The following is a 144179-nucleotide window of genomic DNA, read 5'->3' as shown; positions in this document are numbered from 1 at the left end:
ACTGCCAGTAGGTAAGATATATATAGGGGGAACTTTGCTATATATATGTGATGTAAATTTACAGCATTTTATTTTATTTCATGATTTTAGTCTGATATTTTGGCACATATGTTTGAGCAATTGGCGGCCCAATCAACATACTTTCATTGTAACCGTCCATGCAGGAGACGTGAATGCTGGTAAACTATTATACGTTTATATGCACACAGAAGGGGAATGTGGTATGACATTGCCAGTTACACAGACATAGTAAATTATAGATTTTTTGTTTTCTATTTTTTGCATTAGGCAAAGTTGGCAAAACTTCTGACTTGTCTTAATGGCATTAGTGACACTTTCCATGTGTTTAACCTACATCAACTCAGTTAAACTCTCTCAGATATTCCATACTGGTGCAATGTATTCAAACGCTAGTATTGTGTTTATGTCTATTGCATACCTGCAGGGGGTGGGCTATAATTGTTTGGTTGCCAATTTGATTGACAAAGGCTTCTTTAAAGCCGAAACGCATCTCCTTAAGTCCGGGGTCGAGGGAGACCTGGAAAAATAAAGATGCCATATTCCTGCAGCTCAATCAATCAATAAAGACTTTATTTCGGTTTTGAATCAAACCATAAAAGTATACATATAAGCATCACATACAAATACTATAAAATAACATGATTCATGACCAAACAAATCTCACAAAGACCAGTGGCGTAACGAAAGATGAGGGGGCCCCCCTGCAAGGTACAATGGAGGGGCCCCACTTCATCTTTAATCCGGAGCTCATCAGGCCTGAGTACTGTGCTGAGGGGGCCCCCTGCAGCTCTGGGGCCTCCTGCAGCTCGGGGGGCCCCGAACCGAGGGGGCTGCAGGGGGCCTGTGTTACGCCACTAGGGTAAGCATGTTTTTACTGCTTTTATCAACTTCTCAACAGCTTGTGGTCGTGTCGACAAACCAACTCTTTGGGAAAAATGATCTATCCTCGAGATACCCTTCTGAAATTAATAACTGCTGTAGGCTCTTCCATGTGGTGTACAGTAGTAGTTTGCGGAGATAGTGGAATCTCTGTATACATAGAAACTCTGAATTGTCTAAGATAGAGATATCTATTAGCTCCCCTTCTATTTTTACTATACCTACATGATTTACCTTGAATATTTACTAATCTAATGGGATCTCATTCCATTCATCTTGATGCATGCTGACGAGTTGATTTTGTTAGACCTTATTCCTCTTGGTCTGAGACACCATTTGCTAAAATGCACACATTGCAACTAAACATTTCCTAAAGATAAACGAGCAAAAAAGTAAGGTTGTGACAGTTAATGGCAGAAAGTAAAATAGCTCTCATAATTCGGTGTTAGATGAGGACAAAAGCAACAGCCTCAATCCTTGTCCGGGTGAACCACAAAAGTCAATCAATTAACCTGTGCTTAACCCTCCGGTAGCTTGGCACAAAAGCAGTCAAACTTAACGTAGACGCAATGTGTAAAGTATTTATGTAGCGCTTAAACAGTAAAGTGTAGACAGAACACAAGAAAAATACCACACAGATTTAAGAATAATTGAGTAAAATGTAATATTATTTGACACCAAAATGACTAAAATTCGATCAGTAGAACTGACATGCAATTTTATATATTTAAGAGTAAGCATTGAGCTTGAAAGCAAAAAGCGCCTCTTGCGGTTATCTGGTCGTGCAAGACCGGGTGAAAGTCACAAGTTCAGGCAGACCCTGCTGGAGCGCAGGCCGGATACAGGGACCACGTTAGCCCCGCTGAAAAAGTTACCTTCTAAAGTCTAGCATGAAGAGTCCAGTTTGCGGTGGAAGAGGCCGTGAGGAGTAAGGACAGTGTTGGGGATGGTCGTCGCTGGAGTGCGAAGAGCAGGTCAGGCGTCGTAGTCAGTCATCACTGTGGCACGAAGGTCCTGTCGGGCGTCATGGACGGTCGTCACTCGCGCTTTGTTTTGGCAGTCACTGCGGGCTGACGATGCTGTAGTGATAAGTGCAGATCGCGCGTAGGCAGCGGTCGCTGTAGAGCGAAGAGTCTGGTTCACCAGATCTTCACTTTGGCGGTTGGCAAGGGCGTCAAGGTCTTGGCACAAACTGACCCATTAACGGTCATGAAGAGCCCAAAACTTCAAGATTTCTCCTTTTCTTCTAGGAATAACTCATCTGATGCCACACCAAGGGTCCAGGAACTAGGAGGCAGGACCTCACTCCAGCAGAGACCAGGCAGGTCCACTTGCAGGTCCAGTGTAGCAGGTCAGCTGGTCTGTTGCAGTGAAGCCTTTGGAGCTTGTTATATCCTGGTAGCTCAGAACAGGAGGGCAGTCAGCTGACCCTTGGAGTCACTTCAGCCTGGGATGAAGGGTACAGGCCCAAGTCTTCTTGCTCAGACAGCAGGGCAGCCCTCAAGCATCAAGGCAGTCCCATAGCAGCAGGGCAGTCCTTCGTCTGTAGTATCCACAGGTCCAGGAGTGTAGGGAAGAGTGAGCCTGATGGTCCCTTTTTATACCTGTGCCCACTTTGAAGTGAAAAAAAACTTCTAGTCTTCCCCCCACAGAAATGTCTGGAATTTCTTGCCTCCCTGCCTTGGTTCCAGGCTGTCTGCAGGCACAATTGGCTAGTGAAGAGTCCTTTGTGTGTGAACTAAGGCAGTCTGTGAAATGCAAGTGTGACAGGTGACTGCTCTGCACCTCTCATCAAGTCAGGATGGCCCATCCTACCCAGACCCTCTATTCTGTGGCTGTCTGGGAGGAATACACAAAAGCCAACTACACTAGTCATGAGACCGAGGAAACAGTCTGCAGGCACCAAATGGTTAGGACTAGAAAATGCCAACTTTCTAAAAGTGAGAAAATTATGACTAGAGAATGCAGTCCTTCCCTTATGTATACTCATTCTTCCCCCCAAAATTTTTTTTATCCATTAATGCATGCGTGACAGGTGCTGTGTACCGTCACAAGGCACAGCCTATATAATCAATATATCATGGGGCGCTTGTGTGCACCCCACCTGCCGCAATGCGAATGTGGGAAAACTTCCCTCCTTATGTCCATTTCTTCCAGCATTATCCATAGCAATCTTGAGATACCCATAGTAGTCAATATTTTTAATCACTTTTCGAATTTCATGGAACACTGCTGAGATGGCATCCTTTCACCTTCCAACTTTATTTAAGCTTATATTAACATTCTAAAAGTGACATTTTCAGAATTGTGACTGAAATCTGACTTTACCATTAAAGAGGGTTTTAAATTACAATTCCTCAGTCTCCAAACAGGACATTCCTACCTGCCCTCAAACAAACGTTATCACTTATTAAATGTAATAGGGTATCCCAATGTAATCCTATGGGAAGGGTAGGCCTTGCAATAGAAAAAGACAAACTTGAGAGACATGTAAAAGTTCAAAGTGCATATCCAACTTTTTACATACAATGCACCCAGCCCTATGGGTTTTTAGGGCTTACCCTATGGGTGACTTGTATGTAATAAAAAGGGAGGTTTTGGCCTGGCAAAAGGTTTATTTTGTCAGGCTGAAATGGCAGTTTAAAACTGCACACACTGGCTGCAATGGCAGACCTGAGATGGGGTTTAAAAAGTCTACTTGACTGGGTGGCACAATAAGTGCTGCAGGCCCACTAGTAACATTCAGTATACAGGCCCTGGCTACATGTAGTACCAATTTACTAGGACTTACAAGTAAATTAAATGTTGCAATTGGGTGTAAGCCAATTTTACCATGCTTAAAGGAGAGAGCACAAATACTTTATCACAGTATAGCAGTGGTAAACGGTGCAGAGTTCTAAAAGCCAACAAAAACTGGTTCAGATAACAGATGGGGTGAAGGCAAAAATATTGGGGGTGACTCTACACAAAGGGCTAGGTCCAACAATCCTGTACTAACTTTGCTCGGTGGGGATCTCTGTCCCAGTGCAATCTCTGCAGCTTGATTTTGGTTAATCAGGCATCTACACCTAGCCCTGGCTTCGGTTATCCACTGCAGACACCTACAGACACACTCAAAGGAGGGCTCGCTGAAGTTGGTTTTAAAACAAGACTTAACTTAAAATCATTTGTAACATTGTGCTTTTTCTAGGCATTTCAATGAAGCACTACTGAGTTTTTATTTGACTTAGAAGAATCTAACAGATAGTTAACCATCCAATTAAAATTGTCCTTGAAAAGGGCCATCCCACTGGCTATTTACATATTAGATAGTGAACACTGCATGAAATGTAAGTGAAAAAAGATCTTAGCTTACTCAGCCTAGGTCAATATGATGCAATCCTATGCCAATTTCTCTTGAACACAAGGGCAGAATGAAATTTTGTTGAGAATAGATAGATTATCATTACAAGCTTCAATAGGGGACTGGTGGCCCAAACTCAAGGCTGGCTGATTTCTCACCACTGCAAGGCAGGTGTGTATAACCTTCATTGTGTATTATTTACCTGAGATTAAAAACACAGCCATGTAGGTTTTTATATCCACAGTTTATGAAATGTACGGTAAAATCATCAAGTGATGTCTACACAGAAATATTGTCTCTTCTCAATCAACATATCTGTTACTGTATATTTACATTTTTATAAAGCTTCTTAAATATATATTAATGTATCGTATAACAATCTTTATTTCTCATGTTACTAATGTATTTTTAACGTCCTTGAAGGCTCTTATACATTTATAATAATAACCTGAATATAGGTTTCATAAAGAGCACTATTACCAAAACAAAGTGTCAGTCCTATGTCTGGCCAAACACCAGCGTCAACACAAAATACCCAAAGTGTCGGTCCTAGGTCTGGACAAACACCAGCATCACCAAAAAATAACCAAAGTATCGGTCCTAGGTCTGGCAAAACACCAGTGTCAAAAAAAGAAAAAGCAAATAAGTGGAAAACAGCCCAGTTTATACAAACTAAAATCAACACAAAAAGAGAGTCCAGTTCTCCTTAAGAAGTATAAAGAGATGTATATTTACTACAATGAAATACAATAATAATAGGTTGCATGTACATGGTCATAGTGTACTACTGCCATTTCTGCATGATGTAACTAACATATTATTTTTACCCAGTTTATGGCTCTCATTTTACCCACCTCGGGGGCATGGAAGTCTGAGCCTCCCTTACCAGAATCTGAACTCCAGACATTCAGGTCACTAAGCAGTGAACCTTCCTGTTCATCGAGGCCAATGCTGGCTTATCTGGTTAGGAAAATATACCCATGAAGAGATATTACACTGTCAAAAGTATTAACTCCGAACGCGGTGCTTTCAATACTGATTTTGTATTTGGACAGGTTCAATTAACTTTCATATTAAGTCAATTAATCATTTTCTAGAAATGTAACCCGACATTCAATTTTCGGGCCTGCGGCTAGTGCTGTGCATAACTACGCTGTCAGATTGCCCTAAATATTTTCGCAACTCACCTCTTTTCACTGCATCATATGGCCTAAATACCAGCGCTCAATGTGTTGCTTAAAATATTTATTTATTTAATAATTTGTGCTTCAAGACTGTGGGTCTGGTTGTTCAGTGGATAATTGTATCCGCTAAAGTGAACTACGGTTCAGCCCATGTTTATAGGTTCAATTCCTTGTGGGTCCACACAGGCTTTCATCTTTTCGAGGATGATAAACTGAGTATCATTGGGCTGGGTAACAATAAACATCTGTTAACTGTCAATAGCGCCAAGAGTCACTTCGGAGTGTTCTCCACAAATATGGCAGTCGTTAGGAGTGACCTGCTGTGCTTATTGCTGCAGAACCTGAGCAACCACAACATTAGTGACTAACAAGTTTTACAAAGTACAAGTACACACTTACACGTCCACAGACAACCACGTGTCTCTCCCTGGAGAGCTCTCGTGCACCAGGACGCGACTCAACAAATACCAAAGCCTCATGGAATGGATTAAAACAGGAAGAAACAAGGGGGGAAAAAAGAACTTAAGAAGGGAAGGCAATGAACTACCGACTGCTTACCTTGCATAGCTGTAATATATTGCAAGACAGCAGTGTTTTAAAAAATTGGTAAATATTTCACATCTGTTTAACGTCAGGATTCGATTAGGAGGGCTGCTAATTTCAGATCTGCGGCCATGATGGAAACTGCAACGCTCAAAAGAAATGCAAGTAGTGTAAAGTATTGTCGGCCTCATTACAACGCTCAATAAAATATTCATTCAGCGCCGCCCATACGCTTTTCTTGGGGCTCCTTCCAGAAAGACCTCGGCATGGTGGCAGTTACCGAGTCTGGTGAACTGATGTGACGGTTACTTGGGAAAAGCGGGATGGAATGACGAATGATGGGTTGCTTGACGTCACGAGGACGTCTAGAGACACGTAGTGGTAATAGAATTTTCATGGTGGAAGACAGAGACAAACGTTTGGGGCCTATATGACCTTTTACTTTTATTCCCAGCCGCCCGCCCCAGGATGCATCTCATTCCACCCCGGGTCACCCTCTGACACAGACTGACGTGGACAGACAGACTCACCTGCGGGCGGCAGAAGACAGGCAAGACTGCAAAGCTGGTCAGGAGCTAGAAATAATTAAATGATTGGCTGCGGCCGCATGGTCCCTCTCGGTCATCTCTGGCCTCTGTGAGGCCTCGCCTCACTCGCGCACTTTTAATTGCGCATGACAATGGTCCCCAGACCAGCCCCACCCTGAGAGTGAAGAACGCGCAGCCGCGGAGACATCTGCGCACCGTGCACCGTGCACCAATTTGAAGAGGCCACGGCGAGGTGCTGGTGCAACGAACGAAGGCGATGCTGTAACCATTTAATTTCCAAATTTACCCGACGGATGTGTAGTGCTTGCTGGCTCCGCTGAGGGGGCCCCTGGAGCGTGGGGGCCCCCCCGCAATGCGGGGGCTGCGGGGGCCTGTGTTACGCCCCTGACAAAGACCGTATGTTAGTTCATAGTCAGTAAAGTGCAAATAGCGCAAAACATAAAAGAAAACCATATAGATTCCTAGGGTAAGTGAGGCGGTCAAACAATACAGAAAACCGCCTCATTGATCCATGCAGGTTCTCAGCTTAACAGAGAGTTTTAAAAATTCGATTATATGGAGAACACTGTCACTGTGCAAAAGTTGTAAGTACATTAATGCAGGTCTGATCATTCCTGCAGCTTTCGAGTACGTGCCTTCTTCTTTGGGAGCTGGATTGTTTGTTCACATATATATCCTTCAAAATATATATATATATATATATATATATATATTCACAGAAAAAACCATAGGTTTCAGGCACGTTATAGTTAGGAATTAGCATTTAAAAAACCTCAGAAATTCACTGAAAAAACCATAGGTTTCAGGGGTGTTATAGTTAGCTGGACTTTTCACTTCTACAAAACCATTGAAATTCCCCCGTTATAGTTAGTTCAGCTAACTATAACTCGCGCGCCCACAATGCACTGCTGATGACGTCACATATTACATCACTCATGACATGGTCAGTGACATCACTCATGACATCACTGATGACATCTCAAATGACATCACTGATGACATCATCCAGTGAATGTGTGTTTTTCTGAAAATTAAATATGTTTTATATATGTATATCTCAAGGTCGATGGAAGAATAAATGGGTATATAAGTGTCTAAATGGATGATTTGTTTTTGAAAAATTGATTGTGTAACTGACTGATTAAGTGTATCATAGTGAATACATGGCTTAGTGAGTAATGTTTAAATATGTAAATATCTGTATCAGTCTCTCACTTTGTGTATAAGTGGCTGCATGGGTTGGTGAGTAGCCACATGGGTGTCTATATAGGTTATTAGTTGGTTTTTTGAGTATCAGTCTGAGTGTCTGCATGGTTCGTGGGGGGTATTACGTAGTGCATAGGTGCATGAATGAGTGACTCACTCTTTGTATGTGTTGAAGACAGCATGTGTGCAGGACTGTATGGGTGGATGAGTGTGTGTATGGGTGTGTTAGTGAGTGAGTGACTGACTGTCTCAATAGTGTCTTTATGAGTAACTACATATGTTTTAAACTAGTATATGTGACTATTGGTGTATATAAGTGAGTATATGTGAGAGTGAGAGATTGAAAGAGTTCCTGTATGAATAAGTATGTGTTTCTATAAGTGATTGTTTAAAAGACTAAGTAAGTGTAAGTTTCCGTAGAAGTAAGTGTGGTGGTGTGTGTATAACTGTATATGCAAATAAATGTATGTTTGATTCTTTATTAGCATGAGTGACTATGTGTGTGAGTAACTCTATGGATGAGTGGCATTTTGTAACAGGATGTATAGGTGTATGAGTACATATGATGAGTGAATACATGTATGAGTGACTGTATAGGACTGTTGGTGAATGAGTGGATGTGTATGTGGATCTTAGAATTACTGAAGAGGTTGTTGTAACTGGTATTGGTATGTCCATTGTTTTGAAAAGTTTAGTCTCTATTTTTGAATGTGTGTATCAAAGGGTGAGAGGAGGTGTGCCACTCTGTCACAAGGATGATGTCATCAGTGATGTCATTTGAGATGTCATCAGTGATGTCATGAGTGATGTCACTGACCATGTCATGAGTGATGTAATATGTGACGTCATCAGCAGTGCATTGCGGGCGCGCGAGTTATAGTTAGCTGAACTAACTATAACGGGGGAATTTCAATGGTTTTGTAAAAGTGAAAAGTCCTGCTAACTATAACACCCCTGAAACCTACGGTTTTTTCAGTGAATTTCTGAGGTTTTTTAAATGCTAATTCCTAACTATAACGTGCCTGAAACCTATGTTTTTTTCTGTGAATTTCAAAGGTTTTTTAAATGCTAATTTCTAACTATGCCTACAGAGATAGGACATGTGAAGAAAGAAGAAAAAATGCACAGAAAGAAAAAAAGAAGTGCAGAAAGAAGCAACAGAAGTCCTCAAAGATGAAGAAAAGTGCAGGAAGAAGGATAACGTGCAGAAAGAACAAAAAGAAGAGCAGAAAGAAGCCTTGTTGCAAAATCATCCTGTACCCTCAACTTTTTCAGATGGATACCGGTGGTAACTGAGTCTGACTAACCAGTCCTAGAGCCAGTGCTATGTTAAAAGACACTTAGAATACAGTGAAAACACCTACATACACTAGTGAACATTATGCGTTGGGGTCCCCCTGTGATTAGCATGACCTCCTCTGTAAGCCCCTAGTATATAATAGGGCAGGGGGATTAAAACTACCTCTTAAAACAGGCCACAGGGCGTTTTTGCACACGTTAACTCAGGCCCCGTCCCCTCCCTTCACCACTGTGTAAACACGCCCTGTGTCCGTTTTTAGTTGGGAGATTAAGTTCATTTGAATCCTGAGGGTCCCAAGGGTCTAACTAGCCCACTAGGTACCTCGAGTAAGTGCCACAGAGCTGTGTTGCAGAGAGGTGTAAAAAGTGGCACGGCCTGGACCACCTCTCTGCAATGCAGCTCAGTGGCGCTTACTGGAAGCAATTGGTGGGCTAGTTAGCCCCCAGGGGCCCTCAGTATTGAAGGAAAATGATATCCCCAATTTAAAACGTGCCATAGTGCGTGTTTGCACACGTCACCTCAGGCCCCGTCCCCTCCCTTCACCACTGTGTAAATGCGCCCTGTGGCTGTTCTAAGTTGAGAGATTAAGTCCCCTTGAATCCTAAGGGTGCCTAGGGTCAAACTAGACCACTAGGTACCTCCAGTAAGCGCCACAGAGCTGCGTTGCAGAGAGGTGTAAAAAGGGGCTTGGCCTCAGAACACCTGTCTGCAGCGCAGCTCCCTGGTGCATACTGGAGATGCCTGTTGGGCTAGTTGGCCCTCAGGGACCCTCAGTATTGAAGAGAAATTAATTCCCCAACTTACAAATCGCCCGGGGGCGCGTTTGCAGAGTGCTGCAAGGAGGGGGCGTGGCCTCCGGCACGATGCCAGTCTTTTATTTATTTTAATTTTTTAAGAAGGGGGGCTGTGTGGTTCTCCTTCTTATTCTAATTTATTGGCCCTGATGACCCCATCCCCCAGGGCCTGTCTCCTAATTATACTTTTTTGACCCCAATCCCCAGGGCCGGCCACTGTTTTTTATTATTTTTAAAAAATATATATTTATAGACACACCTAGGACAAGCTGGACAAACCGTACGTACCTATCACCATGACGATTTGCGTGATATTCATTAAAAGGCGACTATGCATACAATGAATCCACGTGGAATGTATTTACACCACTAGTGAAGCTCTGACATGTCTGATGCCCTACCGTGCCTAATCCCGGTAGACACCCTTGTCGTTTATTTATACAAACATGGGTAGCTATTGACGGGCACATTTAATACACATGCACACCAAGCCATTCAAAGGGGATTCGACAAAAATTCGACCAAAACTATGCAAGAAACCCCCCTCACGGTTAATAAAACACACATCCACTGCCGGATGTGTAATACTTTTTATTTTACTCTCTGGAAAGGGGACGAACATCACTTGAGAGTCACATCGCACTCCTGGCAGAGCCCAATGCTGTGTTACACCCACCATTGCCTGCTGAGTGCCACACACCTCTGTGTTGTATTCCACTAGCTAGTGCATATGCTATGACACTCTCTAGCCCATGTGCACTGTAACACCACCCCGTGAATATGTCATGCCACACTTGTCTTCGCACGGGTTATATTGCCCCATCTAACGTGCCTTCCTCGATGCCTATGTTATAACGCACAGTGCTATGCCATACATATTACAATCTGGGATCCATATCTTTGTCACAGTGCATATGCAACGTTACACTCCCCAGCACATATTTTATATTACAACTTTAGAGACTAGTTAGGTTACACAACACTGCCCTGTGCATATTACACTCCAAGGCGCATATCGCATAGCACGCGCTAGTGCCTGTGCTATCTCGCGCTCTCCAATGAATCTGTCATTGCGCACAATGTATTGCATATTATATTTCACGCCCGGTTCATCTTATATCACACTTTTTGGTGCATAGTTTATACCATACACTATATCTAGTTTTCATTTTCAATCGTGCTCTCAGGACTATGTTCTATATAACACTGTGTTCACCTACCCTTTTCACGGGCATTAAATTTTGCGATAGGGGGTGGAGGGTCAGGGGGTGTTTCTGCCAAGTGAGCCCCAAGTCACAGTCACAAACGTCCTCTTCTACCTGAATAAAAGTGAGATTATGCTGCATACTTGTTCATTTTTTAAGTAGTTCGCACAGACACACGTTTTAAAAACAATAAAGTTCCTAATACCCGCCTTCTCTGAACAGTTAGCTTGCTGCCCCATCCCCCTCCTCCCTATCCTCTGTTGTGTGAATCCATGGACTAGCCTCCTCCCTCCTGCCATGCATGGTCTGATGTGCTGCCACTGCCCTCAATTTAGTATGATGTACCAGTCCACTCCTCCTGCCCCCCAGTGCCCAATTCTATGCCCCATCATTGACCTCCTGCTTAAACTCTGTGCTTAGCTTGCTGCCCCTATTCTCCTTCCCCCTGCCCTCCGATGTCTTTGTGCATGCCCCTGCTCCATCCTTTTTGCCCACCATGTTCCATGGACCTGCCACTCCTATCTACTCTGAGTGTTCTGTTGAGCTGCCACTCCCCTCCCACCTGCCTAGCATTGTCAGATGACTGTAACCTGTCCCTGCCACCTCCACCCTGCCTGTCCACATGCCATGCCCCTATCCTCTTCCTCCTGTCCTACATGGTCCATTGTACTGCCACACCCTTCTGCCCTCCCTGGTCTGTTGTGCTGCAACTGCTCCTCCTGCCTGCCCCGTGCGGTCTGTTGTGAGGCCCCTTCCCCTGAACTTTCTTGTCTGTGCACAGGTCCTGACCCTCCCTTCTATCCTCCATCGTCCTTTGTGCATGCCCCTGCACCCTCCTTCTTGCCCATCATAGCCATTGTGCTACCACTAACCCTCCCACTTGCCATGCATGGTCTACTGTGCTGCCATGGCCCCTCCCACCTTCCCTGTGTGGTCAGTTAGCTGCCCCTGAACCCCTCCCACCTTCCCTCCATGGTCTGTGTGTATGCCATCACAGTCTCACTGTTGCTCTTCATGGTGTGTCTTGCTTCTAGTGCCCATCCTGCCTGACCTCCATGGCTATCTTGCTGCTCCTGCCCTGCCCCCTTGCCCCCAGCCCTCTGTTTACATGTGCAGACCCCCTACTCCCTCCCTCCTGGCTTGTCTGTTCCATTGTAATGCCCCTGATCCATCCCTCCTGCCCTTTATGGTCTGTTATGCTGCAGCTTTCTCTCCTGTCTGTCCATTATGGTCCTGCCTCTTGCCCCTCTGTTCTCTGTTGTCCATGTGCATGGTCCTGTCCCCTCCCTCTTGCTTTCTATGGATTGTTGTGCTGCACTCCCGTCCCGCATGCCCTGTGTGGTGTATTGTGCTGCTGCAAACCCTGATGCCTGCCCTGCAGGGTCAGTTTGGTGCACCTCTCCATGTCCCTCCTGTCCTCTGTTATCCAAGTCCATGTCCCTACCCCATTTCCTTCCATGATCCAATTTACCATACTTGCGAACATTTTGAACTTGGTAAGAGGGAGATTTTGAAAAAAAACTGGGGTATTGATTTTCCCCTTTGAGTTACATTGAAAAAGAGGAGATTGTAGACAGGAGACAGATAAAATAAAGCCCATTTGAGCTTAAAAACATTGGACGTTTCCTGGCTGAATCGGGTCTGTTGGCATGTATGGTTGTACTACCATTGCCTCTTCCTTCTGCCCACAATGGTCTATTACATTGCCACAGCCTCTCTTGCAAGTCCTGTATTGTTGGTTTGTTGCCCCTGCCCCCCTTTCCACTGCCCTCCATAGTCTGTTGTGCTGCCACGGCCCTTCCTGCCTGCTCAGTGTGGTTAAATTGTTGCCTTTGCACCCTCCTACCTGCCTTCAATGTTCAGAGTCCGTGCCCCTGGCCTCTGCCTCTCAACAGTATCCTAATGAACAACTAGATTGCTAACATTCTATATTTATTACAAAAGTGTGGAACGCCTGACGTCATCTTGATGTAATCAAAACTGTAATATCTAGAGCATTTCCTTTAGAAATTACATATATGAAAGGGTCTTATTGGCATCAAAAGTATGGTTAGTGCTCTAAAAGACTAAAATAAGGACATATTTTCCGAGTTTTCAAATAGCGAGAAAGCACTTTTAAATTATTTGTTACCTTTATGTTTTTTTATCCAGTTGACCACTTTGATTAAATGTTGCACTTAGGGGAGAGGATGTGGTGTTACTTCCAGAACTGCAGACTTTGCAACTGGGGAACCAGGTTGGAGTTTCTGCTTCAGCTCGACATTCTGTGATTCTGGTCAAATCACTTAGTCTCCCCATGTCTACAACCAAAATGAATTTGTTCTTGTGTGATGTAACCAATGCTCATGTAAAGCACTACAATACCTGACAAGTCTGCACTATATAACACTGCAAAAACACAAAATAATAAGTGTTTTGCACACTTCTGTCATTGGGCTATATTTGGGCTACATCTGGGTGATTTTGGGCTACATTTGGGCTCTTTTGTCTCCGGTGGCCATCTTGGGAGATTTATTTGTTATGAAGTTTCCTAATTTCCTCATGTACTGCAGTCTCCTCAGTAGGAAATGCTTTCAGTTTTTTACTTTGATTCCATCATGAAGGTATTCAGATATGTCACACATTTGCCATAAATTCTGAATGTTAGCACTCTAGTTGCTCATTAGATCACTGTAGTAAAACTACTGTTCACCATGGAAGTCTGCTCCTGGTATTAAAAGTGCATGTTTCAGTCTGCATGTCAGAATTTTTAATGAAATAGAAGAGGATTTGAGAAGTCACTCAAAATGTGCCCTAATTTTTCTTTCTGCAGCACTAATCATACTTTTTATGGAAAAATGAACCCCCTCATTTTGTTCCTTTTTAAATTAAATGTTTTAAGAGTTACCAGTTTATTCCAATCAAGATGGCTTCAGGTGTGCCATACTTTTGTCATAATGAAGACAGTAAGCGCTCTAGTTGTTTTTAAGAACACTCTGGGACATTCTGTCATTGGGCTACACTTGGGCTACATCTGGGTGATATTTGGGCTACATTTGGGCTCTTTTGTCTCTGGTGGCCATCTTGGCAGACTTATTTGTTATGAAGTTTCCTAATTTCCTCATTTACTGCAGTCTCCTCAGTAGGAAATACCTTCAGTTTTTTACTTTGATTCCAAAGGCATTCAGATGTGTCACACATTTGCCATAAATTCAGAATGTTAGCACTCTTTTTGCTCATTAGATCACTGTAGTAAAGCTACTGCTCACCAGGGAAAACTGCTGCTGGTATTGAAAGTGCATGTTTCAGTCTGCATGTCAGAATTTTTTTATGAAATAGAAGAGGATTTGAGAAGTCACTCAAAATGTGCCCTAATTTTTCTTTCTGCAGCACTAATCATACTTTTTATGGAAAAATGAACCCCCTCATTTTGTTCCTTTTTAAATTAAATGTTTTAAGAGTTACCACTTTAATCCAAGCAAGATGGCTTCAGGTGTGCCATACGTTTATCATAAGTAGGACTGTTAGCGCTCTAGTTGTTCTTTGGAACACTCTGGGAAGCTGCAGTAGAACACAAAGGAATCAACTGACAGTCTCTGCCCTTGTTGGATGTACATGTTTTACTGAGAATGTCAGACTTCATTCTCACATGACTGAGAAAGATAATGTGAATTTACAGAAAATAAGCTCTCAGTTTAGCTTATAGATCACCTTCCAAACCTCTGTGGGAAAAGCATGAGAAAATATTTTTCTCTCAATCATGATATCCCAGCAGAAGGCTTTTTCACATGGTGAAATCACCTTAGAACATACCACAATTCCTAAAATGAGTATGGTACCATCAACACATGATTTATAATGTAACTAAAGTCTTGAAACCTTCTATTAACTGCAATGCTTTTTAATGAGGTGCTATCATGTATATTGGTCCCAAGATGGCTGCCAACACTTCTTGGATGAAGTGCTGACAGCCAATCAGATCTCAGGATGAGATGTGTGGTTAGGCTCCGCCCATATATATATATATATGATTTTACTTTTGATTTTCTTAGGAACTACTGAACAGATTGACACCAGACCTGTAAAAGGCACATCCCTGACCTGAGGACTACCTCTCTGCCAAATTTCAAGTAATTCTGTTCAGCCGTTCGGGCTGTACCTTGGACTAAAGGTACCTATGGAAAATTGCATGGGGAAAACGCGTTTTGGGACCCCCCTTTTTTCTCAGCCACCGCTTGACGAATCCCCCCGAGACTTTCAGGGTAGGAGCGGAGCGGAGCGCCCCACCTATTTTGAAAATTTCGCGAGGATTCGTCAACCGGCGCCAAAGTTATTCCAAATAGAATGTTGCGGATTTCCTATGGAAACACGGTCCTAACTATAACTATCTACTGGCGACCGCCAGTAGATAATATGTATATATATATATATACTTACAATTTATCTTCTGTTTGAAGACGCACTCTAAAACAGTTTAATTGATTAATTAAGGGAAACCGGCATTCTTTATTCAGGATTGTTTGTTGGGCCTCACAGGTGAGTACAACATGTGTTGCATGCTGGGATATGTAGTCTAAACTTGTTTCCCTCCAGTGGGTTTTATCGTGCCTTTCGAAATAATTATTATCTCTCATTTGAATATTGTATAAAGGAAGACCCTCAATCATAATGTGTTAGAATTATATACAAAATACCTTGAGGGGCTTAGATGATCGACAGGTGCTGCTAGGTGGGTTTTCGAAGAGTTATTTTTTACATTGAAAAAGAAACACACAGACTCTGACTAACACGGATCTTAGTGTGACCATCCAATATCCTGCTGCCCATCAGCATCAACTAAATACTTCTAAGCCTCCCATACAGAAGAGGAGATTGAGACCACTGTAGATATTTGTAGACTTTGGGAATCAGCTAGGTCTTATTCCTGGCAGCCCTTTTTAAAGGTCTTCTCCCTATCTTTCAGATGGAAATAAGGTCAATGATAAATGCATCATTGCAATCTTGAGAAGGCTCAGGTCCGCAGGGGCACCAGAGCCCAATGGCCTTCCGAACACTCTATTTAGGAAAGATCTCATGTTGGGACACCCATTTAACACCGTTGTGCAACTAAGTATTTCTTACAAATTCCATCCCATTGAGTATACTCCACTCAATCTACAAATCAGGCGCAAACTCATATCCTGCAAATTGCAGACTAATTGCCCTAATCGTTGTGGAAGCAAAGCTTTATGCTTCAAAACTGCTATCAGACCTGGAGGCATGGGTCAATAAGGGATATCTCATCCCCAAAACACAGACTAGCTTGAGAGCAGGCATGAGCACAACAAAAAACTTTCTGGAAGTTACCCTTCTTGTAGAAAAGGCAAGCGCAAAAACTGACAAACTCTTCGCCCTTTTCATCTATATGAATTTAGCCTTCGATAAGGTCCCGAGGAGACGTGTCTGGTAAAAAAAGGCCTATTGGGGAGTGAAGCCCAAACTTTTGGATGAGATCATCAACTTATACACTCATAACTCGATACTAATCAAGGATAGAGATGGCCAGAGAACCACACGTAAGATCATCACCAACATAGGGCTAAAACAGGGGTGCGTTCTGGTTCCCTGCCTATTTAACATCTACATGGCCAACCTCAACGGTCATCTAACCCAAGTGGTGAGTGATCCCCTCAAGCTGATCGAGAAACACCTACAATGCCTCCAATACGCCGATGACCTAGCCTTGTTTAGATAAACACCTATTGTCCTGTAGCTCTTAATCGATCAATTGAGGGGGTTATAGCCATAATCTGCGCTTGAAAGTCAACCACAAGACAAAAGGACAAAAATGCTCTGCTTTTCGAGGTCCTTCTCCAAAACAAAGCCCCTGTTCACCTGGCGGACAAATGACCAAGCACTAGAACTGCCTTAATCCTACAAATATCTTAGTGTCTGCATGGACTCTCATATAACTTTCAAAGAGCACCTCTTATCTAGAAGAGCCATGGCGAACAAACTCTTGTTTGCATTAAAAACATTATAAAGAAAGACACTCAACACCTGTACCACCTACTTCAGGTTATCATCACAAAGTTTGTGGCATCGATCAATTATTGCTCAGAATTTTTGAAGAGGACCGTCCCGCCTGCTTTAAACACACTTTAGTCGTCCCTCTTCAAAAACTTGTTCTCCTATCACAGTATGTCTCGCAATTCCAAATCAGTCTAGAGTTTGGCCTTTGCCACCAGGGTCAAGTAAGGAGCGGGCCCTGGTCAAACTGTACTGGAGGCTTGGACCAAGCGCACCTACTGACACAGTGGCTCATCTGCGCTGTCTGGAAATTGAAAGTCAGCCCCATGGCAAGGTCTCATGGCATTCTATTTTACAACAACCCATTCATGCTCTGAAACTAGCAGAAGCTTGGACGACAACAATGGAATATGCTGCCTTTATGCGAGTTACCAACAAAGCCACCAAGCTCTTATTGAGAACTTTAGACAAGGCAGAGCTTGCCCAAAAGCGTCATGCATGGGCAGTTTTTCCATCATATGCTGCCTGGGGCCCAGAGCCATATCTTACTCCCTATTTCATCGCACCCAGGAAACATGCTTTGCTGCTCATCTGCCTTGGCACTTTCCATCAAAGGACTTGGTCCCTACTTGGAAGCAGTGCTGGTCCAACAATCACTGCCACTTATGCGGATACCATCAAGAAAGTTTGTTGCATCTAATTGATGTGTGACCAGCCCTTTTAACTCTTAGGTACAAACTCTTAGGGACAGCCTTAGGAGCTCTGCAAGTTAGATCCTGCCGCCTGGCTGTGATTGCTCTCCTCAACTGGAACTCAGTCCAACTGTTCTGCAAGGGAGTTAGGTTCCTTATTCATGCATATAAGCAGCTGGAACAGTGATGGAATACCTGCGATGGCTCAGCTGCAGCGAGGGTTATGTTGCGCTTTACAGAGTTAAAACTAACCCACTACATTGCTCGTTTCAAACGCTTCCCACATTGATTGTCCTGTTCACCAACCAGGGACATCTGGCTTCTATTAACAAATCAGAGGATAGCCAAATGATCCACCCAGCGTGGAGTTTGTGGCAGTAGGGCCACTGCCCTCCCAGGGCATCCAGTGGGAAGGCCCGGCTTTTTACACATACAACACGCACCAGCACTGTTGTGTTTTGAACTAGGCTGTTATTCCTCCATCTCATCGCTCACTGACTTTCAGTGGGAATTATTCCCAAAAGAGGGAGTTCATTTGTTAGTTCCCTATAAGTCAATATGGATCGTATTAACTGTTTTTTAAATTTTGTATTTCTGCATTGTAATGATGTTAACTAATCAAGCAATGACTTACTTACTGCATTACAATCTGGCATTATTTCACCACAGTTTCCCAACTAATCTCCAATTTACCATACTTTTCCAAACTAATAAAGAGGCCAGTTTATTAACAAGTGACAGAGATCATTTAAACTATCACCTGTGTGAGCATTATTCTAGACAATATTTACAGATGGGAGTGGTGGTTTAGTTGGTAGCACATCTATTAGTTGAGTGCATTTAATCTATGTATCCAAATATTGGTGCCCCTCAAGGTTCCGCTAGCTGCACCCCACTACCTAAGGTGCAAGAACACTGAAGCCAAATCGGACCCAGTGTGAACGTGAAATAGATATGTCAACCTCGGCACTCCAGTACAGTTATATTATCAATTCATATAGTTTTTAACATAAACAGATTCAAAATATCAGCAGGACGATGATTCAGTTCTTTCTGTATCAATTTAATATAAATGTCAAATTTCTGGCATGATAAATTTCAGAGAGACGCCGCTGCAAGACTTTTGCAAATAAAAAAGGGGCATATCATAGTCCAAGACCTCGCGATGACTTAAATTAAGAAACAATCAGCGGATTAAATACGCACAACACGTGACGCGGCCGTCTGTCTCAATAGAGAACTATAACTTTTCTAGAACTTAAAAGGAAAAGACGATTCTCACATTAAAGATTTGGACAATTCTACATATAATTTATGTGCTGCCAATGAAAGACAATGACTAAGCCTTGAAAAAGTTTCCAAGAAACGAAACACGTGTCGGCTGCCGGTTCAATGCTTAAAAGAGGAGTATTGTCAAATGAAGCTGTCTATTCCTAACCACATTGATACTGTGTTTTATATTCAAAATTTGTGATTTACAATTTGGTGACATATTTATATTAAATTGATACAGAAAGAACTGAATCATTGTCCTGCTGATATTTTGAATCTGTTTGTGCTAAAAACTATATGAATTGATAATATAACTGTACTAGAGTGCCAAGGTTGACATATCTATTTCATGAGCAATATTCTAGGCAGGCTGTGGTAAAGCTACAGTAAAAATTGTTGCCCTTAGCTAAACAACAAAGAAGGCTGGCAGACAGTGGGCATGCAAAAACACTCATTCTATAAAATCATTTTGGTGCCTTTGCCACTATATACGCAAGACTTTGTTAACTTGCATAGATGATCTTGTTGTCCAAGGGTTGGTGCTAGCATGGCTTAAATATTTTCAAAGCCAAACCAACGTTAACATTGGCCTTGACTAATGGTCTATCGACCTCAGATTACTTAGAGCCTGAAGGCTTCTATGTCCTTTTTCTTGACCATCTAATTGAGCCATTTGAGTACGTTTTCTTTATGTATGCTGATGACACCTAAATAGTCCTTGTTGGAAATGGCCCTTTCTGCAGGGTCACCCCCTAACTTTTTGCCTTCCTCCTCCCCTTTTTGCTGAATTTGTTTTGTTGGCTTTAGGACTCTGTGCACTTTTCAACTGTTAACTAGTGCTAAAATGCCTGTGCCCTCCCCTTAAAACATGGTTGCTTGGATTATCAACAATTTACATATTTGATTTACTTAAAAATCCCTAGTAATGTGCACTACATGTGCCCAGGGCATGTAAATTGATTGCTAACATGGACCTTCAGTACTGATTGTGCCACCCTCTTAAGTAGCCCCTTAAACTACCATGCTGACCTTTTAAAACCCTATACCAAACACTAGACTCTCTTTTAGTACAAATGTCTCTCCTAAGGTAGGCCCTAGTTAGCCCATAGGGCAAGGTGCTGTGTAATTAAAAGGTAGGACATTTACTTTTAAGTTTTACGTGTCCTGGTAGTGAAAAACTCCCACATTCATTTTTTATTACTGTGAGGCCTACCCTTTCCATAGGTTAACTCTGGGGATTCCTTATTACATATAATGAGCTGTAATTCCAAATTAGAAGGAGGTAGATCTACCATGTTGAGTACTTATTGAATTGTAATGATAAATCCTCTTTAATGGTTACGTCAAGTATATCATTACAATTTTGAAAATGCCACTTTTAGAAAATTGTATAACTCCCAACAGGAACAGCCCTAATGCCCAGAACCTGGGGCCATTAAAGAATATGAAAACCACAATGGTTCAGGGAAAAATCATTAACCAATATGAAAGTACCCACTACAGAAATGATTCATTGTACAAAAATAACTGCACAATACAATATACAAACCAGCAATTTATGCTCACAATGTTACACTAGACAAATACATATTCACAAGATACAGAGGCAAAAGGTTAATAATTTGATTTAGAAAGTTGGCATTTTCCTGCCCTTAACCATGTGTGCCTGAAGCCTTCCTCTAATACATGTCTGGGAAGGGTGACAGCTGGGCTTTGTGCATTCCTTCTAGTCAACCGCAGTCAATGGGAGCTTAGGTGTGACTTTATGGGCCATCCTGGCAGCATGGGAGGGAGGAGCTGAGAACAGCCTCACAATTACACCTGAATATGCTGTGCCCTGTCTCCACACAAAGGGCTGCATAACTGCATCTGTAGTGAATATGGAGCCAGGGCAGGAAGGGAGAACCTCTGTGCAATTCAAAGACCCTTCTTTGAAGTCTCCCTCACTTCAAAGGCACTACTAGGTATAAGAATTGGACCCCAGACCCTGTCACATGAGTATAAGTTTGAACCTGTGAAGACTCTCCAAGGATGAAGGACTGCTGTGCTGCTGAAGGACTGCCACTCTGCTGGACTGCTTCTCTTTAAGAACTGCTTTCTTGCTGTGCTGGCCTGCTGCCCTTCTGGTCTGTTTGAGAGGGACTGGACCTATATCACTTGAACCCAGAGTGACTCTAAGGGCATGCTGGCTTTCCTCCTGATCTGAAGTCTCAGGGACATAAAATACTTCCAACCATCCTACTTCTGCACCTTGACTCTGCCATCTGTGAGTCTGTTCTGCCAACTAGTGGCACCCCAGTCCTAGACCCTTTGACCTGAGTCTAAGGTGCTTATTCTACACATCACAGCTGTGGCGATGGAACCGACGCATCATCAATTTTGCGTGGTCAGCATCAACGCATCTTTTTCACTTCGCGGATTGGAACCGGTGCATCTCCTCTGTTTGCGTAGGCCAGAACCGATGCATCGCTTTATCTGCATGGCTCGGAGCCTCCGCTCCACCTTCGGAACAACCACTGCACGTTTCTCTTACAGCAGAGTTCTTACATCTTCCTCGAGATCAGCATTGACGTTGAAGCTGAAACTACGTATTGCATCGGAGCCAACGGATTGTCTCTGTTGCACCACCACGAGCAGTGCTTCGCCGCCGAATGCGTGGATCAACCTCTGCAGTTCCTCTGTCGACAGGATCAGCGACATCAACGCAGGCTGGACAAGGGTCCTTTTCTCAGCAGGCCCAATCTGGTCCCTGCAGCCAGCATGTGACGTCCTAAACTGTTGACTTTGGCCCGGTCTAGCGCGACCAGCTGTCCTTTGTTGGGGCTTAGTGCTTTTTAACGCTATTTCCACTTATTATTTTCAAAACAGTATTTCTGGTTCTACTGATTTGATTTGCCTCATTTTCATGTATTAAAGTAAGCTCTATTTTTTGCCAGTTGTGATATCTTTTTGCATGGTGTTTTCACTGTTATACTCTTTGAACATTTGCACAAATTCTTTACACATCGCCTCTTACGTTAAGCCTGACTGCTCTCTGCCAAGTTACCAGGGGGGTGATCACAGGTTAATAAAGGGTGTGTTTGTGGCTTACCCGGTCTAGGATTGTGGTTTGTGCTTGGACTGCCAACCATAAGCCCAATTTCTGACAGTCCTGACTGTGAACAAATATTTAATCACCAGTCTAGTTAATTTCAGAACTGTCTAGACCCCATTAATTTATGGCTGTTTATGAAGCATCGAAAACTAAATGGAGACTAAACTGAGGCACTGCAGACTGTGGTGCAATTTACTTTAGTCTTCCAAAGACAACCTCGCATAGACTTCTGCTAACACAAAATGCAGCTGCCAGACTGTTATTGTCCATCATCTGTCAAGATGGAATCACCCTTCACTAAGCGCGCAACACCGGCTGTCCATCGAAAAATGAATTTTATTAAAGGCAGTGTGCCTTTCCCATTGAACTCTGTATTCCCACATACGCTCCCCACTGTTCATTTCTATTAGGTGCTAACAAATGTGTCCTGTGGTTAGATCTTCAAACCAGGGCCTGGTTTGGGCCCCCAAATTAGGCAGATGCTTGGGAGGAAGAACATTTCCAGCTGTGGCAGTGTCTGTTTGGAACATTCTGGCACTGCTTACACAACGTGAGGCCAATCTTATGAATATTAGGAAAAGGAGAGAAAAACATGGTGATTCCTTTAGTGCGAGACGTGCAGTTCTTTGGCTGACATTGTGACCAATCAACCATTATCGATAGGGCTTAGAAGCCTTGGGCTGAAATGACTGCGCTTTACAAACACACACAACTACAGCTACTACTACTAAAAGCTCTTACGTTGGGACATCAGAGCCTTAAACTTAAAGTACTTATTGTTTGTTTACCCACTTAAAGACACACAGAATAATAAAGGGTGGCTTGAAAGTTCCTTAGTAGCCTTTCAATACCCTGCAGAATTTCCGTTTGCAAAGTTAAAAATTGTTTGAAATTGTAGTGAAATAGTTTGATTTTGGGGGAGGGGGAGCACCAGAGAGCCCACTGGAAGATGGTCACACTCTAGTGTAGCTCTGAAGGCCGGGAACATGTATCCACCCATAATCCTGTATTTTGGAGACCATCTGTACTTGATACAGGGGGCAAGGTGTGCTGTGGATGACGTGCTGCCTCTGATTGTGTCCAGATGGCAAGGTATCAGACTGCGCAACGCTCTGCAGTGGGCGGGGATTGGCTGAACGAGATCTCCAGGCACAGGCCAAAGCTGGTGCAGTGGGAACCGCAGAATGGCTGAGAACTGAGCCAGGCCGAGACCGCGGGTCAGATGGAGGAGGACAGGCCGTGGTGACTAGGTTGACTGTGAGACTATCAGCAGCCGTGGAGTCCCTTGAGTGTGAACCTGCAGTTGCGCTGGGTGATCCCACCGCTAGCAGGGGGGTGAGTGCCGGCTGAGACGCTCCAGCTGTGCACCCAGGCCCTGTAAACCGGAGCTGTAGGTGAGCGGGGTAATGAAAATTGTGAGTTAAATTGGGTGCCCTGTCCTAGCAATACCTCAGCGGACACAAACGAGGACATGAGGTGCGGCGCTGGGAGGTAGGCTATCATTCTAAATGGAGCGTGCTGCAATGGGGGTCCTTTAAGGAGCAGACGGCCATGGGAGGCTGTGGTCGGGCCAGCGGCTTGCTCTTGTGTACCAACTGAGGCGGCTGATCAACGAGACGATCGCGGGGCTCTCCAAGACACGGCTGAATCGCCTCTAATCCTGCATCCACAATGCGTACACACTGCGGGACCTCCTGGGACCTAGTTGGAGTTAGGTCTGGGGGTGTTACCTGCAGTTGTGGGGAGAAACAGCACCACAGGAGGGCACCCTTTCTTCCCCGTGGGGATATGTGTGTGCCTCCTATGTGATGACCACGCCACCCCTATGGATATCGTTGGGGCCACATAGGAAAGAGCAATCAAGAAGACCCTCAGTAATAGTAGTGTAGCAGGATCTACCATTGAAGCATAGCAAGAGATAGTACAAGATAGTAGCTCTAAAGGCATGACAACGCTCAGATCTGGGGGACAAGACCTTTCAAATTTTGTTGGCTGCTAATTGTGTCCTATAAGGCTGCGTGCGAAATGGAGAAAGCAGACAAAGCTCAGCTACGTTTAACTTTTGACACCGGGCACATCACTAAATCCCAGTCTGATACCATACCAAACTCGAATGGTGACTGGCAGCCCTCAAGAGAATTGAATTAGGAGAACACACTACTAAACATGCAGCAGGGTCTCCCGTCGATAGCCGGGAAAATCGACTCGCTCAATATCTGCATGGACCACACAGCTGCTAAACTGGACAAAAAAACCACTTGTATAACAGATGCAGAACAGCGCATTTACAGGGCGGAGGACGTACTGCAGGTGATATTCTCAAAATGTACCAACATGAAAAAAGTTCTGGTGGTGATACAGGCCGGGAAAGAGGACTTAGAGGCGTGGTCCTGCCGTAACAATTTAAGGATCACAGGAACACCTGAATCTGCACATAAAGGCTAGATGGAACGCTTTTTGGAGGGCATGCTAAAAGATTTTTGGGTGCAGAGAACCTATCTGCCTTGCTAGTGGTGGAGCATGCCCACAGATCGCTGATGGACAGGTCTCTCCCAGGCACGCTACCTCGCTCTATAATTGTCAGGCTTCTCAAATACCGAGATCGGTAAATGGTACTCTGCATGGCGAGAGAGAAGGGAAAACTACAATACCAAAGAAACATGGTGGCATTCTATCTAGATTTCACCGCGGCAGTACAGGCGGCGAGTAGAGTAGAGAGTTTGCCACAGCAAAATATAGACTACGACAACTTGGGATCAAGTATTCAATGTTTTATCCTGCCAGACTCCGGGTGGCACATGGGGGGGCGCAAAAGGCACTGATATTACCCGAAGCCGCCTTGCAGTGACAAGACTGCATCAGATCTTGACGAACAAGACGAATAACCTCTCAAAGGCATCCACACATATCTTTTTTTAAATTTTATTTTTTAAAACACTTTTATTAGTAAGAAGAGTTGCAGTGTATACAATTATAGCATAACGTAGCCAAAGTAGAGTGGTTTAGGTCATATGGTGTCGTGAACATAAGAACATCGCCCATTTGGGTTACAATTTAGAAAGCATAGTGTATCAACAATTCTTCTGTTAATCCTCATCCTCTGAGACTGGACCCATTACCGGAGGGGCGCATATAACCCCCTGAAGTTGTTCCATTTACCCCACATCCTTTCCCATTTCAATTTTTAGGGCACCCTCTGTCGACATACGTGGATTTTTCTGCCACCATGGCTACATCCATATTTTTACACCGATCCGTGAGAAGTGGAGCACCTGCTACCCCTCAGCCTCTAGCTATATCTCGCTTTGCTATTATCATTCCCAGGGTTCCCAGGCTTGGGCTGAGTGATTCATGTAACATCCACACATATCTAGTTGAATAAAGCTCTCAGATTACATTGTTACTATGTTTTCTTGAAGATCTAGTACTTCTTGTACACCGTGACTGATCACAACATGGCAGCAGATGTCAGAGGTTGAACTCAGCAGGCTAATATTATGGATGGACATACCATATGGGCAGCAAGGGGATGCATGCCAGTCCACTGCCAAAGACCTGTATAGGATCCGGACGCTAAGCTGCAACATTTTCCTGCTTCCTTTATGCATAGCTTTACTTTGCCAAGACACCTCAACCCTGGCCACTTCCGGATATCGGGAAGTTATTGGAGTATCTAGAGCCCCCCAAGCTGGTGTACCCCAAATAGTAATTTGTCATAGTAAGAGGTTGACAGGATTGTTTTGTAAAACTGTCACTATTGATCTATGTTTTTTTTGTTTTGTTTAGGTACATTGATGCCTTTAACAGATCTGGGATGCTAAAGTGGGCGAGGGATGGTCACACTGGTGTGTGTTTTGTCACCACAGTGTAGATGATACATTCCGGTATATATCATGTAATGGACCTATGGCAAGAACAAGAAGGCTGATCAGACTCTGTTGGTCTAAGAATGACGTGCGACTAAGGGCAAATAGTACTGTTAACTAGTACTGTTAACCTGGAATGCTAGGCGGGTGAATAATCCTAGAGACTAGGCAGCTAATGGCCTATCTTGATAGCCACCAAGTGCAGATTGAAAAATAATATAGGGACCCAATGGGCATGTGTTAGAGTGGCTTCCTCCCATCCTGCATATTTTCAAGGGGTACTGATACTAATCAAGAAAGGAGTTAATTTTATACCTACCAACTGTGAAACAGATGATTTGAGTCTCTTTGACTTGTTTCAGGGCAGATTATATGGCATCATGGACACTTTGATGGCTACCTATCGCCTGAATATAGACGATCCCGATTTCTACAGACACATATAGCAATGGCTGCATAAACTTCAGCCCACCACTACCGGAGAGTGGCAGGATGGGCAATCGACTCGGGTATTATGGGAGGGCATGAAAGATGGGGGGCTGGTGGATCTCCGGCTATTGCGAAATCCAGAGGGAAGAGAGGACACATTTATCTTCTCGGTTCATGGGACTTGGTCCCAACTAGATTATTGGCTGGCAATGAGGACGGTTAGCACGTTGGTGACAATAGAACAACATATGCCTCGAACGCAGTTTGATCATGCGCCAGTAAGGCTAGTGGTGGAGCTACCTATCCATATTCCTGCTCCATTTACTTGGTGATTTTGACCCACATCCCTTTAGGATCCTGTGTTCAAGGACAGACTGCGTGCAGTTATCCTTGACTTTTTCTTGAACAATGAGGGTACAGTAGAGGATGCGGATCTTCTCTGGGAGGCATTCAAGGTTTCCAATAGAGGTATCTACATCAGGAGTGCTACAGGCCTTGAATACTCGATTGCAACAAATAGAACACACTATTCAGACCCTGCAAACTCTATATCAGATTACACCTCGTCCCACGTCCTAGGTACAATACGAGGTCAGATCACGGCCTATAATGATATCGCAGCGCAGGAGGTATGCCATCTCTCCAGGCGATGTGTGGCAAAATCGTATGGTGAGGGAGGTAGACCTGGTAGGCACCTAGGAATAAAATAAAAGATTCCAGGACGCTGTTGCATATAACGTATTTAAACACGATGGAAGGGAAATGGATGTACGACAGGCAGGCAATCCTTACAACTATCAAGAACTTTTTCACCGCACTGTATAACAGTACGGCCTCTGAGGCGGGGACCGACGCATATTTAGAGGACGTGGCTTTGGTATGGCTGTGACTAGACAACAACACCCACAACAACAAGGAACTCTTTAACATCGTCAAAGAGCTCTCCAACCCCAGCGCCAGCAACAACGACATCACGCCTTCGCAAGACCTCTGCAACTCAGTTCAGTTCAGTTCAGTAGATCTTTATTTCGATGATTAAAAACCATCATAAAAATACATTATACAAAATACATTAATTACATTTCTGAACCGGACATCATTAAAAGGAGGGTTACAACATTTAAAACATATGGCATTATATACATCGTTGCTCAGTCTCTTTTATTTCTTAGTCTTACTACTATTTTCAGAAAATTCATAATAGAGCACAGGATACGCATATCACTGGCCTTTTGCAAAAAGATTAGGGCAGTCTTTGCTTGACGGAGTTTTACTTCTTTTAAAATATCAACAAGAAATCTGCAGCGGGGAATTCGATAAAAAGAACACAAAAGTACAAAATGAAGGGTGTCCTGCGGAGACCTATTGTCGCAGCCGCAGACTCCCTTCTGTTCAATTGTTAAAGTAAAACCTGATGGATATGCTAAAATATTATGTAACAAATTGAGCCTAAAACGACTCATTAAAAATCTATCCTGCTGGTTGTACATTAAAAATTAGTAGGGCTCCATGCCTTCTCCATTACTCACTAGACAGTGTGCCACAACCGATTTTTTTGCCGAGTCGGAGCTTAATCTTCGCAATTCAAGTTTTTCTAGTAGCTGTTTTTTAATTTGATGTCTGCAAGCGGTGGTAATGGAAGTCGGATCAGTGAATAGTAACGACTGATCGATGATTCCTAAGGTGTCCTTAATATACTTCAGCCAAGGAATTTGGAGGCAATTGTCTTTTTGTAAGCAATCCCCAACTTTTACCCTACTTAGCTCAGCTTCGGGGTTCACCCAAATTCTGAGCCATGTCATAATAGGCCTCACCTTCACCTGGTCTTTAATAAATGGAATCCCAAGCTCAGTGTGTACAATTCCTGCTGGGGTACTCTGTGGTAGCTTCAGGATTCTACGTAGGAATTTATCTTCCTCCAATTGTAAAAGTTTAGCATCCCTGAAGCCCCAGACCTCTGCACCATATAAAGCCTTTGCAGTACTTACAGCTACATATAGATTCATTACTTGCTCTGGTGACCAGCGACCCAGCCTTCGAGCAAAGTTGAGTATCGCACCATTTGCGGAGACCAGCTTTCTACACCTTTCCTCTATTAAAAAGTCGAACTTTATCTCCCCATCAAACAAAAGGCCCAAGTAGGAGAAGGAATTTACAGTTTCTAGTGTATGGGACCCTATTTTAAATACAAACTTCCTGCACGGTTTCTTGCCCGCCACCATCACGTAGGATTTGTTCATATTCACGGACAGGTCTAATTTGTCCATGAATTCCACAAACCCATCAATGAGATGTTGTAGACTCAAAGCTGTTCGAGCAAGCAGGACCGCTTCATCCGCGTACAGCAGTACCGGAATATGACGCGTTCCTGCTTTGGGACAATCCACATTTAAGTCAACCAGTGTTCTCTCCAACTCATTTATGTAAAGGGAAAATAAAGAGGGGGCAAGGATACATCCCTGCCTCACTCCGCTGGTGCACGGGAAGGGATCGGTACTCCCCCCCCCCCGTGCTAAAGCGGACCTTGGCCGTGGTGTTCCAATGTAATTCCTTGAGAATGTTAATAAGTCCGGGATCAATTCCCAGATTACTCATCATGGCCCAAAGTTTACTCCTATTTACATTATCAAAAGCCGCAGCCAGATCCATAAAACCCATGTAAAGTGTACCTTTATTAGCCTTTGTGTATTTTGCTACTAATAAGTAATGGTTGAGGCATTGATCGCTTGTTGATTTACCCGATCTAAAGCCATATTGGGTATCTGCTATGACGTGGTGCTCTTCTGTCCAGGCCATGAGCCGATTTAAAACCGCCCTGCCCAGCAATTTAGCTGACACGTCTATCAACGAGATTGGTCTATAGCATTGAGGATTGTCCCTACTCCCTTTTTTGAAGATAGGGACAATCAATGCCATAGACCAAGATCGCGGAAGACCAGATTTTATAGCTGCGTTTAGCACCCTTGTCATAATAGGGGCCCAAAGATTGATGTTACTTAGATATAAGTCTGGTGGCGTACCGTCAGGCCTCGGAGCTTTGTTATGTGTCAGGCCTTGGATTACTTGGGTGATTTCTTGAAGTGGAAATTCTAATTCACCGAGCTGAACCCCGTCCCAACCCCCTACAGACACAGTATCACTGCTATGATTGTAAAGGCCCTTGAAATGAGCCACCCACTGTTCGGGGAGTATATTATTACTAAGCACCAGAGCATTACAGTCTTGAAAGCAGGGTCTATTGATGATTTTCCAGAATTCATTAAAATCTCTATTCTCCCCAGCCTCCCTTAAATCAGCCCAGACTTCTGCTTGAAGCGTGGTCTTCCTCTGTTTTACCTTTGTATTGTATATGTTTCTACAGAGAGCTACTTTCTGCTTGTCCCTAGGTTGGGTTTTAAGGCATGATTTTAAGTCTCTCAGTGCTCGCGAGCATTCGGAATCAAACCAGCGTGGTTGGGTTCCGTTCTTTTTGGTCCCTTTTACTTTCAGTAGATCGCTCACCAAGTTAGTTAGTGACTCGAACACTGAGACCAGCACACCTCCCTCTACTAAGGGATCAAGACAATCATAAATCTGTTTTTTACCTTTTTCTGCTGGAGTTCCATAGAACTCTTGGGCATTGATTTTTGCCCATCTAAGTCGCCTCCCCTGGTCCACTGGCCGCAACTCAATGGCTGCCGGTTTACTTCTAATAGAGTGACCACTATATATTAATTCCATCGTCCATGGGCTATGGTCACTGAAGGGACTCCAATTTATTTTCACCTTCTTGACCCGGTCCTTTGCAAAGGTAGATATCATAATATAGTCTATAATGGAGTGGCATCCCCTACCTTTAAATGTTGGAGTGAGAGTACCGTCCCTACCCTGGGCCACCAAGTCTATTGTATGTGTTAGAGCATAAGTGTCTAATAGCTTCATAAAGGTTGTGCCCTCCTTGCTGTGCTCAAAGTGTGGCCCACTCTCTACCGGGCATGATGACCAGTCAACACTTACGGGGAACAATTTTGGGCAAAGATGGCAATTTAAATCACCCATAATCAAGACTATAGGTTCTCCTACCCCTTTCCTCTGGTTAATCTCATAATTAAGTATGTTATCTAGTTCCTGGATTACTGAGTAATTCCCATCCACTGGCCCTGAATTATAAATATTGAATATCAGTAATCTCAGCCCTTGACCTTGAAATACAACTGCCTGGAGAGTTTGCGATGTCCAGGAAGGTTGTGACCATGAGCCTTCTACATCTAGATCGACATACAAAGCCAGCCCTCCCTTAGCTCTGCCTGATCTGCCTTCTATAACTGGTACAGAGAAACACTTGTAACCCTCTATTTGATAAGGGGAGGATTCTACCGCCCATGTCTCCTGGAAAGCTAATATATGATAGCCCAGAAGTTTTTCTTCCTATCACAGTTTTCAAATTTCCCTGCCAAGCCTGCAATATTCCAGGACAATAACATCAGACCTTCTCTCAGTGCTTTTCCAACCTCTCCTCCCTGGTTGTGTGTCCTTAGATCATCCTTCCAAAGCAATGTCACTCCCTGATCACCCTCACCTACAGATGTTTGATGTACATCCACCCTCTTTGCTTGATAGCTTTCTGGGACCCTCTGTGCACTTAATTTATTGTCCACCCTTTCAGCCATCTTTTCATGACATTTCCCAATTTGGGATAGTCAGTCGTTTTCGTCAAGGGACTGTAGCGGGCTAAACCTGTTTATATTTGCCCACTGAGTGTAACCCTGTCCTCTCTGCTCTTCCATTCTAGCCCAGTGTCTTGTTGGTGTGTTTCCTGTTCTAGCATAGGCATAGACGTTTGCAGCGCGTCTGCTCGGGTAGAAGTATCCTAATGGTAAGGAACATATGGTGCTCGTATGGTTTTTATTATAGCTGCCTAATATGTATTTCACTAGATCAGCATTCCTAAAGTTTACTACGATGCAATCCCCTGTGATATCTTTCCTCCTGCTGTCTATCCAGTTTACCCTTCTCACATGGACAATCTCTCCGCACTCTCCTCCCCGCAGGGGCCTGTGTATGTTTAACCACTTTATTATTTTGGTTTTCAGTTCCGTGTATGACTCTTTCTCCCCTTCCCTGAGTTCGGGAACCCCTGTAAAAGCAACAACAAAAGGGCATGCTTCAGGGGGCAGATTAATATGTGGTAGTGCGTGATGAGCAAATCTGTCATTCGGCTCATGACTTGTCAGATTTGTGTTAATGTGGACATGGGTTGTTGGATTTCCTATTTGAGCTAGCAAGGCATTTGTTCGCTGTTGGGCCTTATCCGTGTCCTTTGTTCCCCCCTTCTGAGTATTTCCCCTCTCTACCTGAGCTGTAGGTTTGGGTATTTCGTGGACTTGTACAATAGTGCATTGCTCGTTACTCACACAGTTATTATTACCGACTATCTGACCAGCTGGCGTGGGGCCTACTAGGGAACAGTTTGCTGTTAAATTACAGTCTATAGGGCCCTTAGATCTTCCCTGCTTTGTCAATTCATTAATCACTTTATCTAGCCCGCTAATTATTGGTTTCAGCTGATTCATAATGAAAGTTTCCATGTGTTTTTGGAGGTCTCCTATTACTTCGTCCATCCATCCAGGTGGAGTTTGATGACGTGTCACTGGCACTTCGGTGACTACTGCCTCTCTATCTTTCGAACCGTATGTAACCCTGTTTTGCGTGTTTTTCCGAGGTTGACCCTTCCTGCTTCCCCCTTGTTTTGATTTCCTATTTGTGTTTATGACTACTTCTTTTACCACCTGCGCACAAGGAATACCTTCAGTGAAATTTTTTAGAGAGTCGGTATAGGAAATTGCTGATGTATTTAAAGCAGTGGGTTGTGTAGGTGTATTTGGAATAGACAGACTTCTCTCTGTGCGCTCAATCTCCCTGTTGATTTTTTGCAACATCAGGTCAATCGCAGTAGGTTGTAACGCAACATTTGGTTCAGACCCTAAAGGATTCAAGGTCCGAGACGAATTTACTTTGCTTGTAACAGAGCGCGTTTTAGTTCTGTTGGACATAACTGAAACAGGAAAGGAGGAGGGTGTAGGAACTTACACTGCAGCAACCCGTCACTATACTACCACCTTGTCTGGTTAGCTGGTGAATAAATCCTCCCTGCTTTACAACAAGATATATAAGAATTAAACCCTCCCGCGATTGCACAGTGATCTATGCACAATGATCTATAGTCCACTGTTTATAATGTCTTTTTGTTTGCAATCAGTACAAGAATGGATAGATGTCTGAGTAGAATGCTACTAGCGTGGAGTTAGTAATATAGTACCTCTAAGACAGTCACAAGGGGGGTGGCCCAGCCCGGCCTCCTCTGGCCTCTGATGGTCGCAGATGGTCCCGCCCTTGTCCCGGGCTTCTCCCGGCGTCACCCGCGCGTCCTGCGACGCGGGGGTTAGGCTGCCGGCTTCTAGCGCCTCCAGGCGCGTGATTGGCTGGTGGCGGCTGTGGGAGGAGCCGCTAGGGAGTCTGGGTGGTGTGGTCCCTGCCTCCTCACTGCGGCCGTATGGTGGATGAATGGCAGCGGGAGGGCGAACCAAACACAGCGGCACAAAACAGGTGAGGAGCACAGTTGCCCCCAGGAGTTTGTAAGAGTCCCCCGCTCCACCGGGGTTAGGCTGCCGGTTTCTAGCGCCTCCAGGCGCGTGATTGGCTGGTGGCGGCTGTGGGAGGAGCCGCTAGGGAGTCTGGGTGGTGTGGTCCCTGCCTCCTCACTGCGGCCGTATGGTGGATGAACGGCAGTGGGAGGGCGAACCAAACACAGCAGCACGAAACAGGTGAGGAGCACAGTTGCCCCCAGGAGTTTGTAAGAGTCCCTAGTGATTTCTGTAAAAATGTGACTATCGCATCTAGGGGTAAGAAAACTATACTGGATTTTTGTATCCAACCTGAGGAGTGGGTTGCACATTTAAGCCACCTATACACAGACAGTCCTAGGTTGTCCCATGATAGAGACACTGTAGTTGTTAGTAAGGCCCACCCCAGGTCTAATGACCTACGATTCACACTTAGTGAGACAGAAGTAGCAATTTCTTCTTGCACTTCTGGTCATGCCCCTGGACCCAACAGGATACCCAATGATTTATATAAAAAAGATCTTAAAATTTGGGGACCATATATAAACCTACTCTCTAATAGCATTCTCTCAGGCATGGAAATACCTTCCTCCTGGAAGTTGGCTGAGATCGTTACAATTTTTAAGAAGGGGGATCGAGCTCTACCGGTGAATTATAGGCTCATCAACCTCATTGATTCATTACAAAAAATCTTTTGTAAACAGGTCCTTATCCATCTTCAAGAGTGGATCAGTGAGGGTGATATTATTTCAGAGTGGCAGGCTGGTTTTAGGGAACGAGTGAGTACTCTAGATCAAATATTCGGTTTCCTGTGCATTTTTTGGAGGGAAATCACTATTCGCAAAGGCAAACTTTACCTTGCCTTTGTGGATTTGCGTGCCGCTTTTGATATAGTACCCAGAGTAAAACTGTGGGAAGTCTTAGAGAGAATGGGAATGCCAGCACCACTCCTTAATATTCTAATAAGACTCCACACTGACACTCTGGCACACGTGAGGTGGGGTGAAAACGGGGCCTTAAATGAAGTCAGGGGTGTGTATTAGCACAGAACAAATCAAAACATTCACCCCCAGTCAAGAGATTTGGTTTAAATACAGCATTCTTTTGCTCACCACGTCACCCCAGTTTAGACCTGACCATATCCAAATCAGTCTTGACCCTGTGCCTCACAGTCCAGCCCGAACTGCCAAGCCAGTTCCTCCCTGGACCAGAAACAAGCATCCTAGGACCAGTTTTGGGGTTTCACCCCTCATCAGCCAGGATAGCTTGATTCCAGGGGCACAGTGAGCCCAGGACCCACGTCTGGGCATACCTGGCTAACTTAGGGCGAGAAACCAAAAGATATACAATTGATGGACGGAATGCAGAACAAATCAAAACATTTACCCCCAGTCAAGCGATCTGGGTTAAATCCATCATTCTTTTGCTCACCATGTCACCCCAGTTTAGACATGACCATATGCAAATCAGTCTTGACCCTGTGCCTCATGGGAACAGTCCAGCCCGAACTGAAAAGCCAGGTCCTCCCTGGACTGGAAATAAGCATCCAAGGACGGGTTTCGGGGTTTCACCCCTCATCAGCCAGGATAGCTTGATTCCAGTGGCACAGTGAACCCAGGACCCACCTCTGGGAATACCTGGAACACTTAGGGCGAGAAAGCAAAAGACACACAATTGATGGACGGAATGCAGAACAAATCAAAACATTCACCCCCAGTCAAGAGATCTGGGTTAATTCCATCATTCTTTTGCTCACCATGTCACCCCAGTTTAGACCTGACCATATGCAAATCAGTCTTGATCCTGTGCCTCATGGGAACAGGCCAGCCCGAACTGCCAAGCCAGGTCCTCCCTGTACTGGAAACAAGCATCATATGACCGGTTTCGGGGTTTCAACCCTCATCATCCAGGATAGCTTGATTCTAGTGGCACAGTGAGCCCTGGACCCACGTCTTGGCATACCTGTCACACTTAGGGCGAGAAAGCAAAAGACACTCAATTGATGGACGGAATGCAGAACAAATCAAAACATTCACCCCCAGTCAAGAGATCTGGGTTAAATCCATCATTCTCTTGCTCACCAGGTCACCCCAATTTAGACCTGACCATATGCAAATCAGTCTTGACCCTCTGCCTCATGGGAACAGTCCAGCCCGAACTGCCAAGCCAGGTCCTCCCTGGACCAGAAACAAGCATCCTAGGACCAGTGGGTCCTCCCTGTACTGGAAACAAGCATCCTAGGACCGATTTCGGGGTTTCACCCCTGATCAGCCAGGATAGCTTGATTCCAGTGGCACAGTGAGCCCAGTACCCACGTCTGGGCATACCTGGCGCACTGAGGGCGAGAAAGCAAAAGACACACAATTGATGGACGGAATGCAGAACAAATCAAATCATTCACCCCCAGTCAAGAGATCTGTGTTAAATCCATCATTCTTTTGCTCACCATGTCAACCCAGTTTAGAAATGACCATATGCAAATCAGTCTTGACCCTGTGCCTCATGGGAACAATCCAGCCCAAACTGCCAAACCAGGTCCTCCCTGGACCGGAAACAAGCATCCTAGGACCGGTTTCGGGGTTTCACTGCTCATCAGCCAGGATAGCTTGATTCCAGTGGCACAGTGAGCTCAGGACCCACGTCTGGACATACCTGGCGCACTTAGGGCGAGAAAGCAAAAGACACACAATTAATGGACGGAATGCAGAACAAATCAAAACATTCACCCCCAGTCAAGAGATCTGGGTTAAATCCATCATTCTTTTGCTCACCATGTCACACCAGTTAAGACCTGACCATAAGCAAATCAGTCTTGACCCTGTGCCTCATGGGAACAGCCCAGCCCAAACTGCCAAGCCAGGTCCTCCCTGGACCGGAAACAAGCATACTAGGACCCTAGGATCCCCTTTGGTTTTGCTTTGTTCGCCCTAAGTTGGCAGGGTATGCCCAGACGTGGGTCCCTTGCTCACTTTGCCACTGGATTCAAGCTAGCCTGGCTGATGATGGCTGATTAGCCAGAAACCAGTCTTAAGATGCTTTTTTCCGGTCCAGGGAAAACATGGCTTGGCGCTTCGGGCTGGACTGTTCCCATGAGGCACATGGTCAGACTGATTTGCATATGGCCATGTCTGAATTGGCGTGGCGGTGTGAGCTAAAGAATGATGATGGTTTAAACACAGATCAGTTGACTGGTGGTGAGTGCTTGCAATGTTCAGCACTCCATCCATCATCCCCTTTGGTTTTATTTTGTTCGCCCTAAGTTGGCAGGGTATGCCCAGACATGGGTCCCTTGCTCACTTTGCCACTGGATTCAAGCTAGGCTGGCTGATGACGGCTGATTAGCCAGAAACCGGTCCCAGGATGCTTGTTTCCGGTCCAGGGAAGACATGGCTTGGCAGTTCGGGTGGGACTGTTCCCATGAGGCACTGGGTCAGACTGATTTGCTTATGGCCATGTCTGAACTAGGCGTGGCAGAGTGAGCTAAAGAATGATGATGGATTAAACCCAGATCAGTTGACTGGGGGTGAGTGCTTGCAAATGTTCAACACTCTGTCCATCATCCCCTTTGGTTTTGCTTTGTTCGCCCTAAATTGACAGGGTATTCCCAGACGTGGGTCCCTTGCTCACTTTGCCACTGGATTCAAGCTAGCCTGTATGATGATGGCTGATGAGCCAGAAACCAGTCTCATGATTCTTGTTTCCGGTCCAGGGAAGACATGGCTTGGCTGTTTGGGCAGGACTGTTCCCATGAGGCACAGGGTCAGACTGATTTGCATATGGCCATGTCTGAACAGGGGTGGCAGAGTGAGCTAAAGAATGATGATGGTTTAAACACAGATCAGTTGACTGTTGGTGAGTGCTTGCAATGTTCAGCACTCCATCCATCATCCCCTTTGGTTTTACTTTGTTTGCCCTAAGTTGGCCGGGTATGCCCAGACATGGGTCCCTTGCTCACTTTGCCACTGGATTCAAGCTAGGCTGGCTGATGACGGCTGATTAGCCAGAAACCGGTCCCAGGATGCTTGTTTCCGGTTCAGGGAAGACATGGCTTGGCAGTTCGGTCGGGACTGTTCCCATGAGGCACTGGGTCAGACTGATTTGCTTATGGCCATGTCTGAACTAGGCGTGGCAGAGTGAGCTAAAGAATGATGATGGATTAAACCCAGATCAGTTGACTGGGGGTGAGTGCTTGCAATGTTCAACACTCCGTCCATCATCCCCTTTGGTTTTGCTTTGTTCGCCCTAAATTGACAGGGTATTCCCAGACGTGGGTCCCTTGCTCACTTTGCCACTGGATTCAAGCTAGCATGTCTGATGACAGCTGATTAGCCAGAAACCAGTCCCATGATTCTTGTTTCCGGTCCAGGGAAGACATGGCTTGGCTGTTCGGGCAGGACTGTTCCCATGAGGCACAGGGTCAGACTGATTTGCATATGGCCATGTCTGAACAGGGGTGGCGGAGTGAGCTAAAGAATGATGATAGATTAAACCCAGATCAGTTTACTGGGGGTGAGTGCTTGCAATGTTCAACACTCCGTCCATCATCTCCTTTGGTTTTGCTTGTTTCACTATTTAATCTGGTGCAAAATCACCTACATTATTGGCAGTGAAGGAAACTCTGTCTGCTCAAGTCAGTATAATGCGGGCAGTAAAGAGTGCAAAGTGACATTCACCACTTTGTAGCACTGGGGCACAGCTTCTCTAACCTACCCCATGGAGTAAAAATGAGGCAGTCTCCACCAGCAACGTGGAAAGAGGGGAGTATGACATTAGCATTCAATTATTAAGAACTTCCAGAGGGTGCTTATTTCTAACACTTGAGACCAATCAGTGATTACATATACAAGAAATGCTGACAACCTTAAGACCATTGGAAGTGTTGAAGATTTGTGTCCTAATCCAAAGGCAGGCAATCTGGGAGCGATTTATAAGTACAATGTACCTCAGCTGAGTGATTTAAATGCAAAAAGAACAAATGATGGACGGAATGCTAAACAATGTCAAACACTCACCCCCAGTCAGAGATCTGGGCCTAAATCCATCGTTTTTATGCTCACCATGCCATTACAGTTTGGACCCAGCCAAATGCAAATCAGTCTTGACCCTGCACCCAATGGGAACAGTCCAGCCCGAACTGCCAGGCCAGGTCCTCCCTGGACTGGAAACACGCATCCTAGGACCGGTTTCGGGGTTTCACCCCTCATCAGCCAGGATAGCTTGACTCCAGTGGCACAAAGAGCACGGGACCCACGTCTCGGCATACCCGTCCCACTCGGGGTGACAAATGCAAAAAAAACAATTGATGGACAGAATGCAGAACAATGTCATACATTCACCCCAGTACAGAGATCTGGGCCTAAATGCATCGTTTTAATGCTCACCAGGCCATTCCAAGTTGGACACAGCCATATGCAAATCAGTCTTGACCCTGTGCCCAATGGGAACAGTCCAGCCCCAACTCCCAGACTAGGTCCTCCCCGGACCGGAAACCATTGGCAGGTGACTCTTACTAAATATGGTGTTCAGCTATTTTCTGTCCATCGCTCGATGCAGCGCTGCAATATTTCATACAGTGCCCCTGTGTTTGTAAGGTTGCAGCATTACTGCCCCTGAAGGCCGGCACACTCAATGTGCCTATGCTGCCCTCTTCTACCGCGTGGCAGGTGTGTTGACTTAGTAAAAAGTGTCAACTGCGAAAAAAAACAAGGTGATGGTGGGACTGCATAAATTATTCTCAGCCACTGGCAATCGCTCGGGCAATATTCTAGTCCATCATTTGTCACCCACTATGCCACTCTAACCAGATGCTCACCGTATGCAAGTCAGGACTGACCCTGCTTGGAACAGTGAATCCCGAATTGTTAGTCACGTGCCGTCCAGAATATAGCACAGCAAAGACTAGGCTGGTTACGACTTATTTAGGCCTCGTCAGTAGGGTGCGGGGCAGCAGCCGTCCATCGGTATGGGCTTAGGGGCCACACCCCGCCTTTTTCCAGGTAAGAAGACTGTCTATCAGGCTGAACAGAGGTCAGCCTTTGTGCGTGTATGTATCAATGTAAGTGTATTTGTTGGTGCCTGTTTTAAATGGGTGTGTGTGTGTGTGAATGAATGGGTGTGAGTCAGGTGTGTGTGTGTCTGTGTGCCGTGCGTGTGTGCATGTGGGTGTGTGTGTGTGAATGGGTGTGAGTCAGGTGTGTGTATGTGTGCGCGTGTGTGTGTGTGTGAATGAATGGGTGTGAGTCAGGTGTGTGTGTGTGTGTGAATGAATGGGTGTGAGTCGGGTGTGTGTGTGTCTTTGCGCTGTGCGTGTGTGCATGTGGGTGTGTGTGCGTGAATGGGTATGAGTCAGGTCTGTGTGTGTGTGTGCGCCGCGTGTGTGTGTGTGAATGAATGGGTGTGAGTCAGGTGTGTGTGTGTGTGTGTGTGTGTGAATTAATGGGTGTGAGTCGGGTGTGTGTGTCTCTTTTTGCGTTTGTGTGTGCCTCCCCTCCCTGGTAAAACTACCGGCTGCCACTGGTGCAGGTTGCGGTCTATGGTACAATAGGCTAGGGCCCACGCCTGGGCTTGCCAGTCACACTTAGGAAGTCAGCTACAACAAACAACAAGGTGATGGATGGAATGCTTGAATGACCCTCGCTTACAGCAGCATTCCAAGCCATCATTTTTCACTCGACAAATTAAAGGAGACAACCAGTGCAAAGAAAACACAGTTCTCTTCACCCAGTCCTTCATCTCTAACAGTCACCAATAGGCATTGTACAACGTTGCGTTGTTCGGTGATGTCACCTGGGGTTTGAGACCTATTGAGATGTCATTCCCTTGAGGGCATCGTTACCTTCTTTCATCCCTCACTCTGGAGCGCTCCACCCTTCACACCTTCAGCTCTTGCTTAGAATCTGCCTTTCAGAGCACCTGGTTTGCAGCCCACACATTCTGACTCAACCTCCTCCATTTTCACACTTGTGTAAACATGTTGAACTTGTTTCACAATATCTGCCGAAGCAACACTACTTGTGCCAGGTGCTGAAACCGCACATAGCACCGCCCCCCTAGGCGCTACAGAACATGCTGACCTCAAATTAGCCTCACTCTGTGGTTAGATGGTTCCCCAGGCCTACAGAGGAGACATCTGCTGCAGGAACCTGCTGACTCTTGCAAAGAGGAGTTTGTTTAATTTGACTCAGTGGCCTTCTTTTAAGATTAACTCTAAACTGAAATTTGGTAAAATGTCGAGAACAGATTAAAACACCTTGCCATCTTATTTTGAGCACAATCTCTCCATTGCGTATGTTTGGTGGACCCTTGGAGACTTCTTAATTTTTAACTATTTTTACACATTTCTGGTGAAAGATGTGATAATGACTGTGCTTTAAAGACATGTGTGTGATAAGTAGAACTACAGTTGTTATAGTGAACATGTTTCCTTCTCTGGAATGTGACTCAGCTGAAAAGTCAAGAATCAACCTCAGAACTGATGCATGGTCTTCAGTATCAGATGATGTAGGTGGTTTGTAGGTAAGTAGCTCCTGTCTCTCTTCCAATTGCTGCTTTAGAACAATCATTTGCAAGTGAACAGTTTCTTTTGAGTCTCAGTAAGGTGCAATCCAAAGAGAGACAGGAGCTACTTACCTACAAACCATCTACAGCATCTGGTTCTTAGGTTGATTCTTGGCTTTTCAGCTGAGTCACACAAGATCAGAGGTCTTGTTCAGTGGAATTGGAAAGTTCTGCGGACAGATAGTGTGATTGGACGACTATTGCCAAGCAGACCAGATATCACCTACAGGAAAAATGCTTCACTAAAAGATATTTTAGTTCAAAGCCATTTCACAGAAGAGGCAGCAGCCAGGAGGAGACCTATCAGAGGGTTCTCTCCCTGCACTACCTGCATGGCACGCAAAAATAGCATCAAGGTAAAGGACTATTCAGCTCCAGGAAAGAAAGTCAAACACAACATCAGTAAATTTCTCAATTGTAACACCAATTTTGTGGTGTATTGTTTGCTTTGTCCGTGTGGTCTCCAGTGTGTTGGGAGTACAATCCATCCAGCAAAGAAACATATATTGGAGCACACACGAGCAATCACCAATCTTGACAATTCTTATCCAGTGGCCAGACACTTCGCCGAAGCCCATAACTCCAGAAGTGACAAGTTGCGTTATTTCTATCTGGATCAGGTCCCAGTGAAAGAGAGGGGAAGAGATAGGGTCAAACTGTTGCGACAGCTGGAGGCAAGATATACAAGTGAGCTTCCAACCCGTACCCCCTGGGGGCTTAACAGTGAGGAGGAACTCTGGTCATTTGTGGGTTGAAAACATGTAGCTGACCATTTGCCCATCAAGGCCACAATTTGTTCGTAGGTCTTTCTTTTAACCATATGTGTTCTTGGGAAATGTGTCATCCTGTTAGGCCATAATCAGTTGCCCGTCATTACAATGGGGACCGTAAGGACAAATTTATCTGATGATAAAATGATGCAATGATGGAATTGTAATAGACTTTCTGCTCATTGAGGGCGCAATTTGTCCGCGGGTCTTACTCTCACACATGTTTTTCGTAAAATGTGTCATTTCATGAATTGTCTCTCTATTACAATGGGGACGGTAAACACAATGGGGCATATCAACAAGGGCTTCATCTCTGCTTTTTTGGCTTTAAAAGCCAAAAAAGCAGAGATAAAACTAGCGCCCTATCAACAACAGGGTGCTAACATGCAAATTTGCATGTTAGCACCCTTTTACTCTACGCTTCCCCTTGCATCTCTAATGAGATGCAAAGGGGGCGTTCCAGAGTAAAATAATAGGAGAAATGTCGCTAAGCGACATTTCTCCTATTATCAAGAATGTCGCTAACCCTGTTAGAGACAAAAAAAGCAGCGCTAACCACGGTTAACGCTGCTTTTTTACGTCTGGTATTTTTCTGACTTAGCCATGATATCCTATGGAAGGAGGATATCATGGCTAAGTTTGCCTGTCCCTATCAGCAAGGTAACATGAGATTATCGCTGGGTTTCCAGCGATAATCTCACGTTAGCCTGTTAGCGTGAGGATTTTTATCGCTATTGAGATAAGCGTTGCTAATAGCACGCTATGTCAGCGATAAAAATTCACGCTAGCCGGCGATAATTATCCTAGCGCTAAGTGCGCTTAGAGATAATTATCGCCGGTTGTTGTTGATATGCCCCAATGTTATTTGACTGATGCGAGTGGCAACCATTGTTTATAAAAAAAAAAAAAAGCCCATACAGAGCGTAATTTTGCATACTGTTTTAGACCAATGTTGAAAATAGTGCAATGGTGTCATCGGGCCTAATGTTTGTTTGACCTTGAAGTATGGAAGCATGATTTTTATTAATGAATTTCCAAGTGGCCACATCAGTGACACTCTCAAGTATATTCTTAACATCAGTCTCCTCCCCACTGACTAAGGAGAGATGCGTTACCACCTATGTTTAGCAAGCATGTGTTAAAATGCCCGACACAGAAACGTTTAAGAGACCACCCTTGCATAAGTCCTTTCTTTATTTTGTGATAAATTATCAACCAATGATTTGTTTTCTTGTTATAAAATAAAAAAATATGTGTGGCAACTAACATTTACGAAGGACAGGTGGCTGAAACGCATTTGTTAGTTTTTACTCTCTGAAGAAGCTGGAATAAATTTATATAATCAACTACGAGCCGGAGTGCGCAGTCCTGTGTGACCTGTGACAACGATTTGCGATATATATATACATATATTTTGCCAATAACTTTGGCACCGTTTGATGAATCTTCACAAAAATGTCCAAATCAAGTGCCCTACTTTGTCTAGTTTTGCATGGAAATTTTACACATGCAATATCTATGGGGATTTTTCAGTTTTTAAACATGACTACAGCCCAAAAGGCAAACAGAATTACACCAAATTTGAAAGAAAGCTAGATCTTGGGCCACAAAGAGCCCTTTTTGTGTTTTTGTGTAAATCTGTTAGTAGTTTGGGAGTTATGAAAGAAAGAAATGTATCGATATCTAGGGACGCGGATCCTTTGCAAATCTACCCATGGGTGATCTGCTGGCAGGATCCAGGGGAAAAGCAAGGCTGGCCACAACCTGAAAGAATATTTGCACCTGCCATTTTGTTTGTTCCTTGGGCAGGGGGAGGGAAAAATAAAGTGCCAAAGCACATAAGGGGTCAAAATACAAGTATCTTGACCCCATAGAAAACATGGGCAAGAAATTGCTTTTTTTTTAACTTGAAACGAAGATTCGCGGGTACTAGCGGATTTCATGGGTACCCACGGGGATCCACAGATCTGAAGCCCAATGGGAAAAAACCTCACCCACTCACACACCATCTCCTTGCCACTCATGGCCAAAGACTGTACGCAGCATGGGGTTGGGTGCATTCGGGGTGGGGGTTAGCGGCCATGTGCGGCGGTGGTTGTATTAACGTACGGCAATTATATATTACTCTACAATAAAAAAAGCATAGATATTAATGAAAAAACAAAGGTTACAGGGACATTATAGTTAGGTTCACATTTTACCCTCACAAAACCATAGAAATTCAGCAGTTATAGTTATACTTATCTGAAGAAACTAGAACTCATGCCGTTGTGTGTCTTTTGCTTTCTCGCCCCAAGTGCGCCGGGTATGCCTAGACGTGGGTCCCGGGCTCACTGTGCCCCTGGAATCAAGCTTTCCTGGCTGATGAAGGGTGAAACCTGAAACCGGTCCTAGGATGCTTGTTTCCGGGCCAGGGAGGACCTGGCTTGGCAGTTCGGGTAGGACTGTTCCCTTGAGGCACAGGGTCAAGACTGATTTGTATATGGTCAGGTCTAAACTGGGGTGGCATTGTGAGCAAAAGAATGAAGGATTTAACCCCGATCTCTTGACTGGGGGTGAATGTTTTGATTTGTTCTTCATTCCGTCCATCAATTGTGTGTCTTTTGTTAAGTAACTTTAGGCCATGAGTTATAGTCCCTTAACATAATAATAACTATAAGTATAACTATAACCACTGAATTTCTATGGTTTTGTGTGAGAAAAACATGAACCTAACTATAACGTCCCTGTAACCTTTGTTTTTTTCAGTATATATATATATATATCCAAACGACTGCCTTTTCCCAATCTTATCTTCGTCGATCAAAGCAGGGACGGACCACAAGATAAGTGCTTCAATTATTTATTCAGCATCGGCCATTGCGCGTTTCGGTCCAGCCGGACCTTGATCACATGACAACGCCTATGGGTTTTTTCACCTTTGTTAAAGTGACTAGCGCTCAATGCCATTGGAGGATAATGTTAGACATGGAAAACATACTATTTGATGTGAATTTCGTAAGATACAGTACCATACATTATAATAAAATTCCTCCATCAATTAACAAATGCATGTCATGGCTGTCATATACATTGTTGTATACATATAGCTTCATGATAAAAGTCTATAAATTTCCACAAACATGAGATATTAAAACAGTATAAATTACTGTAAAGATAAATAAATACTTCTCATGACACTAATTTAAATAAATATTCATTTAACATTTGCTAAAAAAAGGGCTAACATAATTATAAGATAAGCAATTTCATTTTGATGGTCAAAGTCCTTGCATAAATTCTGGGTTTACATTGTATGGTATTACCTAATATCTATTTCTCATTAGTGTATTCCATTTTGGGCTCCCCCAGATTTCATCTATTCATATTTTCTGGCCTATTTCCTTAAAGCGCAAGTGCAAAATATCATGAAAAATACCCTTCACCATAATGAATACTGTAAAAATGTTTTTTTTTGAATTTTTTAAATATAATCTTTTGGGTGCATATATTTTTAAAAAAAAACCTGTAACTTTGTTTGGGCTTAGTCAGGCGGCCTGTTTTATATATATATATTATCTACTGACGGTCGCCAGTAGATAGTTATAGCTAGGATCGTGTTTCCATAGGAAATCCGCAACATTCTATTTGGAATAACTTTGGCGCCGATTGATGAATCCTCGCGAAATTTTCAAAATAGGTGGGGCGCTCCGCTCCGCTCCTTCCCTGAAAGTCTCGGGGGGATTCGTCAAGCGGGGGCTGAGAAAAAGGGGGGGTCCCAAAATGCGTTTTCCCCATGCATTTTTCCATAGGACCTTTAGTCCGAGCTACAGCCCGAACGGCTGAACAGAATTACTTGAAATTTGGCAGAGAGGTAGTCCTCAGGTCAGGGATGTGCCTTTTGCAGGTCTGGTGTAAATCTGTTCAGTATTTCCTGAGAAAATAGCATTTAAATCAATATATATATCTATAGGCGCGCGATTCTGATTGGTTGTTAGATCTTAGTAAACATTCGAATCGGTCGAAACCAGGAAGTGTCGGCCGCCATTTTGTCTCTCGCAGTCTGAGGGAGTGAAAAACAAAGGTGGAAAACGTGAAAAGGGGGCAGGGTGGACAGTTCCTGACCCCCTAGCCTTGGTCAGGGGGTCCCAGAAGGACCCCCAAGGGCAAAAATGTATTTTACATTTTTTACGAAAAATCGCGGAGTGCGCGTAGCGTGCGCGCACGGTAGAAACGGAAAAATTCTGCGAACAACGTGCGCGCACGGTGAAAAACCAAAAAATAAATAAATACATAACTTAGCATTTAAAAAAACGTACAAATTCACTGAAAAAACCATAGGTTTCACACACGTTATAGTTAGGAATTAGCATTTAAAAAACCTTGCAAATTCACTTAAAAAACCATAGGTTTCACACATGTTATAGTTAGCTGGGCATTTCACTCGTGAAAAACCATTGAAATTCCCCCGTTATAGTTAGTGCAGGCAACTATAACTCACGCGACCGCAATCCTCTGCTGATGACATAAGATATTACATCACTGATGACATATGTGTCTTTCTGAAAAAAAAATATTTGTAATATATGTATAGCTAAAAATTAATGGAAGAAGACATGGGTAAATAAGTGTCTAAATACAGTATTAGCATCAGCAGAGGATTGCGGTCGCGTGAGTTATAGTTGCCTGCACTAACTATAACGGGGGAATTTCAATGGTTTTTCACGAGTGAAATGCCCAGCTAACTATAACATGTGTGAAACCTATGGTTTTTTAAGTGAATTTGCAAGGTTTTTTAAATGCTAATTCCTAACTATAACATGTGTGAAACCTATGGTTTTTTCAGTGTATATATAAATATATATACGCATACATACAACGCTCTCCTTTCTCTTCCCAAGTCCACTTCAAGAGATTACCGGACCACAAGTGAGCGATAATTACTGCTTTATTCTGCTGCCATTACCAATATACATATATACATACATACATACTTCAAAAAAGTCCTTACCTCGCTGCACAAGGAAGAGCCGCACTCGCATGGGAAGGTCATAGACATATGTTCTAAAATCTCTTATTTTGGCGTTGACAGGATCCTGGTACATGTAAGAGGGGGAGATTGCATAAGTAACCTGAGGCGCATGGAGTCTGAATACATCATCCGGCTTCAAAGCAAAATTCCTGGTGGCCTCAACCATGATGAGGATCTCCACGTACACCTAGGGTAGTGAGCAGGTAGAATACCGATGGTGACCTCCCATGTTTTGGAGACTAACCGTTTCATTCTGTCAATATTAAGCGCGGCGCAGCAGGGATAGAGAGTGAAATTCGAATTTAAACACCCTGGTTTTTATTATTGTTTTGCTTTGTCTTCTATTTAGTTAAGTCTGGGATTATTAATATGATTTATCCACGGGTGGGAGGAGTACGATGAGAGATCAGCAGGGATCACAGGGACACGACCTTACAGCGTATCATTGAAGAAAATTGCCACTTGGCAGGTGACACAAAAAGTTCATAACATGCCCTTGAGTTGAAAGGGGTATTTCAAGATGCACTGTCATGACAAGGCACAGGCCTTAAAATACATGTGAGATGATGTCACATGTGTACCGTCACTTGATTTATAACTCCATTACTTTTATTTTCTGAAAATACTTTTTGAAAATGTTTATCAATTATCTTTTACAATTACATTTGAATTTACACTAATATTGGGGACTATTATTGTTTTATAAATGAGCGCGGGGCAAAGAACTAATTGATAGTATGTTTTCCCATGTTGTTCATGAACTGAAAGCATCTCATGCTTCTGAAAGTATGTCTTTTATGTTTATTATTGTTTGGATGCATTGAAAATGAAGCACTTCCGGGTGTAGGAAGTAACTTTGATAAAGACCGTTCAGGTTGAAACGCGTAAGTCAATAAACTAATTTTCTTCTAAAGAATCCCCGAGTGCAGCTTTTCCTTGTGCAGCGACGTAAGGACTATTTTGATTTATATGCGGGTCCTGCGCCCGCCTTGCCTGCACCAACCCCAAATGCTGGATATGGTCAGAGGAACGGCAGGAGCTGCTTGAATCGCAATACATACATACTTGTCTACAAAATATTTAGTTCATATTATTAGTTCTAACTGTTATTATCTTGTATTTTTTAAATTAAGTTTTATATATGTTTTATCATAAATAAGTTTGCTAATTTGTTAACTTTTACTTTTAAGGTATTGGTAATATTTTTATGTAGTTTAAAAAAATCATTATGGTTTTTATATTTTTCAGAGAAAAATACATATTAATTTATAGTCGTAATTAAAAGTATTTACTTTAATTATATAATTATTTTGTTTTTAATATTTTAAGTAAATTACATATAATAGTATATGTATGAATATTTCACTATACTTACCATTTTTGAAAATATTTTATTCCACAGTATTTTTAACTCAGCATTTTTGTAGATGATAATTTTGATACTATTGTTGGTGTCACCATATTGATACTCTGTCATAGGACCATGTGGTGTGCGTGTCTGTCAGTGTATATGTGTGAGTGTGTCTTTGGGTTTGGGTGTGAGTGTGTGTGTATGACTGTGTGTGTATGTGTGTCTGTGTGTGTAAGATGGATACAGGAGATCATCCCCTTAATACCTGTTGATGTGGAGTGAGCACAGGGCGGCTGACTTAAATTGGTCATATTTGAAAAAACATTGTAATTGCAGGCTTCTGACACAATGGGGAAATCTGCTAATCATCTGTATTACTGCAGCCTTTTCTTGACTCGATGGAAGCCTCTATTAATCAGTCGTGTTACTGTAGCATTCTTCTGGCTCCATGTGGACTTCTGGTAATCACAGCTGATGAGTAGAAGCTCCAGTAGAGTCAGAAGAAGGCAGCAGTAATACATGCGATTAGCAGAGGACCCTGTAGAGTCAGAAGAAGGCTGCCCATGTGATTAGTAGAGGCCCCATCGAGTCAGACAGGGCCCTCTTCTAATCACCTGTATTATTGCAGCGGTCTTCTGACTTGACGGGAGCCTTTACTAATCAGCTTTGTTACTGCAGCATTCTTCTGACTCGACATGGACAGCTAGTATTGATGGTACTGCAGCCTTCTTTTTACTCAACATGGGCCATTAGTAATGACGTGTTACTTCAGCATTTGTCTGACTCTACAGGGACCTCTTCTAATCACCTGTGTTACTGCATCATTCTTCTGGCGCTACAAAGACCTTTCCTAATCATCTGTGTTCCTGCAGTCTTCTTCTGAACTCTGACTCTATTGAGACCTCTAGTAATCACAGGTGTTACTGCCGGCTCAACCAGACTCGACAGAGGTCTAATCATCTGTTTGACTGCAGTCATTTTTCTGATGTTTCTTGCGCCTCTACTCATCACATGTGGTACTGCAGAATTCTTCTGACTTGACAGGGGCCTTTAGTATTAAAATGTGTTGCGCAGCCTGCTTTTGACTCTACAGGGACTGCTAGAAATGACATGTTACTGCAGCCTGCTTCTGACTCTACAGGGATGTCTGCAAATTACCTGTGTTACTGCAGCCTTCTTCTGTCTAGAAGGAAGCCTTTACTAATCAGCTCTGTTACTGCAGCATTCCTCTAACTCTATGTGAGATTCTAGTAATCACCTGTGTTACTGCAGCCTTCATTTGACTCTACAGCAACCCTTTCTAATCATCTGTGTTCCTGCAGCCTTCTTCTCACTCATCGGGGGTCTCTACTAATCAGCTGCTTCACCAACCTTCCTTGGACGCTGCTTGGACCTCTAGTCATCACCTGTGGTACTGCAGCTGTCGTCTGACTTGACAAGGAGCTCTACTAATCAGTTGTTCACTGCAACCTTCTGCTGGCTCGACAGGGGCATCTTCTAATTGGCTGTTTTACTGCAATCTTCTCTTACTCCACCTGGGTATCTACTGATCACATGTGTTACTCCAGTCTTCTTCTGACTCTATGTGGACGTCTGGTAATCACTTTACATTACTCCAGCCTTCTTCTGACTCAACCAGGGCTGATACTAATCACCTGTGTCATTGCAGCCTTCTTCTGACTCTACTGGGGCTCTAGTAAGAACCTGTGTTACTGCAATCTTCTTTGGACTCTACTGGAATTTCTGGTGTGTTACTGCAGCCTTCTCCTGTTACGACAGACACCTCTAGTGATAGAATTGAAACGTAGTTTTACTCTTTCCTCGTGTTTTACTCCATATTATGTTAGCATTTATATAGCTAATAAATTATGTTCACAAGTGTGTAAGATGTGATGAGTTGATACGGAATGTCACGCCAGTTAAGTTGACATGTGTGCCGCCATTTGAGTTCGCCTGTGCCGCCATTTTAGTTAGAAGAACGCCATGTTCTGATGAAATCAAAACTGTTACTTGCATACTCAAAACTGTATTTTTTTGTTCATTTACGAGAAATTGTCCTTGCTAAGTTTCGTTTCTACAATGCTCATGTTAGCTCGTTGGCGCGTACCTTTCCTCTTAGATCAAGGCCTTCTCCCACTTGTCTAGAGGGGAGGATATGCCAGACAACCTTGAAAGGTAGAAAGCTTGTACCAGGCTGCAGAATCGAGACTCATCTTCTGTACCCTCATTGTATTACAACACCTGCTAGTGCTTTTCCATGGTAGGCGGGTCTTTGTGGGCCCCGCAACATACATAATGTAACTACATGTTTGTAAGAGTCAGTCCCTCTTCAGCCATAATGGGAGGCTATTCTGATTGGACTCCACTGCAGTGAATAAACCAGTTGTGCTTGTATTCTCTACTGCATCAACAACTCTTCTTCTTGGAAGGCTAGAGGAGGTCGAGAGTGGCTCGGGTGGCCCTAATCGGGTCACTTCCTTCACTAGTAAACACCTGTGTTACTCCAGCCTTCTTCTGATTCTATGTGGATGTCTAGTCCCCAAACTTGTGTTACTGCAGCCTTCTTCTGACTCAACCAGGGCTTCTACTAATCAGCTGTGTTACTGCAATGCTCTTATGACTCGACAGGGACTCGACAGAGACCTCTTCTAATCACCCGTGTTAATACAGCCTTCTTGTGACTCTAGTAACCACTCTTCTGACTCTACAAGCATAGCTATGAATGATGTTTTATTGCAGCCTTCTTCTGACTCTACAGAGACGCCTAGTTATCATATGTTTTACTACATCCTTCTTCTGACTCTGCAAGGATAGCTATGAATGATGTTTTAGTGCAGCCTTCTTCTGACTTTACAGAGACCCCTAGTTATCACCTGTTTTACTACATCCTTCTTCTGACTCTACAAGGATAGCTATGAATGATTTTTAACTGCAGACTTCTTCTGACTCTACAGAGACCCCTAGTTATCACATGTTTTACTACATCCTTCTTCTGACTCTACAAGGATAGCTATGAATGATGTTTTAGTGCAGCCTTCTTCTGACTTTACAGAGACGCCTAGTTATCATATGTTTTACTACATCCTTCTTCTGACTCTGCAAGGATAGCTATGAATGATGTTTTAGTGCAGCCTTCTTCTGACTTTACAGAGACCCCTAGTTATCACCTGTTTTACTACATCCTTCTTCTGACTCTACAAGGATAGCTATGAATGATTTTTAACTGCAGACTTCTTCTGACTCTACAGAGACCCCTAGTTATCACATGTTTTACTACATCCTTCTTCTGACTCTACAAGGATAGCTAAGAATGATGTTTTATTGCAGCTTTCTTCTGGCTCTACAGAGACCCCTAGTTATATGTTTTACTACATCCTTCTTCTGACTCTACAAGGATAGCTAAGAATGATTTTTAACTGCAGAGTTCTTCTGACTCTACAGAGACCCCTAGTTATCATATGTTTTACTACATCCTTCTTCTGACTCTGCAAGGATAGCTATGAATGATGTTTTAGTGCAGCCTTCTTCTGACTCTACAAGGATAGCTATGAATGATGTTTTAGTGCAGCCTTCTTCTGACTTTACAGAGACCCCTAGTTATCACCTGTTTTACTACATCCTTCTTCTGACTCTGCAAGGATAGCTATGAATGATGTTTTAGTGCATCCTTCTTCTGACTTTACAGAGACGCCTAGTTATCATATGTTTTACTACATCCTTCTTCTGACTCTACAAGGATAGCTATGAATGATGTTTTAGTGCAGCCTTCTTCTGACTCTACAGAGACCCCTAATTATCACCTGTTTTACTACATCCTTCTTCTGACTCTGCAAGGATAGCTATGAATGATGTTTTAGTGCATCCTTCTTCTGACTTTACAGAGACGCCTAGTTATCATATGTTTTACTACATCCTTCTTCTGACTCTACAAGGATAGCTATGAATGATGTTTTAGTGCAGCCTTCTTCTGACTCTACAGAGACCCCTAGTTATCACCTGTTTTACTACATCCTTCTTCTGACTCTACAAGGATAGCTATGAATGATGTTTTAGTGCAGCTTTCTTCTGGCTCTACAGACACCCCTAGTTATATGTTTTACTACATCCTTCTTCTGACTCTACAAGGATAGCTATGAATGATGTTTTAGTGCATCCTTCTTCTGACTTTACAGAGACGCCTAGTTATCATATGTTTTACTACATCCTTCTTCTAACTCTACAAGGATAGCTATGAATGATTTTTAACTGCAGACTTCTTCTGACTTTACAGAGACGCCTAGTTATCATATGTTTTACTACATCCTTCTTCTGACTCTACAAGGATAGCTATGAATGATTTTTAACTGCAGACTTCTTCTGACTCTACAGAGACCCCTAGTTATCATATGTTTTACTACATCCTTCTTCTGACTCTACAAGGATAGCTATGAGTGATTTTTAACTGCAGACTTCTTCTGACTCTACAGAGACCCCTAGTTATCATATGTTTTACTACATCCTTCTTCTGACTCTGCAAGGATAGCTATGAATGATGTTTTAGTGCAGCCTTCTTCTGACTCTACAGAGACGCCTAGTTATCATATGTTTTACTACATCCTTCTTCTGACTCTACAAGGATAGCTATGAATGATGTTTTAGTGCAGCCTTCTTCTGACTCTACAGAGACCCCTAGTTATCATATGTTTTACTGCAGCCTTCGTCTGACTCTACGGAGACCTCAAGGAACAATGTGTGTTACCACATCCTTCTTCTGGCTCTACACGGACCTCCTCTAATTGTCTGTGTTAGTGCAGCCTTCTTCTGACTCGACTGGGGACTCCACTAATCGCTATATTACTGCAGCCTTCCTCTTACTATATTATACAGGTTTTGCTTAGTTCCAGTGACACAGTGTGCTGGGTGAAACCGGTCCTTGAATGCTTGTGTTCAGGGAGGTCTTGGCTTGGCAATTGGGGCTGGAATGTTCCCACTGGAGGCGGGTCGAAACTGATTTGCACATGGCTGGGTCTATACTGAAGTGGCATGGTGTGCAAAATATCAATGGAGTGGGAAGCAGCCTGAGTATTTACCAGTGGCTAAGATTAATTCAAGCATTCTATCCATCATGGTTTGTATACTTCAAAATATTCTACACCAGCCAGCTGATGGGTTTCACCAGCAAAAGCAGAGTAGAGGATCCATTGTCTGGTTTAGGGAGATTTTTGCTTCTTCGTTCTCGCTTATCAGAGATCTACAATACAGCTCAGGCTTTCTGTTTGTGAAAGACCTATTGTGAGCTTACAGGGTATTTACAGCTCGCCCATTGCTTACTATTGCCTTTCTCTTCTTCTTTTTGTCTCCACCCTGCAGAGGTTCCTGAGTGAAAAGTATTTGATATATAATCCATGACATTTACAAAGATTGAAAATGTTGAATTCAATGTCTAGTTTTAAGCTATCATAACATATATTTGCCTTTCCTCCTGAAATGTTTTTTCTTTTACATTTTTTATTCAGCATGGCACTCACATTATAAATGTGAGACATATTGGCTTTCCCAATGCTTGTCTTTGCTGTTTGCAAAGCAGTATTGCCGCTGCACATCCCTGCATTAACACATTCATTGTGTTTCTTTAAAGTCCTTATTTTATTTATTTATTTATAAAGTTTTCTATAGCGCGAACTTGATCCCTAGGGATATCAGAGCGCTTTACAATCTGATGGAAAGGAAGGTAACAGTTCAGTACATGAGCCAAATGGGAATATAAAACAGACAGAGCATCAAATAGGGCTCACATAACAAGGCCAGTTACAAATCCTAGGGGCCAGCATAGAATGAGCTAGTAACTGATACATAGCGACATGGGGGGGGGGGGAGCAAATGATTCAACAAGAGAAGAAGAGAAAAGAAAAGAAAAAAAAATACATGATTAGCATCCAGGTCTGGGCTTAAAGGAGTAAGTCCAATGCATTAGAGTAGACGATCGCGCACCCTATTAAGGTAAGAACTTGTTCTTGAGGAATCTTTTTACTTCCAATTTGAAAGCAACCTTGGAAGAGATTCTAATAATTTCCGGTGGAAGAGAGTTCCAGATTTTCGGTGCAGAGCCAGAGAAAGCTCGTTGGCTTGTTCTCTTTTTGCGAAAGATCTGAGGTTTCAGGCGGAGAGAGTTAGCACTCCTAGACGGTCTACCCCCTCCGGATAGCTCTACCTTTTGCGCTGGATAGTTGGGGGGTTTGAAGTGGAGGGCTTTGTGCGACAGGCAGGCAATCTTTAGCTGTATTCTTGCTTCATAGGGCAGTCAGTTTAGGGATTTTAAGACTGGGGAGATGTGTGCATTTCACTTGGTGCATGTAACCAATCTGGCCGCTGGATTCAATGATGCCCTTAGTGGGGCCAAGGTTGCTACAACATTCCTTGTTCGGGTCTCAATGAGAGTTTCTCTGTATTCCATAGGACCATAGAAGCATCTTCCATTGATTTTGCGCAGGGGCAATTTACCTCCGGTTGTTATATTGAAGCAGTGCAAAGAAATTAAATGAACAAGCAAAATAAACTGACATAACATAAAGGTAACATACCGCAGTGTGCTAACCCTCTTATTGATGCTTATCTAGGGTGACATTGCATCAAAGTCAAAACAGAGTTCACTCCATCTAGGTTGAGGACATGTGCAGAGCTCTGTCACCTAATGTGTCAAAGCCAAACATAACACCAGATGTTCTTTGGACTGCTCCCTGGTGGACAGGAGGAGGAACTGCAGCTACAAAGGACCTCAGACATGCTCCCTCTGCTTAGCCAGTGACATTGGGTACAAACTATAGAGTTGTGCATTATAAGATTACAGAATGTGATACAGTACGTGTTCACCACGAGTATCTATTCAAAGCGGTCAATATGTTACCTGCCACCCTGTAATAATAATGCATTATTAGTTCTGCTATGTGCTGTATAATTTAGTTTGGGATCTCCAAGTGACTGAAAAAAGAGAAAACCAAAGACCAGTTGTGCTTTCAAAATGATAAACAAATGTTCACACAGTCTCCATAAAATTTCCAATCAATAACTTTATATGTGTTTAGTTATCATACATAATATTTTTTAATATCCTGAAAACTGGATAGCACATTAGTATTCCAATATTTGACAATCTGAGTGTGTCAGGCCGGCCCTGCAGGGGAGGAGGCGACAAAGTCCAGCTCTAGAGAATATCAAACCCTGCACATGCGCATGTGCAAGCACTGGCAGGCTCCTCCCAGAGGTGGAGGGGCGACGCCTCAACTCTTCCAGTCCTTGGAGGTCTCTGTTTCAAACCCTAAGGTAGGACAAGCATTCATGGCCCCACTGCTGCTAAGACATCCTGCTCAGACAGGCTGACATCTGATAGGTAGGTGGGTCTGAATGCATTGTCATCTCTCCCAGTGATGAACCTCAGGAGCAGCAACCACAATGCTCACTTGAACTTCGCGATGAGGAAGCCGGCCAGGGAGATCAGGACCAGCAGCAGAACGATCCGGAGGATTTGGAGAGCCGTGTGCAGATCACCCGACACAAGCTGTCCTTGGATTCCTGTAATTAAGGAATTGCATCAGTACCAGTAATACAGGTCAAATATTTACTCATTGGAATTGCAGATCAACGAAACAGGAAATGTTTGATTCCCGATAGTGGTTGAATGTCAGAATATTGAGGACAAAAATATGGACTACCAGAATATCATGAAGGTAAGCATGTATAGATAAGTATAGGTTCACTGCACCTAACTCCACATCTACATACACTAACAATATATAAATCTTTGAGGTACAAAGATGTGGAGTTAAGAGTCAATCAATGAATGAATACAGATTTATCAAAAGCAGCTAGTCACTCGTGAGGGTATCCAGGCGCTATCCAGATCCAGGTTATCCAGAGTAGTAATATTTGGCAGGTGATGTAAACACCTCTCAAATTCTAGTAGTAAACTCTGGCAGATAAGGTACAACTGGCACCCGTGAGACTGCTCCCTTTGGCACTACTGGTAGCAGAATTACCGCCACCATGGTGTAGTGTAACAGCAGTAATCCCACTTCAGCTAAGGTTGCACCGGTATTCAAGAGCATCCATGACAAGTTTTGTCACACAAACTCCCATACTGTGAGGAGTAAGTGTGCATACAGATCACTGCAGGGGTGTGATGGGCTCTCTATATACTGCCTTTCTATCTGCTTCGTTCCTCACTGCTCCTCTAAATCACTCTCCTCCTGTCTCTAACCATTACACCTCTACAACTTCCTCTTCACTGCCCCTTTATTGTATCTCTCCTTCTTACTGCCACTGTCTCCTTCTCAATCTTATTTACCCTCTTACTTTCCCCTTCCCCCCATCGTCATTTCCTTGATTCCCCTCTCTTTCTTCTTACATTTCTTACCCTTTGTAAGCCTCTGTTCATATTTCATTGTCTTATCATTGCTCGATCTTTTTAATTCCTACCTCCTTTTCTCTGCATTTACCCTTTTCCTCCTTCCTGCCTGCTTCACTTCTCACCTTTCTCACCCTACTTCCTCTTTGTCTCCCTTCTCCTTTATATTCCCTTCTATTTATTGCCACTACTTTTATTTCTTCAAGTTTCACAGGTTAATAACAATAGAGGTATAATGCCTGTCAGGGCTGTACTTGAATGAGGAAAGTTGAAGCTGGAGACCTTATAGGGCCTAACAGCATGGGAGATGGTTCATCACATTTTGAATATAAGTTGGAAAGTATTAAGAAGGATAGGAATACAGAAAAGTTTCTCCACTTGTGAAATCTAAATAATTGTTGCCATATTAGGATTGGCCAATGCTCTTAATATCATTGCTAAATCTCTGCTCTCGCCCTCTCTGCTCATACATGGAGTTTTCTGCTCCCCATACTTCTGCTGACCACTGGTGGCTGGTGGGGCATTAAGTTACCCTACATTCCTATGAGCACAGCAAAGAACCATATTTCTTTCAGGAGATGCTACAGGGTTCTACCCTGAGACCCTATTGATGAAAGGAACAGCACCATTTCGATGAAGATTTGCAAAAACGCAATAAGCTCTGAAGGGCACTCAATATATTCTAGTACTTTTAAGGTATGCCAAGACAGCCTGATCCTCATTCTAAAGACCTAAAGACTGTAGTCCAGTCTTTAGGTCTGGACTACAGGCAGCTTTAGCTGTTTCACTGGCCACCATATGGAATCTTCATGGCTTCTCTTTGAGTCCAACTCTTTTCTACATCTATGGGACCCCTTCTGCTGGGATAATCAGATCCATTAGCGGTGACGTGGTCCTAAGTGGACGGCAAGTAAGATGAGTTGCAGAGAATGCAAGTGAAACACATGAAAACTTCTGTGCATGTGTGTCCTAAATTGCACTATGGGTGAAGGCAAATTTCCCCCAGCGTATAAAGAAACAGAAGTAGTTCTCTTTTGTGGAAACCATGGTTGTTCCACGAGCTTGTCGCCCTAGGAGTTGGGAACTCTACCAGAACGTTTTCAGCCAGGAATCTTGACATCGTTTTGGAGAAAAATTTCTCTATGGCACACTAAGTTAATTCTGTATCTTCGCCATGCTTTGGTATCCCTAAATCACTCCACAATGTAATGAAATGGCTTCCCCATCAGCATCTGCGAAATTGTCACATAGGCTACGATCAGCAGCTTTCTTAACGATGGCAAAGTCATCTATGTTGGTATTCCCAACTACCTCATGAAGTTATTGCAAATTGTTCAAAACACAGCAGCCTGATTGGCTCTCAATCTCCCTGCATGCACCGCAGTACCCTCTTGTCATACCCACAAAGCTCTGACTTCTGCGAGCCTTCCCATATGATCTGCGCCCGACCTTACATTTGGCTAATGTTCCATGTATTTGCCTTACAAGGTCTGGACTTTTTCTCCAATCTGACAGCCCATAACTGGAACCTCCTTCACCTTTCTATCTGACTGTCAGAAAATTCCCAAACTTTAAGAAGGAGCTTCAAACCTGGTTCTTTTAATCCTTCCTGGTGCCCTTTTTCTCACCCTCGCTACTCTAAACCAGTTCAGTAAATACCTTAGCGCACGAATACCCCAATGGGAGTGAGTGGACAATCACGATAACTTGACATGACATAAAATGGCTAGGTATGACATGGCATGACATGACATGTCTAGACATAACGTAAGATAAACAGACATAACTATGACACTATGGGGTCTATTAGGATGGCGGTCGGAAAATCACTCCGACCGCAATGGTAGCGGGAAAACACCGCCCACTAGGACCGCAGCAGAACTGTCGGTCCAATTAGTATGCTCCACAGTCGAAATCTGAATGCAGCGGTACAATCGCGGCATTTAACATTGCGGCGGTTGCTGCTGCCAGCAGCACCGCCGCGGTGTCCAAAAAGCATGTCCAGCATTTCCCTGCACTGCATGGCAGGCATTGCACAGTGCCTGCCACCTGGTATAGGGACATGTAGGGGGGTACCATGGATACCCCCCCAGTGCACCCACACCCCCAAACATATTGCAATGGGCCCCCAGAGACGTTCTCCGCATGCCTTTCCATTGCGGTTCCACCGCCGCGGAAAGGCTGGCTACCGCCGGCATCATAATCATGCCGGCGGAGCCTGGCCCTGCACCGACCCCATTTAAGTGGTCCAGCTCCGCCCGCCATGCAAGCGTGCGGACTGCAAAAAATCTCACAGCCGCGGTCGTCACCGCCATGCTAATGGGACCGGCGGTTTTCTGGGTTGCGATTGATTAAACTAGACTTAACATACCTAGACATAGCATAACTAAACATAACATAACTAGAAATAATATAAGTAGACATTACATGATATGAGTAGAGATGACTAGACATATCTAGACATGACGTAACATGACATACCTAGACATAGTTAAACATAATATAACATAGTACAACATAATATTACTAGACATAACATAACTAGGCATACAGAAGCTTTCAGTCAACGCTCTTCATCCTTTGGTCTGTACATGACAAAGCACAAGATATGAATGAATCCTAAAGAAAGTACATTCAAGTATAAAGCAATATACAAAAGAACATTGGAGAATGCAGAGCATAAGCTGAGCGAAAATAAATATTCCAAAATAAAATACAATGTTAAGTTTAATGCAGTAGAAAACACCAAAATATAATACTGTTGCATTTATTCACAAAAAAATGCATGCTTACCAAAGAGAACTTATTGGTTTTGCCAATGCTTATGTACAGGTTTCTCATGGGTACATCCAGTATGTTAGGAATTACCCCTCGTCAGGCGCCAGAATTTCTTTCCTGGGACTCCCTCAGGAAAAGAATGACGTACAATCTTATGTAAGAAACCGTTGCACTGCTGCAACCCTTCTGCACCTCTCTTGTCTGCGAGTAAAGCTTGGTACATACACTACTCAAAAGTCAAAATGAATGGCGTCATGTGACTAAAACAGTGCACGTCATATAACAGGTAACCATGGTTATTTAGTTTTACATGCAGATGAAGCAGTACCAGTGCTGGAAATTAACGAGTTTGTAAAACTTAGAAACACAGGGCGAGATTCACAAAAGTAGCTTACACTTTTGAGAAACTTGCACTTTTGAGTACATTTATTACTTTTTGGCATATTGACAAAATCCGAGTGTAAATTACTACGAACAAAGAAAACTGTGATTTAGTTCAGAACCACATATCGCCAACCACTGGTGCTGCAACACTCTCCCATAGGAAATAATAAAGGAAAGGAACTCAAATTAACCCCCATAGGAAATACTGTTAAATTAAATTAAATATTTTGAAATAGATAAACATATAAATAATTCTAATTTAATGTTTAAAAAATATAGAAATAATACATTGTTATTATTTAATAAGTAATATTGTAATACCCCATTTTAAATTAAAAACAGATACAATAATTTTCATTAAAATAGAACTGCATGTTAGGCTTTGATTTGATTAGATCTGGCTTTAGCCATGACCTATTGATTTTACTAATCGTATACATTTCATATACTTCATTATAAGGACTTTTACCTAGCCTTCTTCAGTCATTAGTCTGACAGTGTGGCATTCATATTTGTCTTCGTCTCTCTACAACATAGAACATGGGCAGCAATTTAAAGTTCTCAAGTTTTTGTGTGAAACTGGTGAGCAGCTATAAATTGCAATGCTGAATTGAGTAGTATGATTATTAAAGGCCTAGGAAACTACATTAGTATCTGGCATATGCTGTTAAATAGCATCAGTTATGTATTAAAGAACTATTTGCACTGGAATGCATTATTTGAGAGTTTTTCAACTACACACGATTGCAATCTCAGTCGCACAGTTCAGCGGTCTCCTTGATAGAGCCGCTGGCAGACATTTTCATGCAATGTAAAGGCAAGTCTTAAACAGCATCTCAGTAGGAAACAGAAAAACAGAGGCATGGACCTTAACCGTTCATCGTTAATCCATTCCAGGCTCATTCTTTGTGGTAAACTGACCAGAAGAAACAGTGTTGGGCACATTTTATGTTTTTTGGGCAGGTGGCTATTTTAGAAAGTGGTAAGCTGCTTATTTAGGTCTGGCTCCAGACATCTCTTGTGGTGTTGCAAGACCTCATATCTTCATAATACACCACATAACATATTGGTGCTCCATTTATACAATTTTTTTCGAATACAGGTATATTGAAGCAGGAAGGCGTGACCTACAGAACCTACTGATGGGCGCTGATGAGCAGGCGCTGCTCCTACTCGTGGGAAGAATGCAAGAAGACTGCAAAGGTGAGATCCAGTAAGGTTTGGTTCAAGTACTATCTTTATTTAGTACGAGATAAAGTAAAACACCTCCAGCTTGTACTCCAGCTTCACAGCTCTAACTTCCCTTCACATTCAAAGCATAACATTCCACCCATGCAGATGGTTCTATATTCCATTTCAAAATGAAGACAACTCTACACATCTTCCCCCTTGTACACAAAGGAAAAAAACCCAATAAAAAACAATTACAACCACATTTCAATGTCCAATTACACAGAACAAATAACTGTCTCAACAAATTGGAAGTGGGTCACCTCCAATTATACATCAATCACAGAGAACCAGTTGAGGAGCATCACATTTACAGACATTCCCTGTGCTCCAAGCAGAACCATCAGCTAAAATAAGAATATTCTTCTTTACAGCTCTTACTTGAACAGGTTTAGAAAATTTGCTCTCACCCTTGATTACTATCCCACTCTTCCTGGTTGCAACCCAATCACCTTCTTTTGTGTCTGGTATTTTAACAGCTTTCCTGTCATTATAATGACTATCGGCAGCCAATTGCTTTTGACACACATCACGCTCAACAGCGGTGCAATCAACCCACACACACTATTTTATCTTTCAGCCAACCAGGTACTTCCTTCACACCTGGCTCACGCCCTTTGAGAGAGACGAACGGTGACACACCAGTCACAGAATGTGGCATCACTCTATACGACCACACCAATTTCTTCAATTCTTTCAACCAAGACAATCCATTCGACAGCGATAGTTGTATATTATCCATTATCAAATGATTTATTCTTTCTAATATTCCATTAGCAAGGGCCCTGAACAAAGCAACCCTTTCATGTTTGATTCCTAGTTTACTCAATAAATTTCCCATCTTTCACAATACCAACTGTACCCCATTGTCAGACACCAAGGTCTTCGGAATTCCCTCTTTCATGAACACTCTCTCCAAAAATCCCAGAACCTTGTCTGTATCAATGCAATCGGTAGTTTCAATGACAAACCACTTGGAGTGGTAGTCCACCAAAACCATCACAAACCTGTTGTGAAAACCAAGTCTGGAAATCGGACCCAAGAAATCAATTGCTACTCTCTCCCAAGGATGTTTGAGAAAAGCAGTGCAACTAGAAGGAGGCTGCCTCACAAGCTTAGTCTTATCACCGTTCGCACCTGCATAACACTCCTTCATTACTTCCTCAATGTCACTGTCCATTCCTGGCCATTAGAAGGACTGTCGGATCCTCCTCTTTGTCATATTCCTTCCCAGGTGACCCTCATGAGCGATGTCAATAATCCTCCTTCTAACCCCCACTGGTGGCACAAATTGACTCCTCCATAACAACATCCCATGATACACACAACTCGTCAGGTACATGATGATAGCCCTTAAAACAGACATCATCCTCATGATTACCCCAACCTTCAGATACATATTTCATAACCTGTTGTAAAATATCATCCTCAGACGTGGCGAATGCCCACTCTTCCTTATCGAGAGCAAATTCCCTTTCACTCCCTACTACACTAATCTCCTCATCCACCACATCTTCATCCTGCACCACCACATCGAGAGGCATCCTGGACAAACAATCAGCAACTAAATTTTTCAAGCCCTTTACATATTCCACTTCAAAATTGTACTCCAGTACTGATAACATCCACCTAGAAATCCTGGGAGTTACATTACCTTCTAAACCCAATTCCCCCTTAAACAAATGAATAAGGGGTTTGTGGTCAGTACGAACCTTGAAAGGTAGACGCCAAACAAAGTATCTGAAATGATTTATGCCCCAACAACACGCTAGAGCCTCCTTTTCAATAACTGAGTAGGATGTTTCAGCATTCTGAAGTCTCATAGATGCAAATCCAATGACTCTTACTTGTCCATCATAAATCTGAGTCAACACGGCCCCAACTCCAACAGCACTTGTATCAGTGGTAATAAACGTTTTAGCATTTACGTGAAAATGGCCAAGAGTTGGAGCTTGAGCAATACAGCTTTTCACCTGATCAAATGCTTCACTACAAGCCTCATTCCAAACAAATAGAACACCCTTCTTCATTAGTTGTCTCAAGGGTTCTCAGTGAAACCTTCCACAAACTTGGAACAATATTCTGCCAAACAGAGGAAAGATTAAAGATTTCAACTGATCCTTAGTAAGGGGATTAGGAGCATTCTTTACGGCAGAGACAATACTAATTTTTGGTTTGATCCCTACCTTACATATTTCGTGCCCCAAATAAGTCACACAATTTTTCTTCAATAGACATTTTTCTTTCTTAATTGTCAGCCCATTCTCTTCCATTCTCCTCAACACCTCATCAAACACCTCATCATGATGCTTACCATCCTTTCCTACAATTAACACATCATCTCGAAAGCAAAGAACATTTCTCAGCCCTTCAAACATTTGTTGCATTTCTCTCTGGAACACCGCTGAGGCAGATGCTAATCCAAACGGCATTCTACAGTAACGAAATGCCCCCAGAGGTGTACCAAAAGACATGAGATGCCTAGATTCTTCATGTAACTCTATTTAGTGATAAGCAGCTGACATATCGATCAAACTAAATACGTCTCCCCCACCCATGGCAGTTAACATTTCTGAAATATTAAGTAACGGCTGCCTATCAACCCAAATATTTTTATTCAGGTCTCGCAAGCCCAAACATAAGCGAATCTTCCGTCTTTCCTTAGGTGCCACTTCAATGGGCGCCGACCATTCAGAGGCCTTAATGGGCTCTATTATTCCTTGTGCTAAGGGTGTTTTAAGTTCCTCATGAAGAGGTTCTCTCATGAGATGAGGCACACTCCTCACTTTGTGAACAACTGGCTTAGAATTATTTTTCAAAATGATTCTGTGAGAAAATAATTTGAGTTTTCCGAGATGATCAGAAAACACCTTAGGATACTTCTCCATCACAGTCACCTCATATGTATCAATATTGTGTACAACCAAAGTAGTAACTAGTAAAGTGGCGTAGGGATTTAGAATTAAATTGAGATCTTTTTGGTGATGCCACCCTAAAAGGTCAGACCCCTGTTTGGTCAAATATACATGTCCAAAAACTTTTTTACCATTAAAGGAAATTACTATCCATCTCATCCTCACAATTTCTATGATTTTTCCACCATAGCCAGCTGCTTTAATGTCGGGCTTGTCCCACACCAACATTTCCCCTCTCCACATTTTGGAAAACGTTTCTCTAGAGAGTAAAGTATACAAACTCCCTGAATCCACCAACATTTCAATTCCACATTTGTCCAAGCTTATAACACAATGAGGTTTCTCTAATTTGGTTGTGCTTTCCTTGGGAACATCATCTATTGATAAATGTGGATCAACATCGGAGTGCATTGATTTTTCGCAAACTTCTACACTCAACATTAGTTAACGCACACTCTCACAAGTGTCATGCACCGCTTGTACCCGAGTGAATTGAGTTTTCGTTCTACAAACCTTAGCAAGGTGACCTTTCCTACCACAAGCTCGACATGTAGCACTCCTGCCCATTCACATGGTACTGGAAGCAATATGGCCAGGATCGCCGCAACGGTAATATTTAATCACTCTAGTATCAAATATAGGAGTTGGAGAAGGAGTTTTCCCAGATTCATTAAATTTATTAGAAGAGTGGAAGGTCGTAACAGATTTTGCTTTCTTGGTTTCATCAACAACTGCATGTACTTCAGGTACCTTTGGAATATGTTCCTTAGTCAACACTGAACTATTGCATTTGTCCATCTCCTTAATCCACAAATCTGTGTGCTCCAACCCTTTACCAATTTCAATAGCTTCTTCAAGTGGAGAGGTGTGGTGCAGCGGCCAGGGCAGCTGACATCGGAGCACAGGGTTCACGGTTCGATCCCCGGCTCCGGTGGCAGCTCAGCACCATGTGACTCTGGGCAATAGCTCACTTAGGGCCACATGTAGGTAAATTACATTTACCGATCCTTAAATACCGAATTTTACCGATTCGGTATTTATGAATCGGTAAATGTAATGTAGGTAAAAAAATACCGATTCGGTAAGTGTCGGTATTTTAGAATCGGTATTTACCGATTCGGTAATGGTAACCTGTATCTCATTGATTCCCATGGGCCACGAGGCCCATAGGAATCAATGGGAAGCCAGTTACCATTACCGAATCGGTAAATACCGAATCGGTAATGGGGGGAGCTCAATCAAGGGTGGCAGGGTGTCACATTGACACCCTGTTGCACCCCTGATACCTGCATGTGTGCACATGTGGCACACATACATGCCCTGAGGGCATGTGTGTCTGCCACATTGCACACATCTAAGGGCCAAATAATGCCTTAACTGAGACATTCGTCATTTACCACCAACTTTCAGTTGGTGGTAAATAACGAATCCCCACACCCACCACACACTCCCCCTACATCTCATTTCTGTATTCGGTATTTACCGAATCGGTAAAATTACCGATTCGGTAATTTTACCAAATCGGTAAAATACCGAATACAGAAATTATCCCCCTACATATCAAAAGCCTAAATACCGGTCGGTAACGGTATATTTACCGAAAATCGGCCGTTACCGACCGGTATTGGGCTACCTACATGAGGCCCTTAATTTCCACGACGGCCCCCAGCGCCTTGAGACCCGTAAGGGCGAGTAGCTCGCGCTTTATTATAAACGGACTTTGATTACAATTTATCTCTAACTCTTTTGTTATTGGTACATATTACAATTTAGTCCTGGATAAGAGAATCAGCAAATTCTCCAAGTTTGCATGTTAGCGAAAGTCCCCTTAGCGCAGCAACATAAATTGCAATATCTTCATCTACCTTTTGAGTATGACAAAAAAATGTATGTCTCTCTAAAACAGTGTTAATTTATGTAATGAAACAAATCTCGAGCATTTGCAATGTCATTTCGTAAACATTATTTGGCTGACCATCCCCATTCCTAAAGAAATTTCCAGAAGATCCTCGTATAAACGCCTCCCTTCAACACCTAAGTGATGGAGTAATATGGCTTGTCTATGCACCGTACCATACTTGTCAGCTCCTGTTGCTAACACGTAAGTAAGAAACAATTTTTTCCACTCCTTCCATGGAATAGGAGGTTCACCAGGAGTAGCAAGAAAGCTAGGTGGTGCAGACAAACTTTGATCAGCGATAATCACAGATAACCGCACGCAAATAGCATAGAATTTAAACTATTCCAATCACATGTAATTACCCTCAACAAATGTTTAAAGACAAATACAATGTGGTTCAACAGTATGAATGGGCTACCTGTAAGAAAATATGGGTTAAACAAAATAATGAACTAATATAAAAAAATTAAAATAACGACAAAATAATAAACCGGTAGTCATCTGTTTCTATTGAAGATAGTATGTTTCTAGTTCAAGAAGATTGATGTGAGGAGTGGACAATTTCTTTGTAGACGTGGATACAAAGTGTTTAGAAGTAAATGTAGTCGGGTCCACTTTAAGATGGCGGCCAGAGGAAACAGAAACGTAGTAAAGCAAATTCCAGCCCAAGGAGTTAACATGGCCGCCGCAATGCGTGGTTTACGTATGTTTTCATTAGGCAATTGGAGTCAGACATTCATGAGGCAGTGCGCGAGAGCAAAAGCTCGTGAAGAATGCAGACAGAAGCAACGCACAAGGACTCCGCGAGAATGTGAGCGTGACTAACGGTCCATTCAAAATTGAAGAGTTTGAAGAATTTATCCTCAATGCTTTCTCTGCCTTGAATATTGCAGTTGCAAAACAGCGCACTCTCACACTGCCAGCATAGCCTAAATGTCATTAAAATAGTAGAGCAACAAGTCAATTCAGTTCTCACCGCTCAACGCCGGCAGCAAATGTGATAACAGTCTCTTCGAAATCGAAGGATTTGTTCACGATGCTTCTTCTGTCTTGTATACCGCTAGATCGCAGCTACAGAACAGCGCTCCTTCACACATTCAGCACTAGCGTAAATGTAGTCAAAATTATATCAAGCAGCAGTTCCATTCAGTTTACACTGCTCAGGGCTGGTAAAGATGTTGCCAAAATCATCCAGCAAAGTTTAACCCTTACAGTAGTTGTATTGGTAGAAATCCAGGGGTGGAGGTGATAGTAAACTGCCCCCTGCGCAGTATGGGTTCGCCAACTCGTCACCAATGTAAAGATGATATCCAGTAAGGTTTGGTTCAAGTACTATCTTTGTTTAGTACGAGATAAAGCAAATCACCTCCAGCTTGCACTTCAGCTTCACAGCTCTAACTTCCCTTCACATTCAAAGCATAACATTCCACCCATGCAGATGGTTCTATAATCCATTTCAAAATGAAGACAACTCTACACAGACCTTGTTACAACTTTCTCGAGTAAAAAGCTGACTCTGCTGCTCTCTGCAACCCTCGCTTTGTTGTGCCAACTTAAGAACCAGGCATGTTCTTGAAGAGGGGCAATAAGTACTGTGGAGTGGAGTCCCATTTACAAACTTATGTCTAAGGTGAGTTCTTTTTTGGTTGAGGAGCTGACAGCAGTAATGATGCACTAGGAGAATCAAGCCATGAAGAGGCATCTTATGGCGTTTTTAGGCTCGATTGGGGGTTCTGGGGCACACATGGGTTGCTGGGCCTAATGTGGCAGGTGCCAGCCTACTGGGGATACAGCATCAAGTGCACACTTTTAGCATGTGACTCTCAGGGCAACGAGGCAAGCAGTCCAAGACTTACTCAGAGAGGCGATGTGGGGTTAGAGCCTCAGAACCCCCAAAGCCTCAGGAATGCTAGTTTTACACAATGTTAGCCTGGCAGGCTACTTGCCACCTCCAAGTTGTACAAAGCATAAGATGATGGACGGAGAGCTGAAACTTTTCAGACACTTACACCCAGTCACAGATCTGGGTTGAATCCATCATCGTTCTTTAGCTCACTTCGCCACCACAGTTCAGACACAGCTATATGCAAATCAGTCTTGACCCGGTGCCTCATGGGAACAGTCCAGCCTGAACTGTCAATCCATGTCTTCCCTGGACCGGAAACAAGCATCCTGGGACCGGTTTCGGGCTAATAGCCCTCTTCAGCCAGGCTAGCTTGAATCCAGTGGCAAAGTGAGCAAGGGACCCACGCCTGGGCAGACCCTGCCAACTTAGGGCAAACAAAACAAACACGAGGAGATGATGAACGGAGCACTGAAACTTTTGAGACACTCACCCCCAGTCACAGATCTGGGTTATATCCATCATCGTTCTTTAACTCACTTCGCCGCCCCAGTTCAGACACAGCTATATGCAAATCAGTCTTGACCCTGTGCCTGTTGGGAACAGTCCAGCCAGAACCTCCAAGTTGTACTGCATATTTGCAAGGGCTCTCCAATTTATGGATTCTGATGACTAGCAGTCGTACAGTGAACTCTACTGGCATGAACTATCATATACCTATGCCACATAAATGACTATGCCATATTGAGGCGCCGGGGTCGGATCAGGCGTGGATGCTGCAATACACAGCGTATCGCTGGCTGATGAATTACGCAGCCGAATATTCAAGCACGAAGCTTACTTTGAATCGTGCACTGTGGATATTGCTAGGATAGAACCTTTCGTGGATTAATTGCTTTTCCCAGCCATAGTGAGGCTAGGACGGAATTATAACCAGTCAGAAGGCTTGAAAAATTGGGCCAGATATACTAAGCCCTGAGGAAGTCACAGGTGTCTTGTCCCGAGCGACGAAACACGTGTTGGCTGGAGTCTCAACAAGAAAATATCAAACTACTCTATTTTGCTATGCTTGTTCCTTCGATATAAGTTGTTGACTTGTGATATTACATATATGAGTGCCAGGGTTTGATAATAACATACCACATGCTTGATCAACTCTGAGGTGCACAAACACCCCCTGCAAGAAGTATTGTCGCATAAGCAGCGCCAATCTGGTAGAAATATGATAACTCATGGCAAGAGTGAGCACTTATCATGCTGGAGACATTCCCAGGGGTGTCGCTTGGTCAGTAAGATTGGGGTGTGTGAGCTTCAGATTTTCCAACAATCAGGCTAGCATATAATGTTTAAATAAATTATAGGATGAGAAGGGTGCATGAGAGGGGCCTAGGGGACAGTGGAAAGGGAGAGGAATGCGGATTGGTAGGAATACTAAGAGAGAAAACAATATTTTGTGAAACATTCAATAGTCTGAGGACTTTCAAAACAGAGAGGAGAGAGTGTGTGTGTATTTTTGCCCGAATGTATGTACTAATCCCTGGGGAATTCCGACTGACATCTCACAATACCAGTCTGAAAGCACCTGTTTCCAACTATTTATCAGAAAATACATTTATTAGAGGGGTGTAACACTCCAAAGACCCTCCCTGGACATTCCCATGGTAAAAGAATTCCACAGTTCACAATAAGACAGCTCAGTGAGTTGAGCACTCACTGCAGAGATCCATATGTACTCTGCAGGTCACAGGTTTGTATCCCAGCACGCGCGACTCAGCATTTCATCAATCTGAGTATGAGAAAATGAAAACCATTGAGTTGGGTAATACTAACCCGGTTGCAGAAGCGCAAAGAAACATTCAGATTGTGTTATGAGCTATTCCAATGATCATCATTAGTTTTAGTAAAAAAGACCAGCTGTGATTCAAGTGGGTCACAGCGATTCAAGAGTGGATTGCGGTTTCTGAGAGAGAGGGCGTCATTCGATGACTTCAGGAAGGATACAACACACACAAAAGTAACCACAAGCGAACCCACATATAGGTCACCACTGTCTGAGGTGGAGTGCATTTGCATGTAGGTACGTTGTTGCGTCGCTTGCAATCTAGAAGGAGGCAGGAGATGGTGGAAGAGGGAGAGAAGATTGTTGTTGCCCTGCCAGATATCTCCCACCCTCTTGCATCTCCCCCGCCCTCCCCATCCTTCACAATGCCCCACACACTGGGGCATCACAAGAGCAGCCCCAGTAGCATCACAACTTCGCACATTGTCAAAATGTCACTAGTTCTGCAATAGAAAGAACAGATAATATGTGGTAAAATCTGGTCATGTCATAACACAACATGCAAAAACATTCCAGCAGCATATCTTTGACCAGAAGAAAATGCCATGTACTCACTCATATCCAAGTGAAATTTAACAAGGGCGGTTACCATAACTGTTTGTGTGGATAAATGCATTTCAGCCTGAAACGGTAGGCGCTAGTCACCAGCTTGGGAATTTACTGTCTCCTTATGGGCCGAACAGTAACAACAATACCTTATCTCTTACATATCTTAACTGAGTCAAAGATAGAGGGATGTGAGGTTGCAAAGACCCCTGACTCACAAGTTCACAAAGAGGACAAAGTTTAAACAAGCAGTCTAGCGCTGACTGCAAGCCTTTAGCTTTGTCAATGCTTGTTTGTTTTGCCATTGTTTTGGCAAAACTTTACTTTTGCGGAAGCTCCCAGGCCCTCTTGGAAGGGAACTTTGTGTGTGGATGTGCTCCTTGTGAAAGGGTAGAATGCCATCACTCAGAGTGAAGTTAACCAACAGCTGAAGTGGGCTGGTCATTGTCTTCTGATGTGTGGTGTTAGTGGACTGGGTGGAAGAAGAATGTGAATGACACCAGAAGAGATGTAGATGGCAGATCCACGCTAGCCAAGTCCAGGCTTCTTTCCTGGTGACCAGTCTGCTGAAAGAGAACTAAAAGGAATGGTAAATGCTGGATGGATGGTTTGATGAGGGGGTCAGACTGGCCATAGTGGGCATCAGCGGGGCTGGAAGGGTGGGGGCCGTTTGTTTGTTACTGGGGTGTGGTTTTTTCAATATCGACACCCAGTAACAAAAGCAGCAGTGCATCACACTTGCACCTCCCCCTGCCCCCACCCCACATCCCGCCGGGGGCTGGACCTTCAAAATGACAGGGGCTGCTTTGGGTTTCCAGTCCACTTCTGGGCTTGGTGACTGGCTGTACATGCAATGTGTGGTGGATGAATACATACATTTAAAGCTGCTTTGGTAGATGAATTGGTATACTCATAAACTAAGAATGAATTAATACAACAATTTGTTACAGACACGTGTTTCACAGGGGCTTCAATGTGTAGAAAACAGTCCCAGTGTGCATGGTTAAGAGTATGTAAGTCATTGAGACATATCTCCTCTGCCCACGCTATAGCTCCAGATAGTTTTGTTTTTGAAGCCCTCAGTTTTGACAGTTTGAGTTCTGCTACACAGGACTCAGGTCTTTAAGTATACTGTAAGAGGTATCCTCTCTCCAGTTCAGGCCATCAAAGTGAGGCTAGCCTGACACTGGCTGCATCAATAGCCTGTCACTGGGCTCCCACAAGCTGTCACTCTGAGGTTTGAATTGTTGATAAATGGCACACTGTGACTTGATTCTAGGTGTAAATGCTTGACCAGTGTATGAAGGTAGATGGAGTTCTAAAGTGCAGATTCCCTGGTGTCGCAAGCATCCTCCATCCTTCTGACTAAAGCCTTCTGAGGAGTAGATGGTTAGCTCTGGAATATGACTTATTTCTTTTGTGGAATGTTATGTGCGCCGTGTTCTGTGGATGTGACGTATTGCTTCTGGGGGATTCTAGAGAGGCGGTTGGAGGATCATGCTCCTCAGACCATGGCTGTTTATGAGTGTGTATGTCTTTTATTTCTTTTGTGGAATGTTATGTGCGCCGTGTTCTGTGGATGTGACGTATTGCTTCTGGGGGATTCTAGCAAAGCGGTTGGAGGATCATGCTCCCCTGACCCTGGCTGTTTATGAGTGTGTATGTCTTTTATTTCTTTTGTGGAATGTTATGTGCGCCTGTTCTGTGGATGTGACATATTGCTTCGGGGGGATTCTAGAGAGGCGGTTGGAGGATCATGCTCCCCTGACCCTGGCTGTTTATGAGTGTGTATGTCTTTTATTTCTTTCGTGGAATGTTATGTGCGCCTTGTTCTGTGGATGTGACATATTGCTTCGGGGGGATTCTAGAGAGGCGGTTGGAGGATCATGCTCTCCTTACCATGTCTGTTTATGAGTGTGTATGTCTTTTATTTCTTTTGTGGAATGTTATGTATGCTGGTTCTGTGAATGTGACGTATTACTTCTGGGGGATTCTACAGAGGCGGTTTAAAGGTCATGCTCCCCTGACCATGGCTGTTTATGAGTGTGTATGTCTTTTATTTCTTTTGTGGAATGTTATGTGTTCCGTGTTCTGTGGATGTGACGTATTGCTTCTGGGGAATTCTAGCGAGGCAGTTGGAGGATCATTCTCCCCAGACCCTGGCTGTTTATGAGTGTGTATGTCTTTTATTTCTTTTGTGGAATGTTATGTGTTCCGTGTTCTGTGGATGTGACGTATTGCTTCTGGGGGATTCTAGCGAGGCGGTTGGAGGATCATGCTCCCCTGACCCTGGCTGTTTATGAGTGTGTATGTCTTTTATTTCTTTTGTGGAATGTTATGTATGCTGGTTCTGTGGATGTGACGTATTGCTTCTGGGGGATTCTAGAGAGGCGGTTGGAGGATCATGCTACCCTGACCATGGCTGTTTATGAGTTTGTATGTCTTTTATTTCTTTTATGGAATGTTATGTGCGCCGTGTTCTGTGGATGTGACGTATTGCTTCTGGGGGATTCTAGGGAGGTGGTTGGAAGATCATGCTCTCCTGACCCTGGCTGTTTATGAATAAAATAACTTCAACAGGTTTCACATGACACCTTGTTATTACAGCTTCCTACCACAGGGAGATGTATAAACAAATACAGGCCCATGCCTAGCTCGCCGAACATGTCAAGGAGCCGTGAAGTCTGTCGATGCACCCTCGTTCGTGTCCTTGTCGCCAAGCTAGGCTGTCACTGGTCCCAGCACCGTAGGCCATCGTTTGCTCCTCTTGGAGATCACAGAAATCTCTGGTGTGCCAGAGGAAGGAAAACTGAACAAGGGAGAGACTACTGCCATCAAGAGGAAGGAAGGATACAATGCAAATGAGCTGCAAATTATCTATATATCAAAATGTCAATGTTTTTATCATGCTATGCCTATTTGATTTCTAAAAATCAATAAAGATGTCTTGGAAAAATAAGAGGGATGAAGTAGCCAGTGAGAGTTCCCTGGCCTGAAGTCATGTTTCACAGGCTGTCACTGACATCACATTGTATTTAAAAAGCACCTAATTTACACGTAAGTGGTAACGGGTCACCGGTTGGTGTTAATTAGCAGATGCATCCACTGCCTCATGTAGGATTAGAGGAATAGTGCTTCGCCATCACAACTGTGATCTGGAATGGATAACCTTTTCGGTAGTGCAGCTGGGGACACAGCTTTGAAGGCATCTCTTCTTTAGGGCCCGGCTTTTGATGCAGGGTTCCCTGGAGTTTTTCCATTTCCGGTCTGCAATGCACAATATCATAGCCCGGACACGAAAAGTGTTGGAAAAGTGTAAAAATACCCCACACTGCACTGCAAAGTACTAGTGTGTGGTTGACATTAGTTTTTCGGTCTGACCTTTTGATTTTGCTAACATATGTATAATATACTTCCTTGAAGGGGCTTCCAGCCAGCTCTCTTCATCCATTGGTCTGTTATGTTTTGCTGCTACCCACTACACCATACAGCATGGGGCAATGCGTCTACCTACTTCAGACACTGGTTAACTTTACTTGGAGTGACTGCATTTGCTCTTTCACAAGGAGCACATCCACACATAAGCTAGTTCTCTTCAGTGCCAGTGCTTTTGTTTTTAGGTCTCGCCTGAGACAGCGCTTTAGCGCTGCCCTGGCGAGACTTATAGTAAGCGAGTTTTGGAAGTGCAAACAGTGGCTTTTCAGGCCTCCAAATACAGTGCATGTGCGTCGGCCGGGCGCGTGCACCATTTGGAGGCCTGAAAGCACTCGTTTGCTTTCACTTTCGCGGGCCGCACGGCCGCTTTGATGTGATCGCGATTACTTTCACACACGCACATCTTATCTGCCCCATACCTTTTGCTTCTTCTGTCTCACCCTCGTACCCCTATCTGTTTTTTCTCCCGTCTCCCCCACCCCACTTCTTTATGTTTAAGCACTTCAATAGTGCTTCCTACTTTGGTTATGTTCCTATTACAATACCACCAAATGCAACTGACTGTATTCGATGTTGCTTTCCTCAACCCCCCATACCCTCCTTCTCAATTGCGGCGGTTGGTTTCGCTTCGCACTTGAGAGTTCAGCAAGTGGAGACGCTTCAATGCTTTCCAGGCAGAACACAAACTACAGCAAAAATCAAACAGATAGTATATAAAAGCTTTAATCTGATAAGATTTTAAAGCAAAAATGATTTTGAAAATTTGGGCCCACTACCCATGCAAAATGCGCTGTCTACCGGCAACTTATACTACATTTTCAGTTTTAGAGTCCTGTGTCGTATTTGCTTTCTGCACATTTTCTGTGGCACCACTGGGAAAGTCAGCTGTAATATATTACATTTGTGCACCGGCAGCGGACTGAAACTTCCCTATATGAACGTGAAGGAACGCTGCTGGAAACCCCCACCTGCATTCCAAGGATGCCAGCAGACAAACAACGCCTCGAGACCTGCCAGCAAGAACCGCTTCACAGTTAAGCCGACACTGCTTCTCGCATGATTGACTATCAGGGAAGGCCCTTAACTGGCACAGGATATCGCCAGGGAATGACTTACATTATTATGCTTGTTTCGACAAGTTTCCTTTCCCTGCAGTGTTTGTAGGGGCCTTGAGTAAATGTTCAGGACGTACGCAGCTAAGACAATAAAAGCGACGCCCCCTCCAATTTCCTTCCAGGCCGACCTGTGCTTTCTTCATCCGGACATTTCACCTCACGGGGGGCAAGGAGGTTTGTTTTACAAACCAGAGGCTTCTGTGATGATAGTAGGTCTCCTTAATTGTTCACTTTGTAAACCCAGCAGTCCTCCTGGGGAGATCAAAGCGGCCTTCGGATAAAGGGACCCCCCCTTGGGCCATCTGATAATGAGGAGCCCGGAGCCGCCCTCCTGGGGGCGCAGGCGCGCGTGCCAACACCTTGCTATCTAGCTGGTCCGCCAGGGTCCCTTGCGTCCCCCCCCCCCCCCTCTCTGGGACATCAAACACCAGCCCGCAGCGCCAGCCCCATTCAGATGCAAATGTCACCTCATCATCAAAGAGGGGAGAATCCAGGAATGGCATCCGGTGCTCTTCCGGGGAGGTCACAGGGCCCAGGCGTGCCTCTGCCCTGGGCCACGTGGTGACCTGTCTAAAGCACTTTCTCCAGAGGAAACAGCGACATGTCTCAGCTGGAGTAGAAAACACAACATACCACAGACCAAAACCGGCACTCCGGTCGAATTCAACAAAGCTGGCAGCGCTCAGCTTGACTCTGCCCTTTCATGGAAATCTAAGGCTGGGATTGCAGAGACATCAACAGATGTCCAGGTGAGGGCAGCGCTTACTGGCAAAGACAACTTTACCTGGCCTCTGGCCAACATGTATCGACGCCACACTACAGAACTGGAACTTTCAAGGAACAAACCTGTTTGCACTGCTGTTTCCATGAATTTTATATCTGGAATCTTAACGTATAATTTATAAAGTAAAGCAAAAGGATGCATACACCCCGCATGGAGAAGTGAAAGAGCTCTTCAAAATATGATGCAATCCACTGAGAAAGAAAATGAAATACATCAAAGGTGGCAATCCGCAGAAAATAAGATTTTACGTAAACTTGAAGTCTAACTTTTAGGACAAGTCAAAAGGTAAAGAGGCAATTGAACCTCATGTCACCCTCAGTCCTTCATTTTAATGAACAACAACATGTACAAACCCCACAGTACCTCCAACTGTGCGATGAAACAGCGCAAACCATACAATATAAAATGTGACAACATGAACTGATGGCGAGTGTTAGACCTGGCGGTTTCGGGTTGGCTAAGGCTTGCGCCAAAGCCAGGCAGAAACCACCACTCTAGTCAGGGCAAGGAAGTTACACGCCAAAGATAACCCCTGCTCACCCCCTTGGTAGCTTGGCACGAGCAGTCAGGCTTATCTCTGAGGCGATGTGTAAAGCGTTTGCGCGCGCACCCAGCAACAACACCCAAGGCCCACCACAAAGGAAACTCCACACAAGGTATTCTATAAAAATAACCTTTGTATTATACACAACACATTAGATAAGAACACACACTTTACAATGCGCCAACAGGCACGGGCAGAATTTACAAGGGATTATAAATATACAGGGGACAGGGCCACCTGGACCACTGTCAAGAATTAGCACTTTTTGATATTCAGCACACAAAATATATAAAATCACTGTAGCACAAAAATAATCTGTATAGCACACAACCAGTACTTACTGGTATCGGGGAAGTACCACCTACGTAACCCTAACTACCTTAGGAGACTGTCACGCAGGGAACTAGAACCTCACTAGCACCACCTGTACTAGGAGAAAGCAACAACCACCTACGTATCACAATACCTGTAGGGGTAATAGAACGTTACACATGATGCATCACATTCAGAGGTGTAGGGAAGGAAAACACATGATGCCTAAAAACATTCAGAGGTGTAAAGCAATGGCACATGACGCATCAAAACACATTCAGAGGTGCAAGGAAGGAACACACATGATGCATAAAACATTCAGAGGTGTAAAAGCAAGGCACATGATGCGTCAACACACATTCAGAGGTGCAAGTAGGAACACAATTGCGCAAAACTCCTATGCCACCACCTGTGGCAGTCCCTGGGCCAACTGGCCTGGAAGGGGCTAGGACGCCCTGCGTTCAGCAAAGTCAGGCTGCGCCAGCTGCGCAGACTAAAACAAGAATGGTCCCCCACCTAAACGTGGCAGCTGCCCACTAAGTGCTGGGCAGCTGGAAAGCGAACTTCAGGCACTCTGCGTGCCTCTGGAGCCCTCTCTGGGCTCTGTTCATTCAAGATGTGCCCCCTAGAGCCCTCGTGGCTCTGCACAACGTTGGAGCCTCACTGGGCTCGAGAAACAATGTGCCAGCTTTTGGAGCCTCACTGGGCTCGAGAAACAATGTGCCAGCTTTTGGAGCCTCACTGGGCTCTCTCGAAGTACCCCCGGTCGTTGGAGCGTCAGCGCTCTAAATAGGCATGCCCCCTCTCGTTGGAGCCTCACGGGGCTCGTGAGCACAGCCCCCTGCACCCCCCAGCAGATGCGCGGAGTCCCCCAGCCCTCTAGGCACTCACCGGCTGCTCGGGGGACTCCCGCGTCGTCTCCGCTCTCCGGGGAAGGCTCCGAGGCTTCTTGACACCGCGGAAGGGGCAGGCACCGACAACGTGCCTCGCGCCCCCTCCGCACAAGCTCCGGCCGTGCTCCTCTCACAGTCCAGCGCAGGGTGGGCTCCCGCCTGGACCTCCACTCTTCCCGGGCACTTCTCCTCGCTGCACAGGAGCGCGGGGTAGGCTCCCGTCCGCTTCCTGTTTCCAAGTTCCGCCCCCGTCTCCACGAAGGCTGCCTGACTTCCGGGTTTCCTCGGCCCGGGCTGCAGCGGTGATCGGAACCCTCAGCAATAAGAGGGGTAGGCTCCCTCGTACATGCAATCCTCGGCGGGGTAGGCACCCGCCGCAGCGATAAGCAAATAAGCGGGGTGGGCACCCGCAAGCCGAATCAAAGCGCTTCACAGCGCTACAAGGTGAGCCAGCGCTCGCAGCGCTACAAAGGATCCTCAGAGCGCTCCCAGGCTCTGAGAGACAGCTAGTCCAGGAAAACAGCGCGCACAGCGCTTACAAAGTTCAGGAAGCGCTCCCAGGCGCTATGGATCACCAGAAAGGTCCAGCAAAGAGTCCTCAAAGAACAGGGGGCACAGGCTGGGCCCAGAGCCAGCACACCGGGCCCTCCAGCAGGGAGGCAGTCCCCAGTGGCGGTCTCTCCTGGCGCCCAGCAGCAGCAGGCCCCCCCTCAAGTGGATCCTGCAAGAGAACACCATGTAAGGGGACACAGCCCCTTTTTATACAGTACAAGGCTTTGTCTAAGGTGCAGGGAAGGGGCGAACCAGTTCCAGCAGGTTCCTGAGCACTTTGTTTTGCTCAGCCCCTCTCCCTATTCACTGGCAGGGCTAGGGTCATTAGACGCACCACAGGGGCCGGCGCCAGCATTGTGTGGGGGAATCCCTGTCCTATTCAGGACCCAGGTACACTCCTCCCCAGCCATCAACATGCTAACTCCCCATTCACCACTGGGTGACTCCTCCTGACTCTGGGGAATTCCCTAGTCCGTCACCTGACCTCACCAGCCAATCGCCAGACAAGCCACACATTTCAGACTGCACACTGAAGTGCCCACTTCTAGAAGTGGCACTTCCACACCAGGTACATGCACGCTGCACACATCAACGCGCAGCATTCACTCCCACGAGTCCGCACATACCAAACACGGGCCTGCACACCCCACGCATCAGGAACTACCGGGACACATACATTCCCCCATGCATTCCTATGGGAGGGCAGGCCAACCTCACAACACGCACGCACTTTACCCTGGGACACAGCGGTAAAGTGCGCAGAAGTCACTAAAATCACTAAACCAAGTCACCATATTACGCAAAAAGTTTCGGGGTGAACCGGCCAGAAGGGCCAAGTCCAACACAACCCCCTTCCAGCCAAAACGCAGGGTAGACCAATCACCACCGTGATGGACTTCCCTGCTTGGGGCGATAGAACACGGACGCGGGCCCGCCACTGCCGGGACACCCTCCGGTTCTACGCCACGGTGAACCCATGGAGTTTCTTCTCAAACCACTCTCCGGACCAACTGGGCTACCCCACTGGTACTCCCAAGCTGTCCGCGGCCAAGACCAGGCCCTAGGCCACCCAGGTGCCACTGGTCCTTGCCTAACCACAGAGTGGGGGGTAGTAACCCCTGGCACATAGCAGCCATTCTCCACTCTACCCCTCATCAGGGCAGTTCTGAACTGCCACCGATTTTCCAGCCTAGGGTCTGTACCCTCAGGCTGACCAGAAGTCACGGGTGAGGCTCTCCTCCCCCTACCTCTTCTCCTAGGGTTCCGCCCTCTCCTCCTCTGAGAGGCGACCCCGTAACATAACTCACCAACCAGCTCAGGACCCCTCCCTGAGAACTGGTCTACCAACCTAGGGTTTAACCCCTCAGGTTGCACCGGGGTCAGAGGTGGGCTCTCCCACCCTCTGCACCCCCTTCCAGAGTCCTGCTCCCTACCAACTGGGGCGGTACCTCTGGAAGAAGAACCGGTCAGGACACTGGTTACAGTAGTCAGACCCTTCAGGTCAGGCTGCTCCTGAACCTGGCCTTCCAACCTCCGGTCTAAAACCTTCGGTGGAATAATTGCCTGGCACTCCAGGACTTCTGGGGATTTGCACACCATCCCCCCGAGAGTAACATATGCCCCATATGTTGCATGACCGTCTGCCTGGCGCAGATCTCCCGTCCCCTGTCCACCTGACAGTGCGCGAAGATCCCCCAGGCCAGACGTGTAGTCGCCATGGTCACTTCTAGGAGACTCAGCCCTCCCGGCTGGTCTCTGACCCACTGGCTCCTCCACCGGGGAACACAGCCCCATGCCACTCCTCTCGCTGGACTTCTGTACCCTCCCTACTGGAGCGGTACTGCCAGACTCTAGAACCACAGGAGCCCTGCTTACAGGCGCTCCAGGTCCTCTACTCACTAGGTGATCCTCCTCAAATGGGCTAACAGGACAGCCTAGGTCCCCAACTTGGTGTTCCCTCCTGAAACCACCCAAGTCCTGAGGCAGGGTTTCGTACGTCCGGGGACCCTCGGTCACCCACTTACTCCTGCTCCACTGAGCCAGGCCGTAAGCCCCTACACCCTCCTCGCTACACTGGGACCTAGCTGGGCTACACGGAGCCTCTTCCACCACGCTGGGCTGGAAGGTACCTGAACCACAACTTGAGTCACTCCCTAATGACTCCAGAGAACCTTTAGCGCTTTCCCAGCGCTCCGCTTCCTCTGCCAGCGCCCAAGGACAAAAGTAGTCATACCTCACCAGGTGCTGGCGCAACCCTGGAGAACAACTACTGAGCATCTGCTCTTTGACAATCATTTTGAGCACTATATCCAAATCCTCTTCCGTGTTGACCTCCAGCCAGTCCCACAGTGCCTCATGACAGTCATCCACAAACAACCCCCACGACTGGTGAGACGGTTTTCTACTGCCCCTGAACTTCAACCTATACTCCTCCTCTTGGGAAACAGGTACCAGACTGGGTAAACTGGGAGTGGGACTTGTCGCACGGGACTCTATTTCGCTGCCACCACTGGACTCAACCCTCCCTGGGGAGCCCAGAAAACTACGACTGCGCGCAGGCGATAATCTACTCTCCAGCACTGATTTCTCCCTGGCGAAGGCCCTCTCAGCCTCCGCCATCCTCTCCTGCGCTAAGACCCTCTCGGTCTCCAGCTTTTTCTCTGCCATCGTCAGCTGCGCCATCCCCCAGGCATGCTCTAACCTGAGCTTCTCCATGGCCAGCTGATGCTCCCTCTCTTCCCTCCTATCCACCCACTCCTCTGGGGACAGGGAAAGGGATGGGGTGCTGCTCCTGACACTGGACCCAGCAAGGGACTCCCTATCTACGGGGTCTCCACTCTCTACTGACGTCCCTGTCAGGTAACCTTCCTCCTCCTCAGATTCCTCAGGGCTCCCCTCAGACCCACCACCCTCTCGGCGTGCGGCCCGGGCCCTATCTTCCTCGCTGCGCTCTCGCTCCCACTCAACCTTTTGCCAAGTGATCAGGTTGTCCCTCAGTTTGGACTGGGTATCTAACTCACCCACCTCTATGTCCCTCTCCTCACAGAACCTTACCAGCTCCAACCTACTGTACCTAAACAGACCACAGAAGTTAAAAGCAGGCTCCATTTTGGCGGACGTTCCTGAGAAGAGTTCAACACAAGGAACCTGGGGGTTGGAGCTACACAGGAGTACACAATTCACAAAAGGTTTCAGTGAGCTCTCTATCCTGGAGAACTCACACTCACTGTCTAGTGCCCCACACACCATACACACCCAACCCTCCCCTCGGACTGGTAAGGCAGTTTCTACCACCCCTGATCCCTCAACCTGACCACCACGTGACACAGGTACCAAACTCTGGGCGCAGGGCGGGGGGACAAATGTACTGGACACAATTACACAATGATACCTTCAGAAGAAATAAAGGAACCTCAAAAACAATAATCCCTAAAATGTGATTTATCTAATGCAGAGTTTTGTGGTGTAGCCAGTCGCTGCTGCGGTACAGCGCAAACGCAAGTCCAAATCCCACCGCTGATCACCAATGTTAGACCTGGCGGTTTCGGGTTGGCTAAGGCTTGCGCCAAAGCCAGGCAGAAACCACCACTCTAGTCAGGGCAAGGAAGTTACACGCCAAAGATAACCCCTGCTCACCCCCTTGGTAGCTTGGCACGAGCAGTCAGGCTTATCTCTGAGGCGATGTGTAAAGCGTTTGCGCGCACACCCAGCAACAACACCCAAGGCCCACCACAAAGGAAACTCCACACAAGGTATTCTATAAAAATAACCTTTGTATTATACACAACACATTAGATAAGAACACACACTTTACAATGCGCCAACAGGCACGGGCAGAATTTACAAGGGATTATAAATATACAGGGGACAGGGCCACCTGGACCACTGTCAAGAATTAGCACTTTTTGATATTCAGCACACAAAATATATAAAATCACTGTAGCACAAAAATAATCTGTATAGCACACAACCAGTACTTACTGGTATCGGGGAAGTACCACCTACGTAACCCTAACTACCTTCGGAGACTGTCACGCAGGGAACTAGAACCTCACTAGCACCACCTGTACTAGGAGAAAGCAACAACCACCTACGTATCACAATACCTGTAGGGGTAATAGAACGTTACACATGATGCATCACATTCAGAGGTGTAGGGAAGGAAAACACATGATGCCTAAAAACATTCAGAGGTGTAAAGCAATGGCACATGACGCATCAAAACACATTCAGAGGTGCAAGGAAGGAACACACATGATGCATAAAACATTCAGAGGTGTAAAAGCAAGGCACATGATGCGTCAACACACATTCAGAGGTGCAAGTAGGAACACAATTGCGCAAAACTCCTATGCCACCACCTGTGGCAGTCCCTGGGCCAACTGGCCTGGAAGGGGCTAGGACGCCCTGCGTTCAGCAAAGTCAGGCTGCGCCAGCTGCGCAGACTAAAACAAGAATGGTCCCCCACCTAAACGTGGCAGCTGCCCACTAAGTGCTGGGCAGCTGGAAAGCGAACTTCAGGCACTCTGCGTGCCTCTGGAGCCCTCTCTGGGCTCTGTTCATTCAAGATGTGCCCCCTAGAGCCCTCGTGGCTCTGCACAACGTTGGAGCCTCACTGGGCTCGAGAAACAATGTGCCAGCTTTTGGAGCCTCACTGGGCTCTCTCGAAGTACCCCCGGTCGTTGGAGCGTCAGCGCTCTAAATAGGCATGCCCCCTCTCGTTGGAGCCTCACGGGGCTCGTGAGCACAGCCCCCTGCACCCCCCAGCAGATGCGCGGAGTCCCCCAGCCCTCTAGGCACTCACCGGCTGCTCGGGGGACTCCCGCGTCGTCTCCGCTCTCCGGGGAAGGCTCCGAGGCTTCTTGACACCGCGGAAGGGGCAGGCACCGACAACGTGCCTCGCGCCCCCTCCGCACAAGCTCCGGCCGTGCTCCTCTCACAGTCCAGCGCAGGGTGGGCTCCCGCCTGGACCTCCACTCTTCCCGGGCACTTCTCCTCGCTGCACAGGAGCGCGGGGTAGGCTCCCGTCCGCTTCCTGTTTCCAAGTTCCGCCCCCGTCTCCACGAAGGCTGCCTGACTTCCGGGTTTCCTCGGCCCGGGCTGCAGCGGTGATCGGAACCCTCAGCAATAAGAGGGGTAGGCTCCCTCGTACATGCAATCCTCGGCGGGGTAGGCACCCGCCGCAGCGATAAGCACATAAGCGGGGTGGGCACCCGCAAGCCGAATCAAAGCGCTTCACAGCGCTACAAGGTGAGCCAGCGCTCGCAGCGCTACAAAGGATCCTCAGAGCGCTCCCAGGCTCTGAGAGACAGCTAGTCCAGGAAAACAGCGCGCACAGCGCTTACAAAGTTCAGGAAGCGCTCCCAGGCGCTATGGATCACCAGAAAGGTCCAGCAAAGAGTCCTCAAAGAACAGGGGGCACAGGCTGGGCCCAGAGCCAGCACACCGGGCCCTCCAGCAGGGAGGCAGTCCCCAGTGGCGGTCTCTCCTGGCGCCCAGCAGCAGCAGGCCCCCCCTCAAGTGGATCCTGCAAGAGAACACCATGTAAGGGGACACAGCCCCTTTTTATACAGTACAAGGCTTTGTCTAAGGTGCAGGGAAGGGGCGAACCAGTTCCAGCAGGTTCCTGAGCACTTTGTTTTGCTCAGCCCCTCTCCCTATTCACTGGCAGGGCTAGGGTCATTAGACGCACCACAGGGGCCGGCGCCAGCATTGTGTGGGGGAATCCCTGTCCTATTCAGGACCCAGGTACACTCCTCCCCAGCCATCAACATGCTAACTCCCCATTCACCACTGGGTGACTCCTCCTGACTCTGGGGAATTCCCTAGTCCGTCACCTGACCTCACCAGCCAATCGCCAGACAAGCCACACATTTCAGACTGCACACTGAAGTGCCCACTTCTAGAAGTGGCACTTCCACACCAGGTACATGCACGCTGCACACATCAACGCGCAGCATTCACTCCCACGAGTCCGCACATACCAAACACGGGCCTGCACACCCCACGCATCAGGAACTACTGGGACACATACATTCCCCCATGCATTCCTATGGGAGGGCAGGCCAACCTCACAACACGCACGCACTTTACCCTGGGACACAGCGGTAAAGTGCGCAGAAGTCACTAAAATCACTAAACCAAGTCACCATATTACGCAAAAAGTTTCGGGGTGAACCGGCCAGAAGGGCCAAGTCCAACAGCGAGTAACAGCCGCACTGCTGCCTCACTTTTGAATTTCCTACCTTTAGACCATCCTCTTTTATTGGGGTTTAGACCAGCTGATTGAAACCTTAGCTTCTTTCCGTTAATTATGCATATATTATCAACACAAAGGGCAGGAAAAACAAACATAAATTCATCGACAGAATGGCAAACACGGTCACCTAAGAGCAAAAACTAACAAGCATTTGCAATGCAATAGGTCTCGCATTTACGTGAGTTTCAGCTATTGACAGTGCAAATAAAATGTCTTTTATTTTTGTTTTCGTTTTTAAAACATAAATAAAAGGCATTATCATTTACAATGCCAATAGCTTAAACTCGGGTAAATGCGAGACCTATTGCATTGCAAATGCTTGTTACTTCATAACTACTTTAGTGCTGTCTTTGTGTTTGGAACCTGATTTGATAGCCGGGCACTTTTAATGACAGAACAGGACACATTCCAGCTTTATCAGATCCATTGCCTTTCTGAAGTGGCCCTGTGTATCTGACTGCTGCTATTTCACATCAGCTCATATGAACTCTTCCTTTGTTTCTTTGTTTCTTTCTTTTTTTTCTTTTTTCTCTTTCTTTCTTTCTTCCTCCATTCCTTCTTGACTTATATCCTTCATTCTTGTTTTCTTTCTTTCTTTCTTGTTCCTTTTTCTTCCTGTCTTTCTTACCTTCATTCTTGTTTTCATTCTTACCTTCATTCTTGTTGTGTTTCTTTCTTTCTTTCTTCCATCCTGCCTTCATTATCCTTGCCTTTTTCACTTGGTTTCTTTCTTTCATTCTCACTTCTTTCTTACCTTCTTCCTCTAAGGCAAGAGGCTGGCCGCCAATGCCAGACCAATTGGCTTTTTAGGTATGTGTTGCCAAGACCTTGTCATTTCATTAAAATTATGTGTATAACATAATTAGTTTGGGGGTTTTCAGCCAGACTTTATCGATTAGTTTGTGGTTACATAATTCACATTTTTCATCAACCCAAACCAGGATGCATCAAAGGGCACTGCCTCACCCCACTTCAGCCATTATCTGACTTTACTATGTCTTATGGCATGCTGCTGCCTCACAAGGAGCACATCCACCCACAAAGTAGTTCCTTTCAATGCCAAGGAGTTCTATGGTAATGTTTGCTTTTTTGAGACCGAAACTAAATTTTTGCCTTAAGCCATTTTTTTAAGAAGATTAATTAGGGTCTGGCAGCCTCTTCAAAAATGAAGTGTTAGGAAAACCATGACAAAACAAAACAAGAATTGCCAAAGGACTGGCAGCCAATGCCAGACCTATTGGTTTTGGCAATGCTTGTTTATTTTCTAAACACAAACCCTTGCTTCCCTTGCTTTAGGGTCTGTCTTCAGTGGCTGTTAGTCTGATTTTGAAATGCCGCCATTGCTTGACTGAGCTGCAGTCACCCTTTTTTCACCACAGCGGCTCCTGCCATGAAGAAAGGATCCAATTAGGAGAAACTGCCACCAAACCGTAAATGTGGCTGGCTGAGTGCCTACCGGTTTGGAGGATGACTCTCCAGAGATATTTATCCTCACTTCTGATTGAACCCTGGTTAGATTGAGACTTATACCAGGGTAAGAGAATCTAGCCCCTGGATTGACGCCAGGCCCCGCGGAGTCCTTGCTTCAAGGTATTGATTGTGCCCAGGTGCATTGAGCACCAGCAGTCTAGCACAGAGGGACCTTCCCTGGAGGGCACCAGGGGTGAGCCAGAAAAAGAAAATAGTCCCCACTCAGAAACCTATCCCAAAAAGATTCAAGCAAAGCGAGCTTGACACTCGCTTGGAGGGTTTAGGTCATTCCCATCCCACTCCAAACACCTCCCTCCCCGCGAAAATTATGGAAAAAACAAAAAAAAACGGTCAAATGGAGAATTTTGTGGAACGATTTTCAAAGAATTTTAGAAAATTCTTTCTAGACATTTCTGAATAGGTATTCATGAAATATCCAATTAAATGAAACTGACTGACCTTTGACTGGGTGTTGACAGATCATTCTCTGTAAAACATTCTTGATAAATTGAGTAGATTTATTTTAGAACACAATTTTCAAACAAACTGGCTAAGACTCCATTGGATTTTCCACAACGCATACTTCTGCTTCCTAAAATTTCTTTGGCCCTCTTTCCAACTCAATGTTTTATTACATCTTCTTCCTATCCTTGGCTCTTTTTTCCATCTTTCACTTTCTTCCCATCTTTCGCTTTGTTTGATCCTTCTGTCCTTCACCACATTTCTTTTTCTCTTCTAATTCCGTATTTACTTTTTTTTCTTCATACCACTCCCTTTCTTTCTTCTCGCTCACTTAACATATCCCCTAATGTCTTCCCTGTTTGATTCCTTTATCTTTCCTTTTATTTAATTTTCTCTTTCTTTCTATTTAGAATCAATACATGTGAGGGAAGTCCCTGTGATGCAGACTGTCAGGTTGCTGCTGGAAAACATCACTTCCAGTGTGGAGGGACACTGCCATGCTCTCTATCTCCTACACGTTTAGTGAGTCAGGCTCACACATTTTTTAATGTTGCCCCCATCACTGCATGATCTGTGATTTGACAAGCTACAGCTGATCAAAAGCAGGCAGCATTTCTTTGCACACAAAGTCCTACCCTGATGTAAGAATGGCCTGTGAGACTGGTGATCCGCAACCAGGCCCCAGCCTCCTATGAGTGTCAGAGACCCCAATGGATCTCAGGTAGAGTAGACCCTAGATTTGTGCGGTTGACTTTCACATGCACCAACCCTGCTTTCCTTGAATGCAGCAGCGGCAACACATGGTAATGATTGCCACTCAACTTGCTTGATTCATTCGAGGACAATTCAGCCTGGCCTAGCGCTAACCTTCCAGCTGAAGCTTTGACAGGCTACAAAGGTGGACATGCCAACATATATAAGGAAAGCACAGAAGACGTTTCACTGCACTCTTGCATTTGGGCACACAACTAGCATTACCAACAGTTCCCAGTCACCGTCGCCCCATGAAGCTTAAAGAAACATTTAGGGAAGGCAGCTCCCATGTTTATCACCTTCTGCCAGTACTGATCTGGTCTTTGGCTAACTGTGCATACTTCCAGTGATATAAAGTCAAACTACAAGTCCCAAAAGGCAAAAAGCTTGTGGCTAATAAGTGCAATCCTGACTGTGTTGCATGGTTGAGCGACTTAGCAGCTACACAGCACAGCAGCTTGCCTGTCTTGTCTTTAGGTGAGGAAACACTAAGGGCCATATTATCAAGAACAAGCGATAACATTATCGCCGCTTTAGCGACAGGAGCACTTAGCTCTAGGATAATTATCGCCGGCTAGCGTGGATTTTTATCGCTGCGATAGCATGCTATTAGCAACGCTTATCTCAAAAGCGATAAAAATCCTAGCGCTGCCTAACGTGAGATTATCGCTGGAAACCCAGCGATAATCTCACGAAATGTGGCGTTAGCTTGTTGATAGGGCCTCACAAACTTAGCCATGATATCCACCTTCCATAGGATATCATGGCTAAGTCAGTCCTGAAGCAGGCGTAAGGAAAGTAGCGATAACAGGGGTTATCGCTACTTTTCTTGCCGCTATGCTTCATAGCGTGGGGCTTGATGATAGGAGAAATGTCGTTTAGCGACATTTCTCCTGTCATGTTACGTCAGGAACGCCCACTTTGCATCTCATTAGAGATGCAGAGCTGGGCGTTAAGATTTTGTGCGCTATAGCAAGGTTTCACGTGTTAGCGTGACCTTGCTAATTAGGCGATAAAATTATCGCCGCTTTTCGGCCGAAAACGGCCGCAAAAGCGGCAATAATTTTCTATCGCCGCCTTCTAGATATGCCCCTAAGTTCTTTATCGCATTGCTGTTTGCATAGTTGTGTTTGGGGTTGGCCGTGATAGCAGAAGGTGAGGTTGGTTTAACCCTGTGGCATTTATTAGAGTACATGTCTTGCCTTGACTGCTACTTACGATTAATCTGCAGGGCGGTTCCCGTCCCGTTGAGTGTTTGGCCCCCGAAGAACTGCACCTTGCAATAGTAGCGCCCCGAGTCGCAGATGGTCAAGTCCCAGATGTGCAGAGAGACTATCTTGCTGTTGGTTGCCTTGTCCAGCCCCACATCCCTCTTTTTGACCCGGCCTGCAAAGATAGGAGAGTCTTCAGCGACGGCAAAGAGCTCTGGCCACTTGAAGAACTCGACTACAGCCAACATTTGTCCATCACTGGAGTGGAATGTGCAGTTCATCACCGCTGCTCCTCCCTCCTGAACCTCCAGGGTTTGGGGGTGCTGCTGAACCGACTGCTCTGGGGCTCTGGCTCCTGCTTGAAGGAGGAGATGAAACAGGTGTATAATTTCTACAGAGAATACCTTCCAGGGATAGTGGTAGAGTGGAAGAGAGTGGAATCAGAGACAAGGGAAATGTGGTAAGGAAAATACGCACAGTGGTAAGAGTTTCCTTGCATGATGAGATGGTAGCAAGAGGTTTGCTGAGTAATGGGGGAGTAAGGAGGGTAAACGGGCTAAGGACTGAGTAATGAGGTTAAAGGGAGCAAGAGCTGAGCAATGGGTTAGAGGGGGTAAGAACTTAATAATGAGGGTAGAGGGGTGGCAATTGAGTAGAGGGCGTAGAGGGAGTAAGAAGTGAGGAATATGGTGGAGGGGGTACAAATTGAGAAATTGAGTAGAGGGGGAAAGAACTGAGTAATGGAGTAGAGGTGGTAAGAACTGAGTAATGGGGGCAGAGGAGGGAAGAACTGAGTAATGGGTATAAAGGGGATAAGGAACAAGTAATGAAGGTAGAGGGAGGAAGAACTGATTGATAAGGGTAGAGGGGGTGAGACCTAAGTAATGAAGGTAAAGGAAGTAAGAACTAAGGGCGCAATTAGGAGATGGGTGAGCAGACGCTAGCCCGCAGGGGCTGGCAATTGGATGAATGCCTCATTACAGTGTTACCAGCTGGCGGTGTTGCAACAGCATGTTTCAGCTTATAGAGAAAGCCTTAAGCACATGCTGTCGCAGTGCAGCACCACTTGCCCATCGGGCACACTGTAGCCATGCACCATGTCGTGCCTGGCACACAGTGCGTGCATGAAAATGCAGGCATACATGGGTACAATAAGTGCCCCCAGCTACAATTCCCAATGGGCTGAATCGACCTGGAGCTCTTTTTGTGGCCCCTTCCCTGCCTTTCCACTGACCTTTTCATAGCGGGGTCCCCGCCATGAAACGGTCAGCAGAAAGGCAGGTCATAATGGCCACGGTGTTACGGAGGAGGTGGCGGTCAGACTGCACACAATAGTATGGTAGTCCTAGGACCGCCATACTCATAATCAGTATCAGAAAAGCGGGGAACCCAATATACCCGTGGAAGCTTGGGCAGAACAAATAACAGGTAACTGTGCCTTCAAGGGATTCTGTTTAAAAAACTCAGTTGAATAATTCACATCTTTTACTTGTTGGTCAAGTCCCAAATGGTGACTGACTATTGAGCAATCTAAGTATCAATACATGTATTTGAAATAGAAATAATCTATGATAGACAGTTGCACAACACAGGAATGTATTTTTCAAACTGTAAACAATTTTAATGTGAACAAACCAAGAGCGGATACATAAGGTTATAACAAAACACTATGATAGTGGGTATTGAATGCTTATACAGAAAAAACCTTCAAATCAAGAGTAGGAAAATGAATTTGAAACCAGCTGAAAAAAAAATCCTAAATGTAAAAGAGTGGCATGGAATTATGTGAGTTTGTCGACGTTTCGGTCTTTCTTGGCAAATGTATCTGTCAGACCATCTTCAGGACGAAGAGTAGGTTGCTAAAATAGACCCTTATGTCTAGTCAAGTGCTCAATTTGTATTAAAAAGGTCACAACTCGAGCAATTCCACGTCAAAGACACCGGCAAGACCTAACAAATAGGCTGAGATAGATACCCACATGATGTCACATAATGTGGACGCAATCCTGAACCACTCGAGTAATTACAGACTCCGGATCGAAGTACAGAAAGCTACTTATACCAAACCAGGATTGCGTCCACATTATGTGACATCATGTGGATATCAAGCCCAGCCTATTTGTTAGGCGAATGCCGGTGTCTTTGACCTGGAATTGCTCTTGAGTTGTGACTTTTTTGATACAAATTGAGCATTTGACTAGACATAAGGGTCTATTTTAACAACCTTCTCTTCGTTCTGAAGATGGTTTGACGGATAAATTTGCCAAGAAAGACCGAAACGTCGACAAACTCATCTAATTCCATGGCACTCTTTTACGTTTAGGAATTGTTTTCTGCTGGTTTCAGATTCATTTTCCTATGTTATATTATTTGGAATAGATGTACACACTCTTGATTTGAAGGTTTTTTCAGTATAAACATTCAATACCCTCTATCATATTGTTTTGTTATAAGCTTATGTACCCCCTCTCGATTTGTTCACATTAAAATTGTTTACAGTTTGAAAAATACATTCCCGTGTTGTGCAACTGTCTATCATAGATTATTTATATTTCAAATACATGTATTGATACTTAGATTGCTCAATAGTCAGTCACCATTTGGGACTTGACCAACAAGTAAAAGATGTGAATTATTCAACTGAGTGTTTTAAACAGAATCCCTTGAAGGGACAGTTGCATGTTATACACACAATCAGGCCCTCGGTAATGGGTAGAGGGGATTAGAACTAAGTGATGGGCTAGAGAGGGTAAACTGAGTGATGTGATAAAGGAGGTAATGCTATTTGGACAAAATATCGATGAAACCCACACCATTGACTACCCCACACTTAGTTGCCGATGCACACATAGCGTAGGACAGGAACTAACTGATCAGCAATGGAAGTTAGCCCTGTCACAAGTCCAGCAGTTGTTAAGAAATTCATGCTTTTAGTATACACAGTTTAACTATGTACATTGTACTTATTTAGCACTACAGTGGCTCAACGTCATGTTTCCTAAGACATCGCCTGATTACCTCCAATGCCAGAACCTTGAGGCCGATTTCTACCACATGACATGGGCTTTCCCAGCGATTGCGAAGTACTGAACATATATAAGATTAGCATGGTGGAAATTACTGGCAAATCTCTGGCAGTTGAACCGTTTATGTGCTTGCTGTATTGAACAGCAAGCACCAAAAAGAATAGGCATGCAGTGCAGTTTATGGACCTAGCATACATCCTGGCCAAGAGAGAATTACCAATGGTCTGGAAATCCCCCTTCACACCACGGGTGACTGTCTGTAAATGCGATCTCACCAAGTGGGTGATTTCAAAGAACGCAACATTGATTTCCTTGAAAATAAAGGATCTAAAGGGTCCCCCCCATAGATGCTTGGGACACATACATAGGGTCACAAGCAAAGAGGTCAGACGAGAAGCTGCCTTGACCCTCCCCTCTCCCCTGATACTCCCCATGGTCCAATGACGATGCGGAAGACAGGCGCGCAGAGAGGGGAAAAGAATGGGAGGGGTCATGGTAGGCCACGGCACCATACAATCTGGCCACTAACACAACACATGCGAAATGCCCCACTAATTGACCCCACCCACACAGAACTACATAGCTGCACACAGTTTCACACACAAGGTTGGGCCCCATTGGCCAAATTGAAGTTTAATGACAAATGGGGTCTCACTGACACTTGTAAGTCAGTAGAGATAAAAGTGTTATTTGATGTAATCCATTAGTGATGGCGACTCTCTCTTTATCAATAAGATGGCAAACAAAAAAAAAATCCACCTGAAAAAAAGAACTAAGTAATGGGTAGAGGGGGGTAAGAACTGAGTGATGGGGCAGAGAGATTAAGCGCTAAGTATACCTTAATGAGGCTAGAGGAAGTAAGGATTGAGTAGTAGAGCAGAGGGAGTAAGAACTGAGTGATGTGGTAGAGAGGATTAGAACTGAGTAAAGGGGTAGAGGAGGTAAGAAGCGAGTAAGAGTAAAGGGAGTAAGAACTGAGTAATGAGATAGAGGGCTAAGAACTGAGTAATGAGGTTAAAGGGAGTAAGAGCTAAGTAATGGGCTAGAGGTGGTAAGAAGTGAGTGATGGGTTGGAAGTGGACGCCATCACCTCCATGGACTACATCCTCATCGGAGACCTGAACATCCACCTCGACAACCGGAGGGACCCCGACTCCACCACCCTCCTCGACAACCTTGCCAACCTCGGACTGAAGCAGCTCGTCACCACCCCCACCCACAAAGCCGGGCACACCCTCGACCCCATCTTTGCAGGAGGGACAAACATCCATTTCAGCCACACCACGCAGCCCCTCTGGACAGACCACCACTGCGTACACTTCACATTCAACACCACCACCGCACCCAAACCCTGCGCCTGCCCCAAAGGAACTGTAGCAAGATCACAGAGGAACTCCTCAACGCCACCCTCCTCCACGACCCCCCTCCGGCACAACCAACGCCAACTCCGCAACGAAAGAATTACACAACTGGATCTCCAGCTGTGCTGACACGATCGCACCCCTATGCCACCCCGTCAATCAACGCCCCCTGAAAGCAGCCTGGTTCACCACTGACCTCCAAGAAGCCAGGTGCTCCTGCAGACGCCTCGAGAAACTCTGGCGGAACAAGAAAACCACCGAAGACCAGAACAACTATAGGAATGTCATGAATGAATACCACCAGAGCATAAGAGCCACCAAGAAGACCTTCATCAAAAACAAAATCCACTCCAACGCAGGTAACGCAAAAGAACTCTTCAACGTCATACAGCAGTTCACCAAACCCCCCAGTGAAGCCACGGACGTCCCTCCATCCCAGGACCGTTGCAACGAGCTCAGCTCCTACTTCCACATGAAAATCAAGGCCCTCTACGACAACTTCAGCGAACAGACTCCTGACACCACCACCCTCACCACCACCGACAATCGGCCGATCATCACCAACTGGAAACCTGCTACCACTGAAGACACCTCCACGACCATGAAGAACACCCACTCAGGAGCTCCCACGGACCCCTGCCCACTGCATATCTACCACAGACCCGCTGCCACCATAGCTACAGAATTAGGCTGGACCATCAACACTTCCATCGAATCCGGCATCTTCCCCGCCGACTGGAAGCGGGCAGAAGTCAAGCCTCTCCTCAAGAAACCCTCGGTCAACCCAACGGACCTGAAAAATTACCAGCCCATCTCTCTCCCCAATCCTTAGCAGCCACAGTCACCGAGAGATTCATCCACGCCCAGCTGACCACCTTCACCGAAGAGAACGGCATCCTTGACTTCTCCCAGCACAGAGACCGCCTTCCTTGCTGCCACCGATGACATTCTCATGCTACTCAACCAGGGCCACACTGCGGGCCCTCATCCTACTAGACCTCTCCGCAGCCTTCAACGCCGTCGCACACCACACTCTCGCGGCCAGACTCCACGATGCCGGAATACGAGGAACTGCCCTCGACTGGATCTGCTCCTTTCTCCCCCCGCAGAACCCAAAGGATCAGACTGCCTCCCTTCCTCTCCGAACCTACAGAGATCAACTGTGGAGTACCTCAAGGATCCTCGCTCAGCCCCACGCTTTTCAACAGCTACCTGGCCCCCCTCGTCACCATAGACAGCATGGGCTCAGCATAGTATCTTTCGCCGACGACACCCAGCTCATCCTCTCTCTCACGAAGAACCCTGAAGACAACAGACTCAGATTCAAAGAAGGAATGAAAGACGTCACAACCTGGATGAGCGACAGCTGCCTAAAGCTGAAGTCGTAGAAGACCGAGGTCCTCATCCTTGGACTCTCCTCCTTGGCATGGAACAGCTCCTGGTGGCCCCCTGCTCTTGGAAACCCACCCACGCAGATGGACCACGCCCAGAACCGCGGCATCATCCTAGACTCCTCCCTCACCATGACCCGCCAGATCAACACGATCACCTAGACCTGCTTCAACTCCCTCTGCTCCCCATCGAGAAGTGAGTAACCTTGAAGCTACTCACCCACACCTAGAAATCCCTCCACAACATCGGACCCAAATACCTCAACAAAAGAGTCTCCTTCCACGTACCCAAGAGGAACCTCCGCTCCACCGACCTCGTCCTGGACCCCAGGCATCTGCAGAATCAGAGCAGGTGGAAGAGCCTTCTCCTTCGTTGCAGCAAAGACCTGGAACGAGCTTCCAGTCAACATCAGACGCTCCCCCACTCTGAACATTTTCAGGAAGAGACTCAAGACCTCGCTCTTCGACTGACCCCCCCAGCGCCTTGAGACCCTCACGGGTGAGTGGCTCATTTTAGAATGTAGGTAGAGATATTATGAACTGAGTATTCAGATAGAGGGAATAAGAACTGAGTAGTGGTCCTAGAGGAGGTAAATGGAGTAATAACTGAGTAATAGAGTATGAGGGGTAAGAACTAAGTGATGGGATAGAGGGGTAAAAACTTAATAAGGGTATAGGGAGTAAGAACTTCTAAATGGGGCAAAGGGCAAGAACTGAGTAATGGGATAGAGGATGTAAGAAGTAAGTGAAAATGTAGCGAAGTAAGATCTAAGTAATATGGCTAGATAGGTAAGAACTAAGGGCCTAATTCAAAAAGGTAAACTTATACTTTGGGGCAAATTTATAATTTTTGCAATTCACAAACTAATTTTACGGGCAGTACCTTTACTACTGCGGAGTAGTGGTTACTGGAGTAGAGGAAGTAAGAACTGAATACCGGGGATAGAGGGAGTAAGAACTGAGTAATGGGACAAAAAGGAGTAAGAAATGAGTAACGGGGTAGACCCTCTACCCCATTACTCATTTCTTACTCCTTTTTGTAAGTACTGAGTAATGGGTTAGAGGAGGTAAGAACTGAGCAATAAGAGTAAAGGATGTAAGAACCTAGTAATGGAATAGCAGAGATAAAAACTGAGAAAGAGGGGTAGAGGAGATTAAAACTGGGTAGAGAAAATAACAGCAGAGGCTTGTTTTGCAGTTTTACATCTTGCAAACTCGACACAAAGGTATTGGAGCCCTTTACATGATGAACATCAGTTACATTACACAAGTTTACATTCATTTTTGTTTTTTAGTCATGGGGAGATGAAGAGGGTTTATCCATAATGCCAAGATGGTGAGCTGATTCTGGCAATGAAGATTCATTACTAGAATCGCGCTCTGGTAATGATTCGGCACGTGGATGGGTTGTTAGGTTTGTAGGGGGTATTAGCGTGCTACTTTAATTTAGTAGTAATTCAATAATCATTATTTTTTAATTGAAAAGTAATCATTACATTGTTTATGAATTTTGTAAGTTGGTTGAAGGTGTTTATATTTTTTTAATATAAATATACTTTATGTACAGTAATAATGTCTCTATTAAGAGTTTTATATTTTTTCTAAATTAATAGTGTTATTCAAATACGTAATGTGTTTGAAGTGAAGTGTTTACCAACTGTTAAACCCCTCCGAAGTTCAACGCATTCCCTACTGTTGCTTAGACTGGAGTGGGAACAGTAAACCTTACCCTTTCAAAGTCAAACGTTTTCCTTAATGTGGCACAGACTGCAGTGGGAATAGTAAATTCAACCCCTCCAAAGTCCAACACTTTCCCTCCTGCTGCACAGACTGAAGTGGGAATAGTGAATGTGATCAATTAGAAGACCAACGCTTACCCTACTGTTGAGCAGACTGGAGTAGGAATAGTAAATTTAACCCCTCTGAAGTCCAACGTGTTCCCTACTGTTGCGCTGTTTGAGTGGGATTAATATATTTTAACCCTCCGTAGTCCTATACTTTCTCTTCTGTTGCATAAACTAGAGTGGGAATAGTATATCTATTATTCATAGACTCCAATGCATTTCCTAATAGTGGTTAGATACTTTTATTATTAATATTTGTTTATAATTTTATAGTGTTCATTAATATTTTTGTTTGTTTTTAAATGATTATAATATTTTTTGTAAATACCTTTTTTTAATTAATTTTATTTGGCAGTTTATTCAATGTTTTGAAAAAATTGTTAATATTTGCTATGTTTCATATATATATATATATATTCACTTAAAAAACCATAGGTTTCACACATGTTATAGTTAGCTGGACATTTCACTCGTAAAAAACCAATGAAATTCCCCCGTTATAGTTAGTGCAGGCAACTATAACTCACGCGACCGCAATCCTCTGCTGATTTAGACACTTATTTACCCATGTCTTCTTCCATTAATCTTTAGCTATACATATATTACAAATATTTATTTTTCAGAAAGACACATATGTCATCAGTGATGTAATATCTGATGTCATCAGCAGAGGATTGCGGTCGCGTGAGTTATAGTTGCCTGCACTAACTATAACGGGGGAATTTCATTGGTTTTTTACGAGTGAAATGTCCAGCTAACTATAACATGTGTGAAACCTATGGTTTTTTAAGTGAATTTGCAAGGTTTTTTAAATGCTAATTCGTAACTATAACATGTGTGAAACCTAGGGTTTTTTCAGTGAATTTGTACGTTTTTTTAAATGCTAAGTTATGTATCTATTAAATTATTTTTTTTCAGGTTTCTTCACCGTGTGCGCACCGTGCGCGCACGGTGCACTCTGCTGCACCGTGCGCGCGCTGTGGGCACTCGGTGCGCTACGCGCACCGAGCACCCACAGTGCGCAGTACGTGCCGTGCGCGCACGGTGCACGCACCCCGCGATTTATCGAAAAAAAAAAATCGTTTTTTTCTCCCTTGGGGGTCCTTCTGTGACCCCCTGAACAAGGTTAGGGGATCAGGAACTGTCCACCCTGCCACCTTTTCACGTTCTCCACCTTTGTTTTTCACCCCCTCAGACTGCGAGAGACAAAATGGCGGCCGACACTACCTGGTTTCGACCGATTCTAATGTTTACTGACATCTAACAACCAATCAGAATTGCGCTTGCGCACGGCAGGGTGCGCGCACAGTGCGCGCACGGTGCACGCGTATAGATATTGATATGGTTTTAAATGCTATTTTCTCAGGAAATACTGAACAGATTTACACGAGACCTTCAAAAGGCACTTCCTTGACCTTATGGCTACCTCTCTGCCAAATTTCACGTAATTCTGTTCAGCCGTTCGGGCTGTACCTTCGACTAAAGGTCCTATGGAAAAATGCATGGGGAAAATGCGTTTTGGGACCCCCCCTTTTTCTCGGCCCCCGCTTGACGAATCACCCCGAGACTTTCAGGGTAGGAGCTGAACTAAGCGCCCCATTTGTTTTGAAAATTTCGCGAGGATTCGTCAACCGGCGCCAAAGTTATTCAAAATAGAATTTTGAGATTTCCTATGGAAACTAGGTTGTAACTATAACTATCTACTGGCGACCGCCAGTAGATAATATATATATATACATACATATATATATATATATATCACAAACCCAAAGCATTTCTCCTATGCTTGAAAGCGCACTCGACTGCAGGCATAATCTACACAAAACTGGCAATTTGTCTCCAGATTACATTTATTTTCGCCTTACGCGTTTCAGAGCCACAAGCCCCTTGTTCACAGGCCATTCCCAAGTCTTGAACGTTGAAATTCAAACCTGTCCCCATTCATTACAAGCAATTTATAGCCCCCTGGCGGGCCTTCCGAATGGAATATATATAATTTGATTTTTATAGTACTACATTTAAAGAATTATAATAAAATTATATAAAGTGAAATATGTAAAATATGTATTTTTAATAATTGTTTTACATTATTTGTGTATATATATATATATATATATCTATATAGATATATATATATCTATATATATAAAAACGCAGAATATCCCAAATGGGGAGCCGCACACTTTCAGAATCACACCACTGTCGCAGGCGGCGGTGATAGCAGCAGGTACCACACGTTCCAATCGCCATACGCGTTTCGAGCTGTTTGAAGCTCTTGTTCACTGGCATGTGAGAGGCAGAAAACAGGTTGCAGAGAACATTCACTTTATTTATTAGAGTCAAGTGGCCCCCGTCCTGCCACTCAATATTATAAAAAAAAAAAACTTGTAAGTAGGAAGGCTGTAGGTTCACTGTCGCTGGACAACGCCAATGTCTCCACGAGTGAGGCAAAAGAACACAGGAGTCTATGGCTACATTTTGGACTATCATGACCAGCATGCCTTTTTGATACGCCCACTGGGGCGGGACTCTAATAAATAAAGTGAATGTTCTCTGCAACCTGTTTCCTGCCTCTCACATGCCAGTGAACAAGAGCTTCAAACAGCTCGAAACGCGTATGGTGATTGGAACGTGTGGTGCCTGCTGCTATCACCGCCGCCTGCGACAGTGGTGTGATTCTGAAAGTGTGCGGCTCCCCATTTGGGCAATTCTGCGTTTTTATATATATATATATATATATATATATATATATATATATATATATATATATATATATATATATATATATATATATATATACCAAAACAGCTGCAACAATCCTCTGTACGAGTGAAGCACGAAGACAAGCACAGAGCCCACACTCTATTTGCAAAAGCGTATGTTTTTATTCACACACGGCAACCAAAATAAAACCCAACGCGTTTCGGAGTTTCTTCACTCCTTGGTCACGGGTGTACATATATATGTATATGTGTGTATATAAGTATATATTTATACATAGTATTACATATTAGTCAGATTTTTTTTATTACCATTATATCAATGGTATATTTTAAAATATTTAAGATTACCAACTTTAAACTACATACATATATATATATATATGTTACCACAACGGTAGACGATCCCTGTCAGACCGAAAAAGGACAGAACTCACGGGAATTCTTTAAAGTGATTTGAATGTGTGAAACCTCCCCCACACCAATATATATATTAAGAAACTATATTTTTTATGTTTTTTTTATTGATATTAGTTTGCAGCGATATTTTTTAACTATATTTAGGTACTTACCATTATAAGGCTAGGGACACCATATGTTTTTAAACAATATATTTGGCACAATATTTGTGTTACACAATATTGTTTGCTTCGATATTCTGTCAGTGATCTGTTTATATTTGTTATGCTAAACTATTTTGAAAACATGTACAATTAGCAACTAATTTTCAGAAATCGTTTTCGCTCTGTTGAAATGCTTCTTGGTTTGCTGTCCAGAGCAAATCCACAGTTATATCATACATTCTATAGTCTATGTTTGTGGGACGGGCCGTGGTTCATTCCCTCATTAACATCTCGTTGGAATCGAGCACGGTTCCCGCTAGCTGGAAGCGGGCAGTGGTTTCTCCCATCCTGAAGAAGCCGTCCCTGGATCCAGATAAACCTGAAAATTATAGGCCCATATCCTTACTTCCGTGGCCGACTAAAGTGTTGGAGGCCCACGTCAACAAAGTTCTTTCTGCCTACCTTATCCATGCTAACATCTTGGATCCCACCCAGAATGGGTTCCGTGCTGGTCACAGCACGGAGACCGCCCTCCTCTCCATGGCTGAACATCTTCGCACGGTGATGGATGCGGGACAGACAGCAGCGCTCGTCTTATTGGACTTGAGCGCCGCGTTTGATACTGTTTCGCATCCTATCCTGTTGCATCGCCTGGAGGAGATCGGGCTGGGTGGACCTGCCCTCCAGTGGTTCCGGTCTTTTCTTGACGATCGGTTCTTTAGCGTTGCCGTCCCACCGTTCCAGTCCCAATTCCATCCTTTGAAACAGGGGGTGCCGCAAGGATCCTCGCTGAGTCCCACGTTGTTTAATCTATACGTGAGACCGCTGGCTGAGGTCGTCAAGCATTGGGGCATGACCATGGTCTCATATGCTGACGACACCCAGCTAGCGGTTACGATCAGCGGGGATGCCGACCGGGATGCCCCCAGGTTTCAGAGTGGACTTAGGGCGGTGGCGAGTTGGATGAGGAACAACTGTCTCCAGCTCAACGCCAAGAAAACAGAGATCATGATCGTGGGTAAGAGATCGGAGCTATGGGGGGACAGGTGGTGGCCTATGGAGCTGGGGCCGGCCCCCCTTCCGGTCACGGAATTAAAGAACTTAGGAGTATGGATGGATCCCTCCCTCAGCTATGTTGGCCATACGAAGAAAATTGCGGCCTGTTGCTTTGGTATCTTACGGTCGCTTCGCCCCATTTTGAAGTTTTTTGACCATCGCACCAGGCAGCTTATCGTCCAGGCGACAGTGTTATCGCGCCTGGACTATGCCAGCTCTCTTCTGGTAGGGTCCAATGTGGCCGAGGTCACCCGCCTCCAACGTGTTCAGAACTCTGCGGCGAGAGCTATTGTTGGCCTACCCCGTTCTTGTTCTGCCTCCAGCACATTGAGATCACTGCACTGGCTGCCTATTCGGGCCAGAATCCAGTTTAAAGTGCTGTGTATGGCGTTCAAGATTTTGAGGGGGGTAGGCCCTTCTATTCTTGCGGATCTTTTGTCCTGGTATGTGCCTACTCGGCCCCTGAGATCCTTGGGTCAGGCACTTACTGTGATCCCCAGATACAGGCTGTGTCGGGTTGGCGGCCGCTCTTTCCGGGTCAGAGCAGCTGAGCTCTGGAACTCCCTTCCCCCAGAGTTGCGCCTGCTAGATGATCTCTTAGTTTTCCGTAAAGCCCTAAAAACCTTTCTGTTTTAATTAAATTTTCTTTTCTCTGTTCTGTTGTGTTTTCTGTGGTGTTGCATTTTTACCTGCCGTGCGCCTGGACGCCCCTTTGCTGGGGCAGCAGTGCGCATTACAAATGTATGTAACATAACATAACATAACATTTCACCCCAAAAAGGTGTAGGTGAGAAGAAGGCAGGAATAACTGAAAAAGCAAAAGAAAGAGGGAGAGAGGGAGGCAAGAAAGAAAGAAAATGGAAAGAAAAAGAGAGAAAAGAAGAAAAAGAAAGGAAGAAAGAAAGACAACAAAAGAGAGAAAATGAAAGAAACAAAAGTGAGATAAAAGAAAGAGAAAAGGGAAGCTCTGGCGCTGTCAGGACAGCTGTGCAAACCCACTGTTTAATTAAACTTCTCTTAAGCGATCTGCGTATGTAGGTGACGATTCCGATCCTTGAAAAAATTTCCCCGTACGAATCGTATCCGGATTTTTTTCCGTACGAATCGTAGAAGTACCGTACAAACTACCAAGTACGATTCGTATGGGAAAAAGTCCATACGAATCGCATTGGGAAAATTCCCCCACATGTCCTGGGGTCGGAAAAAGTGTCCGACACGTCCCCGGACGTTTTTCCGTACAAATGTGAAAACAGAAGTCCGAGCGCGCGGGGGGGGGGAGGGGCTGGGGGTTCGGCGCACACTTACGGGGCCTGGGTGCGTCACGTACCTGGCCCCCTAATCTGGTCGTTTCGCGGCGTACTTCGCTTTCCCGGCACTTTTTGGGTGCCGTAAAAATATTGCCGTCTGGACTGCTGTGGGTACGAATTGTACTTCCTGGTTCGTGAAACGCAGCCTGAGTGCGTACCGACGTCACGTCGGAGGTGTCCCGAATCACATTTGTATGTATTTTTCCCTCGGTCGGTGTTTTGTACGATTGGTACGGAAATGGTGTTTCCGTACGAATCGTACTTGCATGTTTGTACGGTCTTTTTACCGGGTACGAGTCGGACGGAGAAAACGCTCCGACCGACGGTTCGTACCCGGTTTTTCCAGGATCGGAATCTACACCATAGTGTTCAATGAGGTGCATTGAAACCATTTGCAATAGTCACAATGTTCTCTAGCATGAACTTTTGCATGCATCACAAGATAGTGGTTCCTTGCTGGTGCTTGGGTTAGGCTATCCAGGCATCGGCACTGGACATAGGGGTGCAGGGGAGGTGCTGCAGCCCCCAAAGTATTTATGGTGGAGTTCAGAAGTGGAATGAGCAATCAAGACACCTTAAAAATACAGTTATCTCTTGTCACATTGACTATGTGTCCAAAGACAAAGGTCAAATGTCAGACTCTGGGTCTGATAACGAGTCGTCGAGCCCATTTTGGAGGTACAGTGGTGGTCTGGGACCTCCACACCAGTGGTCAGACTGCCGTATTACAAGTACGACAGTCAGACCATTTTGGGACCACCGTCAGGGAACTCCATTCCCTGGTGGTGGTGCGATGGTCTGGGGCAGCAATATGCTTGGCAGTGCCGCATCGGCACTGACAAGCATTTTCTGGTTTTTCCCACGGGCAGCCTTTTCATGGTGGGGAGCCCGCCATGAAAAGGAGGGCGGTGGGGAAGCAAAGGGGGCCCTACAGGGCCCCCTGTTGCCCCTGTACACTGGGATGCACACATGGGGAGAGGAGTTGGCCTAATGGCTAGGGCGGTCGACCACAAATCTGGGGAACTGGGTTCGAGTCGTGGCAATGACGCTGATCATACTGTGATTCTGGGCAAATCACTTAATCTCCCCGTGCCTAACAAAAATGAATGTGTGTCCTCATGTAACGTAACTGGTGCTATGTAAAGGGTTCTGATACCCGATTCGGGTCAAGTTCGCGCTATATAAAACTCTGAAAAAAAATAAAAAATGGTGTGCTCCATGTGTGCATTCATGCCCAGTTCCTGCATGGCATGGACTAAACAGTCCATGCCGTGCAGGAACTTGCATTAGCATTCCCATTGGGGTGCCTTTTTCAAAGGCACTACCATGGGAACGTCAAATGACTGCCCACCAGACCAGAAGAAAACTCCTAATCTGGCAGGCGGGCAGTGACGCGGGAGTGGGGCGATGGCGTGCCATCCTGTTCCTGCACTGCACGTACTCAGCCCCTCTGTTTTCTGACAAATTACTGTGTATTCTTTTCACACGGATATTGATGTTTACCTTTCTCTCTGCCTGAAGCTGTTTAGGATTTTGGCAACTGAATTATAAACTATGGGGCTTTTTTACAAGCCCCTTGTGCCACTTTTGCGTCACTTTTCCCATGTTAAAAGTGACGCAAAAGTGGCGCAAGGGGCATGTAAATCTGCCCCTATGTGTCTATCTCGATTGACATACATGAGGTGTTAAAAGAAAGGCTACAGGATGCCTTTTTTCAAAACAAAATGTAAATACTTGCAATTAAACTGTGCAAATATTTCAAAATATATCACTGCTTAGAAAACAGAAAAGAAAAAAACATTTTGTACTGTTGCAAGGGATGGAAACAAAGGTTTTAACATGATTAATATAAATCAAAACACTTTACTCTGAGATGCACAAATATACATTCTAGCAGAAACCCCACACATCATCTATCTTTTGAGCCTTATATAGTTGTATCAGTTAGACTGCATGTCTCTGCACATTTGGTGGCCATTTCAATTAAAAATGTTGCTGTCTGTAGATGACAGTGCATAACTACACCATGCTTTAATGATATATTTGCAAGAGTGTGCTCCAAAATGCCTCACCGGCTACAAACTACGCCCTTACCAAGCTCATGCTAAAATGGCGTAACTCCTTTGCCACGCTGTTCTTTGTGTGATTCTTGCATTTTTCACAATCCCTGTGACTTCAGTGATTTCACATTGATAGTAGCACACTTACTCTGAAAATTGTTCCAGCACCACTGCATTCAGTTGTCTGTCCTTGGAGCAGAACCTCGGGCAGATCCTCGGACACCCTGATTCACAAAAGTAAAGGTAAACGCTTTTTCAGTAAGTTTACAGGTGCGGAGGTTCCGAGGTAAGGGCAGAGAATCCTGGAAAAAAAAAAAAATAGGACAGGCCTATCTTTTGATGTGCGGAGTTCTACTCCATGATTGCAGAGTCTCCGCACTCATAAACCTACTATTAAAATGCAGTTTTGTGAATACTGAAAAGCATAAACTTACACAACCTGTAAGCTTACGTTTGTGAATCAGTCCCTCTGCTCGGAGCCTGGGCTGAACACAGAAAACTGTCCTAAAGCGGTCTGACCACTTTGGCAGATGCACAGGCAGATTTGCTAAGGCACAGCTCACCCCACAGTCAGAATGGACAGGTATGAGGTTCAGTCCATATCATGTGGTCATCTGTAGACTTCCAGGTTGTGCTCAGCTGAGGACTGTCATGAATTCTCCGACACTGCACTGTCTCCCATGGGATCCACTTGTAACAGGCTAGATGATGCATGGCCTCTTCCCCCATTCTAGTACATAATTTGTAAGTCTTGCAATGCCAGGTAAGAAGTAGAGAAAGAGGAAGATAAAAGAGAGAGAAAAACAATGAGCACAAAAGACAAAAAAAACAGAAAAACACAGAAAAAAAAACTATAGAATAAAAGACTATTGTGACAGAGAAAAAGAAAAATATATATATATATCTCCCAGACAGTGACAGTGACCAACACTTCACGGTCACAAACGAGGTGCACACTGGTGAAGTAAAGTTTATAAATTTATTCGCCACACGACTACTACACCGAACAGATGCGTTTCGGCTTCACGCCTTCCTCAATGTCCGTGGGGTAAACAAAAATCCTCCATATTTAAAACATGATTGCTAGTAAACACAAAGAAAGGAAGCACTTCATTCAGATAAACAAAGGTAAAAACGTAATTTTCCACAGAATCTCTGTGTCGGGCATCTTTGAATGGTTCAGATGTGCCTATATTGCCTATAAATTATTATTCATTTCTAAGCATTACTCTACAATTAATGACTGATACATGATTCTATACATATCTGAATTCTCTAATTCATTGAATTCATTTGTCTGGGAGATATATATATATACACATATATAGTGACCAACACTTTACGGTCACAAACAAGGCGCACACTGGAGAAGTAAAGTTTATAAAGTTTAAAAATATATATAGAGAGAAAGAGAGATACGAGGAAACTTGAGACAAGAAATTCAACACAAAGAAACTAAAATTCATTTTTTTTTATTCCTGATAAACATTTGAATTTGCACAGGTACTTCGATTAGAAATGTCATAGACATTATTACAAACTATGCTTTCTTTTATTTGGAAGGCAAAGAAATCAAGACTTACAGGACAAGAACAGTGGTATGAAGAAGTGGGAGAAGAGAGGAGTGCAGTGCACCGAGAGACGCTTTCTCTTTTCCTTCTAACCCTGCTTCTGCCCATCCTGGTGTAATTTTGGTTTAGTTTTTTAAACCATGCAGTCTTATTTGAGCTACATGTTTTCTCATGCAATAGTGGCAGAGAAATTTCGAAAGGATCTCTCTTTCCACGGTGTTTAGAATTGCCTTCTCATAGTCAATGAAGTTGACATAGAGGAGTGAGTTCCATTCTACCGATTGCTCAATGATGATGCGCTGTGTTGCAATCTGGTCTGTGCAGGATCTATTATAGGCAGAATCTAGCTTGCTGGTCTCGCAACAGAACGTCGACTTGTTCCTTCATTCTGTTCAGTATGACTCTGTTGAACATTGCCTGGGGTTGATATAAAAGTTATCCCTCTGTAGTTTGTGCAGTAACTCAGGTCACCTTTCTTGGGAAACTTAACAAGATATCCCTCCATCCAGACTGATGGCACCATATTCTCAATCGAGATCCTTTCAATCATGGCGTGGAGAATGTCTACTGATGTTTCAGTGTCTGCCTACTGTGCCTCTGCAGGAATGTTGTCAGGTCCTGCTACCTTCCCATTTCTCAGATGTTTGATGGCTTGCTGTATTTCTTCCTTGGTTGGTCTGCTGCAGTCTACTGGCAAGTCCTTGGCAGCTGGCTGTATGTCTGGTAGAGACTGCGGCACGGGCTGGTTCAGCAGTTCTTTAAAGCACTCCTCCCATCTTTGTTGTTGGCCTTTGCTGCCGGTGATGGTCTTCATAGCTTTGTCTTTAACAGGTCTTTCTGGCTTACTGTGTCTGCCGGAGAGTTTCCTTGTTATGTTGTAGCGTTCTTTCAAGTTTCCATGGGTTGTTGCTTCCTGGTCTTCTGTGGCAAGATCATCGATGAATCTTCGCTTCTCTGCTCCTAAGCTTTTCTTTGCTTCCTTGTTGGTTTTGGTGTATTTGCGTTGAGCTTTTACTTTTCAGCTCTTGTTTGGCTGGTGTTAACTACAGCTTTCTTTTCCTTTTTTCTCTTGGATTTTTCAGAGAGTCTCAGTGGTGATCCATTCTTTATGCTGGTGTTTCTTGGGACCCTGTATCTCCTGGCAGGTTGATGTCACTGTTTCTTTGATCTTCTCTCACTGACATTCTACTGGGTCTCTGTCATCCTACAGTTCGTGCAGGAGTTTAAACTTGTTACTAAGGGCGACTGAGCTTTCACTCCGTTTCAACGCATGTTTGAGGAGGGTGGTGTTATATCACTGGCGTTGGTTTGTTGGTTCCATCCATGCTTTCTTAAGCTTTAGCTTTATCCTGGTCTTTACAAGGTGATGGTCTGACGCCATGTCCGCTCCTCTCATCACTCTCACATCCTGCAGGGACCTCTGGAGCTTCTTGGAAATGCGGACATTGTCGATCTCATTCTCTGTTGAATGGCCTGGTGACACCCACATTGCTTTGTGTATTCTTTTGTGTATGAATACACCACTGCCTATCATCAGACTGTTCATGGCACAGAGATCTGCAAGCCTTTAACCATTCTCATTCATATCACCAAGGCCATGGTTGCCCATGACTTCTTCAGACCCCGTGTTGTCGCTTTCAATGTTGGAATTGAGGTCTCCCATCAGTATGGTGATGTCTCTCTCAAGGAATCCCTCCAGCATAGGCAGCTCCTCCATAATGGCGGAGGAGCATTGCCGCACAGCCCGCGCCAGCGATGATAAATAGAAAGATAATAACACAATGTTATTATCATTTTATTTATGCTGTCTGTCTGAGCCCCGCAAAAGGTATAGAGTGAGGCTGGGCCGAGCTTGTCAGGGAGAGGGAGAAGGAGTGGTGTACACTTATAAGTGCCTGTGTGTGTTTGGCCGGCCAAACACACATGCGTACTTATATTTCTCAAACCCAGCTGTGTTATACAACTGATTTGGTCTGAGCGGCAAACGAGGCCACTCAGACCAATCCTGGCACTGCTCAGCAGCGTCTGGATTGGGTGTGGAGCCTGTGCCCTGAGGGCCCATCCACTTCCGGCCCAACGAGAGGAGCAGCAAGGTGGCCGTCAGCTGGAGCGCAGCGGCAGGTAAGTCTTTTCTTTTTTTACTTTTATATTATTTCTTCCCCCTCCAACCCCTTGCCCTCCCCCCATGGCCACCCCAACACTTTAGATGGGCAGACGCCGCCACTGTCCTCCAGGATGGATTGGAGTTTGTTGTAAAACTGTTCTTTATCCTCTTCTTTGCTGGTATGTGTATGCGCATAGCAGTGGAGGACATTCAAGTTGATCCTCTTTTTCTTTGTGCAGATGGTTGCTTTAATTATTCTGGGACCGTGGGCTTCCAATCCAATCAGATCTCTATTGGCTGCTTGTTAAAGCATCAGTGTTACTCTTTGAGTTTGTGGGGTGTTCTCTTCCTGGTTTCCACAAGACAGCAGCATTCCTCCTGGAGCCAGTCTTTTCTGTCCTGACTGTGTCCATCTAGTCTGGCCAAGCAGGGCACAGCCAATTGGGCTGTCTTGCCTGGCTCGTACATGGTGCTCACGTTCCATGTCCCGATGGTGATGGTCTTGGTCGAATGCCGGTGGATTGGCTTTGTGGCTTCCAGGGATCTCTTGCTTTCACCACAAGGTGTCATAGCTCTCCGTGAAGGAGATTCCTCTCTCCCCAAGACCAGGATGTCTTTTGGCCAATGTTTCGGTAGTTAGGATATTTTACATGGTGGGGTAGCTAGCCCCACATTGCCATCCTTTCGCAGCTGGGCTTGGAACCAGCCATGGCAGAGCTCTCCTGTCAGCAGCATGAGGTGAAAGACAGGTCAGGACATGGAGCATAATTGAAGCAGCCCTTTAAAGCAAAGAAAACAGAACATTGCATTTCCATCTTCTGCTCTATTTTAATAGCTTACAATGACAAGCAGAGAGATTATGTTTATTTTTTGCACTTCTTAGATAGAGAAAAACTTGATTCTTTTCTGCTTGTTGCTTTCAGCACATTCCAAGCTACTTCAGAATTCTTTTTTAAAACTGACTTGTATTGAACTGTTTTTACTATCTGCTTGCAGCAAATATATAACAGGTGTCTGATGTGTTTAATTTTGCACTAGAGGTTTCATTTTAATTCTTCATGTTTGCAAATATGCTTGCTCTTTCTTATGAAAGAGTTATGTACCAAGGTTTTACTGGGTTTGTGGGAAAGTTGTGGTGTGACCATGTATTATATGGGATAAAGTACCCCCTTGCGTACGTGTTAAGGATATTGCAAATCACCTTGGAGTTCCATTACCTCATAAAGGAACTTGGTATTCAGCCTCATTCCTCTATGTGGTTATGGAACTTCTCACTTACTTGCAATATCCTTATAATGTATGGCAGGGGGTATTTTATCCCATATGTAATACAGTAAATGGGATATCCGCCACATTTGTGACCTAGTATCCAGTCCACCAAGTGGTAAATCAGTTCCTTAGTGTCAATGTAATTCTAGAAGACTCTCTTGATTTGGTCCACTAGACCTTTGTTCATAAGAAGAGAGTTGTGCCAAAAATGCCACAAAACAAAAAACAATAACTTAAACACATCGGGACATTTTTAAATCAGGGCAAATCGGAAGCATCTGTCATAGCAAGTACCTTGCTGATTGCGTCTTTAAAGGGCTTACAGGTCTTGGTGGATCAGTGGTTTAGAGACTAACAAAGTACAACAAGTGCCAAAGTTCTGCTAAATATTCCAGACCATTTCTACACCCTGCGGCATTCACTAATGATGCCACAATATGTACCCTTAATTCGTAAGATAGGACTTGGCCACCTTGTGGACTGGGCTGTGCTATGGGGGAGTTTTCTGCATAAGTGGAGCCTGGCTGTTGGAGCCTTTAGTATAAAAGACACAACTTTGTCAAAAAATTGGCGAAATTGAGCACTTCCCCGTTAGATCAAAAGTGGTTCCAAAAGCCAACTCTGGAGTAGGATAAATTAGCAATCAGTGAAAATGCTCCCTCAAGGCCTATATTTCTTTTATTATGAGACTAAGTTCAACTTGGGCTCAACAATCAGTTAAATAATTTCAGTAAACTAACAATTGATCTTTCATCATTATTTATTTTGTTTCTTTATATATTTCATTGCAGTTAATTTTCTTTCTTATTTCGGCTTAAAAACGTTTTGGGGGATATATATGTCAATAAAAGTCGACAATGTTTCCACAAAGATTTTAACAGTGCATACAAAATACTGTCGAATACAGACGATCCTTAGTAGCCAGCTTTCCCATAAATGTATCTGTACAGGGAGAAGTATATATGACCCGTTGCCCAAGTATATCCATTGTTGACAGCCATTTGATTCTTCGGCCATAATTCTGGTGACCCTAAGCTAATTAGATATTTTCGAACTCATGTCATGTCTGCGCATTTTAATAAACTTTTTTCAGACATGTATTGTGTCATGCTGCAATATATTATTTGTGTACCTATTTTATTTATTTTTATTTTTTGTAATTTTTTTGTACCTATTTTGTTACAATTTTTAGTTATAGGTTCTTTTTATTCCATAGATTTATATCATACATTCTTTGGTAGGAGGATACCACCTTACAGTGGATAACAGTGGCACCTTATACCATTTGTAACTACATAGTTGTGGAAAAAAGAGGATTCCTATATGCGTCTCATTCTACTAAATTAGGTGCGTACACCTTTGTCATCTGTATACTATCCTCAGCTTCTTAGCATCTATTTCGCTTAGGGAGACTGACGAAAGCACGTACATTAATAAAAAAATCTTTCTGTTTAGAAATCAAAGTCCACTTTGGGACGTTGTCTTTGAAGAAACCGATTTCTCTTATCGGTCGAACACTCTATGACAATACTTTAGGTGAGGCGTAAGTAGCCACACACATTTTGCTGACACTATAGCCCTTAATATTACTTTCTAGCTTTAATGGTTTTGTTACATCCTCTCCATACAGATCTTTCACCTTTATAAGACGCGGTTGCTTAATCCTGCCAGCAGTCCTTTGACTAGTCCCCTTGTAAGTACGAGCAGGCACGCTTCTGAAACAGTAATATCACACATGTATGGCAAAATAGAAAACTATCACTTGCTATGTTCTTTTCTTCTCTCTGGGCTAAAATATCTTAGGCTTTACTCTCTGGAACTCAGGTGACTACAACTTCTTGCCCTTCTGGGTGTTCTACGTTCTCCCCCTTTCTGATAACTTTTTACCTGAAAATAACACGTCATGTACTTACAACACCCCCCTGGTAAGTATGGGAAGTCACACTCTTCTGTGGTGTGGGTATTAATAGGTATTACTTTCTGGTCTGTGTAAATAACTCAATACTTTTGTGAATCTTGGTCCAATAGATTAGGAAACCTGTAAATATGGGCTCATAATACTTGTTATTTATGCTTCTTAGGTCCCCTGGTTGTTGTTTGATTTTGTGGGTAACTGGAAAGGTCCTGAAGAAGGTGGTCGTACTACTCTTCGCAAGCCACCGAAACGCGCTTCGACCTAATGCTCAGTTCCTGTTGCACATATGCATCATACTTGGTCGTGGAGACTTTGTTCCCTGTAGTCTCCCCTTTCCTCAAATGTGTTCTGTGTGAATGTGGTATGAGTTTGTATGTGTTTGGATGAGTTTTGTCTATTGTTTTGGTATTTAATATATGTAGTTGTTTTCTGGGGTTTCTGTATTCGACAGCATTTTGTATGCACCGTTAAATTCTTTGTGGAAACATTGTCGACTTTTATTGACATATATATCCAAAAAAAGGTTTTTAAGCCGAAATAAGAAAGAAAATGAACTGCAATGAAATATATAAAGAAACTAGATAAATAATGATGAAAAATCAATTATGTTAGTTTAGTGAAATGATTGAACTGGTTGTTGAGCCCAAGTTGAACTTAGTCTCACAATAAAAGAAATATAAGCCTTGAGGGAGCCTTTTTACTGATTGTTTGGCTTCTCCCCTCTTCTCCCTCGCCTTAACTAATCTTTCTGTAGAGAGGGGGTCCCCACTTCTGCAGTAGTATAAATTAGCAGACAGGTGAAGCAGAACTTCTGATAAGTCCATATTGTCACTTTTCAGCTTCCTTGCATTTTTACTTCAGGTTACATTAGTGATAAACTCACTGCAGTCAGCACAGGGCTCAAAAGGGATATTCTTCAGTTTCAGACTTCCTGAAATAAAATGGAAAGTACTATTGATGGTTCCTGCTAGCACAAATAAGCACACCTCGTTTAAGCCCCCATTAAAGTATCTTGTTGTAAGAGAAGGCGGATAGAATGTCGCTGTAAAGTCCACTCACCATGCAACGGACTGCAGCCATCACGCGGCACCTTACAAGTCACCAATAAATTACTAACTAAATAAATAAATGATACTCACCAGAGAGAAGCAGGCAGGATAGGACCTTCATAAACAGAAGCTTCTTCGAAGGACCCCATGCTGGGCAGTGCGCGTGCGAACCCATGGGGTACTGCGCACAGGTCATGATCGCGCTGGTGCGTCCTTCAGCACGGTGAAGGCTCACCATTGTAAGAGGAGAGCAGAAACGTGTTGTGGGAGTTGGCTGAGGGGTACTGAGAGGGGATTGTACACCTGCTAATGAGGTCACTTGATTAGCCACAGGTTTGCGTGGCTGCTTTGTGAGAGGAAGGGTTACACACATCCTGTGTTTTGGCTGTAGTAAGAACACCAAACGCCTCTTTGATCTTTCGCAACCTGAATCTACATTGTTTTTAGGAGTGGTCTTTGAAACCCTTGAGAATTAATAAAATATGTCCATTTGCACCCACACAAGGTAGAAAGATTGTGGGTACAGATTACCAAATTGTTTTAGCAATTTGGTTATTTGTCTTCAGCTGGTATGCATTGGTTGAAGCAGAGGTAAAGGGCATGGTGGGCCAAGCTCTGCCCCAGGCTTTGAGGATGAAACAAGAGGAGAAACATATTGTTTCCTGAATACATTTGCCAGATTAAAATAGAACTTGTAGTACTGCAGTTAAAATCTCAAACTGGGCATAACAGTGTCAATCTGTATGGGGGTGCGTTGTTGTAAAGGTATGTGGTCGGGCCCTAGGGTGTTCAGTCAGAATTAACCAGACTGTCCACGAGAGTACATTGTCATTGCTTATTCGAGTGATCAACTTAATTTGAGATCAGTCATCGGTCTTTTGACTATGCATCAGTCAAAACAAGAATCTGCCACGTTCGGATGTTCAGATGCCATCCCTGAACACCTGTTCAGGTGAGAAGGATATTGTGCCCACAGGTGGCAGGAATCGGGGGAGACAAGCAAGGGCAGTGAGAGAGAGGGACACTGCAGAGGAAGTCACTCTTTGAAATGAATTCGTCAAAGGCAAAGGGATGGACAGGACAGACTGCTTCAGTGTTGGCTGAACTGGAGCTCACTGAACCGGATGTAGGGCAGAGAGAGGTCAAGAGGTGAGTAGCGAATTCTAACCGAAGTGAACCCAGAGGGAAGAAAATAATAAACATGAGTTTCAGATAATGGATGCAAAGACTCACAAACAACTCACACCATCGAGCCAGGCAAAGGCTGAGTGTCGAGGATGTTATGAAATACGACTGTAGCCCTAATGCCCCGGAAGTGTACACCCATGGACAGGAAGTGAGGGTAGAGCGAGTCAGCGGACCTGAGTTCTCAGCCTCTTCAGATCCCACTGCCTCCAGTCTGTCACATGACCCCTATATTTAATTGCCCATCTATGCCAAGCCTCATTAGTGACAGAATCACAGGAAAAGAAGGACACATGGCTGGCCCATGACATCGTCCACAAAATACTCCACATTTATTGACCCTCAGCGAGTAAGCATTCTAGGCACTAAGCCCACAGGAAGGGGCTGGAACTGGAAAAAAAGCATCATTTGAGCATAGAAAGGATCAATAAACAGCAAAAAAGACTCAAAGGAAAGCTTCTGAAATGAGAGTTGAGCAGATACATCCTATGGCAGAAGTATGAAGTCCCCACATGCTCAAATACCTGAGATTCAGGCCGAATAGAAACTCCCGACCCCACAGCATATACAAATGCAAGAATGCTCATGCACAGACATATAGATGCAAACAGGTCAGAGAGAATTAGAGACAGCATCCTAGCACAATTCCCTATGTCTACATGTTTTGTGTCAGCTTTGTGCTGTTGTAGGGTCTAATTGCTTTGAGATGAAAAGCATTCCAGTTGAACTCTTAGAATTTGAATGCAGGGGGTACATTAAATTGTGATCCTTGGCCAACGGCATGCAAAACTTGTCCCGTTCACTACATGTTTGCACTCAAACCAGCCAGACCTTTACAGGGGAAAAAGGTGCAGCATGTAGCAGAATATGTGCATTTCTCTGCAGTAAACACCAAAATCCACGTTATTCCTCAAAAAATTCAGAATAGGTGATAAATATTGACACTGATAAATTCCGAACACGAGTTCAGATTTATATTGGGCGTTGTAAATATCGCATCCAAAAGAGGCTATTCGTAATAGGACTCATAGTCAGTGCTCGTTTACAAAACCATGGGGCCAGCATCTTATAAAGGGGACATTCATACACCTAATATGGCAAACAGAGAAACATCCCCAACTCTAGCTTGACCAGGAAGTGCCAAGCAACAGCAAGGCTGTATCAACTGGTCTTGATGGTTAAGGGCTTTGATAATCAGTGAGAAATTGTTTGATGGCCGAAGACAAAAACCAAAACACTTCGGGCCCGATTCACAAAAGTAATCTGAGACAAAATCCTGACTTTACGACTTTCAGTATTCACAGAAATAATTTAGGAGTACTAAAGTTAGGATTTTGCCTCAGTTAAACTTAAGTTTTGGTCTTCAGTTAAACTTAAGACAAACTGAGACAAAATCCTAACTTTACTACTCCTAAATGCCTTCTGTGATACCGAAAGTCGTAAAGTTAGGATTTTGTCTCAGATTACTTTTGTGAATCGAGCCCTTCATTTTCTGGACACCTATATGTGTTTGTCTTTATACTTCTTATGGTCTCTTATCTGCTACACGTTGAATGAATTGTTGTTTGGTTCTGTGTAAAGCATCCATTGCCTTTGTGGTTAGGTCAATACTCTATAAATAACTAAGAATACAACATTTAAATAAACAGCAGGCACAGAAGGGCCATGGCTAAGTACTTGACCTGTGATATCAAAAGGGTATGCCTCAGTCAAAGTCCATGTAAAACAGCTTCATTTCAGAAACTCAAAATTGCTGAGACATCAAAGAGAAGACAATCAATAGACAACAAAGCAGACTTTAAGTTTTCTCATTTTAAAATAATCAAACAAATGCCACAGTAAAAAAATAGTTATTCAGAATATCCTCCACATTTCTTAGAAGAAGATTTCAGTATATTACATTAGTACGTAACTACAACAGAGTCTTGTTGCAATGTTACATCATGTATATTTTACTTTCCCTTCTTCTGGTCTCTCACCTTCCTTCTCCCTGTCCCGCTGGAAAGTTTCTTCCAGCACTATTCCCAGTCAGAAGGTTGTGGTTTTGCCTTAAGCAAAATCAATTGTGAGAGTTAGTTTCCCATTTTGAGTGTCTGTAAGGTGGTGTTTTGTATGTGGAATAAATACAAAAAGTTTTGTTTTTCCACATACTTTATCCAAGTTTTATCTATTTATGTCACTTGATAAGAGTTATTTTTGCCTGCTGTGCTGCGGCAGCCTGACACCACCAATCTGATTCTGCTGAACCAAGCTCTGTCTGTTAGCACTGCTGCACCTGTAAAACATTGCCAGTCATCAGCCATCCTGGTCTTTTACACTAACCTTTCTGATTCATTTGTGGTGGATGGCAGGGAAGAACAAGAGGCCGTGTGCCTAAAGTTTGCCCTAGACTACTACTCAAGAGAAATTCCTTGAAGAAGGAATTGAATACGTTGACTGAGAAAGGGATAATAACGCTTACCGAGGCTTCAGAGTGGCTTGCTCCCGTTGTTTTGGACAACAAATCAGGTCGGCTGGGAATAACACTTTGTGTTGAACTATGTGACATGAATACTGGCACCTGGTCGGATCAACACCCATTGCCGAAAATTGATGAACTGCTTAGGATGATGGGGAAAGCATGTTTCAGTCTATTTGGGCCTCTTCAGATGGGTGTAACTCAGTTCCAGTGGCACCGTGAGCACAGGACCCATGGCAGGGCATATCCATTCACCTCAGAGAGTAACTACAAAGAATGCAAAACATTGATGAAATGAATGCTTGAATTAATTTTAGCCACCTGTAATTACTTGGGGTGCATCCCAGTTCAATTTTGTTTTTGTTCACTATGCCACCTATGATTACACCAAGCCATACACACATCTGGCCTGGTTCTGCTCCAGGAATTGCTAAACCAGATCCTCTCTGAAATGGAACAGGAGCACCCTAAGATTGGCAAGGGCCTATCTGGGGATCTTCACTCTGGTGTAACTGGTTCGAGTAGCAAAGTCTGCATGGCACCCACATCTTGGATTACCAGCTGCACCACTGCATTACAATGAAAAATACAGAAGTGATGGATGGAATGTTTGAATTAACTTCAGCCACTGGTAATTACTTGGGCTGCATCCAAGTCTATTGCTTTTTTGCGTACAATCCCACCTTAGAATAGAACCAGTCATATGCAAATCAGCCTTGGTCTTGCTCCAATAGGAACAGTCCAGCCTGAAGTGTCAAATCAGGTTCTCTTAGATTGCAAGCAAGCCAGGAAAAGTGTCTGCCTATGTTGGCTTCTTCAGTAAGGTGTAGCTTAGCTTCAGGTGCAGAGTCAGCATGGGACCCATGTCTGGGCATTAGCGTCCCTTAGGGCTTTAAATTGAAGAATATTAAAAAAGTGATGGCTGGAATGCTTGAATTAATCACAGCTACTGGTAATTACTTGGGCACCATCCCAGTCCATCGTTTTTGTTGCCCTTTGTACCATCTCATATTAGACCCAGACATATACTAGTCAATCCTGATTCTGTTTCAATGAATACAGTGCAGCCCAAACAGCCAAGCCAGGTCCTCTCTGAACCAGTTGTGTTTTGTTACAGAGAGAACTAGCTGGGAACGTAGCCTGTGATTGGGTGGTCCCACACATATTTCAGCAGCTGGCTCCCTACCTTGAAGGCTAATGTGCAATTTATCGAAAGAAAGAGTATTATGGGGAGACAGGAAAAGTAAATAGAGAAAAGCACATACCCCAGGAGTACCAAGCCATTCCTGGCCCCTAATGACAAGGGAAATGTACCACAGCTGGTACAGTAAGAAGGTGACCCAGCAAGAAATATCACAGGGAGGTTTAATGCAATGTCACAGACCTTGAAATGACCCTTTCAGTAAATTGGACATTAATCAGAGCATTCTAGCATGTCCAATACACAGAGCTAGAAGTTGACAAACAAACAGGACATCAAAGGTACTGGAACCCAGAATCTTCTCATCAACAATCAAACACCTTATCCATGAGGCCACAAGGGCCTCAGGTCATGAGAGGACAATCCTCAAATACTATCATGCCAAGGTAGCCTCAGACACACTCACTCTACTCTAGTCACTCAACTCTACAACAAAGCTCTATAGCATTTTTGCTCAGAGTCCTGAAAGGCCACAGCACATTTTCACAGGTTGTAGAAGAACTGAACAACTTTTAAAATAATAAAGGTAAAAGAAAGACACATAAGATGAACCCAAGCTGGAGAATAACTATCACAAGTACAGCTGAAATAGCTCTCATTATAGGACCCAATGGCGCGTGCTGAGGGTCACAGCCATGTAACCCGTTGCCATAGCTGCCAAGTTTTCAGTTTGGTACTTTGCGGGGCTGCGTTGCACATCCATGAGATTTAATTTCCTGGTACCACATCTCGGACAGGGCGTGTCAGATTGGCTCGGCCACTGCAAAGAGTATTGAACAAAAAGTGGAGAGGGCAACATGCAACTTCATCAAGTCATGATATAAACAATTGCTGCCTACTCCAACACCCAAGGTGGGGTGGTAGTGGGCGGCGGGGACGGGGATGGGTGTGTATTCTGCGACACAAAATGAAGCTTTCCCCTCTAAGCCCTGTAAAAGGAATATATAACTTTACTTCGCATGCGTTTTCTTCGCATGCCGTTACTACGCTGTCGTTAGTACGACCGCGTTTTTACTTAGCATACCTTTACTTCGCAATTCGGAAGTACGAATTGCAGTAAGGGGGTGCTGGATGTTGGAATAGTATCATTTACTATTCCAACTCCAGTCTATGCGGACACTAGGGAAGGTGTTGGATTTTAAATCCAACACCTTCCCCCCCTTACTGCAATTCGTACTTCCGAATTGCGAAGTAAAGGTATGCTAAGTAACAAAGCGGTCGTACTAATGACCACGTAGTAACGGCATGCGTAGTAACGCATGCGAAGTAAACGCCGCTTCCCCTGTAAAAGGGATGTTACCAAAAAAGGAAGGAGGGGCTATGAGGAGGATTAAACAAGTGGAGACTTGTAAACCATAAAAAAGGGTTGGCCTAAAGCGGCCCTTCATCTGCACCCCCCACATGATCCCCTAGAAAAAGGGATAATCTCAAGAAAGGACCCCTGAATGCCAATTTGTGTGATATTTGCTGCAATTAATAGATTTGGATTTAGACCCGAATAGTCATTAGATTTCAATAGGTCAATCCTGCTAGAATTTAAAAGAGGAAAAGTGCACACTTTATACTTTACCGTGCTGACTTGAGTGTGGTAAGCACCAATATCTGCATGTTATTCCCTAAAAACTCAGAGCACGGGCAAATTATTGCATCCAACTTGTAATCAGGCTCTTGAAGGGCATCACTGCTTGATTTGTGCCAGTGTTTGCTGCTGCTCAGCAGCAGCACTTATTTCATAACATTGGCACATAGTTATGACAGTCCACCACATGGTGGCACTGTCAGTCTATTTTTTTTAAAAAGCATGAGAACAATTATTGCATCCAACTTGTAATCAGGCTCTTGAAGGGCATCACTGTTTAATTTGTGCCAGTGTTTGCTGCGGCTCGGCAGCGGCACTTATTTCATAACATTGGCACATATTTATGACAGTCCACCACATAAGAGCAAAGTATTTAATAATTCAATATACTAGTGGTTCTTAACCTGTGGTCTGGGGACCCTGGAGGTCTGCAAATCCTACACAGGGGACACTGGAGGTCTTCAACGCCTGCACAGGGGATTCACAACTGCTTGAAAAATTAAATGCAATTTACAAATTGATAAATTGTTTATAAATAAAGAACCAAAATTTAAAATTTAAAATAGTTCTGCAAACGTGATGGAATTTGAAATTCGAGGCTAAAATTAAATTGGTATTCTCACATTGGTCCATGGGAGCACTCCAGGTCATCAGACAGAATATAATATGGATAATGGGTGGCCTCATTGAATTTAGAAAAGTTCCCTTTCCTCCCATTAAAATGTTCCTTTTTAAAATATATTTGTGAATTATATAATATATTTAATCATTTGTGTATTTGTTTGGCGAATGCTTGTATCAATTTTTGTGTATAATTTTGCGGTTCAAATCATCTAAATTGTTTAGGCTGAGATCCCCAGCATCCAGTAATAACCCAGTGGGGATCTTTGGATTCCAATAATGATTCAGTGTTAAGTAATGTTGAAGTGGGGGACCACAGAATGCAAAGGTTAAGAACCATTGCAATATACCATTACAGAAATAGTAATACCAGTCTTAAAACTTTGGGTCAGTGTAGACCAAATTGCCACATATGTAGGACAGGTGTGGCTAGTTTTGGAATTTGGCAGTGTTGGAAGGGACTGTGGGTACTACAATCTGCAGTGGCCATCTGTGTATTATCTTGGGCCCTGGCACTAATTACTTAACAAATGAAGCATGTTGCAGAAGATAAACAAATAATAACAAATATTAAAGAAATCATATTGAAGTTCATAAGTGAATGAACAGAAGCAAATCCCCCTACCAAAGTTGACTCCAAGTAAACCAAAAAAGTAAAAAAAATGAAAAAAAGAAAGAAACAGATTTATTCAGTGCAGAATCTATACTGATTTTGCTCCAGGCAAACAGAAAACACACCTACAGTGTGAAGAGCTGGCACAGGTATCTGTTTCTTTGACATGTTTCATCCTCATAGGTTAGGGACTGTGATGAGGAAGAGCAGTGAGGTGATAATGTACAGCAAGAAGGGTCCCTATAGAAGATGGCTGCTCCCCATTAACGGCCCACAGCTCATAGTTGAAGTAAAGGTGGACGAGCCAACAAATTACCAGGGCAATCTAAGCCCGAGCCAAAGGGCTTGGCTTGGCCTTTAGAGCCGAGTATGGAAAACATTTGCCATCTAAATTGTATAACCAATATCATTGATAATAGCCTATTAAGTCAAACACAATAGGTTTTTCTACAGCTGGTATTCTGGACTTAAGTATTTAAAGGTGCTTTTATATATGTGACAGTGAAAAAAGGGATGGGTAAAATAAAATATTTGCCTTAGATCACACACTTTGGTTAAGCGAGGAAGCCACGATTAATCCAGGTTTTCTGGTACCACTTTGAACAGATCACCTACTAAATGGGTATTGATTAATCTCTCCTTTTTAACTCAAATGGTAATGCTTTGTTTCTAACTTTTGTGGATGAAGGTAGAGCGAGGGTGCAGGCAGAAGCCACATTAAAGCTCGGCTCGTTATGGGCTTGATGTTCCAATGGGACCTGGAGCAGAGCCAGAGCCACACTTCAGGCTCAAGTCTGGCTCGAGCTTTAAGTGGCTCACTCACCTCAAAGTTTAACTTAATAATATGGCGACATTTCATGGTGATATTTGATGACAGCCTCACTTCCTCTGGGATTGGGGCGGTGGAGAGGAAGGAACATTTAAAACTGTCTGTAGTATCTTCATGTTGTTATAATGTTCTCTGTTATCATGTTCCACGCTGCTCAGCCAGTGTGAGTGTTCTGTGTGGAATGTTGGTGTGTGGGCCATGAGTGGGATGCCTGGGTGAATGGTGTGAGTGGTGACAGTTGGTGGATGGGCTGAGCAGCAGGCAGGCTGCTCCTGGTGGGGCTGCTGTATTGGATCTACTGTACATTAGGATCTACTTCAATAAACCCACTTAATCAACATCTTACCAGCGTGAACTGCGCTATTACATTATTTTTGGCGACGAGTTGGAGACTTGCTCACGCTCTACAGTTGGTCTGAAGGAAGCTGAAGATGACATTTACAACATGTTGGGAAGAAGCTTCACAGTCTACATGCGCAGACAAGAGACACAAAAAATGCAAAAAGAATGGGTCACAAGAGGCCAGACATTAATGGTGGGCGTAGTGCTCCGCTCCGCCCACGGAGTGTGCGTAGTGCTGCCTGCAGGCAGCGCTACGCACACGCCACGGTGGAGCAGAGTTGCCCGCCACCCGCCTCCCGCCCACCCACACTTTAAAATAACTTAAAGTATTTAAAAGTAAGAAAATGTATTACCTGAGGTGCGGCATCCTGGGGCTCCCTCTTCCTCCTTCAGTGGCAACTTCTTCCTCACAAATGCGCATGCGCGGACGCCCGTGCATTTCTTGAGAGAAATACGCATGCGCGGGCGCCCGCGCATGCGCATTTGTGAGGAAGAAGTTGCCGCTGAAGGAGGAAGAGGGAGCCCCGGGACGCCGCACCTCAGATAAGATATTTTCTTACTTTTAAATACTTTAAGTTATTTTAAAATGAGGGCGGGCGGTGCATAGTGGGGCTACGCGGAGTGTGCGAGTGTGCATAGATTTGGCCACACTACGCGATGCTCCACGTAGCCCCACTACGCCCACTACGCCCAGGGTTACCATACATACAGCGAAAGTTGTCATTCAAGAGGGTGTTTTGAAAACTAAGGAGCCACAAAGGAAACAAAAGAAACTGGAACAGCTCGCCTTGCAGCCCCACCAGTGTCCATTATATCGGACAGCGCCAGCCCAAGCGTGCTGTACTCTGTTTCTTCTGGACACATCTACAAGAACTGGACCTTCAAGGGAAGTAAGCATCATAATTTTTGACATTTTACAAGTCATCTCTAATTCGAACGCTGCGCACCTTGAGATGTTCAAGGACATTTGATCTGAGTGTTATGCTGCACCCATTTGTTGTACATAAACAGCAAGAATGTCAACAGCTCAGCAAGCCTGTCAACCTGCATTGTCATCTGGATGTGTGAGCAAGAAGGGAGATACCTGTTCTATGAGTTTTCATGCTTCTGGGAACCTGCATCTGGAAGCTATTCAGAGGAAGTTTTGTTGACTGTGTGTCTCTTCAAGGATTTACAGGTTCGGTGTCTACAAGCTTATTTGTTGTCTGCAATGGAGCGGAAATCGCTACACACTGGGCTAATCTAACAGAGCTGTCTGCCCATTTGCCTCACCTGCACGAAGGCAGGTAAAACTGTTTTGCTCAAGTTTATTTTGGAATTTGGCTCATCTATTGAGACATACCTTTTTATACAGTGTGTTGCCTGCTCATTGGATTTGTACAGTCTTCTGATGTAATTTGGGCCGAACGAACACTATGCCTTATTTTATCATATTTGTAATGATTACTGTGACTGGTCAAGTGGAGCAACATTGGCAGTTTACCCGCATGCTCCATTTTGTTTTAAAATTTGGCTCGCGCATCTTACCGTTTTGTTGGAGACGCACGGTGGAGCAGTGAAATCCTTTATTACGTCTTTCCTTCTTCGCTGCTCATAGCTGCTGTTTGATGCCTGTATGCAGCACAGGCCAGGCTCCAGAAAATTTTATTTGGGTGGGCCAAGGGTGCATTTGGGTGGGCCACTGCGGGCTCGATTTGTCGCATATATGACTCCCAACAAACATTCCATAATGGTGAGTTGGTTGAGAAACAACTCATTACAGTTTAACAACGACAAAACGGAGATTCTGCACTGTGGGGTGGGCAGAGTTCCGCCAGTTTTATCGAATGACTTCTGGCCTATCCCCAAAGATGCCCCCTTGGTACCCATGAGTACGGTACGCAATCTGGGAGTTAGCTTCAATGATAAGCTGAATCTGGAATCCCATGTCAATAGGCTGGTTGGAAGCTGCTACACTCCTATCAGAGGTCTCCGGAAGGTGCTGCCACTGCTACCTTCCCAGGCCAGAGCTACAGTGGTTAGGAGTGTTATCCTGAGCCGCCTGGATTATTGTACCGCCTTGCTACTGGAGTCCCCGAGTTACTTGATTATGAGGCTCCAGAGAATTCAGGCGGCAGCAGCGAAGCTTGCATTGTCAAGACCACGCCGGTCATCAACAACTCGGGCGTTAGCGGAGCTGCATTGGCTTTCGGTGACCCAAAGGATAATGTTCAAGTCTTTGTGCATTGTCTTTGAAGCCCTAAATAGACTTGGACCTAAACCTCAGCAGAGGATGTTCAGGTGGTACTCACCGGCGCGCAGCTTACGATCATCCTCAGCCAACCTGGTCAAATGCCGAGGATAAAGAGATCTACAATGGGGGGATGAGCGTTTGGCGTGGCAGCTGCCCGCCTTTGGGACAGCCTTCCCTTGAAGTTTCGAAAGAAAGCCAAGACCTGGCTCTTCCCTAGGGCATAATCACTGGCTCTGCCACACTGCTTACCCACCAGCATCTTACTAGTATCTTAGCGCCAGGAAGCCCGTGGGGTTACTGCGCGCTTTATAAATGTCGATACAAATACAAATGTCTAGGCAGGCCTGCTTCAGGGCCCTCCTTTATCGTTTCTTAGTCTTACAAGGCCCAGTAAAACACACTCTTTTCCAAATCTCTTTCTAAAGTTATCACTCTCAAAAAGTGTTTTTTCCATGTAATGTTCCTTTGATGGGAAGAGGAGGTTTCTGAGGTGGGAGTATCAGGCAAGTGACTCCCTCTTCATTACTACCTCCACCTGACCCCGGACTCTGCAACGCACTCCCTTACAGGCTTGATTATCCACTACTCCTCTCCAGTGCACCTTATCTCACAGCTGACCTTAGGCTCCAGCCCCATATCGGGCTCCACTTTCATTTTTCCCGGTAAAAACATTAGTAAAATCACCTTCAAACTTAAAACATTGAATATAGAAGTAAATATAATTAGCACGCACTTTAAAGTATGTTCCACAGTAGCTCTTATGACCTGACTGCTAATTAAATAAACAAAAACAGAAAGGCCATGACAGGGCCGGCTTTAGCGCTGATGCGAAAGTCTTTTTTGGCGCCGCACCAATAACCTCTTTCTCCGTAAATACCTTTACTACCACCTTCCACCAGTGCCCCTCATCCTTCCATGGCCCCCCTATTGACCTCCTCCTCGGATTCCCTCACTGCCACCCTCCACCAGTGCCTCTCATCTCTCTGGAGCCCCTCCCCCTCATGACCTCCTCCTCAGACTCCCTCACTACCACCCTCCACCAGAGCTCCTCATCTCTCCCTAGCTCCCCCCTCCACTCCATGACCTCTTCCTCGGATTCCCTCACTGCCACCCTCCAACAGTGCCCCTCATCTTTATGTAGCCCCTCTTTCATATGCATTTCATTTGTTGTATAGCGCTACTCATATCAGTGTAGTGTGTCAGTACTTTACACCACGCACACATTATACAGAGACAACGAATCATACAAGTGTGTAAATCAGTCTACGGGGAATGTCACATAAGCCAATGAGGATTACAGGGTGTAGGAATCACGTCATCCATACTGGTGGTTTGGTCTGGAGAAGCACAAACTCAGGATTTAAAGAGTACTCTAGTGGTTGGGGGTCAGCTTTACTGATAAAAATGTATATCTGCCCAAACATACTTATAATAATGAAAGACTGAGGAAGTTCTAACTATGGGCCACATGTATGAAGCCCTTTTTATGTTCGCAAACGGGCTGATTCTCAGAATCGGCCCGTTTGCGAATGGGAAAAAGCCTTTTGGGATGTATCATCCCAAAAGGCCCTCACAAAATAGGGAATTGCAAATTTTCTGATTCCTTATTTTGCGAATGCCTTTAAGGAATCGCAATGCAGGAAGCACCCGTAAGAAATCACAAATTACCACCAACTTCAAGTTGGTGGCAATTTGTGATTTCTTTGAAAAATGCACTTTTATGCATTTTTCAAAGTGCCATGTGGCGCACATACATGTCCTTAGGGCATGCATGTGCACCATATGTGCACGCATATATATTTCAGGGGTGCTACAGGGTGTCCTTTTGAGACCCTTGCCCCCTTGAAATTGCATTCACAATTTGCGAGTACCTAATGTGTACTCGCAAATTGCCAATGTCTTCCCATTCATTCCTAACGGCCTCCAGGCCCATAGGAATGAATGGGAAGGTATTCCTTAATTGCGAATCGCAATTTGCGATTTGCAATTAAGGAATTCCTATCTACATAGTATTTTGCGAGTCCTTAACAGCGATTCGCTAAAAATCACTATTAAAGTCTCGCAAACTGCTAAAATGATACATCTGCCCCTATATCACAAAACAAAAAAAGCCAAGTTCTAACTATACCATTCATGTTTGTTTGCAGCTCTTTGGTGCCAGTTCATTGGTCACTGTCCTATGTTAGGATTGTAACTTCTGAACTGCAAGTAACAAAAGGATCTCTGTGACAAAGGCAGTAACCCACTGAGCTTCCACATAAAATGCAGTTCATCTGCATTTAAAAACTACTGACAGACAAATGATTGCTCTCCAGCAGGATCATTCATCACCAGCGTTATCTGGGCATCTTTTATTGTCTTATTGTTGTCCTGCATCGGCCATGATAATGATAAAAACTGTTTAAATGAAGCACACACGATGTATGTGCCCTGCTGGGCCTGTGCAGATTTTGAAAAGAAAAACAAATTGGAACACATTCTCTTACCTACTCCATTAGTCAAACTTTGTGTCACAGCCTGATGTGATAAACTGCTGCAGGGGTCAGAAGAGGTGAGTAGGAATAAACAAACTTATTTTCTCCTGCGCTGCAGAGGAAACGAAATAGCCACCCAGCAGGACAGTAGGCAACGGTTACCCTGTCAAAGAAAGGATTTGTCGCCTTTCGCCATGTGGAGAAGAAGGGGTGACAAAATAAACAAAGCCTCGTTAACATGTAAATGGTCTGCGATAATCTCAAAAACTCTGTGTGCGCCCGGGAAGCTGTCTCGGCCCGGGCGCACACACACGACAGGGGGTTGAAGCCCTTTGAGCGCCATGGCATTGCGCGCCTGCCTTCAAGCCCTCACTGCGAGGGCCAAAGCTCCTGTTTGGGTGGGCCTGGCCCACCTGGCCCACCCGCTAGAACCAGGCCTGATGCAGCAACCCGCCCACAGCCATCCGGTACTGCGTCGTTAGTGCGTGCCGGCATTTTGTGTTTGGCGGCAATGCACTTCAAGATTACTTTCTTTCGCAGGTCTCAGGTCATCACGAATATATGTTCTTACCTCGCATTCAAGTATGGCATTACCACGCAAATTTTACTTCACAGGTGTCTTCACCACGCAGCTTTCCTCTACGAAGTAATCTACCACGCATTCAATATGCAAATCGCTTCAGCACGTAAAATGAACAAAACATCACAATGACATTGATTGGCTAAAAAATATGATGTGGTTATTTTATAAGTGTCTGTCTTTTGTCACTTTCAATGACCCTCCACTGGTCCCCAAGCAAGATGGCGCTAAATCTTTTCAAAGAAGGTCACTTATTAAATTTGAAAAATAATTTTAAATTACACTTTTAGTCATATACTTAAATGATGTTTAAAGTGGTTTCTAATACTTATTTTATTTAAAATTATCGTTGACCCTCTAAAAAGATATATAAAGGGCCGTCCACCATTTTAAGTTCATTAGTCTGCAGCCATCTAGAGAGTTCAGACTGTTGTGTGCGACTCGAGAAAGCAGACTCTAATTTTGACCGTCACTGCCAACTAGTGTCTAAAGTAAGTACACGTTTAAATAAACAATCATTGCTATCCAAGCATATAAAATTAACATTAAAGTTTTACAATAATTTTAATTTTTTTAATGATACTTTTCAGAAATTATCTGTGGAGAGTGACAAGTTCATCTGGTCATTAATTTGAAAGAAAAAGTATGCATGTTTTAAAATGTCAGTTTCCTTGAAATATTTTCGCTGAGTAAGAGTATACATCAGGGAAGTTGTTGGTCAGTGTCTGTTGGCCAGTAATTTTTTTTTGTTACTCTGCCGGCTACTTACGTCAGGGAAGTTGTTGGTCAGTGTCTGTGGGCCAGTTTTTTTTAATTGTTACTCCACCGGGTACTTACGTCAGGGAAGTTGTTGGTCAGTGTCTGTGGTCCAGTTATTTTTTTATTGATACTCCGTCGGGTTCTTACCTCAGGTAGGATATTGGTCAGTGTCTGGGGGCCATATAAAATAGTCTTACTCTACCTCAGGGAAGGTGTTGGTCAACATAGATTAACCTTTCTAAATATGTTAGATCAAAGAAATGAAATGTATCTAAATAAAAATTTTAAAATATGTTATGTTTTTGTTTTACTAACCAGATATCTCATTGAGAACCTTTACCATTATCCATCAACTGGTAGAAGGAAGATCTGCTTAAAGCTTCATTTGCATGAATGAACAAATCATTGAATCTTCAGGTACAAATGAATCAACATTTTTATTTGCCTTAAATATTTGTTAAAACTACTAGTAATGGAAAAATCGAACTTTTTTTCTGTGAGCTCATTTTTCTATTCCTGATTAACTGCTCTTAATACGCCAGCCACTCACCTCATGGAAGGTGTTGGTCAGTGTCTGTGGGCCATTTTTTTTTTATTGTTAATCCGCTGGGTACTTACCTCAGGTAGGGTGTTGGTCAGTGTCTGGGGGCCAGATTAGTCTTACTGTGCCGGCTACTTACCTCAGGGAAGGTGTTAGTCAGTGTCTGAGGGCCAGTTATTTTTTTTATTGTTACATCACTGGGTACTTTTCTCAAAGTAGGTTTTGGACAATGTCTGTGGGCCAGATTATTTTTATTGTTACTCCAACAGCTACTTATCTCAGGGAGGGTGTTGGTCAGTGTCTGGGGGCCAGATTTTTTATTGCTACTCCGCTGCGTACTTACCTCACGGAGGGTGTTTGTCAGTGTCTGGGGGCGAGATTAACTAGTCTTACTCCACAGGCTACTTACCTCAGGTAGGGTGTTAGTCAGTGTCTGGGGGCCAGATTTTTTTATTGCTACTCCGCTGTGTACTTACCTACTATTTTAAATAAACTATTCTAACCTTTTTTTTTTTAAACTTGTCATTGCAGCTACCTCTTTAACATACACCTAGAAATCCGATCAGATTTGAAAAGAGATTACAAAGTAAAGCAGCGATTCCATCAATACCTTTGAGAATCAAACTTCACCACAGAAGAACAAAGAAATGTAATCCTCAGGTACAATACTAAACATTTTAATTAACCTGTAAAAAAATTCTATAATTAACTCTTGTTTATCTCAGATATTGTACCGGCTATTAAAGGCCCGCTGCATCGTCGAAGGTGAGGGACTTTAACAAAAGCAGCGGAACTTTAATAGCAGTATAGCCCTGCTACGAACGGCTATAGGGCTATTAGAACATTCTTCCACTAGAGGGCAGAATGTTCTAACAAATTAAGCAAATGCTTTTGTAAGAAATTGGAATGCTGCTTTGCGTGCCTTTACCGGCCCTTAGAAGCCTGGAGCACTCCATTGTCTACAATGGAGCTCCAAACATTCCAGTGTTGTAATATGCATTCCGTCACAACGCATGCCTTTACTTCACAACTTCATGACCCTTTTGGAAGGTCATGATTTTTTTTTGGTTTTGGGGGGGAAACCCCCCCCAACCCACCTTTTTTAATTATACCTTAACCACGCATTCGTTGCAACGTGAAATCTATTTCCATGCATAACCTTTACCATGAAAATGCCTTTACCTCGCATATCTTTACAACGCTTTTTTGTTGATAAGTCATACTTGATAAAGGCATATTTTTGATAAAGGTAATCTCCGATGCCTGCCCATGTAGGCTTGGATAAGACACCATTGCATAACCGTTTTCCACATATGACATTTTTTCAGTAGTTTAACAGTTAACACCACACTTCAGGGGCAGAGCTATGTCCCCAAAGACAATTTTCCAAATACATTCGCCCTCCCCTCTCCAGCTCGTTTTTTTAATGTAATACCCCTTCCCTGCGTCACATGTAATAAAGTGGAAGTGTCTTTCCGTTTCAAATTACCTCCATATCGCAACTGAAACAGATTTTTATTTTTTTATCTATTTTTTTTGGGGGGTGGGGGGGAGACCCCCCCAACCCCCCCTTTTTTAATTTTTTCTTTAAAAAGATACGTATCTCTTAGTAAATTTATACGTGTTGAAGACTATTAGTAGTAACAACGCACGCGTTAAAATGCATGTGTGTTAATGAATATGCGTGAAAACAGTTATGTTTTAGTGTCCGTTTTCAGTTTTAAATCAGTTGTTTTAACTTTATCTTGCATCCATTTGAAAATTTGAAATAATCTTTTTTTTTGCAAATAAATTTAGGTACCACAAATCTTCTGTAAAAGAAAGCACCTGTATATTTAAAAAATGTATACTAATTTATCATCCTTTATTTACAGGATCATCAACTGAAAATTCAAGTCGCCAAGCAAGTTACGTACAATCAAAGTGGGGTAACAGATTATTGAAATTTGGTGGCTACATTCACTGTAAGGATCGTTTAACTGAGCCCAGGAGTCATTGAAGGTGCGTAGAATATTTCTCATCACATTGCAAAGGCAGAGTGGTTACTCTGGGAGACATAGTGGAGAGGTCCACAGAGCATAATCACTCTGCCTCTGCAATGGAGATAGAAGTAAGGGAAAATCTACAGCAGATTATATTTTTGGCTGCCACCTCCAATGAACCCTGTGGCTTAGTTTTACGGGAAGTTGCACAAAACATCCCCATGCATGTTGCCAGTAATATGCCCTCAATCCCCAATTTAAGGCGCATGATCCAAAGAACAAAACAGGCCATCAATCCACACGCAATAAAACCACAAACCTTCTCCGATATTAACATCCCCCCGGAACTGAATGTGACTTTTACTAATGAAACTTTTCTTTTACATGATAATAATAATCCACAAAAACGTCTTCTAATCTTCTCTACAACACGTAATTTGGCCACCTTTGAAAATACTGAAATTTGGATGATGGATGGCACTTTTAAGTCCACACCCCATCCTTTTAACCAAATGTATATTATTCATGGCAATATTAACAGCACAACTGTCCTCTTAGTATTTGGATTGCTGCCTGACAGACAATCTTCCACTTACACTGAGTTTTTATCAGTTATAAAAACCAAAACTCTCAACAAAAGTCCTAGGAAAGTAATTATTGATTTTGAGATACAAATGATAAATACTATTATTAAATTATATCCAGAAACCCAAACTCAAGGATGTTTTTTGCACTTTTCCCAGGCGTATTGGAGAAAAATTCAGAAAACATCCTTAGTAGAGGATTATGTGTCAGACAGCAAACTACAATATGAACTCAAAAAACTTAAAGCTTTGTGTTTTATTCCTCCTGATTTTGTAGATGACTTCTACACTGCAATTGTTCAATCAGATTATTTTATAGCAAATGAAGAGAAATTGGCACCTATTTTAAATTATTTTGAGGGAACCTGGTAATCTTAGCAGGTCAGGTTGCCGGAGGAAGCCAAGGTTCCCCATTGAGTGGTGGAACTGCTACTTAACTTGCTTAGAGGAAGGTGCAAAGACAAACAATTCCATCGAATGATGGCATAACTCGTTTAATAAATCAATTGGTAGGAGTCATCCAAACTTTTTTCATTTCTTGGAAATTTTAAAAAAAGAACAAAGTTTCCAAGAAATGAGGATGGCTCAGTCACTTTCAGGTACTCTAAATCCACGAGTGACAAGACGTAGCAAAGAGATGAGTGAAAGACTCCAATCAAAATTGCAACTATTTCCTTTAATGGGCACGTCTGACTACCTTGAAAGTATTGCGTATATTCTTCATTTCTAGCTACCTTTTCATCCATGTGAATTGATCGCCTGTTTTACTCAACTTCCAAAAGATTTAGGTGCCGATTCCGATCCTGGAAAAACCGGGTACGAATCGTCGGACGGAGCGTTTTCTCCGTCCGACTCGTACCCGGGAAAAACACCGTACAAACATGCAAGTACGATTCGTCCGGAAACACCATTTCCGTACGAATCGGAAAAAACACCGACCGACTGCAAAATACATACAAATGTGATCCGGGACAGCGCATACACGACATTCGCACGGAGTTAGGCAGCTTTTTACGTACCAGCAAGTACGATTCGTACCGACAGCACTTCGGACGGTAATATTTTTACGGGACCCAAAATGTGCCGGAAAAGCTAAGCACGCCGTGATCCGTGAGGAAAAAGGGGCCCGGTACGCGCCGTACCCCCATCCCTACATGTCCGCGACGTACCCCCAGACCCCCCGTATGTTCGCGCCGTACCCCCAGCCCCCCCATATATACGCGCCGTACCCCCAGCCCCCCGTATATACGTGCCGTACCCCCAGCCCCCCCGTATGTATGGTGCATCCCCCCGCCCTCCATCCCCGTATGGACGGTGCGTACCCCCACCCCCGTATGGACAGTGCGTACCCCCACCCCCGTATGGACGGTGCGGACCCCCAGCGTGTAGCACCATACAGGGGTGGGGGTACGCACCGTCCATATGGGGTGGGGGTACGCACCGTCCATACGGGGGTGGGGGTACGCACCGTCCATACGGGGGTGGGGGTACGCACCGTCCATACGGGGGTGGGGGTACACACCGTCCATATGGGGGTGGGGGATGCACCGTACATACGGGGGGGCTGGGTGTACGGCACGTACATATGGGGGGGCTGGGGGTACGGCGGGTACATACGGGGGTGGGGCTGGGGGTATGGCGCGTACATACGGGGAGGCTGGGGGTACGGCACGTACATACGGGGGGCGTTTGGCGCGTATGCGGGCACATGGTTGGACGTCTCCATGGTTGCTATTGAAGTTCGCTCCGTACGGTGTTTTTTCCATACGGTTGTACATTTGGACGGATGGGACGGATCGTACTTGCGCGCTCGGACTTCAGTTTTCCGATTCGTACGTAAACTGTCCGGGACGTGTCGGATACTTTTTCCGACCCGAGGACGTGACGGGGAATTTTCCCAATGCGATTCGTACGAATTGTACTTGCCAGTTTGTACGGGACTTGTACGATTCGTACGGAAAATATTTTTAACGGATCCGAATCGACACCTTAATTCGCATTTTTCAAAATTTACCCAATTACCTCCCAAAAAAAAGATTTTCACTATCTTGCCAACTTGCTAATCTTTTTTTAGAACTGACTGTACATCAGTTGTGGTTTAATACTTTTTTTCCCCCAAAACTTATCAAATTTTCATATTTTTGACTATTTACAAAGTTAGGCAAGGTATAGCTTAACAAATGTGTCTTATTTCGTCTAAGATTGCTTTTATTAACAGTTTATTAGCCAGAAATGTTTTGTGTAAAAGAGTGCATGTTACGGCAACTTGCATGGGGATCAAAGTGTAATAAATGGAAATTAAATATCTAACTCACCGCACTATTTGAATTAATCTCAAACATCTTTCCTTACAGTAAATGTAGCTCCCACATTAAGATCAAATCCTAACCGCACCCCGTCGTCATGCCATTGCATTTTGAGAGGCACAACCAACTGCAAAAAAAATGTAAAACAATGTGCGACTTGAAAATTTCTAAAAAATTTAAATGTTATTAAATTTGAGATTACAAATTTATTTGTGCTTCATTTAAAATTAACTGATAACTTGTTTGAAAAAATTTCTTGAAAATTATTTACTCAATAAATAAATCTTTTAACTGAAAAATGGCTTAATTTATTTTCTTTTTTTATTATTTGTTTGATTCATAGTGACATATGTTGTAAAAAGATATAAATTGTCTATTAGGTTATTAATAATTGCATTCATCTTTTTTTTAACGTTAATTGATTATACTTTTTTCCCCAAAAAATTTAAAACACTTGTATTTTTTAACTCCATGTGAAAAAAAATACCTGGGTATTAAAAACACTACCCTACCCAATACCCCTGTATCCCAAGCATCCTGCTCCAAAACCAAAAAGTCAGTGCAGTAATTTCATGTTAAGTATTCTTCGAAGTTTATTCTTCGAAGTTTTTCTCTTAAATAAAGAATACACACGTACAACTTAATACTCAGGAATTTTTTTTTATAAATAAAAAAAATACTTGGGTATTAAAACACTACCCCACCCAATACCCCTATATCCCAGACATCCCGCTCCTGAAAATTAGCGATGTAGTTTTATGCTGAGTATTCTTCAAAGTTTTCTACATAAATAAGGAATAGACACTTAGAATTAAATTTAATACTCTGGGATTTCTTTTTTCCCCTTCAGTGAAAAATATACCTGGGTATTAAAAAACTACCCCACCCAATACCCCTGTATCCCAAGCATCCCGCTCCTAAAAATTAGCGTAGTCATTTTATGGTAAGTATTCAATGAATTTTTTTCACTTAAAAAAAAGGAATAGACACATACATTTAAGTTTAATACTCAGGGATTTTTTCCTCCACTAGGAAAAAATACCTGGGTATTAAAAACACTACCCCACCCATTACCCCTGTTTCCCAGGCATCCCGCTCCTAAAAATTAGCGTAGTAATTTTATGGTAAGTATTCTTGATTTTTTTTCTCTTAAAAAAGGAATAGACACTTACATTTAAGTTAAATACTCAGGGATTTTTTCCTCCACTAGGAAAAAATACCTGGGTATTAAAAGACTACCCCACCCAATACCCCTGTATCCCAAGCATCCCGCTCCTAAAAATTAGCGTAGTCATTTTATGGTAAGTATTCAATGAATTTTTTTCACTTAAAAAAAAGGAATAGACACATACATTTAAGTTTAATACTCAGGGATTTTTTCCTCCACTAGGAAAAAATACCTGGGTATTAAAAACACTACCCCACCAAATACCCCTGTATCCCAAGCATCCCCCTCCTAAAAGTTAGCGTAGTAGTTTCATGGTAAGTATTCTTCTAGTTTTTAACCAAAATAAGGAATAGACACACTTACAATGTAATACTCAGGGATACCTGGGTATTAAAAATACTACCCTAACCCAATACCCCTGTATCCCGAGCATCCCGCCACTTAAAGTTAGCGTAATAATTTCATGGTAAGTATTCTTCGAAGTATTTCACATAAACAAGGAATTCACACGTACAATTTAATACTCAGGAATTTTTTTCCCCACTCGAAAAAAATACTTTGGTACTAAAAACACTACCCCACCCAATACCCCTGTCTCTCAGGCATCCCGCTCCTAAAAGTTAGCATAGTTATTTTATGGTAAGTATTCTTCAAACTATTTCTCATAATTAAGGATTGGACACTCACAATTAAATTTAATACTCAGGGATTTTTTCCCCCCGCTATAAAAAAATACCTGGGTATTAAAAGCACTATCCCACCCAATACCCCTATATCCCAGGCATCCCGCTCCAAAAATTAGCGTAGTAATTTTATGGTAAGAATTCTTCAAATTATTCTCATAAATAAAAATTGGAGACTCATTAATCAAATTTAATACTCAGGGATTTTTTTTTCCCCACATGGAAAAAATACCTGGGTATTAAAAACACTACCCCACCAAAAACCCCTGTATCCCAAGCATCTTGCTCCTAAAAGATAACGCACCTAAAGGATAGCGTACTATTTTCTTTAAAAATTATTAATGCTTGTTAAATAAAAACGATGACTTCTTTAATTGAAACATCCAACTTATAAATAACTTCAACCTAATAAACATAGCCTTAACCATATTTAGTAAAAACCATCAACATACCTTCAACGTTCAATTCTAAAACATAGGTGTGTCGGAAATTCATTTTCTGTAAAGAGTTTTACTACAAATTAAGAAAGTATGTACATAGCATAGCAAAAAAACATTAATTTTAAGCAAATTACATTTATTTATAAATACATTTATTTATTTATTTTTAAGTTAGCTTAAGTTTAACTTTTGAATTATTAAAGTTTAGTTTACTAACCTGCAACCTACATTCCTTGCACCAGCAGCCTTTACTTCCACCAACCACTGAAACAAGCTGAAAACTCACCTTAGACAGTAAAAAAGGACTAGACTAATGACGCTCACGCAGGACGTAGTAACGTAGAAGACGATGAGGATGGAAGAAGACTTGCGTGGTAAAGACGATCGTGGAAGAACGCGTGGTGAAGACGTCTACGAGGTAAGTGTTGCGTAGTAAATGTTCCTCGTTGTAACGCCATCGTGGTAAAGGATGTTTCCCATGAGCACTGTGGTCGGAGTTTTACTCCATCCATACCTGCAAGGTATATGTCTTATGGTTTCCACAGTGCCACTAGGAATCTACTGCAGTGTTGAGTCGCCCGTCTAATTTCATCCAACATTCTCAGCTGTTTACGAATGTCCACCTCTCTCTACTGTCACTATTATTCATGGAACTGTAAGCAAACGATGAAGAGGCCCGACGAGAAGGTTCCCATTCTTTTTGTGTTCTGTTTTTACAATTACTTTGCCAACAAAGTCCTGCCTAGTTTATTGGTACTTATTTTGTTTGACGTTCTGCTCTCATTGTCAAGAGTGAAAGCTGTTAAAGATTTGGCCTGTGTCGCAAGATCACGGTGACAGGCACACCATTGACATCATCTCCATTGAATTATTTATAAAGCTAATATCATCCTATGTTTTAGGTGCATGTTTAAATATTATGCATAGTATGTTGTTTTGAAAAGTGACATGATTTAGTTGTTTGCCAACTGTTTTGGGTTCTACTGCAAAAGTTTTGGGTTAGCCTATTTCGTTTTGTTGGGTGCACTTACTCTTACAAGAGGGTGGTTGTCTGTTTCTTTATAGTTGGTTTCACGCTTGGAATGGATTTTAGTCCCATATCCTCACTCTATGACACTGTGCCCTTACTAGAGGGTTGGGTAAAGGGTTTTGTTTCCCTTTCACGCAGGAATGGACTTTAGTCCCATTTCCTCACTGTAAGCCATGATGCCCTTACATGGGGTTTGGTTTAAGGGGTTTGGTTCCCTTTCACGTTTGTTTCCCTTTCAGGCAGGAATGGGTTTTTGTCCCATTTCCACACTGTGAGCCATGGTACCCCTACATGGGGGATGACTTTAGGGTTTTGTTTCACTTTTCACGCAGAATGGATTTTTTTAGTTCCACTTGTTGTAAGGTTTTTGTTCCTTGTTTGCATAAGCCACCATGTGCTGCACATTCAGTTTCGTTGTAGTGGGTGTTTCTCATCACCTGCATATTGGGTTTTAGACCCTTTGGTCCCTTATTTAGGGGCAGGAATTTGGGTCCCAGTCCATTTTTACATGGCTTCTCTCCTTTCTTGGGGAGCATACATATCGTTTTAGCATTTTCTTTTCTTTATTAAAGGAGGATGATGGGTATTTCTTTTCTTTCCTCCTTGTGTAGTCCTTTTCCCTCTCATGATGTGGTTTCTACTGTTCATCCCTGGGTTATGGATTATTGACCTCTGTTGTACTTTGTTGTCTATAGTTTTTAAAAGTTTGGTTTCATTCTTCTTCTATTTTGTAGGAAGGAGATAATGTAGTATCTTCTTGTTGTTATAATGTTCTCTGTTATCTTGTTCCTCGCTGCTCAGCCAGTGTGAGGGTTCTGTGTGGAATGTGGGTGTGTGGGCCATGAGTGGGATGCTTGGGTGACTGGTGTGGGTGGTGACAGTTGGAGGATGGGCCGAGCAGCAGGCAGGCTGCTCCTGGTGGGGGTCTGTATTGAATCAACTCTACATTATGATCTACTTCAATAAACCCACTTAATCAACATCTTAACAGCGTGGACCACGCTACTACACTGTCCATTTTCAAAAGTCTCATAGGGTCATTGTACGACCCAATGTATTTTAAAACAAGGATATTGCTAAGCATTGCCATTTGGCGAAAAATAAATACAAAATGATGCATTTTCCACGTTTCAGGAAATTCCAGGGAATTGTGCTATTGCTGATGCTGGAACTTCAAAGAAGATGACTTTAACGTAAGTGTCACACGGCCTTCTTTCGAGTTGTTTTCAATGCTGGAAATGCACAGTCTGCTCTGGCCAGTTACCCCTTGGTGCAGCCATATTTCCACGGTTGCCATGGAGGCATGGTTACAAGTCCTTCAGTGTACGCCAGACCTGCTTGGATTTTATTTTTAACTTTGAGTTGTTGCCACTGTTTGTTGAATTTTTTAGTACATTTTGCACTACAAGCAGCTGAACATTAGTTTCTTTAAGCGTCCATAGGCACTGGATGTTGGGGGTGTGCGTAATATGTGAATCTGCAGCACTACATGCTATGGATAGATGCTTGCAAGGTTAGTAACATACTGCTTACTTCAGGTGCCCTTCACAAGAGGAAGCAAGGGAAATGGAATGCCCATTTTTAAGTGTAGAAAAAGGCATGCCCGAATGTTGTGACAATGCATTTCAGGCCAATCCGAGGTCAGAGAGTCATGCTGTCTTGCTAACGTCAAGTGACCATGTTGCCCAGTCTGGCCCCTTGGACATAGAAAAGGGCGTCATCTTAAGGATTAAAAGAGAGGCATAACCTGGTTATGATGTTACTAACGGTTTCTAGAAACTGATGTATACTTTTTTAATCTAGCATTTTTTTCACCACTTTTTATTGTTTCAGTTACAAATTGAAGTGTGTTGCATCAAAATGAGTTAATTGCAGTGCTACAGCGAAAGAGAAATTATTTGAATTGATTCCTTGCATAGGTATGCTAAAAATCACAATTATGCTCAGCATGTTAAAGGAAACACATTCATAATTGTGATGCTGAATAAATGTAATCATAGGGATAAACTCATTCCCCTTAACCCCAGTTGCCTATCTTCTACACTATACGAAAATCCTGAACACAAATCCCTTACACCCTAAGCACTTTACCTTTACCTCTGACTCTGTAGCCAATACAAGGCCAGGTGGATGCTGGAAGGTGACGGTATCCTCAGACACATCCTTTCTGATGGACATGTGTGTTCTGTGGGAGGGCTCTTCAGGTGCACGCAGAAGGCAATACCTTCTGAGCCAGGTACTGAATGAGTCTCAAAGATGGACTGGACATACTACTGACTGCTGCAGTGTGCTTATCACTGACCCGACTGGCCCTCCTCCCTGATTCCCACCCCCATGCCCGCACCTGTGCTAACTATGATGTTTTACATCTGTAAATGGCCGCAGCCGGAAGTGAAGATAGCTTCCGTTCTGGATATTTGTTGAGCAGCTAACTGGCTAAGTGGTGATGTCTGAGGTGGAAGAGGCAAAGGGGCTAGGGACCACTGGTCGAAAGTACAGGCCACTGAAAATTGCTGCAGAGTCCTTTAAGTGTCCTCCTTTAAACAGAGGAGGGTAGATAGAGTGGATGTCCTGCTGCGGGGGAAGGGGGGGCTAAGGTCTCAGGGCGATAGGAGGTAATCCTCATTTTACTGCCCGCGGCATTCAGTAGCCCAAGTTTCACACCTCGCCCTAGCACTGACATCCATCGCTCCCGCCCTCCTCGGGTCTTTGCCTTCATTTGCTGATTGTCTCTTTAAAGCTTTAGTGGATGGATTTGTCCAGGAGTTCCCTTGTGAGGTAAGGCAACAAGCAGCTCTCACAATGTGACATACACACCATAGGAAGCATGGCATTGGGTGCAGCAGACCCTCTAAGAAACAAGCTAGCAAGAACTGCCTGACATCCCCCTAGCTGCAAAGGACTGTGTCTCACCAAAGACCCTTGTATACAGCAGTGTCGGATTGGTAACACGGGCATTCGGGCCATGCCCGAGGGGCCGGTATCCGAATTCCTGCTGTGGGTTGCTTTTTTGAGCAGCCCGGGGGGCCGATTTGGGCGGCTTCTGCCTTGTTCGATGCCACCAGTGGCCCAGTGGGTGCATGAGTGGAGGGAGATGTTCGTCCATTACTTCCCTTTTATTAACAGCAGAGGTGTCATTCCCTTTTTCTCGCTGGGCCGGTCCATTAATGTGTGCATATTGAAGGGGGGCAGAGGGCCCGAGCAGAAGTGGCCTCACTTGTTTTCAGGTGTGTTTCACCAGTGTAAACTCATCCATGCGTTTTTTTTAACCCCCACCCCCTTTTTTATAGATTTTCGGAGAAGCAGTGGTTTGCGGAAAGGCAATATGCAAAAGTGGGCCACTTTTTTTTAGCGTGCCTGGGCCGATTTTTTATCCCAATCCAACCCTGAGATACAGTGGTCTGCTTAGACCACGCCAATGCCACTGATGCAGTATTCAGATTACATTAGTGCTCCTCGAAAATGCCTTATTACTGCCAGTTTACCGCAGTGCACACACAAATGGTGAATAACTTTCAGAAAACACGGTCTGACAATACATGCCTCTGGCAAAACTGCAGCGAAGCTCGTCATAACAGGTATGTTTTACCCCTTTGTGTGTTAAACGAGGCACATATAACTGGTATTTTTTTATTTTGGGGCTCTTGGTGTCTCTCTGCAGGCCTCCTGTGCCTTTGTGCTGCCTCGAGCTCCCCCACACCTGCACTCCTGTGACAATATGTTGTCCAGCACTAGGTCCTGCCTCAACTTTGAGAGGCTGGTCCCACAGTATGTGGGGGATCGGCCAGTAGTGTCTGCAGCCTCACTCCACACCCAAAGAGTTACTCTTCCCTCTCTGACCCTGTGATGCCAGCCGTCAGTGATGGGCAGCAGTCAGTGATGGGCAGCAACGTTCGGGGCCAGCTCTGCCAGAGCTGGTGGCAACCCCCAGTGCTGGTTTACTCGTCCAACGCAGGGGCTCACAGCAGTGGTGTCCCAGGCTTTGCCCCTCTGTTTCAGGGCTATGTGGCACTGAGGAGTGCAGGCTTTACAGTTACAAAGCAGGCAAGGATGAGCTCCAGATCCCTAACCAGCAGATGGGGCATTGAGCTGAATCCCTCCTGCCATCCTATCCTGCGGACTCAACAATGTGAGGGCCTTTTATCCCACCAGGGCTCGTCTCTGCCCCAAGAGTTCCTACAGCCTATTTCCGTTTTTTCAGAAACATGAAGGCGGTTCGAGTCGTTAGGAGTGAGCCTCTCTGAGGGTCACAGAAATACTTTCCTGCCACGCTTCCTTTTTGTTTCTTGGTGGGTGACCCCTGCGGTGTTGGTGCCGTTTGTATGTATGTATGTGTGTGGTATTTCTATAGCGCACGCCTAGCCAAAAAGGCTGTGGAGACCTGTACAGGGTCAAAGACAAGCATAAAGTCAAGAAGTGATCAGAGCTGTAGCTGGTTGTGGAACGTTGATGCATTGGGATGTAGTGTTCTTTAAAGAGATAGGTCTTCAACTCTACCCTAAATTGCAGCAGCATTAGGGTGATCATGATGGATAGAGTGATGTTCTAGATCCTGGGTGCATAGATGCATAAGCTCTGCTGCCTTGTGTTTTTTCCTTGCGACACTTCTCAGTCTGTAGTCCGATGGTGTGCTGGCTGTTCTGAGTGCTACCAGTGAGGATGATCTTGTCTAAAAGACATGCTGGGGTGCTGGTCATGAAGGCTTCGGAAATGATGCAGCTTGTTTTGAAGATGGTACGAGTTGGCAAGGGAAGACAACTGCGTTCCCCCAGGATGGAGGGATGTGATCATATTTATGCACTCCCTGGATGAGACATGCATGTAGAATGCACTTAAAGGATTTGACTGTCGTGTCTGGGAGGGCATTGAGCAAGGTAGTTCTGAAGTTACTTTGTGGAAAAAATTGTTTCACTTTCCCTGGAAGAAGCAGCCGGTACTATGCTTTCTTTGTTTGCAATGCGTTCCTTGAGGGTGAGGTTAGTGCCCAGGCTGAGTCACTGGTATGTCATACCCAGTCTCTCCTTCAACATGAGGGTCCAATGAAGTTAAATGCTAAAAGTGAGAAGATTCTCCGGTAATACACTTCCCAGGGAGCTGGGCAGTCACCTTGTGTCCTGTAGTAATGGTACTTCACATATTTCCTCATAGTCTCCTGCCTAGCCTGTAGAATGTTGACATCATGATGATGTATTAGAATGCTGCAGTGCTCTTGGTTGTCAGTTGAGAGTTAGGGCTGAGCTGGTACCATCCTGCTCCTGGTGGGGTTTTCTTATTCTTTGTATTTACTTTACCTTTACTTAATTTATGTACTATTATCCTGTACCATCTACTTCTAATAAATATACTACATCAACTACCTGGATTCCATGACCATCCTTCACTACACTTATTTTGGCGACGACCTGGACTTCAAACCCTGCGTGGATTCAAATTCTAAGGACTTTCACTTCAAGTAACCTTCATTCAACAACTAAGAAACCTACAAGGATTTTCGAATTTTAAAGAACTTCAAGGTAATGAACTTAATTTTTTTTCTAAGCATACTGGCTAACCCCACCAGTGACCAATCCACCGGTCGCCCTCTTCTTCAAATTGCCAGTCCCTGCTGTAATTGATACCTTCTTGATTCCAGTCTTTGCTGCAATTTCCTGCCTTTAAGCTGGCCTCTCCTGCTGTTTTAAAAAGATGTTGCTGCCTGCCTGCTCGTGTAATTGAAGTTCTCCACTTTCAATAGCGAGTTTAAAACTTCTGTGTTCCTCTCAGCTGTGATTCTATACATCAAAGTTCCTCAGCGCACTAATAAGTTCTTACACTGTGTATTTCATCACATTCTACTTAGTGAATGTGACTTCCTCATTAAAATGGCACGAAATTGCATAAGTACTTTATTTCTTTCAACATTTCTCCTCTGATGACAACGGTGACTACTTTTCTTATTTTATTTCTTTGTTTTTACTTCGCTCACCGGAGTTTGCTTCTGCAATATGTATTTTTCTATTGTTGTGTTTCTGCACGTATTCTTTTGAGAATTTTCTATTTATGCTGTTATGTTCTGATAGGACTTTCCACACCTATTTGATACAGCTGATCACACTTTCTTTGAATTTTGATGATGCATTTAATTTAAAATGCTTGTTTGAATGCTTATACATTTGCAGAATTTTTTCGCACTTTCACTTAAGTTCTTACACTGTGTATTTCATCACAGGTTTTAATTTAGAATATGTTTTATTTCACATAGTTCTATGAAAAATGTCTTGTTCTAGGATGTCGACTCCTGCATTTTCATATTCACTCATGAGTTTTTACAGCGGCTCTGTGCACGGAACCCCTGTTGTTGAATGTTCTTCTTAAGTTTTGCCAGGTTATGTTCTATTTTGCGCAAAGTTTCATTCTGACATTTTCCTGGCAAATTAAGATTTTCCTTTAATTCATTTATTATTGTTACTCCTGTTGGGTGTAGTTTTCTTTTCCTCACCCTTCTCATTCATGTTTTGGAGATTTCTTATGTTCTCCTGTTGGAGTAATTTTCTTGCTTTTATATGTTCTGTTTTCTTTTCATCACTCTTCGTTCTTTGATTCATGCATCCATTCCAGTATGGCCAACTGGTGTGCCTCGTTGTATCTTGAACATTTTTTCTGTACGTGTTTCCTTTCGTCTTTCAGTGTATTCTTCGTTCTGTTGTCCTCTTTCTCTTTTCTATATTGTTGTTGAAGGAGAAGATGTCCTGTCTTCCTTCTTGCATCTTTCATAATTTTTCTTCTTTCTTCCTCGCTTAGTTCATGTCCTTTTCAGTGCATTCTAGCATTGTTTCTTTCATAGTCTTTCTTCTTTCTTCCTCGTTTAGTTCTTGTCCTTCTCAAGTGCACCCTAGCATTGTTTCTTTCATCTTTTCTAGTTTTTCTTCATGGTGTTACTTATTTGTTCCACCTTATGCCTTTATTGCTTTCTCCTATTCTCATTCTTAATGTTCTTTTCGTGTTGTTCCTTCTTCGAGTGTTTTCTCATTCTTCCTTACTTTGTTTTCTTTTTACTTCATTGTTTGAGCCTTAAATTTTTGTTGATATGGTAAAAGGGGAAGATGTGTAGTAATGGTACTTCACATATTTCCTCATAGTCTCCTGCCTAGCCTGTAGAATGTTGACATCATGATGATGTATTAGAATGCTGCAGTGCTCTTGGTTATCAGTTGAGAGTTAGGGCTGAGCTGGTACCATCCTGCTCCTGGTGGGGTTTTCTTATTCTTTGTATTTACTTTACTTTTACTTAATTTATGTACTATTATCCTGTACCATCTACTTCTAATAAATATACTACATCAACTACCTGGATTCCATGACCATCCTTCACTACATGTCCCTTTGCAGACAACACTTGAAAAGGTTCTGCACCAAATGGAGCAATTGATTTTCTTTTGGGCACTCAGTCTCCTCTCCTAAAGAAGATGTTCTTCACATGTCGTTTTTTGTCAGCATATTCTTTCATCTTTTGTTTCTGAACCAAGTCCTTCTCACAAGTTGCATTCTCGTTTTTCTCTCACTGATTGGTCCACTGAGGCATCTTGGTTGTCAATGCTCTCCTGAACATCAATGTCACAGGACTTTCACCTGTGGTCAAGTGAGGTGATCAGCTCTCAGGGTAGAATATAACACAGTCTTTAAATGGAGCTTTTCAAGAGTAACAAGTTAATGCCCTCATAAAATGCTCATCTAGTCCGTTGACCTGAGGCCGGAGAGGTGTGCTCTTCTGACGTTTTATACTCAGATGCGTTGAGAAATCTTTAAACTCATGGCTGTTAAATGGCAGGCCATTGTCAGATTTCAACATGGCTGGAACACCCCATGTCGCAAAGATGCCATCCAGTGTCTGAATTATTCAGTCTTAAGTGGTAGATGAAAGATTGTCAGTTAAGGGAAACCGTGAGTATTCGTCCACAATCACCATCAGGTGATGTCCATTGTCAAGTGGACTGAAAAAGTCAATGGCTACACTCTCTCAGGCATGATTCAACATGTCTAAGAGGTGTTGAGTAACTTTAGTACAAAAGCAGTTGCATAGATGACAGGCCTTTTGGTCCGTCTCAAAGTCGACGTTCTGTTGCGAGACCAGCAAGCTAGATTCTGCAAGAAAGAGATCCTGCAGAGACCAGATTGCAACACAGCGCATCATCGTTGAGCAATCGGTAGAATGGAACTCACTCCTCTATGTCAACTTCATTGACTATGAGAAGGCAATTCAAAACACCGTGGAAAGAGTGAGCCTTTCGAAATTTCTCTGCCACTATTGCATGAGAAAAAATGTGGCTCAAACAGGACTGCATGGTTTAAAAAACTAAACCAAAATTACACCAGGATGGGCACAAGCAGGGTTAGAAGCAAAAGAGAAAATGTCTCTCGGTGCACTCCACTCTTCTCCTCTCCCACTTCTTCATACCACTGTTCTTGTGTTGTAAACCTCGATTTCTTTGCCTTGCAAATAAAAGAAAGCATAGTTTGTAATAATGCCTATTAAATTAATGTAACTTTCAAAGTGTTCTGACTTTTTCTATGAAATTTCTGATCAAATTTCTGTGCAAATTCAAATGTTTATCGGGAAAGTGTTGGTCACTGTATATATTATCTACTGGCGGTCGCCAGTAGATAGTTATAGTTAGGACCGAGTTTCCATAGGAAATCTCAAAATTCTATTTTGAATAACTTTGGCGCCGGTTGACGAATCCTCGCGAAATTTTCAAAACTAATGGGGCGCTCCGCTCGGCTCCTACCCTGAAAGTCTCGGGGTGATTCGTCAAGTGGGGGCCGAGAAAAAAGGGGGGTCCCAAAACGCGTTTTCCCCATGCATTTTCCCATAGGACCTTTAGTCGAAGGTACAGCCCGAACGGCTGAACAGAATTACGTGAAATTTGGCAGAGAGGTAGCCCTCAGGTCAAGGAAGTGCCTTTTGCAGGTCTGGTGTAAATCTGTTCAGTATTTCCTGAGAAAATAGCATTTAAAAGCATATAAATATCTATACGCGCGCACCGTGCGCGCACAAGGCAAGCACCGTGCGCGCACGGTGCCGTGCGCGTGCGTAATTCTAATTGGTGGATAGATGTCAGTAAACATTCGAATCGGTCGAAATCAGGAAGTGTCGGCCGCCATTTTGTCTGTCGCACTGAAAAGGAAAGGTGGAGAACGTGAACAGGGGGCAGAGTAGGGAGTTCCTGACCCCCTAGCCTTTGTCAGGGGGTCACAGTAGGACCCCGAAGGGCCCAAAAAAAGATTTTAATTTTTAAAAAAAATCAAGTTTAAGTGTTTAGATATTAGGTGGCTCTAAAAAGAGCCGTTGTGTTTATTGAGTGTTTTTCGGTACCTACAAGTAAATACCGATGCAGAGTCTAAAGTTCAAGAGGAAGACTCTGTTCCCTTCATCATTGAAATGTACACCGTCTCCTCTATAAATGTCTTGCATGTTGTAACGCAAGTTGTTGTGGTATATAGAACCCATACCATAGTCTCTGAGGAAAGCAGAAACAGACTTATTGACATGCTTTGCTTTGTCAATCTGTGGACAATGTTGGTTGGACCAGTTCCACTTTTGCCTTTGGCATATATTAGAATATACAAAGGCAGTTTGTGGAAAAAGTTACATCAATTGCACAAAGGTGTCTTTTACAAGCATTTCCAGACCTACCCCAGTTAAAGTGCCTAGGTCATTTCCACCACAGTGCACAATAATAAGGTTAGGCTGTGGGAGATGTAGAAAGGATTTCACCAAAGTCATTAATTGGTGCCACTTTAACCCTCTCTGACCAATCCATTTAATGTCTACATTTGGCAAAGCAAGGTCTTTCACAATACCTCTTTTTTCTGCATACTTTTCACTCCAGAAGACATAGCTGTGACCTATAATCCACACTGTGAACATCTTCCAAGGAGATCTGGATGCACTCAGAAGGTGTCTTTCAGTAGAATGGCAATATGAAATGAAAGATAGTTGTAAAATGGAGGCAAACATACTTTTTTTAAATAAAAAGAACTCATTGGCTGTTTCAAACCATTCTACACTAAAAACTAGGCTGTATGTTTACATTT

At 44.0% G+C, this 144179-nt stretch overlaps 1 protein-coding gene and 1 long non-coding RNA gene across 2 annotated transcripts; one reads left to right on the top strand and one right to left on the bottom strand.

Annotated features, from left to right (window-relative positions):
• Positions 1 to 54681: 54681 nt before the first annotated feature.
• Positions 54682 to 110784, bottom strand: LOC146869428 (natural cytotoxicity triggering receptor 3-like). Its single transcript, XM_085653914.1, has 3 exons — positions 110588 to 110784; positions 87269 to 87619; positions 54682 to 55203 (listed from the first exon to the last, which is right to left on the bottom strand). Exons 1-3 carry the CDS (start codon positions 110733 to 110735, stop codon positions 55088 to 55090), a joined length of 615 nt encoding a protein of 204 aa, XP_085510040.1. The 5' UTR covers positions 110736 to 110784; the 3' UTR covers positions 54682 to 55087.
• On the top strand, positions 60298 to 126547 carry LOC146869427 (uncharacterized). Its single transcript, XR_014981420.1, has 3 exons — positions 60298 to 60400; positions 125690 to 125788; positions 126444 to 126547. It is a non-coding gene; the product is annotated as an uncharacterized LOC146869427 (long non-coding RNA).
• Positions 126548 to 144179: the final 17632 nt, after the last annotated feature.

The sequence above is a fragment of the Triturus cristatus genome, chromosome 1_1 (genome assembly GCF_964204655.1).
Source record: "Triturus cristatus chromosome 1_1, aTriCri1.1, whole genome shotgun sequence".
NCBI lineage: Eukaryota > Metazoa > Chordata > Amphibia > Caudata > Salamandridae > Triturus > Triturus cristatus.
The sequence above is the reverse complement of the archived record's forward strand: the minus strand, read 5'-3'. Positions and strand labels throughout refer to the sequence as shown.

Excerpts from the sequence above, each read along its gene's own strand:
- LOC146869428 (XM_085653914.1), bottom strand. The coding sequence starts at position 110,735 with ATGGTGAGCCTTCACCGTGCTGAAGGACGCACCAGCGCGATCATGACC. Across the intron at positions 87,620-110,587 it reads ATCCTGCCTGCTTCTCTCTG|CAGGAGCCAGAGCCCCAGAG; the intron begins GTGAGTATCATT and ends TCCTCCTTCAAG. Across the intron at positions 55,204-87,268 it reads AACCGCCCTGCAGATTAATC|GAATCCAAGGACAGCTTGTG; the intron begins GTAAGTAGCAGT and ends CCTTAATTACAG.